Source organism: Mus caroli, unplaced genomic scaffold, assembly GCF_978045245.1.
Source record: "Mus caroli unplaced genomic scaffold, Mus_caroli_1 scaffold_6, whole genome shotgun sequence".
NCBI lineage: Eukaryota > Metazoa > Chordata > Mammalia > Rodentia > Muridae > Mus > Mus caroli.
In genome coordinates this window covers 92015591-92139823 of record NW_028227261.1, presented here as the reverse complement: position 1 = coordinate 92139823, position 124233 = coordinate 92015591, and the positions used below count along the sequence as shown (strand labels likewise).

Below are 124233 nucleotides of genomic sequence, written 5' to 3'. Positions count from 1 at the left end.
GAGGAGTCAGCCCCCGAGAGGATTTATTTCATCTCTGTGGTGTTGGCCCTCAACGTCAGGCCTCTTGTATGGAAGAGCACTGAGCATGTTCTGTCTCTGAGCCACATCCTGGCCCTCAGTGATGCCTCTCTTCCTCTCAGAAGCTGCCAGATGGTTTTTCTACAGGAACACAAACGCACGTTTTTAACAGGTTGTTTAAGTCTGTCATTAATGAGTTTTGGTTAGTTTGTTCTGCCAGTGGCGGAAAACTCTGGCCATGACTTGTAGATTTTGCATTTAGTGTTTGTGTGTGTGTATACATACACATACACATATACTGTGTGTGTGTGTATGTGAATATATATATATATATATATATATATATATATATATATATACACATATACATTAAGGTTAGGGTCTCATTTAGCAGAGAGGTGGTCTCATATTCTCTGTGTAGCTCAGGATGACCTTGAATTCCTACTCATGCCACAACCTTCCAAATGCCAAGGTTATCTGGATGAGCAGTGCTGGGGTGGAACGCTGGGTCTTCTACACACTAGGCAAGTACCCTCCCACCCAAGCTGCAATCCCACCTCTCTTGACTGCTGACAACATTGTGTGTGTGTGAGTGATGTGGTGCATATGCCTGTGCACATGAGTGTCAAAGTCAGAGGGGGACATCAAGTATCCTGCTTTGTCATTCCCTTGAGACTGGGTCTCTCACAGAGCTTAGAGCTTGACAGGCATCCAGCAAGCCCCAATAATCCTGTTCCCCCTATTGTGCTATGCCTAGCTTTTTAAACATGGGTGCTGGGCTAACAACTATCTGTAACCCCAGTTCCAGACAGAGGATCTGAAAGCCTTGTCTGGCCTCCATGGGCACCAGGTATGCAAGCGGGGCACAGAAATACATACAGACAAAACACCCATCCACATGAAAAACAAACAAAAAGGAAAAAAAAAAGAAAGAAAAGACATCTTGGATGCTGGGGATTCAAACTCTGGTCCCCAGGTCATGCTGCTCAGCGGAAGCACAGGGTGCTAAGGAAATCACCCATGTCCACTCCATTAGCCTTGAACCTAAAACGGCTATGGAAATGTCATCTACCAAAATAAAGGCAAAAGCTTTGGAGAAATAAAGGGTGCTATTTCACAGGGGAAAAGGGAGGAACTGCAACAATGTTAAATTTATATAAGCAGCAAGACAGAAACCTGAGAGCGTCCCCTGGCTTCCAGAGCACTCCAGTATGGTTCCTGCACCCATAGCAGGTGACTCACAAGACTCACAACTGCTTCTTACTCTCACCCCAAGGAATCCAGCACCCTCTTTTGACTACTTCAGGTCCCTGCACACATGTGGCATATATACAAACACACACAGGTAAATAAAAATTAAGCCTTTGAAAAATGCAAAACTTGATAGAAATAAATATCAAATATAGGCTGTACTGGCTAGTTTTGTGTCAACTTGACACAGCTGGAGTTATCACAGAGAAAGGAGCTTCAGTTGAGGAAATGCCTCCATGAGATCCAACCGTAAGGCATTTTCTCAATTAGTGATCAAGGGGGAAAGGCCCCTTGTGGGTCGGACCATCTCTGGGCTGGTAGTCTTGGGTTCTATAAGAGAGCAGGCTGAGCAAGCCAGGGGAAGCAAGCCAGTAAAGAACATCCCTCCATGGCCTCTACATCAGCTCCTGCTTCCTGACCTGCTTGAGTTCTAGTCCTGACTTCCTTGGTGATGAACAACAGTATGGAAGTGTAAGCTGAATAAACCCTTTCCTCCCCAATTGGCTTCTTGGTTATGATGTTTGTGCAGGAATAGAAACCCGTCTAACAAAAGGATGGGCCATTTAGAGACTGCCACACCCAGGGATCCATCCCATAATCAGCCTCCAAACGCTGACACCATTGCATACTCCAGCAAGATATAGCTGTCTTTTGTGAGGCTATGCTGGTGCCTGGCAAATACAGAAGTGGATGCTCACAGTCAGCTATTGGATGGAACACAGGGCCTCCAATGGAGAAAGCTAGAGAAAGTACCCAAGGAGCTAAAGGGATCTGCAACCCTATAGGTGGAACAATAATATGAACTAACCAGTACCCCTGGAGTTCATGTCTCTGGCTGCACATGTAGCAGAAGATGGCCTAGTCGGCCATCATTGGGAAGAGAGGCCCCTTGGTCTTGCAAACTTTATATGCTCAGTACAGGGGAACTCCAGGGCCAAGAAGTGGGAGTAGGTGGGTAGGGAAGTGGGGGGGGGAGGGTTTGGGGGACTTTTGGGATAGCATTGGAAATGTAAATGAAGAAAATACCTAATTAAAAAAAAAACCCCTGTCTAAGACATAGGCTATTAGGAAATACCTATCTATAAAAAATAGTGTATAAGACTATTTACAACAGCACTACTCTTAGTAGCTAGAGTAAAGCAACCCAGGAGGCAAAGAGACAAAATGTGGCATTAGGCATATGTGGAATACTACTGTGCCATCAAAGAAACAAAGGTGATGCATATTACAACATGGCTAAACCCTGCAAATATGCTACACAACAAAAATACCGTTCACTGCATTATTCCAGACAGAGACATCCAGCATGGGGAAATCCAAAGACAGGAAGTGCATTCGTGGTTGTCAGAGGCTGAGATGGAGAATGGGGCGTGGCCGCTTTATGTTCATATAATGGGTCATTTCAAAATGGTGAGTCCTACAGTATGTGGATTATATGTCAAAAGTTTAAACTATTATTTTAAAATAGTGGCAGGGGAGTAGAGAAGGCTGGCTCATGTAATTCTGGATGGCCTCATTATATAGACTAGGCTGGCCTCAAACTCACAGAGATCCACCTGCCTCTGCCTCCCAAGTGCTGGGATTATAGGCCACACCCAGGCTGATTTATTTTCTGTTGTCTGGCTATGCCACAGCTCATCCACCCAGTTGTTTACTAAAGGACACCCTAGATGCTTATGAGTTTTGATAATTATGAATAAAAGCTATTAGAAATATCCACATAGCTTTTTTACGTTTTGCCTACCAAGAAGTATAGTTGTTAGAATTATGTGTCTGTCTGTATCTGTCTGTCTGTTCATCCGTCTGTTCATCTACCTACCTATCATCTATCTATCTATCTATCTATCTATCTATCTATCTATCTATCTATCTATCTATCTATCTGGTTTTTTGAGACAAGGTTTCTCTTTGTATCCTTGGCTGTCCTGGAGCTCTCTCTGTAGATCAGGCTGGCCTCAAACTCAGAGATTTGCCTGTCCCTGCCTCCTGAGTGCTAGGATTAAAAGCATGGGCCACCACTGCCCGGCTGGTTGGTGGGTTTTGAACTAAAAGTATACTTAGTTTTGTAAGAAGCGGTTAAGCTGAGTTGTGGGTTTTCTAAGCCACCCTGCATTACTGGTAGCTGTGGCTTAGAGTTCTTGTTCTGCTTCTCTGGCAGCATTGGGTGTCATGGCTTTCCAAGTCTTGGCCATACTGACAGGTGTGGTGTTCTGGCTTCTTGTTTTAACTTCCATTTTTCCACTGACACAATGTTGAGGCATATATCTGTGGGCTTATTTACCACGTGCGTGTCTTTTGGTGGAACGTCTGTGAAGAGCGTTGGCTCATCTTAAAACAGGGTTGTTTTCATATTGTTTAATCCTAGTCGTTCTTTATCTACTTTGAGCCTTGGTCCTTTTACTCAGTGAAGTACTTGGAAATATTCTCGCCGAAGTTTGTGGTTCTTACAGCCTCTTAGTACAAGCTTGCCACAGGGATTTCTTCATTCTAGGAGTTTCTCTGTTGGTTATTTGGGGTTTTCTGCATCAACATTCTGGCTATCTGTAAACAAGGATTTATGTCTTCCTGATCTATGTCCCTCTCATTTCCTTTTCTTACCAAGTTAGGTAGGAGGGTTCCCAGGATGAAGCTGAAGAGGAGGGAACGTCCTCATTTTGCTTCCTGTTGGGGAATTTTCTGGTTTCTAACAATGGCATAAAGTGTTGTTATATTTTCTCAAATGGTGTAGGTTTTCTACTCATGGTTTACTGAAAAATTTTCCCTTTGTTTCAATTAGCAATTGTTTAGTACAGTTTCAGTTTCAATGTACCTGCGTTCTTACATCTCAGGTGTCACCACTGTGGATATGTAATAGCTGACTTTTTTTTCCTTGACTACAAGTTTATTTATGAGCTCTCAGTTCTTTTCTACCTCTACATCCTCAGCAGTGTGCTGGCACCACGCTGCGTTGCTTACTGTGACCTTGTGATAAGTTTGGAAATCAGCAAGTGTGGGTCTTCCAACTTTATTTTTCAAAAATTGCGCTGAACTTTCTAGATCTTTTGCATTTCCTTTTAAAAATTTAATTATTTATTTATATTCCAGTCATTGCCCCCCTTCCTAGTCCCCCCTCCTAGTTCACCTCATTCCTCTTCTCCCTTGCCTCAGAGAGGGTGCTCCCCCATCCCCTTTCCCTGGGGTCTTAAGTATTATGCACAGCTTCTCTCACTGAGGCCAGACCAGGCAGTCCTCTGCTATATATGTGCTGAGGGCCTCCTCCGTTCAGCCTGATCAGCCTGTGTATGCTGCCTGGTTGGTGGCTCTGGGATCACTTTGGGGATCTGAGTTAGTTGAGATTGCTGGCCTTCCTATGGGGTCACCCTCTCCTTCATCTCCTTCAATCCTTCCTCTAATTTCTCCATAGGGGTCCCTGACTTTAGTCCAATGGTTGGTTGCAAATATCTGCATTTGTCTTAATCAGCTGCTGGTAGGGCCTCTCAGAGGACAGCCATCCTAGGCTCCTGTCTGTGTCCCTGGTTACTACAGACCTCCTGGGAGACAGGCAGGCTGTGAGCATAACAGCTGAATTTTTCAAAGGGAAAAAAAATGATTTACTACATCACGTTTGAAGTATTTGGTGTAAGCATCCTTTTGGTTTTATTCATTTTATGTGTAATTTTGAGACACTGCCTCAGTCATTCTTCTTATCACTGTGAGAGGACACTCATCAGAGACAGCTGGATGGTGGAGGGGAGGGGCTTATTTTGGCTCACAATTTAAAGGTACAGTCCTTCCTGGCTGGGAGTGTGTGGGGACGTCTCAGAGGCTGGTGTGTGTCACTAGGACTCTGCATGTCTTAGCATCCCAGGAAGCAGAGAGGGGGATACTGACACTTGTCCAGATTCATTCCCTTTGCCTGTTTGGGACCCTGTGTTGCTGGCACCCATGTTCAGGGTGAAGCGTCCCTCCTTGGTTAACCCTTCCTGGAAAAGGCCCAATGGACACACCCAGAGGTGTGCCTTCTGGGTGAATCTGGTCAAGCTGACAATGAAGATTAATCCTCACACAAGATCTCATAGCATTGCCCAGGCTGGCCTCAAACTTGCAATCCTCCTGCCTCAGTTTCCTGCATACTGGGATTCCAGTCTTATTCCACAGTGCCTGGCTAAAATGTACCATCTTTTAGTTTTCAGTTGGTTTGCCTTTCCTGAGATCAGTCAGTCACCCCCTACCCCAGTTTTGTTTATTTTGGTAATTATCATTTTAGAGCCCTCTGAGAGCCATTCTTTTAGTGGTCATCTGATGTCAACAGTATCCCTGGTTGACTGAGGTTTGGCATGTGAGCATCGGCACTGTTCCCTGGGCAACCAAAGCCCACGCTGCCCTTCACTCTGTCTGTGAGACTGTTCTTGCCAGGGCACAGTTCTCTGTATTCGAGAGCACAGCAGGTATTATTCATTTAGATTTAACCATGTTCTTTTTATTGCTTTTATCACCTTTGAAAGTTACTGTTTTTATATTCCTATGCTTGTTTCTGTGTCTCTTTTTCCTCCTGGGACTAACCTTAGACCTTATGTTAGTGTAGAGCAGTGTTTAGCAGCATATTGAGAATTCCCTGGAATAGCCTTCTTTCAGTACAAATCTTACAGTGACATTTTCAGTATTTGCTGAACTGTCTCAACTTTTTTCTTGAAGATATTTTTGTTAAGTAAAGAATTCTTTGCTTTTATTTCATGTTTCTTTTCTTTGTTGTAGTTGTGTGTATATATATGTATATATACACACATATCATATATTTTATATATGTATATACATATATAGTATATATTGCATATATATTCATTATAATTATGTTACACTATATATTATATATATGAGAAATTGCATATATATGGAATTTGTTGCAATGACTTACAGGCTGCAGTCTAGCAATGAGCAGCTATGAATGGGAAATCCAAGATTCTAGTAGTTGCTCAGTCTCACAAAGCTGGGTGTCTCAGCTGGTCCTCTGTGTAAGCTGGAATCCTAAAGACGTAGGCTCCAATGCTAGTGAAGGAATGGATGTGCTGGCCAAGTGAGGGCAAGCAGGTGAAGAAGGAGCAACCCCCTCCTTCTCCCGTTGTTTGTAACTAGGCCTCCAGCAGAAGAGATGGCCCAGATTGAAGGCGTGCCTCAGGATTTGGACTGAAGGCATGTGTCTATCCACATTAGAAGTATCATCCCACCTCAGGATCTGGAACCAAGGCTTGTGTCTTCCAGCCTCAAGATCCAGACCAAAAGCATGCTGTCTTTCTGCCTCAAGATCTGTTTCACAGCTGTACCCCCTCCCCCCAATTTCTGGATTGTGGTTCATTCCAGATATAGTCAAGTTGACAACTGAGCTGGACATCACGCTGGATTCTAGTCTTGTGTTTTTATATGAACTGTTCTATTTCACCTGGGTTCCAGCCCTTCAGGAATTTTAGATGAAAGCGTGTGTGTGTGTGTGTGTGTGTGTGTGTGTGTGTGTGTATTGAAAGCCAGAACTCCACCAGTCATCGTCATTTACATCACCTACTCTGTGTGTATGTGTGGAAAGTTCTGCTAAACTTTGCAGTTGAGTGTATTCTACTTAGGGTCTGGCAGGGGCTGCAATGGGAGCAACTCTCTGATCTCTTTAAACAGATGTACAAAACCCCCAACAGCTTTGCACAGAGCTGAGTGAGGCGGTTCGGTCAAGTTTAGGCTGCTTTCCCATAATCAGATAAACCAGGCTTCTCTGGCTTCGATGGATCTTTTTACTGTTATTTGAAAATCCAAAAAATACATAGCATTCACTCTAAGGGCCCCTTGACAGAGTCACAACATGAGCGCCTTTTCACAAGCCTTCTGTGGAGGGGCGTCTCAATTAAAGAAACAAGTTTCTTTGATGTTCAGAGCACCTACTGACTGAAGCAGGAAGCAAGTTGACAGAGTCTGCGGTGTGCTGGGGAAAGGAGGAAGACTGGCCTGGAAAATAGTACAGAATGCCTCTTTCCACTGGTTTGGTGAATCCAGGGCATCTATCATGAGAACTGTAGAGGAAGAGGAAGCTGGCTCTCACTGAGGCCCAGGGGAGTGGACTATATATCATAGTCAACTGCTAGCTCCCCCACAGGCCATGCACCCATGGGCTTCCATTCCCTGGTATGTCTTCTAAATATTCCCTACATCCCTGCTTGTTTTGGATAAAGTGTTGCTACATACCCTAAACTGGTTTTTAAATTGCTTCTCTCCTGTGTCAGGAATACTGGGATTATAAGCCCACACCCACCATTCCTGGCTCTCACATTTTGCCATTTCTCTTTCTCCCCTACCTTTATATCCCAGAATTAAATAATGTCTTGCCAACTTGACCCCCAACACTATGTGAACCTCTCTCTATTTTTCCTTCCCATGTGGTCTGAGTTAGAATGGGTCATCTGTACCCAAGAAACCTTGTGACCTGGGCTACTTCTCCAGCCTCATATGCTGCTGTCATCCCAGATCATACCTGCGAGGTTTCCCCACCTGTTTGGGCAGCCTTTGGATTTATTTCTGTATTAGTTAGGTCTAATACCACAGTAGTTTGAATGTGGGGTCTTGTAGTATTAATAACTGTCAGTGCTGGTAAGAGATGGCAGTAAGGAGGGAGTAGTGCTAGAAAGCTCTGTGAATATGTGGAGGGGGGGCCCCACCCGGGCCCCACCTAGGAGTGATCGCCAGATCACAAACCTAGGATTGGGAGCCAGAGCCAGAGTTGTGATAGAGAAATTTATTGGCAGGATGCTTTAGAAACATGCCTTCTTGGGTACAACTACAGGAAGATTTTTTACCGGAGGAACTCCATTTGTAAGGGTCACAAGGAGAAATGGTTGCTCAGTGTCTCCAGTCCCCATTTGCTGCCAAACCCTGACCTAATATGTCATCTAAGATGAAGGGCACTGAAAGCCAGAGAAGCTGCAAGAACCCACAGAGTTCCTTCCATATCTTTAGCTTCAGCTGTTGACAAAGCAAAGTTCATTGCACCAGCTGCCAACAAAAAATTGTTAAAAATCCTCAGCCCTGATTTTGAAAGCAGGCAATGAACAGTTAGTCTGGGGACAAGAACAATGTCTGGATGCTATCCTCTCATTGATGAGGGGCAGCGTGACCAGAGGGGATTAAGAGCGTGGACCCTAGAGTCAGGCTCCCTGAGTCTGAGTCTCAGCCTGGCACTTCCTATTAGCAAACTTTAAGCTATAATTTACTCCCTCTAGGACAGTTTTCTAGGATGTAAACCTGGGTAGTTTGTTTACCTTGTTGGCTTAGTGTACTGATTGAACTGCTATTCATAGAGCACTTAGAGGGGTTCCCAGCACAGGGGAAGCTGTAGCGGGGCTTTCCATGTTGTTTGCATGATGTCACTCAAACCTACCGTTCACACTGTAGACTGGCTTCCCGTGATTGTTAATCTTTACCCACAATTTGGCGGATTTAGAGACACCAGGGAACCACACCTCAGGCCTGTTCAAATAAGGAGGGAAGACCCACCCTGAAGGTGAGCAGCAGCATCCCAGGGCCTGGGGTCGTAGACTAAATACAAAGGTAAAAAGGAAGTGAGGAAAGTCCCATCCATCACCCCACCCCCATCCTGTGACTGTAGAGTCACTAGCTGCCTCATCCCGGTGCTGGTGTGATGTGGGCTATTATGTCGAGATAACCTCTTTCTGTTGCCCATGTCAGATGCTTTGTTACAGCATCGAGAAACTCAATACAATTTTCAGCGTAGGTGTGAACACAGTTGTGTGACACAAACATCGCATCCCTTTATCTGCCTCTCAAAATGGGACAGGAGCAGGGTGTGCAAATACAGGGTGCTGACTTCCTATTCATCTTGTCGTCATCTGCTGGGCATTCGCCAAGCTTCGTGTTGAAGTCCTAACTCTGTTAGTGACATGGGAGTTGGGGGCCCTTTGAGAAGGGATTAGGATTATAAAAGCTTGAGACTCCTGCCCCTTCTACCATGTGACACAGTAAGAAGGAGCCTAGTATAACGAAGCGCACCCCCATCAGCCACTGTGTCTGGTGGTGCCTAATCTCACACTTCCAACCTGAGGATTGTGAGCAGGCCGCATGTTCCTGTTGCATATACACCCCCCCTTTATGATATACTATCACAAAAGACTGAAGGGACAGAGTGACTCAGTAGTGTAAAAACCATCCACCTGGCTGTGCCACTCCGCAGTTGTGGCCCCTCATCACCTTCCGGGCATTCTTGGACAGAAAGCTTTTGTTGCCTGGCTATTTCTCCTGTCACCACACCCCGGTGCAGACTTTTCCTTGAGTCAGTACAGACTTTGAAGCCTGTGACCCTTGCAACCTCCCCTGTTTCTGATTTTGTTCCTTCTTCTTGGATTGCCCAGTTCCCTTTCAACGTTCAGAGACTTCAAGTATTGACTCCTCTGAGAAGCCTCCACTGAGTCCCGAAGTCAGGACTGAAATGGTTTTTCTTCCTGTGCTTCCAGAGTTACCCTATTGTGTCAGAGTGCTAGGCTTCTGTTTGAGATGGAAGCCACTTGGGGGTCTCTCCTGCATTTGACAGTGTTCTAGCCCAGATGCACTGTGCAGTGCTGGGGCAGCCGATGACAGGGCTCTCCATGATCAGCACTACTGTTCAATGTGGTCTTGAGCATAGCTGGGTCTCACAGTATGTGAGCAGAATCATGCCCGCTGGCTTGAGATGTTAACGGTGGTATCCATCTGTATAGCCCTGCCCAACTACATTGCTCTCCTGGGTTCTTAAGAGGAACTTAAATGTTGTAGAATAGTAAAACTATCTCTCTTAGAAGAGATGACAGGTTGAACTTATTCCACATCTATGGGCCTCTAAGAAGTAGGCTGAGAAGTGGGCAAAGAGGAGAGACACATACTCTGATGCAAACAAGGACTTTAATTGCAGGCAGCACTCCCTCCCTGGCTGTCAGGAGCTGGTGTGACTCACGCTTGGTGGCACAGGGATGGCTCAGACCTCTTCCCTCCTTGTGGTGGAGTTTCGGAATCGGTCTTCATGACTCCTGTCCACTGCCTTCTTCATCCTCATGGAGACCCTCCAGCAGCTGTGCAGCTCAGATATCCTGGTCTGCTGCCTCTAGAACCCTCAGGGTCTCCGAAGGCTAAATAGCGAACAGTGTTCTGGGGAGATGAATGAGTATCTCCTTTGAATAGCCCTTTGATGAGCATTTATGTTCATATCTGAAAGAATGGAGAAGAAAACAGCTGGGATAGAGCTTTTATTACAGATAAAAAGTCTAGTCATATCCTACCTGATGGTTCATGGCTCTAAAAAACAGGGCTGGAGACATAGCTTAGTTAGTAGAGTGCTTGTCTAGTGTGCAGGAAGACCTGGGTTCAGTCACCAACACTGAATTAAATGGATGTGATGGTGCATATCTGTAATCTTAACACATGAAAATGAAGGCAGGGGCATCAGAAGTTCAAGGTGATCTTGTTGGTTAGCTTCTGTCAACTCGACACCAGCTACAGTTATTTGGAAAGAGGGAATCTTAATTGAAGAAACGCCTCCAAAAGATTGGCCTATCAGCAAATCTGTAGGACATTTTCTTGGTTACTAATTGATATGGGAGAACCCAACCTGTGGCACTGTAGGCACTGCCACAGCTGGGCAAGTGGTCCAGGATGGTATAAGAAAGCAGGCTGAGCAAGCCATGGAGAGCAAGCCAATGAGCAGCACTCCTCCATGGCCTCAGCTTCAGTTCCTGTCTCTAGGTTCCTGCCTTGGGTTCCTGCCCTGCCCTTCCTGAATGATGGACTGTAAGAGGGGAGCTGAGCTAAACCTTTTCCTCTCCAACTTGCTTTTGCCATGGTCTTTATCACAATAATAGAAAGCACACTAATAGAGTCAAGCCTCAACTAAATAGTGAATCTGAGGCCAGCCTAGGCTACATGAGACCCTATCTCAAATAAAACAACTTCTCAAACAAAAACACTAAAATTTGCTTGTTTGAGTTAAGAATGAACCCAAATTGTGTGAAACACTTGAGGCTTGATGGTTTGTTACTACAGTGTAACCTAACTGTAATGAACACATAGCCTCTGAGGGCATTTTTCCCGAAGCTGTGGAAATTGCCAGTAGAGGGGCCACCATAGCTGTGCTTCCCACAGCTGCAGATAATGGGTGGTAGAATTAGTGGACAAGGATGATAAAGAATGTACGCCCACTGCCCTGAGTCCATGGCAGGGCAATGCCATGGATCTGCCCGTGGCCTTAGGTAACTATGAGAACCAGGGCATAGAGAGACCAGTGTGAGTCCAAGTGATAAAGAGTCCAAGTGATAAAGTGCATGAAATGATGTGTGGAATGCCCTAGTTGTAATTGGCTGAATTTAGCTTAAAAACTCAGGTCTGGCATGGCAAAATCACTCAACTCCCAAGAGCCCAGCGGAGAAACTTCGGGTTGTGAAATAAGTCTGCATGGACCCCACGTGGAAGCAAAGCCTGCACGCTGCAGCTCAACTCCAGTGGATCCAAAACCAGGAACATCAAGTCACACCTTATCTGCCTGCTGTCGGGAGTTGAGGATACACCTGCCAGACTGGAAAAGTTAGTGAGAGAATGTTTGTGTGAACGAATGAACACGGGCCCATTTTACCATGTATTTGCTTTTGCCGTTTATGAACAATTAAAAGTATTAGGACCTTTTTCCACCGAGTTTGAGGAATTTGTTTCTGCCATGTTTTATGGCCCAAATCTTGAAACTAACTGATTTGACTAATATGTATGCACATCCACAAATAGTTTGTTGAGTGCCATCTTTGTTTGGTCCACTGTAGAGGGATTTTAATCCAGCAATCTTTAATCCTTTTATCCCTCTGGCTGGAACACAGGCACACCTTTAGTGTACATCTTTAATCCCAAACAATGAAGGCAAAGTTCATTTATAGGAGGAAGCACCCATGTTTGAAAGTGATGTCTAATTGAGTGGCAGACTAAGTGACAAATCAGAGAAAGATTTGACAGAATTGAATATGTCCAAGTCTCATGAGAACAAAGAGAAAAGAGGGGCTACTTAAGAAAGAACAGTGGAGGGAGAGAGAGAGAGAGAGATAGATATTGGGGAAGTAGTTTTACCAGGACAATTGTACAGAGTCAGGTTGTGGAGAAAGAACAAGCCAGACACAGATGAAGACAGAATGTGCTAGAGGATGAGAAGGAGCCAGAAGACCAGAACATACTGCCAAAGTTAATATGAAGCCAAGCAGAGCAATGTAGTCAGAGGCTGGAAGAAGCCAGTTTGAATCAGTTCACATGGAGAGGAATTTTGAGCTAGAACAGCTGAGTTGACCATCCAGCCAGAGTTCAGAAAAAGGTAGATAGGGTGAGCTTATTCATCATTAAGTCTCAGAGGCTGAAAACATTCTAGGCCTAGGTAAGATTGTATGGAAGCTAGATGCGTGCAGGACTAGGCCTAGATTAGTGGACAGAGGCAGTACGCCGCCAAGATGACAGTTGTATCAGGAGAGTAAAAGATACTTTTACAGACCATAGTTTAGATGCTCGTATGTCTCAATTTCCCTTCCAATAGCCTGTACAGTAGATGTCATTTCGATTTTGTAGAGAAGGAGGGCTGTGAGCATCACACTCAGGCTCCCAAAGTATCAGATTTCAAACTTTTCAGTAGGATGGTAGCCAGGGATCTTTACTAAGAAGATCCAATAACTAATATCAAACATCTACTTTAGTCCATAGATCGTTTAGTTACAGGGTTGGGTAACTAATCCCCTCCTATACCCACAAAGTCTCAAAGAAAGTGTCCTAGCAAGAAGTGTCTAGGTAGACTGAGTTCCCCAGAAGTAACTGACGGGTGCCTATATGTGGACCTACTCCTGAAGGACTGCTGGCTGCCAGGCTGCATGTCTGTCTCGAGGCCATGGGATGCCAGAGTGCTACTGGCATGCCTTTAAGGAAGGCAAAATGCAGTTCAAGATATGGATCTTAGCTCGAGTTCTCCTGGGTGAGAAACAGAGGGTTCAAGACAGATGCTATAGTTATCAGTCTCCTGTGTACCCAGACACTGCTGGGGACCATGAGGAGGTAGGAACAAGGTCCACAGACCCATGCTTCCCCTATGTGCCAGGCAGGAAGGGGATGGCTGAGCCCAGGATGAGAGGGAAGGCTGAGCCTAGGATGGTTCCAATTGAGTGCCACAAGTACAGAGGGCCTTTGGGAGCTTTAGGTGCAGCTCTCTACAATGAAGGCCTCCCCTGTAGTGATCCTTGATGAAGGACACAGCCCTTGCTTATCCAAACTGTTTTACTCACGTCGAATGTGAGTAACTATGGGTGAACCAGGGATTAAATACCTTTTGCAGGAAGGGATGCCTAGGAAGGGAAGCTCGTTGGCTAAATACTTGAAGCCTATCTAGACACCTCATTAGCATGGAGAACTCAAGGGTTATTTTTGCTACATGACCGGTTGTCACGGTCCTCTTAGTGGAGTGTCATGGTTACATGTTCCAGGACAGGTAGAGCCTGGTTGGGAGCTGGTCCTAATGCCTACTGTTTTCAATTATGAGATTTACCCCGGGGGATTTTTGGAGCTTCTTCAACCTGAGGAGTTCTTCTGTTTGGTGGCATGAAGCAACTGCCCCACACAGGTTGATTCTGTTGGGCCACTGTTGTAGAGGGGTGGCTGGCATTGTTGTTAGTTGTATCATTGGCCTTGTAACAGCAACAGAAGATTTTGGACGCCATGCTTTGGTGGTGTTGGAAAGAGGAAAAGGTATTGGGTACCTGGCTGTGAGGCTTCAACTCCCAGAAGCCCATTGTTGTTTAAGCGGTGGGGTCACACTGGTCCCCGCCCACCCACACCCACTGGCAAGCCTCTTTGGCTTCCTATGACCTCCTGAAGCAAGTTCAACTGTCTAGTTCCTCCACTCTGAGGGCTAGCCGCCCTTCTTTACTGTCCAAAGGTCACCTGTCTGGAGAAGGATGACAAGCCGGTACTCCTGTGCTTCTCCCTCAGTCAGCAGCTGGTGATGGGGGTTGTTTCTTACAGCTCACTGTGGGCTCTCTCCTGAATGAGCCGGACACCGTGGCTGACGAATGTCCATTCATTTTGCCCGGTCAGCTGACAGAAAACTTTAGCACATGCTGCCTGTGCACAGATTTTAGGACAGTTATCCTCTGCTTTTGAAGGGTGTGTGCTGGATGAGCCTGCAGTACCCGAGACTCCATTTCTCATCAGGAAAGCAAGAGAAACATTTTGATCCAGAGGAACATCCATTTCCTTGTCTATTGTAGCTGGGATGGTGATGGTGGGTGCTCACAAGCAGTCCCCTCTGCCCACTGTCCCCTCTTTTCATGGTCCTCATTAGTTTCATTTTATTCCAGTTGGGCCTAGGTTGCTCATTCAAGTCCTCACCTCACTGTTAATTTCTATGTGGCTGAGGGCTAGCGCATGCCTGTCTCTAGACTAAGGACCACATCAGCAGCATAGCTGGTTAACTAGATCATCTTCCCAAGGCTCTGATGACCCCAGGTTGTAAATCTACCTTATTTTCAGTCTCTGTTCTCTCTTCCATGTCCTGCTCTAGATCCCTCTTCTCTATGACCAAGCCACTGTTAGGGAAAAAGGATGACAGATGGGTTGATTGGTTTAGGAAAAGAATTTGTGTGAAAACACCCTTCATGAGTAGATATTAGGAGAGATGGCTTCAAGACTATAGGGTCTATTATTGAACCTTGATGTGGGAGAACATTAGAAAGGGAGAGAACATTATGTCAGATACAGCATGATAGGTCTTTAAAGGGAAAGAGAGGCTTCCCTTTAAAACCTGGGAAGGAGCTCCATTGAGAATGATAGCTTAAAGAGAGGAGGGAGGGAGGGAGGGAGGGAGGGAGGGAGGGAGGGAGGGAGGGAGGGAGGGAGGGAGGCAGAGGCAGAGAAGCAGAGGCAGAGAGGCAGAGGCAAAGAGGCAGAGGCAGAGAGGCAGAGAGGCAGAGGCAAAGAGGCAGAGGCAGAGAGGCAGAGAGGCAGAGGCAGAGAGGCAGAGGCAGAGGCAGAGGCAGAGGAAGAGGCAGAGGCAGAGGCAGAGAGGCAGAGGCAGAGAGGCAGAGAGGCAGAGGCAGAGAGGCAGAGAGGCAGAGGTAGAGAGGCAGAGGTAGAGGCAGAGAGGCAGGCAGAGAGGCAGAGAGGCAGAGGCAGAGAGGCAGAGAGGCAGAGAGGCAGGCAGAGGCAGAGAGGCAGAGGCAGAGAGGCAGAGGCAGAGAGGCAGAGAGACAGAGAGGCAGAGAGGCAGAGGCAGAGAGGCAGGCAGAGGCAGAGAGGCAGGCAGAGAGGCAGAGAGGCAGAGAGGCAGAGAGGCAGAGGCAGAGGCAGAGGCAGAGAGGCAGAGAGGCAGAGGCAGAGAGGCAGAGGCAGAGGCAGAGGCAGAGGCAGAGAGTCAGAGTCAGAGTCAGAGTCAGAGGCAGAGTCAGAGGCAGAGAGGCAGAGGCAGAGAGGCAGAGGCAGAGAGGCAGAGGCAGAGAGGCAGAGGCAGATAGGCAGAGGCAGAGACAGAGGTAGAGGAAGACCATGGACAACATGATACAGGGAGGCCCAGAGAAAATTCAGGGAAAAGTCCCCTGAAAATAAATGACTTTATAGCCTTTTGGGGGTATCAGTAAGATCCTCACTGTGTGAGAGTGTGGTCAACCTAGTTGTGACAAAACACATTGAAGTGCCAGGTACCAGGCAAGACTAGAAATTAGAGGATATTAAGCACAGTGGGACTTCTTGATTCTCTGTGTCCACAGTGATTGAGGTGAGGGTAGAGATTGAGAATAGTAAGACTTGATTCAAGCTGTGGGATCTGGCCTCTGAGTTACCAGAATCTTAAAGGGGCAGGCCCATGATCTCACAGGACCCATGTCAGAAACTTCCAACATAGTTGTTGAATGTCAATCACAGCACATGAGGTCTACTCTCTGGCATCAGTGTTGGGCTCTGGCTTCTCACCTACCTTTCATCTCCCTACCCCTCTTACCTCACCCTCTGGTTTATTGCATGGGCTACTCTTGCTCCTTCCAGTTGGTCTTCCTTGAATGAGTCAGAGCCTGCCACTTCTGACCACCCAACCTGCTGGTAACTTCAGTGGCGGCTGTCAATGCGACATACTTGGGAACACAGAACACTGATGAAGGAACTGCTCCCATCAGACTGGACTGTGGGCGTTCCTTTTGTCTTTTCTTGATGGCTAGTTGGTGTAGGAGGGTCCAGCTCAGTATGTGTGGTGCCACTCCTGGACAGGTGATCCTGGGTTGTGAAAGAAAGCAAGCCCAACTAAAGTGGGGGAAGCAACCCAGAGCAGCAGCTCTCCATATATCTGGCTTCAGTTGTCTCCAAAGAGTTCATACCTTGGCGTCCCTCCAGGATGAACTATGAATCTGTAAACTAAAATAAATTCTTTTCTCCCCAGATTGCTTTTGCTTGTGGTTGTTTATCATGCCAAAGGAAAAGCAAGATAGAAAAGTCTCCTGTACCAGGCAGGGTAAGAGCCTGGCCTTGCCTGGGCCTCTTCTGGAGAAGCAAGCGCCTTCATCTTGCCCTTACCTGTCTGACCAGGGATGTCTCCTCCTCTTTCCCCTCCCTTCCGGTTCCAGCAGCCAAGAACACTTCTTCTTGCCCTGCTTCATCTTCTGTCAGCAGAGGTCGACAGGATAGTGCTTCCCTCCCTCTCTCCTTCCCTCCCTCCCTCCTTCCCTCCCTCCCTCCCTCCCTCCCTCCCTCCCTCCCTCCCTCCCTCCCTCCCTCCCTCCCTCCCTCCCTCCCTCCCTCCTGCTTCAAGCCTTTGCTTGCATGCTGCTTTCTCTAACCCCATCTGGCCCGCTCACCTTATTTCTCCCACTCTCGGGACTCCTGTTCCACTGCCCACAGCTTTATTGTATTCTAACCCTGCCCAGAATGTAGTAATTTGTATGAGTTCAGACCCTCTGGGAAGGCAGTTCTTTGTTTCCTGTGGTCTTCTGAGTGGGTTTCCTGTGGTGTCCAACATTTCCTGGGCATTGGTGGAATGGATGAATGAACTTGGATTTGTCCTGCTCTGGTCCTATGTAAAAACAGTTGAAGAATCTGTGGATACTTGAAGACAAGTATTTATGGAGGATTGACTGGTGCCAAGTCCCCTGTGAAGTCCTGAGGATCCCGAAGTAAACAGGAGTGACATTTTTGCTCCCAGAGACAGGGATAAATCACCATCACCTTTGGGTCCCTGGTCACACCATAACTCAGGGCAAAAGGGGGTGTCTACTCCATGTTGAATGAATGCCTGGGCCTTCTCTGACTGTTGAGTGACACTCAGGCCTTTCTAGTCTCCCTTTTACCAGTGGTTTTTACCTTTACCAATGGTCTTTGCCATTCAAGTTGATGGGAAGAGAATCAGTCTCAGTGCCAGGTATGCTGATGTTTATTGATCATCTAGGGCAGGTCCTTTGACATCTGAGGCTCATTTTTCTTTTGTCTCTTCTGTATGTGATGCAGAATGGTATTCCACCATTTTCAGAGGGATCCGAGGCTTAGAAATGTGACTTGTCCAGGTGTCACAGCCAAGAGGGACAGCAGGGACATCAGTGGCTTCACTCTCTTTTCCGTTACTGGGGAGCATCTGGCACTCTGGAAACTGATGGTGGGGAGCTTACATAGCAAGGCTCCACCTGAAGACTCTCAGAGTGACAGCCTGGTTAATCACCCATACTTTTTTCTTAAGTGGACATAGGATCTTAATTTATATAACACATATCTGTGTGATCTAGAGCAGTTTTTTCCCTCCTTGAAGCTCAGCTTACCTCTCTGAGCAATGATAAAACCCATCCAATGATGTGTAGATTGTGTGGCATGCACTTCTGAAGTACTTAGCATGGCATCTTATACACAATAAGTACATATGTCACCAAAAATGGTGACAGAGGAGACATATGACCTGTTTTTTTGAACCACCTATGTCCCTCTTAGTTTGATGTAGAAGCCAAAGAGGAGAGCTATTGTCTTGTCTGCAATAGACTGTGATCTTGATGTCTTTAGAGGCCCCACACTACACTGACCAGATGAAACAAGGTCACTGTTGAGGTCAAGGCAATAGGCTTCTAGAGTTGGGGGGAACCCTTTTGAGTCATGTAGCACGGTTGGGAAGCCAGGAGCCAGAAAGGGGAAATAGTGGTGGAGGTAATGTCTGTGTTGGTGGCAAGTAAATTGGTGTACAGGAGTGTGGGGACATTTCCATTCCTTTCGTGTAGAGAGATCACCCCATCTCTTACCTTTAAGCTTCTGTCACCTGCTGGCTGAGTGGACTGGAGACTGTGATGTCACAGAGTTGGGAACTGGGGAATGTTGGTGACAGGGGTTCTGAACTGGACCATAAGGCAGGGAGGAAGGGGGCTGTCTGCTGACCTCTCTGCAGTGGTTTGTCCCACTATCCACAATGTATTAGGTCGTTGGAAGGGGTATCTCCTGTCCTTGGATTAGTAGGCTAGCTAGGGTGTATTCTTCTAAGAGAGCTAGATCTACTGTGTATGTATTCTGAGAGAGCTAGACCTACTGTGTAAATACAGGTGTAAATAATTCCCTGCCGTTGGCCACCTGCTCAGTTTCCTGTGTGAGGCCACGTGGACACTTCTCAACATGGCTGCCTTTCATCTCATGTTCTGTGCCACTGTGGTAGATTGGACATCTGTCCTTCCATGACCCAAAGACATGTCATCCTGATAAAGCCAGTCAAAACAGTGCACTCAAGCATGTACAGCAGGAAGGGGAATTTAGGCTTAGTATTGCCTTGTGCTCCAGTAGACACTAATGCTGAACTCACATTACACATTAGGACACTGGGGCACACAGAGCCAGAGGCTGAACATTTTATCAGGTTAAGCACTGTCTGATCTCTTGTTCTAGTTCTTTGTCAGCCTGGCAGAGAATATCTGTATCGCCTGCTATTAATAGACACTTCTCATTCCGTCCTGGCCTCTGCTGGGTCAGGAGCATGCTCAGAGGTGCTAGAAGACTGTCCCCATTGACTGGACCAGGTCCACCAGATAACATGGATCATCTCTACCAGAAGGTTGCACATTAGTAGCCTTTCTATGCTATAATCCTCGCCTATATTGTGAACATTCTCCCATTTTCCAGGAAACAGAGGAAAGGTGTCCTTGGATGATGGGCTGTTTAGCCCATCACACACTTTAAATGCTTCTATGAGGAAATGAACAAAAAAATCTCCAATGCAAGGAACAAGAAGAACATGACAGGTTAGGTGGCTCAGGAGGTAAGAGCACTTGCTACCCATCCTGACCACCTGAGTTCAATCCCTGATCCATCCTGGAAGGAGAGGACTGACTCCAAGTTGTATTCTGATCTCCATTTGTAGATCCTAGCTTGGCCCCTCCCATTAAACAAACAACTGAATATAATAAAAATTAAAAGACAAATACTACAACAGTAATAAAAACTGTTTAAGATTAAACCCAGAAATTTTACAGAGAACAAAAGTAACAAAACCAAACTAATAAATCTTTTGTAAAAAAATTACAGACCAATTAAGTGGAAGAACTTGGTAGCAGGAACTGAATCAAACAAGTGACTTTAGTTTTAATCAATTCCAAGGCCTCTATACACTGGACAAGTGGCCTGTCACTGAGCTCCACACTAAATCCTCTCAGCAAGCAATGTGAATTTTCAGTCTTGTGGGCTCCTGTGTGCCCAGGTGCCAACTACGGGGGAGGGCTCCAAATGGGAAACTTGACTCTGATTCAGTGGAAATATCAGATCATTTTGAACTGAGAGACTGTTGTGCCTGAACCCTTGAAATGTGTGACACTCAAAAGGACTTCATGGAACCCATAGCCTTGGGAGAAAAGGCTCGGAGGCATTTTGGAACAATGGATGGAATTTGAATCGGGCTGTTTTAGTAGGAGATGCTTTGGTTTTGGGTACTTGCTGGATTAAAGGATGTCCTTGCCTATAAGAAGTGCTCTATGAGGGATTTAGGCAAAGGGTCAGGATGCTTGCTCTCAGACCATTCAGGGAAAAAATATAAATATGATAACGTGAGAATAATTTTTCTTTTCCTTTCCTTTCCTCTATTTTTTCCCCATTGAGACAACTTTCCTATAAGTTTGAAATTATTTCAAAAGCTACTCAGAAGGTCAAAGTTTTCGTAGGTTATTTGGAAGTGACACTATAAGAACTGATAACTGTAAGATCTGAGGAGGGCCAGAGAGGAGAGTCACATTCTCTGATGCAAACAAGGACTTTAATTGCAGGCAGCCCCCCTCCCTGGCTGTCAGGATCTGGGGTGACTCACACCAGTGGCACAGGGATGGCTCAGACCTCTTCCCTCCTTGTGGTGGAGTTTCTGAATCGGTCTTCATGACTCCTGTCCACTGCCTTCTTCATCCTCATGGAGACCCTCCAGTAGCTGAGCAGCTCAGAGCCTGTGTGGAACTGCCACTAGAACCCTCAGGGTCTCCCGATGAGACACGGTCGGAGGGCCCAGTGTTCCTGGTAGTAGCGGTTTAGATTCCTTTTAGGGTATCCTGTTTGTATATTGTATGCGGTCAGCTCTGAAAGAAGGAAAGCAGGCTGTTGGGTGAAGGCCTTTGAGCTAGAGTCGGATGAACTACTGTGATTGTATCTATCTCAGATGGGTTTCTAGATCCCAGGCGTTCCATGGGAGCCCAGGCACTCCACAGCTTAGTTAGCAGACCTGGTGTCATTCTGCATGGTGGAGTCACTGTCAACAGAATGTCTTGCAAAGCACAGGACATAGGAAACAGAAAACTTGGGCCCATCCTGGCTTAGACACAGATGGTGTTCCCTGGTAGGCTGCTGCAAAGTCCCTTTCCCAGTGTGGAACCTAGTTCACTGGGTCATGGATGAGCCAGAGAAGACCCCAGCTCCTCACCCTCAGTTTAAATAGAACAGGTATGCTCTTGTAGGAAAACTTACCCTGCAGTGGGCTCATGTTTGTAACAGGGGCTTGACTGACAGGTGGGTTCTACAGTGAGGAGATGTGGGTGAGCCTTGTCTATCAATGGCCCCTTGGGGATAGAGGCTGTGTGAGGCCTTCGGGGCACAGGATGAATTTCCCACAACATGGCTTCCTTTATTCTTTATGGTTCTGCCACTGTTCTAGGTTGGACATTTGTTCTTCTGTGACCCAAAGACAATGTCACCCCAACTGAGCTGAGCATTCTTTTTTTTTTTTGTTTTGTTTTTGTTTTTCGAGACAGGGTTTCTCTGTATAGCCCTGGCTGTCCTGGAACTCACTTTGTAGACCAGGCTGGCCTCGAACTCAGAAATTCACCTGCCTCTGCCTCCGAGTGCTGGGATTAAAGGCGTGCGCCACCACGCCTGGCTTGAGCTGAGCATTCTTATTTATTGCTCATTTGATGTGTACCCATTTGGCTTTGGGGAAACAAAAGAGAACAAGACCAGTGTGGACCTGTCACTCTGGAACCAATGTAGACCTGCCAGTCTGGAACTCAATTTGTAGCCTCCAAAGCAGAGATGAAGCAGAGTCACACAAAATACACAGTCAAGACCACACCACGGTGTCCATAAGCGTGTGAGTGCATGGGTGTAGAATGTTCTTTCCTCCCAGACCTGCTCCTTCTAATGCAATGCCTAACCTGGAAAAGAGTGGCTAGCCTCAGACTCTGTAGCCTCTGCAGCATCCCCTGGAGTCTGAGCATAGCTCTCTCACATCCTCATAGGGCCTGGCCATCAGGACAGAGTTCCCTTCCCCAGAGGTCATTGTCAGGGCCTCTCTTGAGGACTCACCTTCATAATCACTGCTGGCAGAGGAGTGCTTTTCTTGGCCAATGACGGGCTGTGTAGTAGCTCTCTTGAGGTTTTGTTCGCCTAACTCATTCTTCTCAGTCTTCAGCAAATCTGACAACGAGAATCCCATGGGAGTCACGTGGGAAGGCTGAGCCAGCCAGTCATAGAAGTGAGAGTGTTGAGCCAACTGAAGCAGCACATAGGTGAGTGGTGGATATTATGGGATGGGGGAAAATCTGAATCTGTTTCTCCTTTGAACAGATGCTGAACTTAAAGATACATATTTTTAAAAGTGATTTATTTATTCATTTATTTCATGAATGAATGGCAATGGTGTTTAGCCTGCCTGTATGTCTGTGTGAAGGTGTCAGATTCTTGGAACTGGAATTACAAAGAGTTGTAAGTTGCCACGTGTGTAATGGGAGTTGAAGCTGGGTCTCCTAGAAGAGCAGCCAGTGCTCACAACCACTGAGCCATCTTTCCAGCCCTAAAAATATGTATTGTTTTAAAAGAATCAACTTTTTTCTTATTTTTTATTTTTAAATGCAATGTGCATCTATTTCAAAAAGGAAAAATGTTCCCAATTCCTCTCCTCCGAGATACAGTTTTCCCTTAAGCATATTTTAACATAGCTTATCAGATTGCCTGTCCTATGTATGTGGTTCATTACCTTCATAGACGTTATATACATCTTTCCCATGCTAGGACATTAAAAATTAGTAGTTGTACAGTATTTGGCTTTATGGATAATTCAAGACTTACTTAACCAATCCACAATTGTGTATTTAGATTTTTTTCCTTCAAGTTTTACTACTATAACGGTTGGTATGGATTATGTTTAAGCCTTTGTGTACTTCCAGAGAAGTAACAGAGTCCATGAGAGACAGGCTAAGCTCTCTGGAGCAGGTGTGACAGCTTTGCCACTGGCTGTGTAATGAGTAAATCGCCTCTGCTCATGATTGCAATGCAGTACCCTTGTTTTGGATGGTAGTGCCTACCTTAGAGCTGCAGTGCAGGCAGAGAGATGCTTGCCCTAAGTGCAGCCACCGCACATGGCATGGTGGAGGATTCACCAGAGTTGCACGGTGCTGCATAAGTGCTGCCGCACCAGAGACTGAGCACCTTCGTTATTGTCTTAGCGAAGCAAGCTTGCATTTTTTAAGGTTTTGTTCTTCATTTTTAGCCTGAAGCTATTTCCGGAAGCCTTTAAAAGCTCTTGTGGGATTCTGTATGTTCCTACTATGAGGATTTTTTTCCTGCCTCTTGTCCCATTTCATCTGACAGTAGGGCTGTGACAGATTTCCACCGGCACTTTGTCTTACCGTGTCCCCGCCAGTCTTAGCTTTTCCTACTTTTTCCTCTCTGACATCTCTGGGTTTGATCCCTGTCTTTTCTGTCCTAGGCCACCAAAGAAGGCTGTGATACAAACTGGACATGGAGATATCTTCTCTGTTTTCCTCTCCTTCCCTGATACAGAACCATGGGGGTCTCTTATTTCAGAAGATGAAGATGAGAAGGGATGGCGGTATGTCCTGGACTTTGATGAGGAAGAACTACTCATTCGTTTTGTAAGCCATCAGAATGCCAAGACTTCTTATTAGAAGACGTTATTCTAGTCTGCCCAAGCCCATCCACTCCTATTCCTTCACAACACCTCCACCATGATTCCTCAAGTGTACTATAAAGTGTATATTCCCATTTTACAGGATTGGCTAGTTGAGGATAGCTGAGGCAAAGACAGATTAGGTGACTTGCTCAACCCCTGTGACAGAACTGAGACTCTCAAAGGGGTATGCCAGATCCACAGGCAGAGAGCTTAACTTTTCTCTTACATGTCTTCCAGTCTTGAGCCTTGTTCCTCAAATTACAAAGTGTATCCAGATTTACCCAGAGACCATGCCAAAACACAGCTTCTGACTCAATAGGACAGCAACAGGGTCTGAAGATGCACTTTATTTTATTTCAAGACAGGGTCTCATATATCCTGAGCTGACCTGCCGCTCACTAAGTACTGGAGGATGGCCTTGAAGCTCCCATCTCCCTAGTCCACCTCTCAAGTACTGGGATTACAGATTAGGTACCACCTCACTGTTTGCTTTTCATGTGGTGCTAGCATTGGACCTAGGGTTTCAGGCATGCTAAGCAACTAATCAACAGATCTACATCCCCAGCCCTAACTATGCGTTCCAAGAGGCTCTCAGGTGATGCCAGTGCTTCGAGACCTCAGTCCACACTTTAGCTAGCAAGCCAGAGCTCCCTTTTCTGTTGGCTATCCTCCACCTTTTAGCTTGCAATTTCTTTCACTCAAAAGATGAACGAAATGGTTATAAAACCACTCATGGACCTAAGGCTAGGGAATGTCACGGAAGAGGGGGTGAAAAGATTCTAAGAGCTAGAGGGTTCAAGGAGTTGGCTGTGGGGTTGTGTCTCCCGAGAATGACAGAATCTACATGTTAAAGCCTCTGTCACAGGACTCCCAAACATGAACAAGGAAGATTCCAGTAGCCGTGTCCAAGTGGATGGGGGAAACTCCACAGCTTCAACCCCGCACCAAGAACTATAGGCAACTGAGGGAATGCTAAGAGCTGGAGAAATAGTCTTCCTGAAGGAAGAGCACATAACAATTGGTTATGCAATACCAAATGATCAGCCCTGAAAACATACATAGAAGTAGTATTATACAGACTGAGCAGTTTTTTACTTATGTATTTAGGAATATATGTTATATACTTATATGTAACAATAAAAAAGAGCCATGGATATAAAAGAGAGCAAGGAGGGCTGTGTGGAGGGTTTGGAGGGACAGAATAGAAGGTGAGAATGTTGTAATTATAATCTCAAAAAAAGTAAACACAAAATAAGGAAATCTGGGGTCTTCTCAGGAGGAAGAAGATAAACTGAGGTGTAGAGGGGCCAGGCAGGGTGCTCTGGTCTGATACCTACTGTAGGTTGGTGTCTGGTTCTCTTGGCTTGGAACCTTGGTGGTCTCAACAACAGGTTCCTCACAGTCCCAGCAGCATAAACTGAAGATTTTTGAGGCAAGGGTTTGGTGGGCCGCTGTAGGAGGTAAAACAATGGGGACTAGAGATCCTTGGATCTGAATTTCACATATCGGTTAGAAATTGTCTATGATTCTCTGTGGTCAGGAAGTCCAGGTTGGCTCTTTCTGTCTAAGCTGTTCTTTGTGTGTGTGTGTGTGTGTTCATGTGTATACGTGGAAGCAACATCAGATATCTTTGCCAACCACTCTGCACCTTGTTTTCTTGAGATAAGGTCCCTCAGCGGTCTTGGAATTTGCCAATTTGGAAAGAATGGCTCGCTAGCAACTCCCAGGTCCCTTTGTGTCTTTGCATCCCCCGTGTTGAGCTTATAGGCATCCCTTGCCATTATGTGGATGCTCAGGTTCAGACTCAAGTCTTTATGCTTGCCTAGCAAGTACTTTTCTGACTGAGCCATCTCTTCACGCAGAAGCCCCCTTTAAAAGACACTTTTCTTGCTCTATACAAAATTTCCTTACCCATAGAGAAGAAATGAAGGCTTTACTCTGCCAGCTTTGTCTGCAGTGGAATCACCAGGGTTGAAATTGAGCCCAGTTCACCAGGCAGGTCTGTTTCCTAGATGAACACAAGACCATAGCTGAAAAGTGCTAGTCCTTCATCTGTGTCTACACTCCAGCTAGGACCCACTGCAGCAGGATCTTAGCTCCTGCGGAAGTAGATCACTGGTAATCAGGCTTTAGGTTGCTCTGTGGTCTACTCCATTTTTAGGTACATATTCTTGGTGGTGCCTACTTTACAGAAGCAAAGTGTTAAATATTTGCAAGGTGACTCTGGTGGTAGGTCTCTCCCCCCCTCCCCCAGCTCATTGTCTCTAACTTACTCTAATTCCCGGGTCCCATGGCAACATGGAAGGAAGTACATGTCATGCAGGTTTTGTGGGGCAGTGAACTGTGCCATCAGACAGAAGAACTGGTAAGGTAATAGCAAAGTTTAGAACTCGACACCCCACTAGAAGGACCATGACAACCTACCAAATAGACTAGAGCCTAGAGGTCTCCATGCTAATGAGGTATCTAGGGGCTCCAAGTGTTTAGTCAATGAACACCCCTTTCTAGGCGTCCCTTCCTGCAAAACATATTTAATCTCTTAATCACCCTGTTGCATGCATCCTCATCCACCATGACATCCAGTTTGGACAAGCAAGGACTGTCTCCTTCATCAAGGACTGCTGGGTGGGGAGGCCTTCATCATACAGAGCCTTGCCTTCTACTCCTGTAGAAGGCCTGTCTGTATTTCTGGCACTCACTCTGAGCTAAGGTGGATTTCCCTGCCACCTGCCCTGGGCTCATCATAGGCTGATGCGTGCCCGTTTCCAACTTCTTGCGGTCTCCAGTAGCATCTGGGTGCACAGGAGGATGGGAACCCTCTAACTCTCCGAGGTTCCCAATGGCATCTGTTTGTCCAGGAGTTAGAGAACCACAGCCTCTGTTCCAGCCTCCTCTGTTTCTCACCCGTGGGGCCCCTATCTTAGACTGTCTTCTCTGAGCGCCATGTTGGCATCCTATGAGCCTGGCACCCCAGAGGCAAGGAAGAAATGCAGCTTAGCACCTCTGCATTTAATGTAGAACCACAGGTTTAGTTCCTGGTGTGGACATTTGTCATATGGATTTGAGTAAGCCCCTCAATGGGAAGAGGAAGTTAATCTGGGTGATCCCTCCAAAGATCTTTCTCATGCCAATGGTACGAGAATATAGAATCTTGTTTTAGTCCCAAACTTCTTTTATATGTCAACTTTTTAGACCTCTAGATATGTCCCATTCTTGTGCTGTGACAAAACTTTCTTTTAGGGAATTATTGCCATAGCATTGATTAGGTAGGTGTCTGTCATCCCACCCAGCTCATCATGTGAGATGCCTGTCACTGTCACTTGTTCCTTTCTTGACTGCTGTATTGGTCTCAGCTACCAACAGCTCTTGCATGAATCATTTTAATAGTCTCCTTCCTAACTGGTCTCCCTGTTTTCCTTACCATTAATGATTAATTAATGGGAAAGCTAGGATTCCCATGTTGATATGTATTATGTAATAGTTCTGCTCAATATCTTCAGTGGTAGAAAGAAAAGGACATAGATGAAGAAATACAGTATTGAAGAAAGAAATGACAATCTTGAAATAATAGGCATTCTAGATATAAAAAGCAGCAGTTGGGGCCCAAGAGATGACACAGCAGGTAAAAGAACTTGCTTCTCAGACTGACCTTATGAATTCAACCCCCAAGGTCCACGTGGAAGGAGAGAACCAACTCCCACAAGGTGTCCTTTGAATTCCACAAGCATGACATGGCACATAGTGTGTGCTTGTGTGTGTGTGTGTGTGTGTGTGTGTGTGTGTGCTGAGTACACACATACCCCTACACACACCAAAAACATCTGAAAGATCTAGAGAGAATGAGTAATACCAAACGTAACAGTAGAAGCTATAGTGTATATGAAGGGATATAAAGGACAATAGAAGATCCACACATGGAAATAGAGAGTGGAAAACTGTTAAAGACTGAGAAGAACAGCAGTGAGCAGAGAGCTGCTGCATAGTTACCTTGTTCAGGGCCAGAGGGAGAGAGGTGGGGCAGTGGAAGTCTTTGAAGCATGAATGACAGATACCCCCTCACCCAAGTTTGATGAAGAACACTGACCTAAGTACCCATAGTACACCAAACAGACATTATTAAGTTACCTCGAATAAGTCAAATACTGAAAAATTAAAGAAAAAACCTTTCAAAGGTAAGAATCAGTAATAGTAATGATGATAATAATAATAATAGTAAAACCAAAGATACATTTGCTTATAAAGGGAAAATCAAGAATGACAGCTGATTTTGCATCAGAAACAGTGTGAAGTGGAAGACAATGGAGTGACATCTTGAACTACTGAAATACAAGTCCCAGAACACTCCTGGAAACATTTTCCAATGCTTATGGTGAGGTAAAGGCACTCACAAGGAAACAAGGTAAGAATCTGTGCTCAGAAGACTATGCCTAAAAAATTCTAAAAGTTTTCAGGAACATGATTGTCTTGGAAATACAAACCTAAAGAAAGGGATGAGCAGGAAACACAAGAATAATGACTGCTGTGAGAACTTTATGTCAAAGGTCTCCCTCACCCCCAATTTCTCCTCCCTAAACAAGTCTTTGGCAGGTTCTTATAGTTTCCAGAAGAAAACCCAAGTTTCTTACCCAGCTCTTAATCAAACTGTCACATCCCCCCACCCCCACCCCATACTCAACCATTTCAAAAAGTCCCCTGTCTTCAATTCCGGTGATTTCTTAACCAATTCCATCCAAGGCATACTGGTTACTTTGTCGATTAAAAACTCACCAAGCTCCCAACTCAGGAATTTATGCTTACTTTAACCTCTGACTAGAAGGGTATTTTTAGAAATACACTGTTTTTCCTCTCAAGTTTTTCTCTTTATGTTCCCTTTTCCAGGGACACTTCCTTTAGTCATACAATGAAGACTTGTATCTTTTACTGCTGACCCCTGCTCCCACTTTTCTGCCATGTTCTGACTTGTATTCATTTACTGTGTTTACAATCTGCCTTCCTTCAGTGGGTCACAGCACAGGAATTATGGACTTGGCCCAATGCTTGTTTCTTAATGTTAGCACACAGGGCGGTGTGGACAGTCAGTAAATGATTGTTGAATGAGTGAACCTCTTTGTCTTGGGGTTGTAAATTCTCGAGGAAGTAGTAAATTTGGTTATATATATATATATATATATATATATATATAGTTTCAGAAACATCGTAACTGATGGGCTAACCTTGTGATGTGCCAGGCTGAATCTTGATTGCCTTGTGAGTCTCTTAGTTGTGCTGTTTACTGGTGGGAGCTATCCACCCCCACCCCTACCCCAGCTACTGCAGATCAAATGCACTCTATGTCCATGCTCCCCATTTTGCATGATGGTCCTCTCATTCACTATCAATCCTGTGCTAAGGCCTTCAGAGGAGCTCCTCATACCCATGGATCCAGTTCCTTCTGTGATTCTACTGTTAATATCCTCGATTAAGCATCTCTGGCTTTTGTTCGTCACACTGTAGCCAAGGCTGGATGAGCAGTTCTCCTGTTTATCCGTCTGCCGAAGGATCCTGTAATACACTGTTCCCTGAAATCAGAGATGGCATTACCTTGTGCCTTCATTCCTCAGATTTTAACACTCAGCCTGGGAGTTACCGGAAGCTGCCTCTGAAAATTAGGATGCACGTTCCTAGCCCTTCCTCACTCCTCCTGCCATGTAGCTTAGACCATGGTTTGTTACTGTATAGCGATTGCTTAACTCAAGCTCATTGCTACAAAACTTCGTGTTGAAAGCACTGTATTGTAGCTGGCTGTTTAGTCACAACTACATGGACAGTAGCTGGTGAGTATTTTCCTATTCAGTATATATTTTTGAGAACCTACTATGTGACTGGTTCTGTTTGGTGCTGGATATTTAATGATGAACAAAATAAAGATGGACAGATGTCTCACTCACAGGAGGCCAATGGTGACAGGTCTTACCTCTCACATCTTTATTTCCTGTGTCCTTAGTACCCATCCTGGTACTTAGAAAATATTCGAACAAACACGGACCTTCTCTTCCTTCTCCCATCTGATCTTCAATAATTTTTTTGCACATAAGTGAGTTCTCATGGTAAGAGGTACCCAGCAGATTAGACACATGTCTCTATGATGTAGGAACTATGGACTAGGAGGCTTGAGTGATGAGCTTAACCCCATTTCCAATAATCTTTTTGGATTAGCTGCCTGGTGAGTTGGTTTTTTTGTTTTTGTTTTTGGTAAAATCCGAGCCCTGGTAAAGTTCACTAAGCTCTCTTCCATGGATTTATTTTTCAGGATTCACAGCAATAGAAATAATATATAACACACTTAGATCTTGTGTTTAGGAGCTCCATCATTTAGTAAACATCTTTGCCATTAACCTGCCTGATTTCTGCTAATTGTTTTATTTTGTCCACCTAGCCCTTTAAAGTATCCCCAGTTGTTAACCAAATAGCCTTTTAAGAATTCTTAGCTGTCAGAGCTGCTTGACCTGACAGCCTTCAGTGTGGGTTCCTCTTAGATTTCTGGGAGCAGGATAGGATATAAAAAAGTCAGTCGAGGCCGAGAAAGTGATTGGGCAAGCAGAGAGAGAGAGAGAGAGAGAGAGAGAGAGAGAGAGAGAGAGAGAGAGAGAGAGAGAGAGAGAGAGAGAGAGAGAGAGAGAGGAGAGAGGAGAGAGGAGAGAGGAGAGAGGAGAGAGGAGAGAAGGAAGAGAAGAGAAGAGAAGAGAAGAGAAGAGAAGAGAAGAGAAGAGAAGAGAAGAGAAGAGAAGAGAAGAGAAGAGAAGAGAAGAGAAGGCAGTTGGTATAGAATTGGGTGAGCAGAGAGGAGAAGGCAGTTGGCGCAGAAGTTGTTGTTAGGAAATAGTTAAGCCAGGGGAAGCTGAGCTGAGCCGATAGGCTACAATAGTTGCTATAGTTTGGAGCTTCTAGCGTTGGGAGAACTGGGAGAAGGGACTGTTTAAGCAGACTGTTGGGGAACTGAGGGAGGAATGATTGGGAGATTTGAAGAGACTGGGCTGGAAAATGAAAGGAGTGCTGGCAGGGAGTTAAGCGAACTGGTCACTGTAAAAACAAACTTCGTTTTCATGTTTTACATTTATTTTCCTTCGTTTATCCAGGCATTGGCCTCATCCTTACTCTTTGTGTGAGGTTGCCTTGCACGCGTGACCTGCAGAGGAATGCTTCCCAAGGAAAGAGTGGACCCTTAGGTCTGAGCAGCCCCCACCACAGGTCAGCCTGGAGAGGCCATGCTTGGACTTCTGCAGCCTGCTGGCCTGTTTATTTAAAGGAAATTGTTGACATGTTGCCTAGGGTTCTCTTAAACCTTGGTGAGCATATACTCTGCTTTGTTAAATCACGAACCAAAGTCACTTCTTTTAGCCTGTGCCCTGGATTGACTTCTGGGTCACAGATGACCTGGTCTCTTCCAGATACTATTTAATTAGGTTAAGACACTGCACTGGTGCATTATTCTCTAAAATTGATTATAGTATAATCGTTCCCATTTGTCATAGTCCCCATATATTACTTGTCACGTCTTCCTGAAAACACTGCTCCTCTCTCCTACTCATATTGTCGTCTACTTAATGTCAACAACTTCACCAAATGATGTAGACTTACCAAGGCTATTATGATGAATTTGGTTTTTTGTTTGTTTGTTCTTTTTTTTGAGACAGGATCTCACTATGTAGTCCTGACTGGCTTGCACTTGCTATGTAGATCAGGTTTGACCTTGAACTCATAGAGATCCTCCTCCCTTAACCTCCCAAGTGCGGGGACTAAAGCCATATGCCAATACTCCTGGCCTATTACGAACTTTGGATTTTAAGAATAAGGAATTTCAAGTGGGACATTGAAAACAAGAGAAGATTGTATGAACTGGTGAGGAAAACAAAGGGAGAAGAAAGAACAAAGGAAAGCAAGAGATCCTGCTCCCATTCAAACCTTCTGAAACCTACTTTCTTTGCCTCTTTCCTTCCCCACCCAACTTTCCCCTCACACCCACACTAATAGCTCAACTTTAACACACAGAAACCCTGAAAACTCCTATGTCAGATGCTGGATCCAGTGAGGGAGATTTAAGATAGAGCTGGCAGAGTACAAATATTCAGATTCCTCTCAAATTTCAGAGCAGCAGACAGTGACTGAATCTAACTCTGGCTTCTGTTAGCCACTCTCTACCCTGGCGTTTCATATCTGTGCTGAGATGTTTATTTAATACTTGACCATCGACAGAGGGGAAAAATTATTTAATTACAAGGTGGAGAAGAACAGGATATCTAAATAATTATAATTTTTAATTTGTATAATTAAAAAGCAAAACAGACTTGAGAAGTCCCTTTGAAAGCTACTCTTGAGGACAAAGACTCAGAGTTACAAACAAAATGAAAAATGGGTCAATATTCCAAGGACTTTTGAGGAATAATCTTGGGTAACTAAGAAGAACCAAGAAGTTTATTTTGTATAAAAGGCTCAGACCTAAAATAGGGTGTGATAGTTTGAATAGGAATGGCCTCATACTCAGAGTCATCTATTGGATGAAACACATGGCCCACAATGGAGGAGCTAGAGGAAGTACCTAAGGAGTTGAAGGGGTCTGCAACCCTATAGGTGGAAAAACAATATGAACTAATCAGTACCCCCAGAGCTCATGTCTCTAGCTGCCTATGTAGCAGAAGATGACCTAGTCGGCCATCACTGGGAAGAGAGGCCCCTTGGTCTTGCAAACTTTATATGCCCCAGTACAGGGGAATGCCAAGGCCAAGAAGTCAGAGTGGATGGGTAGGGAAGCAGAGCGGGGGGGGGGAGGGTATGGGGGACTTTTGGGATAGCATTTGAAATGTAAATGAAGAAAATATCTAATAAAAAATTTTAAAAAATTGGACGTAGTTGTCCATATAACATAGTGTGTAAAAGCTGAAAAAAAAAAAAGGATAGCCTTATAGGCTCATAGATTTGAATGCTTGGTCATTGGGGAGTGGCACTAGTAGGAGGTGTGGTCTTGTGAAAGTAGGTGTGGCCTTGTTCTAGGAAGTGTGCCACTAGGGGTGGGCTTTGAGACTTCAAATGCTCAAGTCAGGCCCAGTGTCTCTTTCTCTTCTTGCTGTCCGAGGATCCCCATGTAGACCTTTCAGCTACCTCTCCAGCACTTTATCTGCCTGTGTTCCCTTGTCTGTCTGAGTGCCGCCATTCCATGCTTTCCACCAAGAAAATAATGGACTAAACTTCTGAAGCATAAGACAGCCCCAATTAAATGCTTTCCTTTATACAAATTCCTGAGGTCATGGTGTCTTTTCACAGCAATAGAACACTGACTAAGACATAGAAGATGCAGGAAAAAATAAATCATGCACCACTGTCAAAACTCAGACTGTCTGGGGTTCATTCCTAGGTACGTCAGAATCTTAGGGATTCTAGAGACTAGGCATTTGTATGGCACCATTGTGCTTTCCTACCCTCCTGGAAACTAATAGCCTGTGTCTGTCTGTCATATGGGGGTAGTAGAAATGATTACTTAAGGAGGCTTGCTGTTAGGTTGGGCACCAGTCTTCCCAGTGCTGTCAGGGGTTTATCGTTCTGTGCAACAAATACTTAGGTGATTTTAAGTGGCTGACTCCCTGATACCTATGGTAGGCTGTGTCTTCTTCCACAGTCTGAAGGACTAGAGCCCTTGACCATCTAGATCATTTTCTTTCACTGTAACTGACACAATCACACAGCCCACACCCTGATGTATAACTGAGTAAGCTTGGCAGTTATGGGTTGTATTATAGAATGTGTTTGTATGTTTCGGCTAACTAGGGTGCCTATTACCAACACTTCAGATCTCAGCTAAAGGAGTAGGTAGCCTCCTCCTCGTCCTCCTCCTCTTCCTCGTCCTCCTCCTTTTTCTTCAAGTCTCCTTATATAGCCTAGGCTGACCTGGATTATTATTCTTTCTTTCTTTCTTTCTTTCTTTCTTTCTTTCTTTCTTTCTTTCTTTCTTTCTTTCTTTCTTTCTTTCTTTCTTTCTTTCTCTCTTCCTTCTTTTTCCTCCTCCTCCTTCTCTTCCTCCGTCTCTGAGTTTTTTGTTTCCTTTTTTTTTCTTTTAAATTATTTTTTATTTTCGATATAGGGTTTCTCTATGTAGCTTTGGATGTCCTGGAAATCTCTGTAGACCAGGCTGTCCTCCAACCCAGAAATTTGCCTGCCTCTGCCTTCTGAGTACTGGGATTAAAGGAAGGTGTACACCATTATCACATTACCACCTGGCTTGCCTCAGCTTCTTGATTGCTTTATTTGCAGGTTTTCCAGTTCTTAAGATATTGAAGCCATGGTTTGTTCCCTGTCACTCACTCAGCATATGCTTGTTTAGAGTCAAATGCTTTTTAGGCACCTCTGGTCCAACGTATAGCACAGCAAGAGACTGAAAATCAAAGCTGAGAAGAAACAGTGCTGCAGCCAGAAGCCTCATTTTTGTGAGTGGAAAGATTCAAGGATAGCTGGTGTCAGTGGTGAAGATTTGGACAAGCTTAGAGGGTCTTCCTACAACTAGGATTGAGGGAGCAGGGGAGGTAACACAGAGAGGGGAACTAGGGTAACACAGAGAGGGGAACTAGGCACAGACCTACTTCCCTGGTAAGATGCTAACAAATTATCACAAGTCATCTATTAATGAAAGTGCTGCTGGCCAATCTAATGGAAGAGTTGCACACTGGTGTCATCTCATACTAGAAGGTCCTAGATGCCCAGTGCCTCTTGTCTCTAGAATCCCAGCAGTTGGTAGGTAGCCTTAGTGCCTCCCCAGACCCTTATGCACTGGCTATAAAGCTCTCCTCTATCTGTGATGAAAACACAGCTCTCCATTTAACTGGAAACATGTCAAACAGGAACCTCTCTTCCAAATAGCTTATGCACATACAAGAAAACACAAGTACTCAAACTCCTTCTCCTTTAAACATACACTGCATTGTGCCCCTTGTCCCTTTTAGCTATAGGCCTTGGAGATCACAGCCATTGGCTGTGCTGCAGGAACTTGGAATGGGGTTCTACGAAGGCTGCTGTGCTCTCCATATCTTTACCTGGAAATCCTGATGATAGGGAGTTGTAAATTGCCTACTCTCCAGAATTGGGAAATCTTTTAGGGAGACCAGCAACTCACTTACAAGAGCATTATCTGGAAAGTAAGTCTTTTTCTGAAGCAGGGTCTTATATAGCTCAGGCTGGCCTTGGACTCCATATTGCAAGAATGACTCCAAATTTCTGAACCTCCTACTTCTACCACCCAAGTGCTGGCATTAAAGGTGGGGGCCACCATCCCTAGTTTATGTGGTACTGGGGATGGAGCCCGGGTCTTCATACAGGCCAAGCAAGCCTTCTACCAACAGAGCTATATCCCTAACCCCTTGGGATATAACTCTTTATGATTACTTAATAGAAAAATAATACATAGCTTCTTAAAACCTCAGCTCTTTGATCTGTAACCTGGAAATCCCAAAGCAAAGCAAAGCAAAGCAAAGGGGCGTGTGAAGACTCAGAGCAATGAAAAGTGGCCTGCACAGCTTTCTGGCATGCTGTGAAGCCTCAGAATGTAAGAGATGCTGGTGTTGAAGGAAGTGGAAGAGTGTGGAGACGTTCATGCAGTACTATGACCCATCTCTAGATGGGGACAAGAGTCAAAGAAGAGGCTCTTGGTTTGTCCTGTCCTATTTAAGTTTCAGGTCTCTGGGGACTTCAGAACATGCTGACCAGGTGAAGCAAGGTCACTAAGGTGAAGCCGGCAGGATTCTAGAGCTGGAGGAGTCATTCATCACTGCTGTGGGGATGTGGTAGGCAGAGAGAAACTGAGGGTAGAGGCCAAGGAAGGATTGTGTCTGATGCTGGTAGCAAATGAATAGGTCTCCACCAGTGTGGGGACACTGCTATCCCTTTGGTGCAGGGAATGTCACCCTTCCCACCCTTAGGCCTTACCTTTGAGCCCCACTTACTTGTTGCTGGCAGAGAGGAAAGGAGGCTGTGATGTCACAGAGAACGTTAGTGACCCGGCTTCTGGACTAGACCATAAGGCGGGGAGGAAAGAGGCTATTGTGACCTGCTGACCCTTCCTATCATGATCCATCTTTCTGTGCGTGATGCCAAGCTGTCCACCATTGCTGTCTCTCAGGGCAACAGAAATGCAAGTTCTTCTGTCTGTGTGGAATACTTTGAGGGTGTCAGGCCAGAAGGGGGCGCTACAGCCCTACATGTAGAAAGCATGGGGCAGGGTCTGTCTCCTAATGTCTCTGGCTATTAACCTCAGGGAGATGGACTTTATGCCTCAGCTGTCCTTCTGTAAAATAGGAATAATAGTTATGTGTCCTCCATGTATTTCCAGGATGAAATGACATCAGAGTGGTAAGCACTGGGCAGGTGCCTGGATGCTATAGTAACAACTCCACAGAAGGGGAGTGGTGGCAATGTGTAAAAACAAGTGACATTTCTTCCCAACCCATCTTCCAGAAAAAGAGGAATTGATTCCTGATGGATTCCTAGAAATTTCCTCACCCTATGGGGTGGGCTTTCAGTTCCCCACTTGGAACATCTTGGTGCTATTTGGGGGAGTCACGTTAGGTGAAACCCCTCTATCAGCATTGTCTTTGGATGCATGTAGAGGTTATGGTATAACAGAAGATGGAAACAAATGGAAGCCAGTGCTGGACTTATGTGCTGGTGGGTGATGGGGGTTAAGCAATCTTTAAAAGCACCAGTGGCAAGCAGCACTCACTGCTTCTTCATAGGAGCACTGAAGAGTCTTGGGTCTGGCTGCCAATCATCTTCCCTTGTACTGTTGTTGAAACTTGGACTGTCTGGGGTCCATTCCTAAACAAGTCAGAATCTCAGGGACTCTAGAGACTGGGTACTAGTATGATTTCAAAGCTTTCCTGGTGATTTTTTTTGTGTAATCAGGATGTATTAAGTTGGGGCTGGGGAGATGGCTCAGTTGATAAAATGCCTGCTGTGCATGCATGAGGATCTGAGTTCAATTCCTAGGACTTATGCAATATGTTGCTATATGTGTAAGTATGCACAAATATATACATACTATATGCTGAGTCTATTCTTTTTTTGATGTTTGTGTATATATGGTTTCAGGGCTGACCATCTTGCATTGGATTAACAATTAAGGGCTCTCTCTAGGGGAGGCTAATTCTCCCTCAACAGTCATTTGTTGCCTAGAAAAAAACCCTTAGTATTGGAACTTTTTAACCCAAAGTAAGTCGATTTACTTTGAAAAGAATTCTGGGTGTGGTTGTGCATTTTTTAATCCCAGTACTGGAGGTGAAGAAAGAGCTTGCTGGCTGATTAGTCTAGCCTAATTGGTGTGCTACAGGCTAGTAGAGACCTTGTCTCAAATGTAATGATAAACTGAATATAATGGCACATGCCTTTAACCCTAGGACTCTGAGAGGCAGGGGAATCTTTGTGTTCAAGGCCAGCCTGGTCTACCTAGTGAGACCCTGTCTCAAAAGAGGTAATCAAATGAAAACAAACAGCAACGATAATGATAACGAAAGCTAGGTAGATGCTGTTCCTGAAGATGAGGCTGAGGATGCCTGGTGTCCGCTGGACTCTACATGCAAACACTTACACACTAAAAATGGTGCTGAATTACAATGTGGGAATCACATGATGTACCCACATGATGGCTCTCAACTCTAGGCTGCTTCTGAAATGCTCAAAGAAGCTTTAGAAAATGCCAGTTCTAGCTCCCAGCTTAGTAGATCTCTCTCTCTCTCTCTCTCTCTCTCTCTCTCTCTCTCTCTCTCTCTCTCCCTCTCCCTCTCCCTCTCCCTCTCCCTCTCCCTCTCCCTCTCCCTCTCCCTCTCCCCCTCCCCCTCCCCCTCCCCCTCCCCCTCTCCCCCTCCCCCTCTCCCTCTCCCTCCCTCCCTCCCTCCCTCCCTCTCTCTCTCTCTCTCTCTCTCTCTCTCTCTCTGTGTGTGTGTGTGTGTGTGTGTGTGTGTGTGTGTGTGTGTTGGGAGTGTGGAATCCAGGCACTAGTAGGTTTGAAAATTCTTCAGACAGTATTGAAATCCATTGGCTTACAGAATAGTTTTATACTTTTATTTTATTTTTGCCATTTGATAATGTACATAATGGATTCTTGATCACATCTACCCCTCATTATCATCCTACTCATAAGGACCCCCCCTTCCCTCTCAGAGTCCCCATCCTGCTTTCATGGCTTTCCCTTCACCCCTTTCTTTTAGTTTTTGTGACTTACTGAGTTTGATTAAGGTTGTTTCTATGAGCAAGGATTGGGGGTTATTTATTAACAAGTGGCTATTGCATTGAAGAAAATGACTCCTCCATCCTTGGTAGCCGTTCACTGCCAATGGCTGCTCAGGGAGTGCCTCTGGAGCCTCTCCCTCATCCGTGACAGAATGTCAAGGACCTTGTATAGATAACCACAGTTCCCGTGAGTTTATGAGTGAATGAATGTATCCTGTCCAGGAGACAGCATTTTATAGTGCTGTATCCACTATCTGAAACTTGTTAAGCTTTCCTCCTTTTCCCATGATGATCCTTCTCCTAGCCTTGGGATGGGTGATACAGATGTCTTATACAGGGTTCAGAACTCAGTCTTCCTGTATTCTGAGCATTTTGATGTAGTATGAGCCTCTACATTAATTATTATACAACAAGACGTTTCCCTGGCTAAGGTTCAGAGCAACAATAGTCAGTAGGCATCAATATAAATATTTAGAAGGCAGTTTGACAGCACATCTGCTGAGTAAATCAATGGCACTAGGGTCTTCCCTAAGCCTTGTCACTTCCCCAGGCATGGACTTCTGGTTATGTTGAGAGTCCTGGGTATGAATTTTCTCAAATCCAGTCACAAAGAAGTTGGTCCTCAAAGTGGTTTTCTTCCCAAGTTTCTGCTATCCACTCTCCCAACACCCTCTCCTCTCTCCACACCTCTTTGCCCTCATTATTGATTAACCCTCTCCAACACCTGTATGGCCTCTTGCTACTTTGAGCACTTGTCCAAATGGTTTTCAGAGGATCCTTCGCTTTCCCGTTGTCATGGAGGCATCCTTTAGATGAGCCTTGCATGAACAGCATTAAACATGAGCTTACAACCAGAATTCCCCAAGAGTCAGACTTGAAGATAGCTTACTCTTGGAAATCCCTGTTTGTGGAAACTGTGAACTCTGATCTTAAAGAGCTCATGAAGCAGTTGAGTGAGATTGTTTGAGGACAGAGAGTAAGGAGAGTCACGTTTCCAAACAGTTTCATTCAACATGGAGCTGTAAATGCGGACAGTCTTTGAATCCTTGTAAGCAGGTACTTCATGATTCATGCACTACACTGTTTATATATTCAAGTGGGTGAGAATACTGATGGGGGAATCCCTTTATGCCTGGGAACTAAGACTTTGCCTTCTGTTTGGGGTGATTTACTGTTCAAGGATGTCTGATAAGGCTGTTTCCCTCTCCTTGGGTCTGGAGTGAGAAGATTAGCCAGAAGTTTCCTGTATTGGTCTGGTTCAGGCAGTGAGCTGTGAAATCTTGAACTAAGTTACTGGGGTTAGGATGAGTCAGGTCTGGGGACAGATCACATGGTTAGGAAGTTTATTATCCTAAGTTACTGTTCGACTTTGGTCTTAACCATAAACCCTTCTGATCTTCAGTTTCCTGATGTTTACAGTGGGAATAATTAGTAGAGCTGATTTGAGGGACAAGTTAGACCAGTCCTGGAAGCCTGTAAATAGAGCTCCTGGGAGAGGAGACACACTCAGTGAGTGTTGTTGCTATTGCTGTATCAGTATTATTTGATGCTGAGATCAGTGCTAGTTACTTTTCTCATTGCTGTGACCAAGAACTTGAAAAAATAAATTTAGTGAAAGGAAGGTTTATTTTGGTTTATAATGGTTTGACACTCAGACCCACCATGGTGGGGAAGGCATGGGTTATGAGATAGAGGCAGCTGTTCATATGGTATCCAGTTAGGAAGGAGGGAGGGAGGGAGGGAGGGAGAAAGAGAGAGAGGGAGAGAGAGAGAGAGAGAGAGAGAGAGAGAGAGAGAGAGAGAGAGAGAGAGAGAGAGAGAGAAATAGATAGAGATTCTGGTGCTTAGCCCATTTTCTCCTTTTTATGTAGTTCAGGATTTGAACCCATGGATTGGTGCCAATCATATTTCCCATGGATCTTTCCACCTCATTAACTCAGCTTAAAACCATCTTCACAGACTTGCCTAGAGGTTTGTTTCTTAGGTGACTCTAAATCCAGATAAGTTGATACTATTAATCGTCCTGTGAGTGAGGGACAATGTGGAAAGCCGTGCAGCATGCAGCGTGCAGCGTGCAGCGAGCAATCGCTGTGGAGAGCCGTGCGCGTGCCGCGAGCAATCACCATTATAAGATGGCGCTGGCCTCCGCTGTGACAAACTAGTAAACAAGCCTTGTGCGCAAGTGCGAGAGTGAACTCACTCCTAGTCACTCCCATTCTCGGGGTGTAATAGTGGTGTGATGAGCGAGCAACGAATCAAGAGCTGTCACGCCACATCAGGTGCTGAAACGTCATGGCTGAGTGCTATATAACGGACTCCATTTTCTGGGGTCGAGATCTTCCTGAGAAGTAAGCAATAAAGCTTTGCTGCAGAAGATTCCGGTTGTCCTGAGTGTGTTCTTGCCGGCGGGGACAAAAGCTCGGGATAAGTGGCGCCGAAGACCCGGGAACTACCATCACACCGGCGCAAGGAAGATCCCTCGTTCGCGGGGCGGAATCAGAACTGCGGGACACTACAGCTCTGCAAGGTAAGTATTGTCTTGAAATTTCTCCAGAGTTAGATGCCCTTTTGATTGTTTGCACGGCGATCGCACTTTCCCTTTCAGTTTCGTTTTGCTTCACCACTGGAACTGCTGACTGGTTCCCAGTCGCAGTCAGGCTCGGACAGCACTTGGACAGTGCCTGGACAGTGATTAGTTTCAGTCACGGTCAGGACTGGATAGCGGCAGAATGGGAATTTCTCACTCTGTAGTAGTGGCGTTAAGGTCAGTCCTGAAGCAGTGTGGCCTAAAAATCGCCACTAAGAGTATAGAGGCATTTGTCAGGGAGGTAGACCGGGTGGCACCATGGTATGCTTGCTCAGGTTCATTAACTGTCACTTCTTGGGATAAACTGAAAGGAGATCTAGTTAGGGAACAGCAGAACGGCAAACTTAAAGCAGGGGTCATGCCGTTATGGAAATTGGTGAGATCGTGCTTAACAGATGAGGATTGTGAGCAGATGGTAGAAGCAGGGCAGAAGATTTTGGACGAAATTCAAGACAGTCTATCAGAGGCAGAGTGGGGAGAGAGATTGAAAGTTGGGACGAAACAAGGTGCACCGAAGAATTTAGGCCTTTCCACGGGCCTTGAGCCCGAGGAAAAGAGATACAAAGGAAAGAATGCCTTGGGAGAGATTAGAAAAAGGGATGTAAAGGGAGAGAAGAAGAGAGAAAGAACTGGAGAGGCACATAAGGAAAGGAGCCTCTACCCGCCATTAGATGAGTTTAAGGCACTAGCTGTCAGTAGCTCAGAATTGGATAAGGAACTTAGCTCCTCTGAGGAGACAGACTTAGAGGAAGAAAGATACCAGCCAGATGAAAGACAAGCTAATCAGTTACAGAATAACATAAAGAAAGCAAAAGTAGCTAGAGACAAATGTCAAATCACTATGCGATCTTCAGATCCGCAACCTCTGGGTCCTAGTACACCTCCGCCCTACGTGCAGAGGTATCAATCAGACTCATTCATTTCAAAAGAGGAACAGAGAAAAGTGCAGCAAGCGTTCCCAGTCTTCGAAGGCGCAGAGGGTGGACGCGTTCATGCCCCAGTGGAGTATATACAGATTAAAGAATTAGCAGAGTCAGTTCGTAACTATGGAGTCAGTGCCAACTTTACTGTAGCCCAAGTCGAAAGGCTTGCTACTCTGGCAATGACCCCCGGCGATTGGATGACTGTAGTAAAAGCCGCATCTCCTAACATGGGAATGTATTTAGAATGGAAAGCTTTGTGGCAAGACTCCTGCCAAGCACAGGCAAGGGCCAATGCCAATGTTGAAGGGGACCAAGGAACATGGACTTTTGAGTTGCTTACAGGTCAGGGACAACACGCTAATAACCAGACAAATTACCATTGGGGAGCTTATGCTCAGATCTCAGCTGCTGCAGTTAAGGCATGGAAGGCACTCTCTAAGAAGGGAGAGGCAAGTGGGCATTTGACAAAGATCACCCAGGGCGCACAGGAGTCATTCTCAGATTTTGTGGCTAGAATGACAGAAGCGGCAGGGAGAATTTTTGGGGATCCAGAAACAGCTATGCCTTTAATTGAACAGTTGATCTATGAACAGGCTACCCAGGAATGCAGGGCGGCTATTACACCTAGAAAGAGCAAGGGACTGCAGGACTGGTTGAAGGTTTGCCGTGAGCTTGGAGGGCTACCATTACTTTCTGCCTTACCCAAAAATTGGGAAATTATAATTATAGATATTAAAGATTGCTTTTTCTCTATACCTTTATGCCCTCAAGATAGGCAAAGATTTGCATTTACCATCCCAGCCATTAATCATTTAGAACCGGATCAAAGATACCAATGGAAGGTCCTACCTCAGGGGATGGCGAATAGCCCCACCATGTGTCAACTGTATGTGCAATTGGCACTTAAGTCAGTTAGAGAGCATTTTCCATCATTACAGGTGATAATTTATATGGATGACATTTTGATTTGCCATAAAAATTCACAGTTATTGCAAGATGCATACCCTATATTAATAAAAACGTTAGGGCAATGGGGATTGCAGGTGGCCACTGAAAAGGTGCAAGTTGCTCAAATGGGAGCCTTCCTAGGGTCACTCATTTATCCTGACAAAATTGTTCCTCAAAAATTAGAGATTCGCAAAGATCAACTACATACCTTGAATGATTTCCAAAAATTGCTAGGAGATATTAATTGGCTAAGACCATTTTTGAAAATTCCATCAGCAGAATTAAAGCCCTTATTTGACATATTAGAGGGAGATACCCACATCTCCTCCCACAGAGCACTTACCCCAGCTGCATGTCAAGCTTTACAAACGATAGAAAAGGCCTTACAAGATGCTCAATTACAATGCATTGAGGAGTCAAAATCATTTGAATTGTGCATATTAAAAACTGCACAGTTACCAACAGCAGTCTTGTGGCAAAAAGGACCCTTATTGTGGGTCCATCCTAATGCTTCCCCTGCAAAAATCATTGAGTGGTATCCTAATGCAATTGCTCAACTTGCACTTAGGGGGATAAAAGCAGCTATTACTTATTTTGGGAAAGAACCTCATATGCTAATCGTACCTTATACTTCTGCTCAAGTTCAAACCCTGGCAGCAACAACTAACGATTGGGCAGTCTTGGTTGCCTCTTATTCAGGACAAATTGATAATCATTATCCAAAACATCCAATTTTACAATTTGCCTTAAGCCAAGCCATAGTGTTTCCAGTAATAACAGCCAAACACCCACTTCCGGATGGGGTAGTGGTGTATACAGATGGATCCAAATCTGGCATAGGTGCATATGTAGTAAATGGCCAAGTAACATCTAAACAATATAATGAGACATCACCCCAGATTGTAGAGTGTTTGGTAGTTCTAGAAGTCCTTGAAACTTTTCCGGGACCGCTCAATATTGTATCTGACTCTTCATATGTGGTCAATGCAGTTAATATGCTTGAAGTTGCTGGCTTAATTAGACCCTCTAGCAAGCTTGCTCACATTTTTCAGCAAATTCAGTCAGCCTTGTTACATAGAAGACATCTTGTGTATATTACTCATGTTAGGGCTCATTCTGGCCTTCCTGGCCCCATGTCTCATGGAAATGACTTGGCAGACAAAGCTACTAGAATAGTGGCTGCTGCTCTGTCCTCGCAGTCAGAGGCTGCAAGGGAGTTTCATAAACGCTTCCACGTGACGGCTGAAACATTACGCCGCCGTTTCACTTTAACTAGGAAAGAAGCTCGTGACATTGTCACCCAATGTCAAAACTGTTGTCAATTTCTGCCTACTCCTCATGTAGGGGTAAACCCCCGAGGCATCAGACCATTACAGGTCTGGCAAATGGATGTCACTCATATTTCCTCCTTTGGAAGAAATCAATATTTACATGTTTCCATTGACACCTGCTCTGGTGTTATGTTTGCTACACCTTTAACAGGTGAGAAAGCCTCTCATGTTATACAGCACTGTTTAGAAGCATGGAGTGCTTGGGGCAAGCCCACAATTCTTAAAACTGATAATGGGCCAGCATATACCTCTACTAAATTTCAGCAATTTTGTCATCAAATGGATGTCACTCACTTGACTGGCCTTCCTTATAATCCTCAAGGACAAGGCATTGTGGAACGTGCTCACCGTACACTTAAGTCTTATCTCATAAAACAAAAAAGGGGAGTTGATGAGACTCTGCCCTCAGTGCCAAGAGTAGCTGTATCTATGGCACTCTTTACACTCAATTTTTTGAATCTTGACGAGCAAGGTCGCTCTGCATCTGATCGACATAGCTCAGACCCTGATAGACCAAAAGAAATGGTCAAATGGAAGGATGTCTTAACTGGTCTGTGGAAAGGCCCGGATCCTATTTTGATAAGATCCAGGGGAGCTGTTTGTGTTTTTCCACAGAGTGAAGACAACCCATTTTGGCTGCCGGAACGACTCACCCGCAAGATATTCATCAAGGATGATGCAGAAGATGCAGACCTCCCGAGGACTGCTCCTGATCCTGACAATGCTGAACTTGTCTCAGGTTCCTAGTATGAGGGGCGAACAGAGATGGGCCATTCTCTCGACTTTCCCTAAACCAATGCCAGTTCGCCATAATGCTATAGTTTTTCCAAAATTCTTTACTACTAATAAAACATTAGATTTGCCATATCTACCCTATGATCCCACCCGAGCACCATTAGGGGAAAATCGCTCTTTATTAGAACAGGGTTCTTTATGTTTTCAAATGAATGGACCAGGAAAATGTATCAACCTCACAGCTCGAGCTTTGGGGAAGTTTAATGAGCACCGAGGAGGTTGGGTAAGCACAACCCAAGATACTTCCAATGCAGATATAACCTTTACAAATCGGACCTTTTGGCAGGAGGCAATTTGGGTTAATGGTACATTTCTACCACCTAACTTTTCAGACAAAGAACGTCCCCACCAACCAAAAATAGCCCCTCATTGTAGCTTGGAAGATGAAGGGCTGATATTGCCTTGGTCTGATTTAAATCCTCCATCACTCGTTGGGCAGATCAGAGTAAAACCTTTTCCTTTTCTCCCAACATGATAGATGACCCAGAGAAGGAATTTGTTATGAAAAAGGGACTTTTCATACAGGACTTTAGAATGCATCCCTTTCACAAGTGGGTGCTTTGTGGAGTCAATGGCAGTTGTACAGAACTCAATCCTTTGATCTTTATCCAGGGAGGAGCAGTTGGAAAGGCTTCTTTTAATGGCATCTCAAGATTTGCTCAGTATTGGGGAATACATGCTGCCTCCCAGGATTCTTATGGATATACTAATACCAGTGTAGAGATCACTGGGTTCAATAAAACTTTGGTAAACCACATTAATTATCCATCTACCCCAGTCTGTGTTTACCCCCCTTTCTTGTTTATTCTTTCAAATGATTCATTTGAAGTCTGTTCCAATGATTCTTGTTGGATTTCTCAATGTTGGGACATAACAAAGAACACCCGTGCCATGGTAGCACGGATCCCACGTTGGATCCCGGTTCCGGTGGAAACACCCTCCACCTTGTCCCTGTTTCGACAAAAAAGAGATTTTGGAATTACTGCTGCCGTGATCATAGCAATTTCAGCCAGTGCAGCTGCTGCTACAGCTGCAGGGTATGCTATGGTTAGTACGGTTCAATCAGGCACAAAATTAAATCAGCTTTCAGCAGATCTGGCTGATGCCATCACTGTCCAAACTTCTGCTAGTACCAAGTTAAAGGGAGGGCTGATGATATTGAATCAGCGCCTTGACTTGGCAGAAGAACAGATAGGAGTTCTATACCAGATGGCCCAGTTGGGTTGTGAAAGAAAACTGGAAGCCCTGTGTATTACCAGTGTCCAATATGAAAATTTTACTTATGCAGCTAATCTGTCTAGACAGCTTTCCTTGTATCTTGCAGGAAATTGGTCTGAGGGATTCGATGAGACTCTTGAGGCCCTGAGGGTGGCAGTTTTAAAGATCAACTCAATGCGAGTGGACCTGTCATTGACAGAGGGCCTCTCCTCCTGGATTTCATCTGCATTTTCTTATTTTAAGGAATGGGTGGGGGTGGGTTTATTTGGCGTTGCCACCTGCTGTGGACTTGTGTTCATGCTCTGGTTGGTTTGCAAGCTCAGAACCCAACAAACACGTGACAAGGTTGTGATAGCTCAAGCACTTGCTGCCATTGAGCAAGGCGCCTCCCCCGAAATCTGGCTATCTATGCTCAAAAATTAGTTGACATTGGTGGCTGGCCTCTTTTGTAGAGTTCGCCCTAGGTCATTTAGTAGTTACTGTCACATAGCACTGCGGTATCCAGGGACGGGCAACTTTCCTCATGCACAGATCATCCTAAGACACGGGGCCCAGTGGCGATAGGGTTACCCTATGACAGGAAAAGGCTGTGACATTGGAGGAACGACCTAAGACAGGAGCCACAGCGGATGGGCATAATTACACAGACCTAGTCCAGCCTCAATTTAATAAAATAAAAAGGGGGAGATGTGGAAAGCCGTGCAGCGTGCAGCGTGCAGCGAGCAATCGCTGTGGAGAGCCGTGCGCGTGCCGCGAGCAATCACCATTATAAGATGGCGCTGGCCTCCGCTGTGACAAACTAGTAAACAAGCCTTGTGCGCAAGTGCGAGAGTGAACTCACTCCTAGTCACTCCCATTCTCGGGGTGTAATAGTGGTGTGATGAGCGAGCAACGAATCAAGAGCTGTCACGCCACATCAGGTGCTGAAACGTCATGGCTGAGTGCTATATAACGGACTCCATTTTCTGGGGTCGAGATCTTCCTGAGAAGTAAGCAATAAAGCTTTGCTGCAGAAGATTCCGGTTGTCCTGAGTGTGTTCTTGCCGGCGGGGACAAAAGCTCGGGATAGGACAAGGCAGAGCCTGAGCTGACACCTCCATGTCTTTTTTTTTTTTTTAACCTCCATGTCTTTTATATCTGTGGCTGTGAAATCAGGAAATTTGGAAAGAGGAACAAATTTTGGATGAGGATAAGTTCAGGTTTGGAAAAAATAAAACAAAGCAACAACAATAACTACAACAAAAAACAACCTTTATTTTGGTGGTATGGATCAGTGGGAAAAGGCTCCTGCCCCGAGCCTCCCACTCCCGACTCCCGAGCCTCCAAGCCTGGTGACCTGACTTAGATCCTCAGGCTCTATGTGGTGGAAGGAGAGAGCCCATTCCCACAAGTTATCTTCTGACTTCTGTGTGTACCTTCCTGGACAAATGCAATAATGATAAAAACCTCTTTATTTTGTGACAACATGATGTCGATAGGAACTTGCAAAGCAATGTATAGAGAAGATCCATGGCAACTCCCCTCAGCTCTTCCTGTATCCTTCCTGCCAGATCTGAAGCAGGAAAATAACACTGGTATGACCCACAGGGCTTATGTAAAGCTCATAGTTAACATGTTCTCGTGTGTGTGTGTGTGTGTGTGTGTTGTCGATATTGGCTTTCAAGTTGATCAAAAGTACAGTTTCCTGTGTCACCCATAGACCATATATTGAGTTAGGAGGGCCCTCTGTGCTCCCCCTTTGCTCTCTCACACTCACTCTTTCCCTAGGAACCGGCTTTCCATTCTCACATTGTGTCAGTTCATACTTGTGACATGAATGGAAATGTGCTGTGTGCTTGTACAAACTTGAGGTTGGCGTTTATTACTCAGCACACTCTCCTCATGATCCCCTTCAGTCTGAGCTCGCTTTAGTGATGGTTAACTGTTCCGTTGTTGAGTAACGATGGACCACAGGTCTTTGGGAGCCCATGCTCACTGAAAGGTATTTGCATAGAATCCAGTTTTTAACTGTCACAAATAAAGATGCTATGACCTAAACATCTTTTTATAAACCTTTTTATTGATTCTTTGTGAGTTTCACACCATGCACCGCAGTCCCTTTCATCTCCCTAGCCCCTCATATCTGACCTTTGACCTTGCAAACTCCCCCTCCAATAAAATACACACACAAACAATAACAACAACAAAACCAAAGCATAGAAAACATCTCATTGTGGAAGCTGTAGTATATCATACACGCATCCCACAGTGTATCCCTGTATCTACACATCTTCACTTGCAAATGTTCACTGCAATGAGTCATTGGTCTATTCAAGTCTCTGGTTTCTTTTTTCCTTTTTTTTATTGGATATTTTATTTATTTACATTTCAAGTGTTATCCCCTTTCTCGGTTTTCCCCCCAGAAACCCCCTAACCCACCCTCCCTCTCCCTCCTTCTATGAGGCTCCTGAACCACCTACCCAACCCCACCTCCCTGCTCTGGCATTACCCTACACTGGGGCATCGAGCCTTCCTAGGACCAAGGGCTTCTCCTCCCATTGATATCCAACAAGGCTATTCTCTGCTACATATGCGGCTGGAACCATGGGTCCTTCCATGTGTACTCTTTGGTTGGTGGTTTAGTCCCTGGAAGCTCTGAGGGTTCTGGTTGGTTGATATTGTTGTTCTTCCTATGGGTTACAATCCCTTTCAGTTCCTTCAGTGCTTTCTCCTCCATTGGGGACCTCGTGCTCAGTCCAATAGTTGGCTGTGAGCATCTACCTCTGTATTTGTCAGACTCAGACAGAGCCTCTCAGGCAGGAGACAGCTATATCAGGCTCCTGTCAGCAAGCACTTCTTGGCATCTGCAGTAGTGTCTGGATTTGGTGTCTATATATGGGATAGATCCCCAGGTGGGGCAGTCTCTGGATCAACACTTTGTCTCCAGATTTCCTCCCTTGAGTATTTTGTTCCTCCTTCTAAGGACTGAAGCATCCACACTTTGATCTTCCTTCTTCTTGAGCTTCATGTGGTCTGTTAATTGTATATTGGGTATTCTGAGCTTTTGGGCTTATATCCACTTATCAATGAGTGCCTAACATGTGTGTTCTTTTGTGATTGTGATTGTGTTACCTCACTCAGGATGATATTTTCTTTATTTATATTAAATTATTTTTAAAATTAATTTATTTTTTATACTCCATAGTTTATTCCCCCACCCCTGATTTACCCTTCAACTGTTCCACATCCCACCCCTCCCTCCCCACCTGACCTCTAAACTCCCTGGGGCCTCCAGTCTCTTGAGAGTTAGGTGCATCATCTCTGAATGAACACAGACCTGGAAGTCCTCTACTGTATGTGTGTTGGGGTCCTCATAACAGCTGGTGTATGCTGTCTGTTTGGTGGTCCAGTGTTTGAGAGATCTCGGGGTTCCAGATTAATTGAGACTGCTGGTCCTCCAACAGGATGGCCCTTCTCCTCAGCTTCTTTCAGCCTTCCCTAATTCAACAACAGGGGTCAACTGCTTCTGTCCATTGGTTGGGTGCAAACATCTGCATCTGACTCGTTCAGCTGCTTGCTGGGTTTTTCGGTGGGCAGTCATGATAGAACCCTTTTTGTGAGCGCTTTATAGCATCAGTAATAGTGTCAGGCCTTGGGCCTTCCCCTTGATCTGGATTCCAGTTTGTCCTGTTGCTGGACCTTCTTTTCCTCAGGCTCCTCTCCATTTCCATCCCTGTAATTCTTTCAGACAGGAACAATTATGGGTCAGAGCTGTGACTGTGGGATGGCAACCCCATCCCTCACTTGATGTCCTGTCTTCCTGCTGGAGGTGGGTTCTATAAGTTCCCTCTCCCTACTGTCTGGCATTTCATCTAAGATCACTCCCTTTGAGTTCTGAGAGTCTCTCACCTCCCAGGTCTCTGGTGCATTTTGGAGGGTACCCCAAACCTCCTATTTACTGAGGTTGCCCATTTCCATTCTTTCTGCTGGCCCTCAGGGCTTCATATCAGATCCAGTTCCCCTCTCCCCACCTATTTCCTCCACCCCGATGATATTTTCTAGTTCCATCTGTTTACCTAAGAATTTCATGAATTAATTTTTTTAATAGCCGAGTAGTACTACATTGTGTAAATGTACCACATTTTCTGTATCCATTCCTCTGTTGAAGGACATCTGGGTCTTTTCCAGCTTCTGGCTATTATAAATAAGGCTGCTATGAACATAGTGGAGCATGTGTCCTTGTTATATGTTGGAGCATCTTTTGGGTATATGCCCAGTAGTGGTATAGAACTAAAGAACCCTATTAAAAATGCGGTACAGAGCTAAACAAAAAATTCTGAACTGAGGAATACTGAATGGCTGAGGAGCACCGAAAGAAATGTTCAACATCCTTAGTCATCAGGGAAATGAAAATCAAAACAACCCTGAGATTTCACCTCATACCAGTTAGAATGGATAAGATCAAAAACTCAGGTGCTGAGTTTTTGCAGTGAGGTGCAGATGCTGGCAAGGATGTGGAGAAAGAGGAACACTCCTCCATTGTTGGTCAGATTGCAAGCTGGTACAACCACTGTGGAAATCACCCCCACCCCAATGATATTTTCTAGTTCCATCTATTTGCCGGATCTACCCTCCAAAATGCACCAGAGACCTGGGAGGTGAGAGACTCTCAGAACTCAAAGGGAGGGATCTTAGATGAAATGCCAGACAGTAGGGAGAGGGAACTTATAGAGCCTACCTCCAGCATTCTGGTGGTTCCTTAGAAAATTGGACATAGATCTCTGGTTTCTACAACACCATCAATATTGGCTCCTCACTGGGACTCCTCCCAGTTGGCTAATCTGTTGTTGCCTTATGGCATGGAGATCTTGCAGCTTTGGAGAAGCAGAATGGGCCCCTTCATGCACCTTAATGGCCCACAGATGATATAGATTTTGGGGTGGGCCAATTTAGGGTCCTGGATCTGGGTCTGGGTGGTAGCTGAGCTGGTCAGTCTGCCGGTTCTCCCTTATCTGCACCACCAGCTCGAGTTCTCCAGCTCTGGCTAGGCCACTGGATCCTCTCTATCAGCAGGAGTCTGGATCAGCCCTCCTGCTCCCATGCCCTCTCGCTGGCTCACCCACACCCACACCTCCAGAGCCAGCTCCACTGTTCTGCCCTGTCAAGGAGTGAGCCCTACTCTCCCAAGTGCTGCAGCCTGTGAGGGGCTGGGCCAGCTCTCCTACTCCCACACCCTCAGGACTGGCTCACCCATTGTGTTGTCCAGGCGAAGTGCAGGGCCTGCTCTTCCTAGTGCTGCAGATTTCAAGGGGCAGGGCCAGCTCACCCACTCTCATGATGCCAGGGTCAGCTCTCCCAACTGCCTCAGGTGCTGGGGTGGGGGTGGGGGAGGGCAATGGGCAAAGTCATTAGCCTTGCACGCAAGCCACATCACATCATGTCAGACAAATGATGGTGGTGTGTGTGTATGTGTGTGTGTGGGGGGGCGGGCGTCAGCTCTCCTGCTTTCTCAACCCTCAGGGCTGGTTCACTTCTGCCTCTGCTACCAAGGTCAGCTTTGCTCTGCTGTCCAGGCAAAGTGTAGAAGTGTGGCCACCACTGAGAGATAGGGCCAGCTCTCCAGAGCCTCATCCAGTGAGGGGTGTGGCCAGTTATGCACAGTCCCTGGACATCCATGTGTTACCCTGATGCTGCCTCGTCATAATATGAGCCACGGACCTCATCCCCAACCCCCGACACAGCGCAGTCACTGACTCAGACATGGCCCCCAGTGGCAGCTTGGACTGGGACCTCACTAAAGCCCCAGGTGACAGAGCTCACTGTTCACAATAGGCTATTTCTGTCCACTCATGAGTCTTCAGTTCCATCTTCCTTAATCCTTAAACTGCTCTACTCCTCTTTCTCTCCCATCTGACTACTACATACTCACACATTGTCATGGCTCCTGCTGCAGGCTGGCCATGGGGCTGGTGGGGCCCTGGATGACATCCTCTGTCCATGCTGTGTCCCACCTTGCTGTGCAGTAGAGAACAGGTCTGTGGGTGGCAAAGTGGTTCACATCAGCCTGTCTTCCTCCTCGTGTGCTGTGGTGCCTGGATTTGATTTGATTTTGATGGGTCCTAAGGCATAAGATAGCTTTGTCCATGCATGAACAAGGTGTCTCTTTGCCTGTTTGTGTGTGTGTGTGTGTGTGTGTATGTGTGTGTGTGTGTGTGTGTGTGTGTGTGTGTGTGTGTGTGTGAGAGAGAGAGAGAGAGAGAGAGAGAGAGAGCAAGCTAAACATTTGCATACTAGGTTTAATATCAAAATTTGCCTTTATTTTGTGAGAGAAATTGGATGAATTTACCACCCCATTACTGAACTGTACAGAAAAATCTGTTTTTGTTTGTTTTGTTTTTCTTTTTTAAAATTATGGATACTTCACAAAATTGCATGTTATTCTTGCACAGAGGACATGCTAATCTCTGCACTGTTTCAATTTTAGTATATATGCTGCCAGCGCTAGCACTAACAAATCTGTTATGCCCCTCTGTGTCCCTACACATAGGCTTGGTGCTTGGGTTTCTCTGTGTCTCTGCCTGTATTTTTGCCACTTTCTTTTTGCACACTCATTCTGGAATCTCACCATGGTTTAAATAATGTGTGGTTTCCTAATGACTGATTTCATGTGCTGCAGTTTTTAAAAATGACAACTTTATTGAAATCTGGTTAACAGATCAACACATTCTCACTTTAAAAGTTTAGAATTAACAGTGTGCATGGTGGCACACCCTTGCAATTCTATCTTTTGTTAGGCTAGATAAGTCAGGCTAGCTTGGGCTATATAGTGAGAAACCTATCTTTCTTTTTTTTTTTTTTTTTTTTTGTTTTTTTTTTTTTTTTTTAATATTTTTATTACATATTTTCCTCAATTACATTTCCAATGCTATCCCAAAAGTCCCCCATAGCGCCCTCCCCACTTCCCTATCCACCCATTCCCATTCTTTTGGCCCTGGCATTCCCCTATATTGGGGCATATAAAGTTTGCAAGTCCAATGGGCCTCTCTTTCCATTGATGGCTGACTAGGCCATCTTTCGATACATATGCAGCTAGAGACAAGAGCTCCGGGGTTCTAGTTAGTACATCATGTTGTTCCAACAATAGGGTTGCAGATCCCTTTAGCTCCTTGGGTACTTACTCTAGCTTCTCCATTGGGAGCCCTGTGATACATCCAATAGCTGACTGTGAACATCCACTCCTGTGTTTGCTAGGCCCCAGCATCGTCTCACAAGAGACAGCTATATTTGGGTCCTTTCAGCAAAATCTTGCTAGTGTATGCAATGGTGTCAGCGTTTAGAAGTTGATTATGGGATGGATCCCTGGATACGGCAGTCTCTAAATGGTCCATCCTTTCATCACCGCTACGAACTTTGTCTCTGTAACTCCTTCCCTGGGTGTTTTGTTCCCAATTCTGAGAAGGTGCACAGTGTCCACACTTTGGTCTTCATTCTTCTTGAGTTTCATGCGTTTAGCAAATTGTATCTTAAATCTTGGGTATCCTAAGTTTTGGGCTAATATCCACTTATCAGTGAATACATATTGTGTGAGTTCTTTTGTGATTGTGTTACTTCACTCAAGATGATGCCCTCCAGGTCCATCCATTTGGCTAGGAATTTCATAAATTCATTCTTTTTAATAGCTGAGTAGTACTCCATTGTGTAAATGTACCATAATTTCTGTATCCATTCCTCTGTTGAGGGACATCTGGGTTCTTTCCAGCTTCTGGCTATTATAAATAGGGCTGCTATGAACATAGTGGAACATGTGTCCTTTTTACCGGTTGGGACATCTTCTGGATATATGCCCAGGAGAGGTATTGCTGGATCCTCCGGTAGTACTATGTCCAATTTTCTGAGGAACCGCCAGACTGATTTCCAGAGTGGTTGTACAAGCTTGCAATCCCACCAACAATGGAGGAGTGTTCCTCTTTCTCCACATCCTGAAACCTATCTTTCAAAACAAAATCAAAATCAAAATCAAAACCAAAACCAAAACCAAAACCAAAACCAAAACCAAAACCAAAACCAAAACCAAAACCAAAACCAAAACCAAAACCCAAAAACCAAAAAAAAAAAAAACCCAAAAAAACAAAAAACCAAGCACATATAATTTATTAGTTTTTAACCACCTTCTAATTCCTGAATGTTGTTGTAACCCAGGTAGGAAATTTCACATCACCAGTTCCCTCTTCCTTCTGTTCCAGGCAAACAACAATCTATTGTCCATCTTTATTTGTATTCTTAACATGTCCTATGAATTTAATCCTGTTTCTTTTTACTTAGTTTTGAGTTTTCAAAGTCCATCCATTGTATAGCATGTGTTCTAGTTTCATTCTGTGATAAGTATCCAGACAATAAGCAATTTAGGAGAGAGAGGTTTTTACTCACCTTGCAATCCAGTATATACTCCATTGTTGTGGGGAAGTCAAAGCAGGAACTTAGAACATCACATTTATAGTCAAGAGCAGACAGAATAAATGCCTGGATCCTCCCTTGCTTACTTTCTTCTTATTTTTAATGTTTTGGACGTTCTGCCATCAATTTACAGTCAAGACAACCCCACCAACATGCTCACAGGCCAACTTGATCTAGATAATTTTTCACTAAGACTCTCTTCTTGGGTAATTACAGATTGTGTCACCTTGGAGGTTAAAGCAAACCAACACAATGTGTACCAGCATTTCCTTCCTTTTCACTACCAGGTAACAAGCCATTTCATGAATGCACCACATTGGTTTATCCATTCCTCTGTTCATGAACTGAAGTTGCCTCTACCTTAGGGTTTATGAATAATGAATGACACTCTATCAGCGTCCACATTTTTTTGCATGAGAATACATTTTCATTCCTCTTGGATATATACCTAGAAGTGGAAATGTCAAGCCATAATGGATATTTTATGTTTAACATTTTGAAAAATTGTCAATCTGTTTCCAAAGTAGGCACATCATTCCATGACGTTGTTGGTAATGTGTGAAGGTCGTAATCACCTCACATCCTTGACAACACTTGCTGCTGTCATTTAGATTTTAACAACATGGGTTATGGTTATAAAGTTAAGTATTTAGAAGGCAGTTTGGTAGCATGACCATTAAATGTAACAACAGTAGGCTTCCCTCTGAGCCCATGATCTCCCGTTGGAGCTTTTGACCAGATTTCCAGTCCCAGGCAAGACATTCACTCCTGGGGATCAGGCCTCTCATCCAGTGCTGGCCTGATCCCCAGGAGTGATCTTCTTCACTCCCACGCAGCTGCACGCTACCTTTTGGAACCCTGCAGGCTAGCCAGCAGGCAGCAAGTCTCCTGGTCAGACAATGCTCATTTCTTTATTTCCTGCAAGTAAACAACTGCTATCTTCAGCAACATGGTCTTACCCGCCTGTAATGGTGAGCGACCAAGAGCAGTGACAATAGCCTGTGTTAATAGCCTCTGGCTCCTCCTTGACCAATAACCTGCGAAGAGGTGCCCATGACTAACACTTGAGACTTTCATTCAGTAACCCATATCTTCTGGGACCATCTTTGTCTACACATGAAGCATATTTTGGTTCATAGTCTCCTTAAAAAATACATTATCTTATTTAATTACAAACTAATGGATTTCTATTTGGCTTCTTCATACTACCTTAGTTTTTATTAACCCACTCCCCAAACTCTGTCTTGTCTAAATTGTGAAGTATGAAAGCTACCTTCATAGCATTTACTTCATAGCATATTTATTACATAGTATTAGATATTATGTCATCTATAAACGATTTGACATATAGAGAAGGATGTGGCAAAGCCAGATGCAAACACCACATCTGTGGTGGTTTGAATAGGAATGGCTTCCATAGGCTCATATATTTGAATGCTTGGTCATTAGAGAGAGGTGCTACTTGACACAGATTAGGAGGTGGGACCTTGTTGGACTAGGTATGACTTTGTTGGAGGAAGTATGTCTCTGGGAGTGGGCCTTAAGGTTTCCAATGCCCAAGCCGGGCCTAGTGTCTTGTTCTTCCTGCTGCTGGCAAAGCCAGATGTAGAACGCTCAGCTACTGCTCCAGCATCATGTCTGTCTGTGTGCTGCTGTGCTTCCTGTCATGCTAATAAAGGACTAAACCTCTGGGAGTCAATCCCAGTTACATGTTTTCCTTTACAAGAGTTGATATGGTCATGGTGTCTTTCCACAGCAATAGAACACCGACTAAGACAACATTGAGCCATTTCATGTAAGTGACTTGAGCATCTCTGGAGTTTGGTATCTAAGCAAGGAGTTCTAGAATCAATCTCTATGGTTACCAGAAGCAACTGTAGAGGCATTAGTGAATGATTCTTCACAACCTGTGTCCAATTGCCTGCTGGGAAGTGAGTTACATAAGGCAAAAACATAGACTTGACATTTTATAATATTGTATCATGTAACGAAGGAGTGACTCTGTTTTGAGTCCTTCATATCCATAAAGGAGAGGGTCTCAGGTACCACCCACTCAGGAACTCACCAGCCTCCCTTCAAAGAGAACAGCCTGTGGGTACAGGAGTTTTTGAGGGTAACTGTGTCAGGACAGAATTGAGGCACATTATTTTATTTTCCTTGTTGATTTTTTTTGCTGAAATTTTTTATTATGGCAATGATATGTTTATGTGTTTTAATGTAAGAGGACTAGATGCTTTAAAGAAAAATATAAGAAGAGATAATATAGTAGACAGAGTCACAGTGATGTGTGAATAGTTAGGAAACACTGATATGCCCTTGTTTCAGTCAGCATTTCCAAGAGTTCTACAACAAACTGAAGATTGGTACTTGCCTGTCCCTTGGTCTTTTGCTCTCTCCCTCATACTTATTGTCTACATACTTAAAATCATCTATTACTACCTATTGTCTACATATTATCTATCACTTACTTGTATTTATCATCAATATCTATTGTTTTTATATATGTGCTATTTAATATCTTTTACTTATTTACACACATAATATAATCTATTATCCATTACCTATCTTCTATTTTCTATTATCTATTTATGTTTATGTGTATGGGTGTTTTGTCTACATGTATATCTGTGCACAATATGTATGGAGTTTCCATGTAGGCCAGAGGAGGTAATTGGATTCTATGGGACTAGAGTTACAGACAGTTGTGTACCATTTTGTGTATGTCAGGAATAGAATTCTGGAATTCTAGAAGAGAAGCTAGTGCTCTTAAACAACTGAACCATCTCATTAGGCCCATATATCATCTCCTATCTATCTGTCTGTCTGTCTACCTACCTACCTACATACCTACCTACATACCTATCACTTACTACTTATGCTAACTATCTTTAACATGAGGTCTATTTATCTCTTTATCTTCTTGTCTGACTGTCCATTGACCCATCCACACGTCCACTGGGATATGTGCTATGATTTGTTGAGCTGGTGAGAGTGGGTGGTATAATTCAGAGGTCTAAGGGCAGAGGAGCTGATAACTTAGGTTGGAGGGTGAGTTTGAAGGCCAGAGATCTAGGAGAGCAAAGGGCAATGATTGGTGTCCTTGCCATAGTGGTCAGGCATGTGGCGGTTAAATCCTCCTTTCCTTGACTGATTTGTTCTGTTCAGAGCACCAGAGTGGATGATGCCTGCCCACATTACTCAACTTCTACCTTCCTCTAGATGTAACTGGAAAGAATGTCCAAGTAGATAGCTGGACACATGATTTAATCAAGTTGATACATAAAATTAACTTACCATGATAGCAATGACCTTTCTCACAAATGTTATGGGACAAATGGTTTTGTTTTCCTCCCAAGAAGCCATGAGTCATGTTGGTATAAACTCACACCATTCCATGATTTATGAGGGGAAATTTTCTTTATTCATTTAAAGGATTTGGGACCCTTGAGCCCCTTCAATGTCCTCAGGTGACTATCACAAATAAAAACCTCTTGAAGCTCTTACATAATCAATACCCAAGAACCTTTCGGAAATAGAAAAAGCCACCTGTGTAATCGCACATTCTAAGTATCAGCTTGACTTTTGAATTTTTGCTCTAGCAAATATATGTTCACTGAAGACAGAGAAGAACATTTCCAGTATCAGTTTGACACTTGTGGGAAATGGAGAGAAGAGTTTCACAGGTGTGGAAGGGTGTTGTGGCTGCCACATGTGCCGACTTTTGAGTGTGGTGGGGATGGGGAAGAGGAGAGGTTGCACAGTCATTTAAGCCACTCAGATCTGATACCAAATGTGAAGGGTATAGTAGGAAGGCACAATGCACATCCCCAAATATGCTGTGGTCACAGAGGCCAACTATGAGCTTCTGAGGTTCTGAGTAATGACTGAATGATCTCTAACATGTGTGGCATTTGCCGTGGATCCAGTGAGATGCAGCATTCTGTTCTTTCTAGACTAGCCTCGAAAGGGCCTTTGTTTCGCAGAGGTGATTCGGGTTCCTTTCAAGAGAGCTTGCTGCTGCTGGGTGATCCATGGAGCTCTGCTATGGTGGACAGTTACCCCTCAGGAACACCTGGCAAGTGACACCTGCTGGTCCTGGCTTTACTGCTCTTCTCTCCATCTTTGGAACCACGGCTGGGAGGAAAGAACCAGCTATGGAATAGGGTATGTTATCGAAAGCCCATATGTAATTTTCCTGTTTCTTCTCAGGACATTTTTCTCACCTTCCTCAAGTCATTTTTGGGTCCATAGCCCAAAATCCCATCTCTGGCTGGATTCAGACTTCTGCCTTCTCTGACCAACCAAATCACTTCCCTTGGTCATTCCTAAATTGACCCCCACTTCCCATCGTATCTATTGCAAGAATAATAATCAGTACAAATGAGATGCTTTTGAACTCCATCATGTATCTTAGAAAGACTTCCATGATTTTTCCTGTATCATTTTGAATCCCTTTCAGGCAGCTGCCTGCTTCTCTGATCTGAACAAGCAAGATCAACATTCTCAGAAAGCAACAAAGTGAGACAATCCTTTTCTCTGGATCAGGGATAGGGCAAGCCTACAGGTGAGCTCGAGTGCTTCTAGACCATTGGTTCTCAAACTTCCTGATGCTGAAACTATTTCATACAGTTCCTCATGGTGTGGTGATTCCAAACCATAAAATTATTTTTGTTGTTACTTCATAACTGTAATTTTGCTACTGTTATGAATTGTACTAGAAATATCTGATATGCATTACAATCTGATTTGTGACCCCCAAAGGGGTCATGACCCACAGGTTGAGAGCTGCTGCTCTAGACCAAAGCAACTATACACAGTGGATCTCAAAATCCTGCCCTTGCTCAAATGCAAACAATTATTTTCCAGAGGTGAACATAACAGAAGCAACTTTGACAATAATGAATGCCTTGTTCAGGAAACATCTACCTGGGATGGAATCCTAGCTCAGATATGTTCCCAGTGTATTCTTGACAAGTTATTTTTCTGAGCTCTAGTGTCCATGTCTGTAAATGGGATCCAAATGCTAAGGAGTTCTACAGGACTGATAGACTTTCTGAACCCAACATTTTAGATTTTCACCATCACCAGTTTTGGTGTTATGGCTTACACATTTCATGTAAAATCCAGGGCAGCCATGATGTCTGTGGCCAGAAGGACATTCTGTGAGGCCTGGGCTTCAGAGTCACTGTGATTTGTTTTTATTCAAGAGGAGAGATAAATACTTTGTTTGAAAAGGAAGAATTTCTGAGTTGTAAGTCAAGTGAGCATAATACATATATTGGGTGTTCTCTTTCCTCAGAGAATTGTAAGGTTTTCTAAGACGTTTAAAAGGCCCCAATTAGACTGTACAAAGGTTTCTGATCCATGTGTCATTTACCTATGAGCTATGTAATTTCATGGTGGTAAATTAAAGTATAATTTCACTCCCAGATTCAATAGTTGTGATTTTTAGATAAAGAGAGAACCATAGACCTAGGATTGCGCTGGAAGATTCTGCCTTGTTTTGACATATGTTAGGTGAAAGACACCAGCACTCTTACACTTGGAAGCCCTGTGATACTGTTCAAGCACGCAGGGAGCATGCCAGACCATTGCAGAGTGCAGAGGCATTAAAGCTTTTTTGAAGGCTGCAATTTGACTCTGAGCAAGCAAAGGTTTCTTCCCTCTTCATAAATCACATGTATGGACTGTACAATTTAATGGCAGTAAACTAAGGTGAGTTGTTTGAAGATGCAACCACTCCCTTCCCAAATGTTTTGATCCTCAAAGCCTTTATAAGATGCTGTAGAAGCCTACACATTTGCCTGCAGTTGAAGGGGGCTGTCACCTGGATGTATAAATAGGTATTTGTTCTGATGGTATCTTGTGAATGCTCAACTCCTTCAAACCCTTCACTCTGACTTCTAGAAGGGCCTTGTGAGACCATGTAGATGGTTCTCTTCTTTGGCTGTCTTGTACATGTAGGGACACTGAGGCCACAAGAAGGGGATTTGCTCAAAATTTCCAAATTTGCTCAAAGTTTCCCAGCACACGTGGCAGAAACTTCTATTTCTGTCCCTTCCCAGCTTCTACTTCCATTTCTCCCACAGAAATAGGACCTCCAGGTTTTAGTTGGATGTATAGCTATCTGGAACAAAGAATTGAACTCAGTCTTTTTTTCCCAGCAAAAGCAGCCATGAGATTAAACTCTAGCTAACCACAAATAAGAAACAGTGTCCTGGGTAGATTCTGGAAATAATCTTTTGTTCTTGTTGCCTTCTGACTGGGATGTGGAGGTGATTCATTGCCTCAATAATGACATGTAACTGTAAAAGTTCATTGTCTTATGGGCATGCTTGCTTCTCACTACATTTGTGCTTGAGGTGGTTAGCTGGGCCTGATGGCATGTGTAAGAATTTGGCTCTCTGCTGGATGATGCAAAATTGCTGTGTGCCTCATCTGTCCCTTGTTTCTCTATAAGATAGCCCATGCTATAAGATGTTATAAGAGGCCACAAGTGGAAAGTGGAAACATACAATGTGGGAAGACTCTGTTAATTACAGTCGAAGTCCACGTGACCCTTTCTCCTGATAAAACCCATTCAGCAATCACCTAAGGTACCTGAAATGCTTCCAAATGCTAATGAGGCATTCTAGGTACCCTCAGCCCTAAGCCAAGACCTTTGCCCACCCTTGATGTCCTTATCCTTATTCCCCCAAAACTTTATAAGCCTTCAATCACATTAAGTAAAGTTGATCTGCCTATTGACTGGGTCTCAGTGGAGTTTATGCACCATATGTACTGACAGGGCTTCTGGAACTCCCTGAGTGATGTCTCTGCTTCTACTGCTCTTGTGGACTGTACTGACAGTCCACAAAGTGGGGAGATCCACATTACAAGTAACTTTTCTTGACTCCTTTATGTCATGTTGGCTAATATCCTATTGGTTGAAGTCATGTGGCCAAGTTCCAAGACAGATCAGGCTAGGGATACTTCCCTGTTACATGGCAAAAGAGTGGGTAAATGATGGGGTTGGAATGGAGACCCAAATGGGTCCAATTTATTATATGTGGATGAGTGAATGGAAGGATAGACAGAAAGACAGCTGAAAGATAAAGTTCTGCTCCTTGTGTCCAATAGAAGGGGTAAAGAGGCAGTTTCTGGTCTCTGGTGTGTCTAGGGCTCCCTATCTGAGCCCATCTTGGATTGGAGGTTGTCTTTGGCACCCAAGAGAGAGCTTAGAGCTGTGCTGTAGCCCCGGGCTGTGGGTTCTGTGGGTTATGACCTGCTTCTTTCCCAAGAGCCTTCACTTCTGAGTCATTGTGAAAACTTTCACACACCTTACCCTGTGACTGGCAAGAATGTACTTTAGAGATGAGAACCCTTCAGAGGCTTTGTGTTCATAGCATGTAAACAGTCATGCTGTTGCCTGCCTAGGATGCCAAAGACATGTATGATAGGCATGCCTCTGTTATGTAATATAAACAAATGATTACAGTATCAGAGATATGGGATTCTTCTAGGCAGTTCATAAGTCCTCTAGAACCTGATAGTAAGAGGGAAAGATGAAAAATGAGTTACTTTTGGGGGGACTGCATGGATTTTTGAGCACCCTCCCACTCTCTGCAGTGGTAAGGATTGGATCTAGGGCCTTACTCATGCATTGGTCTAGCTTCAACCCTGATAATATATAACTTAAAGAAGATAATGTTTCTTTCTGTTAGTACATGTAAGAACTCAGTGTTCTGCTATATGTATTGAAAATCCTTTAATGTTAGTTGTTTCAAATGCCCTCACACCCCCATCAGTGCTCTAACATCTACAGACGTCACAAGATGGCTGCACTGAGAGAAGTCAAACCTTGGAATGACGGCTGCTTGTGGAAATGAAAGACTAACACTCTTCATGAGAAAATTGATAACGAACCACACGGTTGTGTATCGGTGCAAGAGTGAGTGCTAAGAGCAACCCAGATTTCTTCTAAGACCTACAAACAGTCCGTGTCTGTTTTGGTGATGTTAGCACTCACAGCCCCTTGGGACTTTTTCTTTCTGTGGCAGAAATAGGAGTGACTCTGGCAAGTGTCCAGATTCTTAAACACCAACCACATGCGTTTCTAGCTTTCTTTGCTTAAATGCAAGTAGACTTTAATCCAGTTCCTTGTCATTTGCAGGGCTACAGGGAAGGGCACCAAAACATCCCCATTTCCAAGGGCTGAACTCTGGAGGCCTGAGGTGGGTCTTTCTGATTCTTTTAGATTATTGTCCAATCCCAGTATGTCAGAGCATGGGTACTGGAAGGGAACATTGGTTTGACTCCCTTCCTCTACCATGAAGTTTTTGAGGAGTGTCGAAGCCCAGAAGTCAGAAGAGACCACCTCACAGGGGTCTCAGAGGGCCTCCAGGAGCACTAGCCCCTCATTCCTGCACATGGAGTGTGATGATCCCCTCCCGCCCCCACTGCACACAGCTCACGTCTCTTTAAGTGGAAGCTTGCCAGTGCCCAGATGCACTAGCTCAGAACTCTTTTTATATCCACTTTCAGAAGAGAGGAAAAAAGACGTTCTGTAGTATTGTCTGGGGGCTGTAGCTGTTACATTTTGACATCTGGCCTAACTTCCATAAGTTTAGTAACTAGATTCCCTGTCTGGGTCTCTTGTTTCCATCCCTTTACCCTGATCCCACATGGCTTAAGCCGAGATCTATCAATACACCATCAACATCCCTTGTGTGTGCGCATGGATTGAGAGTGATAAGGGAGTGAACACATCTCTTGACACTGGCACACTGAGAAATGGAAGAGGTCCCTGGGAACAGGTCAAATCCCCGTCCTTCAGAAGCTCAGATGGGTCTTGGAAGGGTTGGCCTAGAGGTTGCTCTTCTGTTAGTTGAGTGATGGGGATGTTAGGGTGAAGTGATGGCTTCTGATGAAGAGACTTTCTGGAGCTGAGAATCCCCTTTTGATCTCTTTTCTCAAACTCTTGCCTGAGGATGTCTCAGTTCCTGCCCCACTTGCCTTAGTGTTAAGATCCATAGCAACTTTGTATGTGTGTGGTATACATGTATGTGTTCACGTGTATATGCATGTGTGTGAGGGCCAGGGCTCCATAATGGATGTCTTTCTCAGTAGCTTCCCACTTCTATTTTTTAAATTTAATTTTAATTGAATATAAAGTTATTTTCATACAATATGCTCTTCTAATGGTTTCCCCCTTCCATCTTACAGGTCCACCCTACCTACTCACCCTTTCAACTCAAAGCCTTTTTAATCTTAAGAAAAAAAACAGACAAATAAAAAAAATCAAACAAATAATGGTAAAACAAAAACAATAAAAACAAAACAAAATAAAGAAACAAATAAAATCCAAGAAAGATTTTGTCAAAGGCCTTTTCTCTATCAGCTGAGATGATCATGTCCCATCTTAATTTTTTGAGACGAGTTTTTTCACTGAGTCTGAAGCTCACCAGTTTCCACCAGGCTTTGTGGGTACACTTGTCTCTGTCCCACCCAGCACTGGAGTTCCAGGGCACACCATTGAGCTCTGCCTTTACATGGATACTGGGTGTCCAAACGCAGGTCCTCATGCTTGCATGATAAGCACTTCTTTCTTGACTGAGCTATCTCCTCTTTACCCCTTTTTAATACTGGTGGGATAGAGATGACAACCTCCAGTGTCAGCTGGGAGGTACCCCAGGGCTGAGTTTAGAGTGAGCCTTCAGAGAGTCCCCAAATCTCTTAAGGTTGCCTTTAGATTCTCTTTTGAATTTCCTTGCTGTTGTGACATATCTAGTAGGTGTCACTCCAAGGGGTTGGGAGGGGAAAGGTCCAAGTCTCTGGGTCAGGCTTCTAGCCGTACACTGTGAATAGAATACACCCATAACTGTATCTGGACACAACTCTCATCACTGCAAAGCCATCTTCCCCCATGCCTTATAAGAAATGGTCCAGGCATAAAGGCTGAGAACTTTAGCTCTCAATACTTCTAGGGACAGTAACTCTCAGGCTCTGCACTGTGCACAACTCTGCAGCTGTGGACTTATGCAATGCCTTTATTTTCCTTTTGTAAGCATATTCATTTATTCTTATTGCTGCGTGTGGACCCCTGACTAGATCCCCTGCATTTTAAACATCTTGAGTTTTCTAGTATGCTGGGTAGTGATTTATCTCGTCAGCAAGCCTTTTTGTTCAGGTTCATAAAAGACTGGAGTATAAATGACACATTATAGTGCCAGTTCACAATCTATGAATTAAATAAAATATTCCTATACCCCAGGATCTCTGGGCTTCCCCAATTGTCAGACTCCCAATTGTTTTGTAATTTTCTCCTCATTTCAATGTGGTGGTTGGAGGCTGAGCATTGGAAGAAAGAAAGAAACACAACAAAGTCCACAGCTCTTACTACCCCAGTGCCTCTTCTGAACATTCTGGAGAGAGAGACTAGGGGTGCTCCCAAGCTGAGAATGTGGCAGAGCTGGGGGTCGAGTTCCTCCTCTCATGATTCAGCAGCAGACACAGCCATATCAGGAATCAGAAGATGCACGGAGCCTAGCCAGGGGCTTCTTGAAGGTGACCCTGATGTAAGGTGCTGGGACACCAGCTCAGCATCATCTTTTTGAGTTCCCTGTGCTTAGGTTACAATTCATGAGGCACTTCCCACTCTGCCCACCACTTCTACCCTGCTCTGGAGTACCTCCTGAGGAGTTGACTCTTACATTAGCCTCTCATGCATCTCATTTCGGCTGTCTTCTTTATGATTCCTTGGTCCTTGACAAAAGGAAGAGAGCTGTGGCCTGAGATTTGAGTCTACCCAAAATGGTGAACTCCAGGACCCAAAATCTGAACACTCTCCATATGAAGTAGATTTGAGTCAGAAGGAAGTCTGTGACATATTGTGGGCAAGAAACAAATATCTATGAATATTTTATACATATGTATGGGTATATAAATGAATAACTATGTGTATGTATATGTCTATCTGTATGTACATATATCTACATGTATATATACACCCATATATACATATATATATACATACACACACACCTATATATACATAAATGTCTGTATGTAAATACACACACACATATATACCCATTCACATATATACATATATATGTATATGTACACACACACACACACATATATATAGGCTTGTAAATTTGTATAATACATATGTGCATCCACATATATACATATATTATCTGTATGCATGTACATACACATGTACTTGTATGCATACAATAATGCATATCTATATGTGTACATACATCACATATATTACATATACATAGCTATCTTTGTGTATAGGTATACATATGTATATATGCTCATATAACCTCATGAGGGAGTGAAAGCAGAATGATTCACCTTCCTCTGGGAAGCCTGAAGGGAAATTACTTCTAGGGACCCCTGCTGTGAGACATACTATCTCTGCTGTGGGATTGGCCTACTGAAACTCTGAAGCACACAGGGAGTGAGGCATCATTTCTTCCCCATCCTTTTTCTGGAGCTTGCTGGTTAGATAGTCTAGCCAAAATGGTGAGCTCTAGATTCACTGAGAGACCTAGGTACCACACATGTGAACACACACACACACACACACACACACACACACACACACACACACCTCTTTGATATGCATTGATTTTGATGAAAGTCATAGTATATTTAGAACTTATCATTTAGTAATCTGTAGCTTATTATAGCACAAATCTGCTGGCATTGTTAATGGATGAAGACTAGCAGGTTGTCATAACAACCTTCCTCCATCCTTCCAGCCTAAGGGTTGTGTTGTAGTCCCAGCTATTTCCTTTGTGGCTTCTGTTGTCATAGCTTTGTACTCTGGGGTTTTCTCTGCTTTCCCTAAAGGAAACAATTCTACCAGCACTCTGTTTTTGAGTGATACTAGAAGCTCCGCTCATTGCCCTGTGTGTTCAGATTCACCCCACCAGGGTGTGTGTGTGTGTGTGTGTGTGTGTGTGTGTGAATCTTCATTCTGCAGAGCAGTGAGGAGGGCTGTGTCAATGGTAGTGTCTGAGGATATCAATCCCCGGGCACTTCAGGTACCAACAGAGAGGACTACTCATAGGGCTGGTTGCTGTGCTTGCTTCCTGTCCACTCATTGGAGTTCACCTCTCCCAGTTCCATCTTTCAGTGTGGTCCAAGGCTAGTGGGACCTTCTATGACCGAAAGAAGAAATCCAGGCTTGGAGACCCAATCAGAGTAGGATGTTGGGAGTGTCTGATTTCCAGAGCAGTTGAGGGGTATATTCTAAGGCTCCCATCTTTCCGTAGGTGACTGAACTCCAGGACTCTCCTCACATTGCACTTGTTTTTCCATCCATTTTGAGACAAGCTCTACAATAACTCCTTCAGGAGACACTCCCTTATCTTCTTGTTATACTCAAGGCATAAACTCTCTCTCTCTCTCTCCCACCCACCCACCCCCCCCCCCACACAAACACACACACACACACACACACACACACACACACACACACACACACACACACCCCTACCTCAGAGAAGCATGGCAGGGGAGGCACATAGCTGTTTGGCTGTTTGAGAAATTCGTGCCTTGAGTCAGAGAGGATGTGAGTGTGAGGGGAATGGGGAGGCCTCTGTTCTATGCCTCCTTTCACCTAAGCATCCCACTCTCCCTCCCTACTAATATCAGTAACAGCACATGAAGCTGTGGGACCAGAAAACTTGATTGATGGTGACTTGAGACCTGAAGCTTTATTTCATTCCTGTAACAATGAGTGGAGATGGATGGACCAACCCCAGACTCAGATAATCTGTAATTCTTTAGTCCTAGCTGCCCAGTAAGATAACCATCAGCCACAGGCAGCATTTTAAGTTTAGATGAATTGAAATGAAAGAAAAAGAATCTAGTGCTCAGGCACTGGCAGCTTTTCAAGTGACTTGTAGCTTCATAATGAGCCACTGAAGATGGGCAGGGACATTTCCATCATGGCAGAAAGAGCTAGTGGGACAGCAGTTGAAGATGTAGTATCTGTTCAAAGAGAGAAGGATGGAACAAGCCACACTGGTTCCTTTTGATCGAATAAGAAACTGTCTTCTAGAACTCATTTATAATGCCTACCATGGTCTCATCAATCTGAGCTACAGTCACGTGACACATCCTAGCTGCAAGGAAAATTGGAAAACAGGATCTTGAGCAAGGCTGGACAGAACTGATGTTTGGATGGCAAGAAGGGGACTGCTTAGGGGGCTGACTGCAGTGGGGGAGAGGATGCTATTGCATGGGTCCCTCCATCCTGAGTGCTTTAGGGGTCAGTCTGCCTCTAGCTATCCCCAGCTATCCCTGTCCCTGCTGGTCTCCCCAACTTTCTGTGTGATCAAAATAACAAACAAACAAACAAACAAACACAAAAAGAAAAACAAACCCCCCAGAACCAAAAGTAAAACAGAACTAAAAATATTCATGCAAGCCAGTCTGTGCAACGCTCTTGACGAGAGGGCCAGGAGCCAGGGAGGAGCCCAGATCCTTTCAATACAAATCTCTGAATTGAGCACTGGGTGGCTTTGCCAACAGGTTCTCCTGTCTCCCCAAGTTTCCCACTCTTACACCTCTCAACACCCTCCCTTTTTCACATAATGTAGGCTTAAGCTGCAGGCCAATGGAGGGCTTCCCTTTGCACACCTGGACCCTGCAAAACCTCTGGCAGTCTTCTCTGATACTGCATTCCTGTGTATTGTCCAAGAGTCAGGAAAAATGTGGAAGGCCATTTTCTTTAATTCTTTCCTTGTTCAGTTCTGCCAGACAAAAGGGCCGGGATAGATCTGTCATCCTTCTGTCTAAAACAATGTCATGTGTTTGGAAGGCAGGAACAGCCATAGGTACTTTGGATTTTAAATATTTTTTCTCCTGGGGCATCACATCTAATATCTACATGATGAAGAACCAGGGGTTAAGGAACTTTCAAAGGTTTGGAATAAAATAGGGCCTTTTAAATTCTTGAGGCAGAGAGGTGTCACATTCAGCCAGCTCAGAGCATACCTGGCAGTTTCAATTACATTGGCAAGAGTGTTAACGCTCACATTTATCATCTGTATGCATAGGGAGAGAGTTGGATGGGGTGGGCCGGGGGGGGGCTGCAAACCATGGCCTGTTTGTGTCTGGCTTCTGGACTAAGTGTTTTCTCTATCTTCAAAGAACCCTGTGAAAGCAAAATAAAATACTGGGCAGATACTTGGTGTGGTCCACCAAACCCCACGTTGTTATGATCAGGTTCTTTATAGAAATTTGTCCTTCCCTGGATTACAGCCTGAGGGGTTACCATCTCTAAATTTCAGGGTGTAGACATTTGGTCCTTGTTGCCTAGAAACTCCAGATGTGCTGTGTAAGTGGAGAACCTTGTGAGGATCTGGTAATGACAGAGGTCCTGTTTCTGAAGGGAACAGCTAGTCAGGGTGCTGGAGGCTGTGAGTTGATAGTAAATGCTGAGCACACTGTGAGCCATCTCCTCCCTAATGAGTAGCAGCCACCCCTGCAGATCCTAGAAATGGTGGGCAGAGGATTCCGGCTTTCCTGTGGCATGAGGTCTGCCCAGCTAGAACTGGCTATTCTAGCTTCAGGGGAACAAAGAAGATTTACGGCAGTGTGTGAAGATGTGTGGGGTGAGGGGTAGTGAGGCATGGGTGGGGCTGGAGCTGTCACTGCAGTCAGGTCAGTGTGGAGACAAGCCCAGGCTTAGATGAGGGTAAGAGAGTGGGGTAGGGAGATTGAGTCACACTTAGTCTTCGATAAAGGCACTGGGTTTGAATGCTGCCTCAGGTTTGTATGGGGTCTTCCCTCTTAGTCTATTGCCCTGCTGCTGGGGTGGCTGGAGACCTGGAAAGCCAGACCCACAGTGTAAGGTTCAGACAGCCTTCTGTTTATTCTCAATAGGAACTTGGGTCAATTTGGGTCTGGGTGGTAGCTGAGTTGATCAGACTGCCAGCTCTCCAGTACCCACACCATCAGGGTGAGCTCTCCAGCCTGCCCCAGCTTATTCACTCAATGCTGCAATCGGCAAGGGTTAAGACCACTTCCCCTGCTCTCATGTCCTCTGGGGCAGGCTCCCCTGCAGCCATGCCACCAGGACCAGTTCTACTGTGTTGCCCAGGCAAGGTGTGGAAACCTTTCTCCCGAGTGCTGCCACCAGAGGGCCAGCTCTCCGGCCTGCTGCAGGTGGCAAGGGGCAAAGATTGAGGGAGAACATCTTGGTCACTCACTTAAGCCAACATATTTTGGACATGAATCCTTTTTATAACTGGTAAATTTTTTTTCATGCAATATATTCTGATCAGGGTTTCCTCTCCCTCATCTCCCAGATCCTTTCCACCTCCCCACCCACCTAACTTCATGATTTCTATTTAGAAAGCAAACAGGCAAAAAGACCAGAATAAAACAAATAACAACAAAAAGCACAAGAAACACATATATACATAAAAACAAGACACATAAAAGCATAACGTTGGAAACCATAATATACAAAAACAAAACCCCAGTAAGATTAAAATGCCCCAGACAAAGCAATATGAGGCAGGAAATCTGGAGAAATGTCACTGAGTTCATTTTGTGATTGTCATCTATTTCTGTGCCTGAAGCCTACCTTTAAGTGTGGTTTATGCGAGACACCATGATCTCAGCAATACTGATGAAGGAAAACATTTAACTGGGGGTGGCTTGCAGTTCAAAGGTTTAATCTATTATCATCATGGCAGGAAGCATGGTGGCATGCAGGTAGACATGGTGCTGGGGAGGTAGCTGAGAGTTATATGTCTGGATCCACAGGCAGTAGGAAGAGAGAGCAACACTGGGCTTGGCTTGGAAATCTGAAACTTGAAAGCCCGTTGCAGTGACACATTTCTTCCAACAAGGCCACACCTCCTAATTGTGCCATTGCCTATGAGCCCATGAGGGCCAATTGCGTTCAAACTACTACATAAACCCCGTGAGCCTTAATGGGAGAAAACGAATTTTTCCTTTACAAGCGGTCTTCAGTTGGGTTTTAGCTTCTTGGTTAGGAATGAGGAGATGGTGTCCACTCCACTTTCTCAGCACTGAGACCCAGCTAGCTTGGATCTGTGTAGACCCTGGACATGCTATCATGGTCCCTGTGAGTTTATACATGTGTCAGACCTGTTGTGTCTGGAAGACATTGTTTTTTTGGTGTCTTACATCCCCCGATGTCTGTTACAGTCTTTCTCCCCTAATCCTGTGGGGAGAAGTTTGATGGAGATCTCCCATCTAGGACTCCATGTTTCAAGGTCTCTCATCTTCTGCACATTGTCCACTGGTGAGTCTCTGTATGTGTTCCCATTACTGCAGAAGAAACCTTCTCTGAGGATGGCTGAGCAAGACACTGATCTACAAGTATAGCAGAATGTTGTTGGGAGTCATGTATTTCTAATTTATAATTTTTAAAAAAGCAAACAATAGTATTTGGTTTTACCCCAGCTCCATGGCCTATCTAGTCCCAGGGTTCTTGACCACCAGAGCAGTGCCAGGTATGGGTTATGTGTTATGGAACAGGCCTTAAGTCCAACCAGAGCGTGGTTAGTTACTCTTAAACATTTGTGCCATTACTTACCCAGCATATAGTGTAGGCCACCATTGTAGATTGAGGGGTTTATATCTAGTTTGTGTTTACCTTTCTCCTCTGGTAGTGTTCAGACACCTTCGAGGACTATGAATGCTAGTCAGTGTGGGTGAAAACCCTAGTTCACCACCAGCTGAACTTTTCCATGTTCAATGAAATACGTAGGTGTTGTCTTCAGCACTAGGGCCTTACCATCAGTTTGAGGAGAACAACTAATAGCCTCGTCAATGGCTTCATTTATTTTGGGGTTTCCATGTGGCCTCCTTAGTTGACAGCTCAATTAGTTGTAACCCATTCCTGGCATTGGAAATTTCACTTGGTGGCAACAGGTTGGACATAAATCTTCTTATACTTACTGATGGATGAGAGGACTTTTGCTCAGCACTGGAGTTCCAAATAAGTCTGCTAGGTACAAAGGCTTTTGTTCTTTGCTAATCATTTTCTTTTAAAATTATAATTATTAGTTCCTTCTAATTTATACAGTTGTGATGTGTACAGACCTTCATGTATTAGCTTTGGTCCTATCCATGTTATAAATGACTCTCTTTTCTTACTCTTTCTTACTCCCTTCCTCTATTCATTGATCCTCCCTGATTCCTCTACTGCTTTCAGGTGATCCCTTACATTATTTGGAGTGCCAGTGTCCTATATAGCCTCAGCTGTCAACTTGACATAGTACAGAGCCCGTGAGGGAGTCTTAGCTGAAGGAGTCCCCAGATCAGATTGACCTAGGACCAATGTGAGGAGTTGTCTTGATTGATGATTGACATAGGAAGGACCAGCCAAAATGGGCAACGCCATCCTCTAGGCAGGTAGGCCCAGAATGTATAAGAAAGCTGAACCAGAGTGAATGAGAAAGTGAGCCATTAAACAATACTTTTCTGTCATTTCTGCTTCAGTTTCAGCCTTGACTTCCTTCAGAGATGGACTTGCAAGTGCAAGCTGAAACAAACACTTTCCTCTCCTAAGTTGCTTTGGTTTGTGGTGTTTATCAAAACAGAAAAACAGCCAAGCAAACAACATGTAGTATTTATCTGCCCCAACCTTTTCTTTTCTCGGCAGTAGTTAAGACGGAGCACAGGGCGTTGTGTATGTGAAGCAAGTGCAGCATCTTCGCACTATACCCCAGAGGGACCGTTTCTCTCCTTCTACCATGCTTGATATCCCAGATATCGAACTCAGGTGGTCAGGCCTGGAAGGAGGTACTTCTCCCTGCTGCGCCATCCTGCAAACTCCCAGGCAGACTTTTAACAACTGCTTGTACTCTGTACTATTAGTTGACATTTTTAGAGTTCCCGAGACTCATCACCTATCCCTCTCCTGGGCAGGCAGCCCAGTTGATTCTTTGTGGAATCCACCTAGCAGTGTGTTCTTCTCCTAAACTCCCCAGCCACCCTACAAAGCAGGAGCTTAACTATCACTGCAGCTTCACCGTGGCAAAGCAGGACTGAGACAACTTAGCTCTTTGTCTGAATTCACTCAGACAGCTAAAGGCAAGAGCAGGGATTGAGCCCAGTTCTGTCTGATTCGGAACCCACCCCCAGGCTCACTGTTTTTGTTGTTGTTGTCCTTTTTTTTTTCTTTGTGCTTCTATTAGAATGGCCAGGATCGGGGGAAGTATAGGTGAGGGCGAGTGTGTGTGTGTGTGTGCAGTTTGAATAGGAATGGCCCCCATAGGCTCATATATTTACATACATTTGGTCATTATGGACTGGGACTACCTGAGAGGAATTAGAAAGTGTGGTCTTGTTGGAGTAGGTGTGGCCTTGGTGGGAAAAATGTCACTAGGTGTAAGGAGCCGCCCTCACATTCGCCATTACAAGATGGCGCTGATGGCACTGGCACCCGTGTAATCAAACCATCTGTGCATGCTCCGGGATAGTTTCCCACCCCATGTGCTCTGCCTTCCCCGTGACGACAACTCCGGCCGATGGGCTGCAGCCAATCAGGGAGCGACACGTCCTAGGTGGAGGACAGTCCTCCATAAAAGGGACGGGTTTCCGCCATTCTGGGGTTCTCTCTATCTCTCTCTCTCTCTCTGGCTCGCTCTCTCACTCTCTCTGGCTCTCTTCTCCACTGGCTCCTGATGGGGTAAGCAATAAAGCTTGTGCTGCAGAAGATTCCGGTTGCCCTGAGCGTGTTCTTACCAGGGGGGACAAAAGCGCGGGCAATAACTAGGGGTGGGTTTGGGGCTCAAGCCAGGTCTAGTCTTTCTCTCTCTCCTCCTGCTGCCCAGAGATGCAGATGTAGAACCCTCAAGCTACTTAACCAGCACTGTGTATGCCTGCACGTCACCATGCTTCCTGCCATGATGACAATGGAATAAACCTCGGTAGCTGCAAGCCAGCCCAGTTAAATGCTTTCCTCTGGAAGAGTTGCTGCGGTCATTGGTCTCTTCAGTGCCACAGAACACTAAGTGAGGAAGAGCACTTTAGTACTCAAATCTATTGAGATGTTATCTTGCCCATTGGAGAGCAAGGGGCTGCGTGGTGGGATGTTTCATGTGGGTTTGATGGTCTAGATGAAGGGTGTGCCTAGGACTGGAGTCATCAGGAGAGGGATATGTATCAGGACATCTAAAGCTGTAAAGATGATGGAGGGATGGTCTTTGTAGGCAGGTTAATGTCTCTGTGTTTGTGTAAGATGTTTCCTGTTTCCTCAGTATTCAGGAGTTAAAAATATTTACACTTCGAGCTGATTGAAAGGTGAATATTTATTCACTTCCAACAAGAGGTGGAATGTAGAAACATGTTGGCTTGCCAGGGGTCCTACAGCTTCCCTTGTTATCAGGCCACTGGCACTGAGCCAATCCACATGTTGCCTTTGCCCTGGCATTCCTTCTTGGGCATTCTCTCTTGTAAGCAGTACTTGCTGACTTGCCTCAGGTTCAGCTTCTGGGGGAAGTCCATGCTGGTCCAGTGCTGAGAAAACTCAGTTTCAGAGACTAAGGAGCTTGTCTTGGCTGCGTGCTCTGGGGCCACTGGCTTCTGTTTCCTAGATCTCACTCTCTTCTCATTACCTCGAGTGACCCGACTCCAGGTGCTAAATAGGATGATGTCTAGGTTATCATTCTTTTTATCCATACTGTTCCACTGATTGTCTGGGCCAACCCAGACTCAGTCCTTCAAGATGTTAATCCCTGAGTGTCACTGGGTTCTTGCTACTCTCCAAAGATGTTCTTGCTATCATTTTGACTCCACTACTTTCCATCAAGACCTCTGTGGCCTCTCTTTCCCCAGCCTGGAACCTGCTTGCTCAAGGGTGGAGCTACCTGCTCATTCGTCCTGCCACGCCTACTGCTGAAACCTGCCTTTGCTGCCTGGAGGCACACACGTGTTCGTCCTGCTACTGGACCCTGAGTTACTTGGCGGGATATTGGGTTCCCTCCCCCTTCCTTTATAACTGAGTGTCTGGAAATAGTAAAATTGAGCCTTGATCAGAACGTTTGTTGTCTTGGCTCCATTCTTTCTTCCGCCCCGTCTAGATTCCTCTCTTTTCAGTTCGAACTGCCATTCTCAGTTGAACCGTTCGTGTTGTGGGCTGCGGGCAGGCCGCAACAGACCTCAGCTTTCCTACCTGATCAGGGAAAGGATGTCTCTGGGGAGCTCCTGAGAATAAAATCATCTCTGCTTTATGTTCTTTGCTCTTAAATTGTGACTTAGTAAATGGCTTTTTAAGATATAAAAATACCCCCAAACGAAATAATAATTCTCTCCAGTCTTTTCAGGGAGAACATCCTTGGTTATTAATGTGTGATTCACAGGAAAGCATAGCCGTATCTTCTCCTTTTCTTCACCCCTCAAGGAGTTGGGAAGATAAATGGAGCTTTGGGGAACTGCTTTCTAACCTGGTCCTGTGTCTCCCTACCCTATTCATGAGCTGAGCTGCTAACAACCATTCAGAAGGAAGAGACACTTTCCTCAATCAAGGGATTGTCTTTATTTCTGTCACTAATTCCCTTCCTCTCTCTCTGAGAGTGACCAATTTTAAAACCCATTTGAGGAAAAGCCTGTTATTCTGCACCAGCAGAGCTTTACACACTAGCACCGGGGTGGGGAGAGGCGGGAGTGCTATCTGCATTATGAGAACCTATTGCTTTCACCCAGTGTCCATCTCTTCCCATCTGGATCCCACTGTGACCACAAGGAGCATGGTTCTTACATGGAACATCCAATCAGGAGCAGTGTCTTACTAGCTACTTTGAAGTTCACTTTCATCCTCATCTTATCAGCTGCCCAGAGGAGATGCTTTCTTTCTTTCTTTCTTTCTTTCTTTCTTTCTTTCTTTCTTTCTTTCTTTCTTTCTTTCTTTCTTTCTTTCTTTCTTTCTTTCTTTCTTTCTTTCTTTCTTTCTCTCTCTCTCTCTCTCTCTCTCTCTCTTCCTTCCTTCCTTCCTTCCTTCCTTCCTCCTCCTCCTCCTCCTATTTCCTCCTCCTTCCTCCTCCTCCTCTTTCTTCTTCTTCTCCTCCTCCTCCTTCTCCTTCTCCCTCTCTTCCTCCCCTCCCCTCTCCCTCCCCCTCCTCCTCTGCCTCTTCTGCCTCCTTCTTCTTCTATGAAATATCACATCTTTATTCTTGACTGATTTCTGGAGGTTTGTAGGGAAGCCTAAAAATCTATTTTCTTAGCCACCCCCCTCCCCGGGAGTTGTTCCCTTTAGGCAAGTTGATTTAATTGAATGAGGTGATGAGTTGGTAAGGAATGGCTTGCCTAGGCTACAGGAGAAACACAATTATACAGTCAGTCTTGCCTACCAAGTCAGAACCTGGATCTTCCTGGTTTGGGCTGTCCTCCTGAGGCTTTGCAGCTTGAAACTAAAGGTGGGTCTTCAGGACATAGGAGGCCACAAGAGTTAGAGAAATACCGCTTACACATTCCCTGCCTTGCTCAACAACACTCAGATAATTCTCTTGTAATTAACACACCCCAAACAGCATTATAATAAAACAATAAATGTCACGGATGTCCACTTTCTGGGTATCAGCTAGCTTCAAGTTAGAACATCCTCATATCTCAGTAGGGGAAGGCAACATCATTAACACATGAGGAATCTATGATTGCTCTTCCTAGTTTAGGATATAAACTCACAAAACATTATGAGGAAACAAATTTAAAATAAACAAGACCTAAAGAATGTGCTAGGTGGGTGACCCAATCTACCTGACACTCAGTATCTCTAGTGTTCCAGTAATTCCTGTGACTCCCTTTCCTATTTCATTCTCCTTCACATAGCCACATCATCAGGTGGCAAATCCTTGAAGAAGGCCTTTATCATCCCTCTTCATCTCCCAACCTACCATTTCACCAGCACGTATATGCCTACAAGTATTGCTTTGTGGCATTTGAAACTATCTTCTGTTAAATCATGAGGATGACCTGATTTTCCTCCGCTTTGCTCTTTTCCTTGAACATGGTATTTTACATGTGGGTTCTCTTGTCCAGTTATTTTTCATGGTGTCTGGTCATTCCCTGTGGGGCAACATCATTATTATTCATTCAATCTCATGTTGATAGATCCTAGGGTTATTCATGACATCTTTGAAATTTATTATAGGAGCCCTCCCCAGCTCAGAAGGAAGGACATTCAGGCCCAGCCCTACTCCAAACACATCTAACAACCTTAATGATTTTAGGGACTGATTTGGTTTTCCTCAACCAATTCTGTTTTATTGGTTCCTGGCTACCCTTAATCCCAGGGCTAACATAGTGATGTTGTTTAAAGCTCATTTCAGTTGGTCCCTTGTGTCTTCATTCCTTGACACAGTGGCATCATCATCAGAAGAGCTGAGTCTGTGAGCATGAAGTGAGAAGCTGTGATCCCCAGTCTGCACTGCAAAACATAGAACAGTGTCTCTGTATCTCATCATCCTGGAGAACCCAGATTCAGATACAATTAACAGCTTCCAGTCTAGTTCCTTCTACCTGTGGAAAAGCAGTGAGAGACAGTAATGGATGAACTGGGTCCCTGATTTATGTGCACAAGTCTCAACCACAATAACCTCAAAATATGACTAGATTTGAAGACAAGCTCCTTAAAAAAACAGTTGTGTTACATGTTGTCCCTTAAAAATATCTGTGTAAGAAGAAATTAAGACACAGATCGATGTACACACACACACACACACACACGTTCAGTCTACAGAACTGCCAGAGAATAAAGTTCTTTTTAAACCATCAGTCTAAGAAACTTTATAAAGGCAGCTTTTGTGGACACCTACAGAGGTGTAAGGGCTGGAAGGAAGAGATAAAGTTATTCTTACATACCAGTGCCAGGGTCAACCACAGAGAGAGCCAGGCACACCAGTAAACCCTCTGTGAGCACTAATAAGATGTTTCCACATGATGGCCACACACAAAAGCAATTATGGAACCCATTGTGTGTCTTCTAGCCAGCAGATGCCAATCATGAAACATAATAGAATGTAAGACACTGTTCACAGGAATCAATTTGTCAAGGAGCTCTCTGGGGAAGAAAAAATTAAATTCAATTAAAGGACATAAGGGAAGTTTTGAATAAATGGGGAGATATTCCATGTTCATGATGGAATATCATTAACATTGTAAAGATGTCAAATTCTTTCAGAGTAATTTATAAATTTGGTGAAACCGAATGTGCATTCCAGATGGATCAGGTGAGAAGCTTGATAGATTATTCTGAGATGAATAAATATAAAGATTCATAAACAGCTGAAATGAAACAGGTCTTTCATTTGAGGCAGTCTCACTATACAGCTTTGGCTGGTCTGGTCTGGAACTCATTATGTAGACCAGGCTAGTCTATATAGTGGAGACTCACTTGCCTCTATCCACCAAGTCCTGGGATCAAAGGCATGTGCTGGTGGCTCAACTTTTTATTTTTATTTTTTTTTGGGTGCAGTGAACTTTACTGATGGTATTCAAGAGAGTAGGGAGGGCCCCCTAAGTGCCTCCTGTTATTATGTGGGTCTGGGATGGAAATTGTGAGGGAGATGCTCAGTGTTGGGGGCAGAGTTGGGACAGGGACTCCTCCAAAACAGAAGGCCTCTCTCTTGCTTTCAGTGTCCTTGCTGGGGTGGGTGGTCCAGGCTTTCTTATTCCTTGGAGGCCATGTAGGACATGAGGTCTACCACCTTGTTGCTGTAGCTGTATTCATTGTCATACCAGGAATTGAGCTTTACAAAGTTGTCATTGAGAGCAATGCCAGCCTTAGCATCAAAGGTGGAAGAGTGGGAGTTGCTGTTGAAGTTGCAGGAGACAACCTGGTCCTCAGTGTAGCCCAGTATGCCCTTCAGTGGGCCCTCAGATGCCTGCTTCATCACCTTCTTGATGTAATCATACATGGCAGGTTTCTTCAGGTGGCATGTCCGATCCACAACAGATACATTTGGGGTAGGAAAATGAAAGGCCATGCCAGTGAGTTTCCCGTTCAGCTCTGGGATGACCTTGCCCACAGCCTTGGCAGCACCAGTGGATGCAGGGATGATGTTCTGGGCAGTCCCACAGCCATCACACCACAGCTTTCCAGATGGGCCATCCACAGTCTTCTGAGTGGCAGTGATGGCATGGGCCATGGTCATGAACCCTTCCACTATGCCAAAGTTGTCATGAATGACCTTGGCCGGGGGCGGGGTGGCTAAGCAGTTAGTGGTGCAGGGTTCATTGCTGACAATCTTGAGTGAGTTGTAAGGTTTCTTATGGTTCACACCCATCACAAACATGGGGGCATTGACAGAAGGGGCAGAGATAATGACCCTTTTGACCCTACCCTTCAAGTGGGCCCTGGCCTTCTCCATGGTGGTGAAGATGTCAGCAGACTCCATGCCATACTCAGCATGAACATCACCCCATTGGATATTAGCAGGATCTCATTCCTGGAAGATGGTGATGGGCTTCCCATTGATGACAAGCTTCCCATTCTCGGCCTTGATTGTGCCTTTGAATTTGCCATGGGGGGAGTCATACCGGAGTCAATATGTAGACCATGTAGTTGAGGTCAATGAAGGGGTCATTGATGGCAAAAATCTCCACTTTGCCAAGTGCAGAGAGGAAGGCAGCCCTGGTATCCAGGCGCCCAACATGGCCAAATCAGTTCATACTGACCTTCACCATGTTGTCTACTGGACAAAGCTGGCACTGCACAAGAAGATGAGACTGTCTCTGGGAAGGGAGCGGCCGGTCAACTTTTTAAAAGGTATTTGTCTCTTACACAGAAAGATATAGCTGGGGATGTAGCTTATTTGGTATAGTTCAATGACCAACATGAAGTTCAAGCCTGATCACAGCATAAAGCCAGTGTATGTGGTGGTACAAGATTCACCTGTGACCCCAGCATTCACCTGTGATCCCAGCATTCACCTGTGACCCCAGCATTCACCTGTGACCCCAGCATTCACCTGTGATCCCAGCATTCACCTGTGATCCCAGCATTCACCTGTGATCCCAGCATTCACCTGTGATCCCAGCATTCACCTGTGATCCCAGCATTCACCTGTGACTCCAGCATTCACCTGTGATCCCAGCATTCACCTGTGATCCCAGCATTCACCTGTGACTCCAGCATTCACCTGTGATCCCAGCATTCACCTGTGATCCCAGCATTCACCTGTGACCCCAGCATTTACCTGTGACCCCAGCATTCTTCTGTGACCCCAACATTCAGTAGGTGAGGGCAGGAGTGTCAGTAGTTCAAGATCAGCTTTGGCTACATGGGAAATGTGATACATTTAAGATACAATAAGATACATTCTGAAGTCTAAAAGAACTGTGTTTCAGTGGTACAGTGCAGAGGGTCAGAGACATCCAGGAGTACATAAGAATTTGATGCTTGACACAAGTCATCACACATCAACCAGCAAGGTTTCAGTTACATGCAGGTAGCGTGAAGGATGGGTTAACTATCTAGATCAGAGTATAACTCCATTCCTGTTTTAACTAATGCTGAGGCTGATTTAATGTGAAGCAATAAAGACAACAGAAGACAACACAGACACACATAATTTACAGTCTAGGAGTGTGGATGATCTTTAGGAAAACCTTTCAAATCTAAGGCCTACAAGGGAAAGAAGATGGATTTTATTGTAAAGGATACATTTCTAACGATGGATTTAGAGACCAATAAGTCAGGACCTCCCTTGATAATCCCTAGACCAATAATTATCAGCTGAAGAATGTGTTCCTTCTCTCCTGGGACATCTGCCAATTTCTGAAGACACTTTGGGATGTCACATTGAGCTGTGTGAACATCCCTAATGTGAGAGGGGCAATGCCGTAGCAAAGGACCATCTGGCAAAATATCAATCATGCTGAGACTAGGAGACCCTGATGCTACAGGCTGTCACACATGATGCCACATTTCAAATTAACATGCCACTGAGAGGCTTTATGAATTGACAAGAAAGACAAGGGGTCCTGGCAAGTATCAGACAAATAGACATCTTACTAATTGGCTCCTCAGTATATGAACAGAGGATTAACCTTCGAAGAGATGAGTGTGAACACAGTGGTGAGTTGTTACCCTTTGAGACTAACCTGACTGGGTGAGAAAATCAGATGATGACCGGGTGAGTTGGTGAAAATTCATTGCATAGTTAGAATTTATATATTCTCTGCATACCTGTCACCCCCTCCACAGAAGCCTTCAAAGCAGCTGGATTTTAGCTTCTCCTTTTCTGGATAAACTGACCCTTTCCTTCCCCTCCTTTCCCCTCCCCTCCCTTCCCTTCCCTTCTGTGTGTGAGGCAAATAGTTCACCGACTGAGCCATTTCTAAGCCATCTCCTATTTGTTTGTTTGTTTTTTATTCCCACATTCTGCTAGCTTGCTCAAGCTCCCACAACAAAATTCCGAAGACTGAAAGGCTTAAATGGCAGAACTTTATTTTCTCATTTCTTTGGAGACTGCGAGTCTGAGGTCCAGGAGTTGCAAGGATGGTTTATTCTGAAGCCTGTATGATGGGTTCAGAGATGGTCGGTGGTCTTTTGATGTCTCTACAGATGTTGCCTCTGTCTCATAAAAACACCAGCCCTAATGAATTAGGACTTAGATCTACAGCTTTATTTCAATATAATTACCTCTTTAAAGATGGTATCCTCAAATATAGTCTCGTTTATAGATACTAGGAGTTCTGGCTTCAGTATTTGAATTTTGGCTGACCTAGTTTGGTAGGACAGATGCATGCCATTAAGGGAATTATCCAAAAGAAATCTTGAGAGTCTCCTTGATTCTCAGATATTTTCTACATTGCTGCATTCAAATTGCCAGCATTTTAGTTAATTTTTTTTAAAACCCTGTGCCCACTTTTAGCTTTGTTTGCTGTTTTATTTCATGCCGCCTTCTCCATCATGGTTAAGTATCATGGTTATAATAGGTTCCTAGAATGAGATAATTTTTGTTCCTTGTTTGATTCTGCAAAACAGTGGTTGCAACTTAGTTATATGTGTGCCTTGGGGGCTTGGTGGAACTGTGCACTAACTAGTACCTCAAACAAAAGTACATTAAAGATGAGAGATGAAGCAGGAAGAGCTCATGAAGGCAGTTGATGAACAAGACCATGGTCTATCTTCTATACCTGGGGTCCAGTTTCCAGCCCCTCAAAACACAAAGGAGCAAACAGAGCAAGCTGGACCAAGTTTGTGCACTGTTCAAAATCTTCAGTAGCTTCTTACTGCCTTCCAGAAATAGCCCACCCTTTACCACAGAGTTCCGGTTCTGATAACCATCAGTTTTCCATGTCTTTCTCTCCAACTCTGAAACAGTTCAAGTGTATTAGCATTTATCTCTCCCCTAAGATTTTGCTAGAAATGCTGCTCCACTTGTTCCTTGGCCAAGTCCTCCACCACCCCTAGTTCAGCCAGGCAGAAATTCCTCTTAACGCTTCTCAGAGCCTCCCTCTTCCTTTAGATTCAATGAAGCCACCTTTTCTTGGCATCTCCTGCCCTTCCACCCTAGGTCTCTTGATGGTAGGTGCTCTTCTGTGGCTGTGGTGTGGTTGAGTTATGGGTGAGCTTCAGTGGGCCACACCGTGGAAACAGCCTTCTCTTGATCAAACATGCAAAGAAATGAGTCAGCCTCAGGATTGTGTCTCTAGCTCAACACTTCCCAAGTTCTTGTTTGGGAATGAAGTAGAGACAAATGGACATGATGTTCCTGATGTCTACAGGAGATGTCTTCTCTCACTCATGATCTTGCTGAGTCACTAGGGTGTCCTTCAGAGAGGGGTTAAACTTGAACTGTTTCAGAGTTGGAGAGAAAGACATGGAAAACTGATGGTTATCAGAACCGGAACTCTGTGGTAAAGGGTGGGCTATTTCTGGAAGGCAGTAAGAAGCTACTGAAGATTTTGAACAGTGCACAAACTTGGTCCACCACTGTTATTTGTTCTGCTTTCTTCTACCCATGAAGGCCTTTTGAAACATTCTTGTCTTGGTCTTGAGTTTCAGGGATATTGACCTCTTAGGGAGCCTGATATTATCCTATAAATCTTACAGACTGGGAAACTGAGGCCTAGAGGGGCTAGATCTGTATCTACTTTCAGAGAAGGGGGAGGCAAGGAGAAAGCAGGAATCTTGCCTCCAGGTGGAGACTCTAGCTAGTCTTTTTTTTTGGCAAGACTACATGCAACACTAGCTCTCATTTCTCCTATATTCTCTTCATCTTCTCTACTCCTCCATCCCACCCCTACCCTCTTGCCATGGACTGACTCTCTCCTTATTCTTGTATTGAAGCCCTAGCCTTCCAAATGTGGCTCTGATGGAAGACAAGGCCTTTAAAGAAGTAATCAGTAGCATGTTAGTGTTACAGGAAGACACACTTCTGAGTTGAGGGGCCAGTGGCAAGGTGGTCAGCGGCAATCCCCATCCCAGGATGCTGTATCAGATATGGGAAAGTGCTTTTCAACAGCTGCCCCATGCAGGTCAGTTGGTTCCCTCCCCTCAGGATGCACTGCTGAGCTATAGAGGTCTTGCTGAGTGTTCACACCCACACACCAGTTCCAAGAAAAGTAAAGCGATGGGGCTTTTGTGGTTTTGTGAGTCACACTGGCTACTCTTGCCAAGTATTCAAATCTTGTGGCTAGAGGAGATGAGCCATGCTTTCTGACTATTCAACTGTTTGCTGACTGCGGCTTCAAGCTGTTACTTGCATGAAGTCCTCTCTGGTCCAGAAGAAAGGCAGGGGAGAGCTGAGAGGACCTGAAAATGTGTTTCAAGATGATCCCAATACTGGGCAGTGGAGTGTCCAGGATGTGAATGGGGAAGTTGTGAGAGATAAGATATTCTAGTCTGGGAGAGAAGAAGCCGTCTGCTTCTGATTGGAGAAGATTAAGGAAGGGCTGGAGATGTCAGGTAGAGGTCAGGAGAAACTCAATAAGCAGACGTGAGGTGAGAATTGTAAGGATTTAAGGATGGGGGTGGGGGGTAGGAAAGAGAGGAGAAAGCAGAAAGAGAGAGAGAGAGAGAGAGAGAGAGAGAGAGAGAGAGAGAGAGAGAGAGAGAGAGAGAGAGAGAGAGATACGAGACAAACCCTCAGAGGATGCCAGTGCTTGGGACTTCTGTGCTGCTTTGGGTTTTACTTTCAATGCCACTCAGGATGCTAGGGAGGAAGGAGGCAGAGGGTCTGAGAGAAGAGGTATCATGATTAATCGAAGAGCAGGTAGGAGAAGGTGATGTTCTTGCATGAGGGTTTAAACATTTACTGTCATTTATTTTTGACACATCCATGCTTGAAGGATAGATGTCCAAGACCCCGGCACCAGCATAGTCAAAAACTGGAAAGACCCAGAGTGATCTGCTCAGCTGGCCAAATGGAGGCTCTGGTTTTATGACTTATACATCAAGTGTATGCGTGTGCATGCATACACTTCTGTGTGGGTGCGCCTGTTCATGAGTACCTGTGTGTGCAGAGGGCAAAGGACAATCTTGGGTTGCTTTTCTTCAATTAGAGTCCTTCTTCTTCTTCTTCTTCTTCTTCTTCTTCTTCTTCTTCTTCTTCTTCTTCTTCTTCTTCTTCTTCTTCTTCTTCTTCTTCTTCTTCGTTGTGATATTTTCACTGTCTTGGAATTCCTCAAATAGGCCAGGCTTGCAGGCTGGTGAACCCCTGGGATTCACATGTCTCTCCCTCTCCATTGTTGGGATTATGAACACACTCCAACACACCTGGCTTTTTCATATGGATTTTGGAAACTGAACTCAGGTCTTCATGCTTGCAATCAAATTACTACTGAATACTCTCCTGAGGCTTACTCCTGTTATAACATCACATAGTACTCACCTGTCTCCACTGGGCCGCTTTTTCAAACATATTAATCTCCAAGCAACGTTGATGCTCAAGTCAGCAGTATCTACTGCTGCACTGTGTGGCTCTCACTCTGAAGCCAATGGCTCCATCTTATTATTACTACTACTACTACTACTACTATTATTATTTTTGGTCAGGGGGAGTTTATGGCTTTTTAACTCTGGATCTCCCTGTTTCAGAGGAACTGCCTGCTAGGCACTGATCTGGGGCTTTTTCACCTGATGAAGGGTTTCCAACATGGACAGCCATGATCTCCATCATCAGTCTTGCTTGGTACCACTTTCTGAGTGCCTGCTGTGTGCCAAGCATGATGCCAGATATGTTCTGGAAGCTCTTGTCTGGAAGACGTTGTCCATCTCCAATCCATATGCTGGAGTTCTAACCTTGAAGATATCAGAGTATGACTGTTTGGATCCAAAATCTTTAAAAAGCTGATTAAGTGGAATGAAGTCTGAATGTAGCACAGGAGTGTTTTAGGGGGCTCTGCAGGGTGGTGGGATTTCTGCCTGGATTGTACTGACCTCTAGATCTTTGGTTAAAGAAAATAGGGTGTTGAAAGAGGTCACACGAGGAGGGCTAGTCTTCTGCTGTCATCTATGCTTCCTCCCTGGATTAGGAAACCAGATCACAGGATCTTGCCAATGTGAAGCTAAGTGATAAAATCAGCCACTGCTAGTCTCTTATTTGTGGACAAGTGGTAGCCAGAGAGGACTGCACATGGCAGCCCTGAGGCATGAAGGGAGAGATTTTGGGACCTGGATTCAGATCTCAGAAGTCCAGGAGGAGTGTCTCAGCTTCCTCTCCAACCCTATCACTTCACAAACAGGGTATGTGAGACCAGGAGTAGATGCTTTGTTTCCAGAAAGGAAGAAAGACAGACGCACCTCATTTCCTGTATTTCCTCTTACAGTGCCTTCTCCTAAGGATTCTTTGTCCTGTTCTTCCCAGACACACTACTCCCTGCCTTACAGGTTGACCCTTCCTGTCCAGCATCCTTCCTTAGGAAGTCTGTCTCAGAACCTCCAGGGATGTACAGCTACAGCTGGGATGCTTTCCCTCTGCACACCCACCATGCCATGATCTGCTTGTCTGCCATCTCTGAGCTCATCAAAATTTGAGCTTCAAGAGGTAGTGTCCTTGCCACTGTATTTTCATGGACTCTACGTAGCTTTTAAGATAAGAATACACAGCTATCAAATGTGTGACTGGGTGACCCTCTGTGAGACTGTGAATATGATTCGATGTGAATGTTGATGTGTGTGAGATTATATGTAAGTTAGTGTGTTACTATGAGTGTGCAAATGTGTGTTTGAGTGGGTATGTGAATGTGTATACTTGAGTATGTGTGTGACTGTGTGTGAATGAGTGTGTGTGTGACCATGTGAGAGTGAGTGTACATGTGAATTAGTGAATGTGTGTGTGTTTGTGATTGTAGTTACATGAAGGTGTGAGAAACTATATGAGTGTGTGTGTGAGAATGAGTGTATCTGTGTGTAGGTGTGAACCTATGAGACTGTTTGACTGCATCTGAGTGAAAACGTGTCTATTTTTTTGTGTGTATTTGATTGGTGCATATGAATGTGTTCTTGAGTGTATAAATGTGCATGTGTAAGCAATCAAGATTGAAGTGTGCTTGCGTGTGCAGTTGTGTAGGTGGGAGTTTTTGTGTTAGTAAGTGGTGAGTGTGCATGAGTACCAGGATTAGTGTGAATATGTGCAAGACTGTGAACGCATGTTAGCGTGTTACTGTATGTGTGAATTCATTTGTTAGCATGTGTATTGATGGGTCATGTATACGAATGTGTGAGTGTCTTAGCATGTGAGGAGTGTGACAGTGAAATGATAACTATGTGCTGGTGAGTATGACTGGTGTGAGTACGTGGACAAATATCAAAGCATCAGAGTGTGTGGATGTGAGTGAGTGTGTGTGTGGGTAGAACTGTGAGAGAAAATTTGTCACTGACTATGAGTGTGCATATGTGTGCTTTTGAATGTGTGAATGAGCACATGGGTGTAAGAGTAGAGAAGTATGTAGAAGCAGATCAGCATGTGAGTAGGAAAATGAGTGTGAGAATTTGTGCACAGCCATGTGAGTGTATGTAAGGAAGTGTGAGTCAATGAAGTGAGTAATTGAGGGTGAGCATGTGTGTGCAAGTGTGAGTGTGAGACTGACAGTGATTGTGACTGTGTCTGAGTGGACAAGAGCATGTGAGTCCAAAAGTCTTAGTGTGCGTATCTGTGAGTGGATGGGTGTGTGTGTTAGCATAGAGGCAATGTGACCAGATCGTATAGCCTGCTGTGCTCTCTGCTTCTTGTCTGTGACAATGGTGACCAGCCACCTCAGATCTTCCACTCTTCCTTCCCACGGTGTCAGCCTACATCCCTACTTGACTGCTGAGCTAGATCTACTCGCCCTGCCCCCATTGCACTCATCCCATCCACTGCCTTTTGTCTGAGTGTTTTGTCACAGCAGTGAGGAACTAACACAGTGCTACTAGTCACAATACCAGAAAACCAGAAGCAGCATAGCCATGTTCAGTAGCAGACACTGGGTTCAGAATGGTGGTGTACTCATGTGTAGTACTCTGAACTACTATTAAAATGACTGACCACAGATGAATACAAGATGGAGGCATCTGTAAAATTTCACGGTGGATGGGAAAAATGGCACATGACATGAATACAAAATAACCAGTCTGGCAAACAGTCTATACACTCCTCAAATTGCTAAACCCAGAGATACCACGTCAGATCTTCCATCAGTTCCACTCCTAAGTCCCTGTCCCAAAGAACTGGAAACATGCACCCACCAAATGATTTCCTGTGGGTATTTCTAGCCAGGTTTTTATAACATCTGGAAACAGAAACATCCTAAACGTCTATCAACAGATGAATATGTAAACAAAATATGGTATAGCTAGCAAACGGACTATTATTTGATGTAACAAATAATAAGGGTTTCTACATACATAGATGAACCTAGTAAATTTTCTGCTGAGTGAACTAAGTCAGACACAAAATGTCATATATTGGATGACTTGCTCATATGAAATATCCAGTATAATCTAACCTATTGGGATAAAGGAGATTTGTGTGCCTTAGACGGAGGAGTAGAAAGAATGGGGGTGGGATGTTAAAGGGTATGAGGTTTCCTCGTGATGTGATGAAAACCCCTGGAACTAGATGGTGGTGACGAGGGTCCACTATTGTGAACATGCTCAGTGCCTGCCACTGAGCTGTGTGCTTCAGAACGACTGGGCTGGCAAAGTGGCTCAGCCAGTTCAAGTGCCTCCTTGTGCAATCCTGACTACTGGCACTTGAACCTAGGATCCCATGTGAACGAAGAGAACTGTCCCCCACCCAAAGTTGTTCTCTGACCTCTGCATGCTCACCATGGCAAGAGTGTTCCTATATCCATACACACTCATCTCACACATACACACGTGCGTGCACACACACACACACACACACACACACATGCATACATACATAAAAATAATAAATAAAACAGAAAATTTATGATATTGTATGATGTATGACATCATAGGGAAATATGCACATATAATGGTATGAATATATCTAAATATATATACACACATAATATACATACATACATATATATATATGGATAGGTGGATGGTGATCACATTAGTAGCAGCAGTATTTGGAGAAGGGGATAGAGGACTGGACAGCTCAGCAGATAGTGAGAAAATCTCTGTCTGCAACAATTTATTACTTTAAAACAACTGTAGTATGTGTGACCAAATGACAGCATTGATTAAAATTAGATTTAGCATGTAAATGTTTCCTATCAGAGCCCTTTCATTTTTCTGAAGGTTTGAAACATCACAATGAAAAGAAGAGAAAGCCCGTGCCTCCGAAAGCCCTGCTTCCTGGCAGCAGAGTATTTCCTTACCCCATTTGCACGCTGGGAGCATTTCATTTAGGCATGGAGGAACATGAAATTTTGTCGTGTTTTCGCCTGACTGCATCCTATTATTTTAGAGTCTATTGAAATTAATGATGCAGGCTCTTCATTTTTTCCTACCCAGACCTGGTACCAGACTCTGATCAATGTGTGCCGTCTTCTGCAGGCCTGGTGAAGGGCTGGGGGCTTTTCATCTCAGATAATTACTTTCCCCCTTTTGTTTGGTAGAAGACAGGGTTTTCATTTCAGGCCTATACCATTCAAAGATAAGACAGTAAGCTTGCTTTCTCGGTTCATGATTTTAAAAATGAGTTATTCCATTATCATTACAGACAATCCTTCAATCTATAATGCCGCTTGAAATCGCAGTCGGGGAGGGAGGATGCTCCAGCAAGACTTTTAGATATTGTCAATTAAGTCCCGAAGAAATAGACTCCCTGAATCTCTGCAGATGAGGCTGAGGACGACCAGTGGCTGTTTTTCCTTAACAAGATTTAATTGCTCTCTGGATCTTGTTCTTTTCTTCTGTAAAACAAAATGATCACCCTCAATGTTCCAGAATTATATATGTGGTCAAGTTAAGAATGATTTAAACAAAATTTAGCCAAGTGTGTATATCCAGGAATGACTGTAATGCCCCATCATCCAACCTTTGTCTGAGTGTTCCTTTAAAGCCAGGCTGTCTAAGAATGAATCTTATGGATGAGGAAGTTAAAGTGAAGGTTAGCAAAAGAACTGGGCAGAGAACCTGAAGCCTGGTATCCATTTCAAAGTCACATATAGAAAGTATAGAATTCACCCACAATCTACCTTGCTCATCAGTTTTAGCTCCAGGTGTCTTTTGCCCTTTTCCAAAAACAAAGCAATAGGGAAGGAAAGATTAATCAGTAGGTGAAACATTTGTCACATACATGTGAGGACCTGACTTTGGGTCCCTAGAACCCATGAAAGGTGTGAGGTGGTAGCGCAGGGCATGGTAGAGACTAGGGGACTATGGCAGGCTCACACCAGTGAAATCCAGAAGCTTGAAGACCAGGTAACAGCAAACAAGAGTCCTTCTCTGAAGTAAGGGGAAGGTGACTGTTATAACATCCTGAGAGTTGTCAGAGAAAATCCAGTTCCCCCATTTGAACCAATTTGAAGCAAGCTTCTAATTAAAGATAAGATAAGGATAAGATTTGGTCAGGATCACTCCTTGGGATTCCCAGATAAGTAGCCCCACATATGTTTTGCAAGGGCTTATAATGACAAACCCACTAGGCTACTAATAAGGCTTTGTTATTTTCCTAGAACTACAACTCCCAGCATTCCAGGAAGTTACCTGGTCTCTGGGTGGGTGGATCTTACTGGTTAAGATTTAAAAGGGCAACAGAAAACAATGTCCTCAAAATTCCTTTCTTTTCAAGGGTGTTTATCTTTTATTAGCAAGATTTTTCTATGGGACAGTCAGGGATGTAAAGATCTCTGCTTGTTGGAGACTCTGTGATTTGGGGCCAGTTGCCTCTTTTTTTTTTAATGACTGTCAGTTTCCTTCTTTCTAATCTGGGTTTGGGATCCATAAATCCTTGAGCTCTTGAGAGTTAGCAGGTACCTTTATGTATGAAGAACTTGGAGTCACACAGAAGGGCCGTTCAGGGTGTTCAGATGGTGGTTCAGGGTCTGTCCCTCTGTGCATGTCAGTTTGTCATCAATAAAAGCTGAAGTTTGCAGATTTTCTAATCCTCAGACAACTTTGTAGTGTAGATGTCATCATTATTCATGTCTCAGTTGTTAGGGAAACCAATGTATTGATAGACTTTCACATAGCCACTGAGGTTTATATAGTCCACTATACAACATTATTCACCTAATAGTGATGGAAGTGGGTGGATCCCATGTTCTTCCCATAGTGGAAAACAGAGCTTTTAGAGTTCCATTTTCTTGGGATATGGAGATGCCACAGAAGACCACACATTTCTTAAAGGCATTTTGAAAGCTGACATGGGGTGGAGGCTCTTGCCTTCTATATCCCAGAGCAGAGATGGGTTCCCTGCTTCTTTCACTGTGCCTAGAGGAACATCAGGTCTCCTAGGACCTCTGACCTTGTTTCCTGTGATCTGAGTTTACTTGTGTTTTCCCTTTAGTAGAGATGGATTAAATCTTAGAGAGTGGATTTGATCCCTGGTGACAACGCTTCTTTGGGAACCCTAGCAAGTGTTCCAATACAGCAACTTCAGGTATAAAATGCAGTGCCTGGTCCCTTGCAGGATCTTACCACACCTTCTGGCTTTTTTCTGCTATGGTGGGATCTAGATAGAAAGAAGGTCCAGAAGAAGGTAAAGTGTCTGGTGACCATACTTTCTACTCTTCTTTCCTTCATCTCACCTTCCTTCCTCTTTGATACTTTCTCCTGTATCCTTATGGCCTTGTGGACCAAGAATCTGTGACTTGCTCTTGCCCCAGTATTTCATCTTCCTTCCTTCCTTCCTTCCTTCCTTCCTTCCTTCCTTCCTTCCTTCCTTCCTTCCTTCCTTCCTTCCTTCCTTCCTTCCTTCCTTCTTTCCTTCCTTCCTTCCTTTCTTCCTTCCATTGGGTTCTTGGTGATTGTTGAGTATTTCCACCCATCATGTGCAATTCTGAAATCTTTGAAGCTCGACAGAACAGATGTTCTGCTGTGTAAAAGTCCCTCTTCATAATCTAATCTGGGCTGCTGGGAGCTGTTTATCTTCCTCAGCTCTCTGATGTGGCATGGCCAAGGCATCTGTTTTATTGCAGATGATAGTGTCTGTGATGTATGGTTTGTAACTCTATTGGGAATAACATACAATAGAATATAAGCAACTAATAGCCGTTTTGGACATTGAATACACCACTTTTCAAAACTCACTGGGCTCTTATGATTTTGAATGAGGGACAGTGTGCTCATATAATGCACCATGTAGGCTACTTGGCTGTTGTCTTATTGCTCTGTGTTTGGAATTAAGCAGAGCATGACATATCATGTGAAATGTTCATCCTCACCCACCTTGCCTTCATTTGGGATTATTTCCTTTGCCACATTTCTTAGAATGGAGTCAGGCTAGCAGAAGACAGGAGCAACTTTATAGATTTTGTACCTGGTGTCATGTAGAGCCCCTGTACTATTGGGCTTGTAACTGTCACCCACACTTGGGAGGTAGACTTGTAAGATACTACCCTGTTCATATGAAGCTGTAATGTAGTAATCAACCCACACATCATCTTTCCATTGTATTCATCCATCCATCCATCCATCCATCCATCCATCCATCCATCCATCCATCCATCCACCCATCCACCCATCCACCCATCCACCCATCCATCTATCCATTCATCCATCCACCCATCCACTCATCCACCCATGTCTTTCAAGACATATTTATTGATGATCCAGTCCTCATCTTGGAAATAGAGATGGCATAATAAGAAAGACAGTCAAGATTTTTGCTTTCAAGGAACCTACAGTTCTGTGGGGGTAAAGAAGATGGAAAGAACAACAAATAAACAAGGACCAGCTTTGTTTTTTACTGTAACCACCTCTAAAGATCTTATGTTTAGACACTTGGTCCATGGCTGGTAGAATTATACTGGGATATGGTGGTACTTTAGCCATATAGGTCTAATTGAGAATGCTAAGACTCCAGGTGCAGGCCTGCAAAGGTCATCTCTTCTTCCAGTCTAATTGTGTTTCCCTGTCAACAATCAAAACGAGTAGCCACTGCTTGCTTTATGGGCATGAACTAAACTAGCATTGCCTTCCCCTTCATTAATGGGCTGAAATCCCCGAAACCAAAGGCTAAAGTAAATTCTTCACTTTATATTTTAATTTTAAAAATGTATTCTCCCATATATTATCTCCGGACCTCAGTTTTCTCTCTCTCCTCTCCTCCCAGTTCCTTCTGTCTCCTCCCTCTCTTCTAAATTCTTCCCTTTCAACGGCTTCTGTCACTGTCTTTCTCAGTGGTAAGAATAAGTAGCTAACAGATATTTGATATCAGAAGTGGGGTTGTGGCTATTATGAACTCTGACCATGTGATACAGAGGCTCTTGGAACTGTTTTTTCAAGAAAGATGTGGGGGAGTTTGGCAGTGTAGCCTCGATAAGTCACAGAACATTGCAAATACAGTTTAAATGTGACATTCTGGTGTAAGTCTGGAAGATCAGAATGGTGAATAAGAAATGAATGCTGTAAAGGGATCTTGACAAAAGCAACTCAAGAGAGAAGGAATTTACTTGGCTCCCAATTCCAGATTATATAATCTATCTTGATGGACAAGTCTCAGTTGCAGGAATTTTTTGCAGGAGAACAAAGGCTATACAGGGAGTTGGGCTAGAGGTCATTTATATTATATATTTACTCTGTCAGCTAATCTGGCTATGTTCTGTGCATGTCTTGCAGATATGAGTGAAGTTGAATTCAAAAGTAATGCACTAATTTATTTGGCAGGGGAAATTCTAAGATAGCACAGGACTTAGAGGGTGTCATGGTTCCTATTCACTGCTTATGATTGTTTATGCTAATTGTCAACTACACAAAACTCAGAGTCACTGGGAGACGGGCCTCTAGTCATGCTTGTGGGGCTTGTCTTAACCATATCAAATGATATGGGAAGAGCCATCTTAATTGTGGGTGGGACCTGAGCGTGGAAGCAGAGAGTATGCATTGCTCTCTGCTCTTGACTGTGGATGAATGTGACCAGTTCTCTTAAGTCCCTGCAGCTGAGACTTGCCCATCATGATGGACTACATAGCCTAGAGTTGGGAGTCAGATAAAAGTTTTGCTCTCGAGTTTCTTTTGTCAGGATGTTTTATTACAGTAACAGGGAAAGAAACCAAGATACCACTTTTATCCAGGTTTATATTGAGAACTCTGAGGAAAAAAAAGTAGAACGGAAAGATGTAGAAAACATATAGCTTAAGAAGGAGTTTGAGCACATTTAAAACTGTGGACAAGGTGGGTGCAGACAGAAAAGCAGGAGTTGTTAAAGAGATCAGTGCCAATAGAAAGGAACTATGGGTGCTTTGTACTGGGAAAATAGGAAAGGTACCTATTCTCCCAGTACAATGGGAGGTGCCCTACTCTCTTCCTAGATTTGTAGATCTCAGGATGTAAAAATAGCAAACAGATATTTAAAAAAAACCTCATCTTAAAACAGTTATTCCTCAAAAATGGAGCAGAGATTGAAGGAAAGGCCATCTAGTGACTGGCCCAACTTGGAATCCATCCCATAAGCAGGCACCAAACCCTGACAGTATTACTGATGTCATGTTGTGCTTGCAGACAGGAGCCTAGCATGACTGTCCTCTGAGAGGCTCTACCAGCAGCTGACTGAGACAGATGCATATACTTACACTCAACCATTGGACTGAGGTCAGGGACCCCTATGGAAGAGTTAGGGGAAGGATTGAAGGTTCTCAAGGAGATGACAACTTCATGGGAAGACCAACAGTGTTAACTAATCTGGACCCCTGGGTGCTCCCAGAGACTAAGTCACCAACCAAAGAACATACACAGGCTGGTCTGTGGCCCCAGACACATAGTAGTGAAGCAATGACATGTCTGGTCTCAGTGGAAGAGGATACACCTAATTCTCTAGAGACTTGATGCCCCAAGTAAGAGGGGTGGGGGTGGGGGGAGTTTGATGGGGGTGGATGGGTGGGTGAGAGGAATGGGTGGGGGAGCATCCTCTCAGAGGCAAAGCGGGGGAATGGGGTGAAAAACTCTTGGAGGGGAATCTGGGAAGGGGGTAGACATTTGGAATGTAAATAAGTAAGACAATTTAAAACAAACAAACAAAAATAGTTGTCCCTGTTTGAAAAGGGCCATGGTAGAAAAATGTTTTCCCACAGTTATCAGTATAGATACCCAGAGGCTGCTATAATAGTGGTCCAAAGGTGGCAGGCTGCATCTTGAACTCTCAGCAGGAATTGTTATCATTCATGAGGTGTTGCAGGGTGGGATTATTATCATCCATGAAGTGTTTCATTGTGGGGTTATGGAGATTTATTCCAAGAATCCAAGGAAAGGCCAGCCATGGGCACCAGGGCTGCATTTTCTGTAGGGAGGCCTTGAAAGGTTAGTATGTGAAGTTGAGAGGATGAAGGCTCAAACCTAACGTAGACCTGAGGATGCTGAAGAGAGTGAGAACATGGACTATCTGCCAAAGAATGCTTTAGGCACTGGATAGACCCAGAAGTGAGGGCTAGAGAGAGAAGGAGTCAAAAGCTTTGAAGCTTCAGACCATGTTTTCCTTTTGATAGGTCTGGTCTTTTTTTTTTTTTTTTTTTTTTTGCTATTGCTCCCTTTTGTATAGAAATGTTTACTCTGTGCTTCTTGTATATGTTACTTTCTGTTGCTCTGAAACACCAGGACCTAAAGCAGCTCAAAGAAGAAAGAGTTTATTTTGGTTCATGGTTCCAGAGGGAGAGCAGACAATGGTTGGGGAAGCATGACAGTAGGTTCTGGAACAGGAGGCCCAGATCACATGTCCAATCACATACAGAAAGCTGAGAGAACTGGAGGTGGGGTGAAGCTATAAACTTCCAAAGCTGTCCTCTATTGATGTACTTTCTCCCGAAAGGCGCTACCTTATAAAGGCCTCACAACCTTCCCAAACAGTGCCACTAACCAGGGAACAAGTGTTCAAACACATGAGCCTCTGGGGGGCATTTCTCATTTTAACCACCACACCATTGTATATTGGAAAAGTGTAAGATTGTGTATGCTCAACAAGCTATCCCTGTCTGACTGAGGTCATGTTAATTTAACAATTAACATCATCAAAAAGGTGAGCACTTGCCTTGAATCTCAGAAGAGACTTTGGACTTTCTAACAGCTTCAGAGCTATTATGATTATGGGGTTTTAAAAAATGTATTGAATGAATTTTATTTTGTGAAGGCACAATGAACCATTGGGGACCCTGGGGAGAATATTATGGTTTATATGCAAAGTGTCTTCCATAGTTGAATGTGCCAAATGGTGACACTTTTGGAGAGAAATTGTGGAACAATGGGAGCAGAACAACAAAGCCATATTTCTAAGGAAGTCCCCTACCCCTAAATCCTGATTGGTGGAATAACTTGGCATAGATGTTTGTGGAATTTAGGTTTAAAACTCTGTAGGAACTCAACTCTGGGTCACAGTTCAGTCCTAAATCAGGACCATGACCCTGGTTGGCCAGTCCTGGGGTGTATGCTCAACAAACTATCCCTGTCTGACTGAGGTCAGTGTTCATATGGTTTGCGAGGCAATCCCTGGACCCCAACAACATAAAAGCTACTTACATAGCCTTTCCATTGTACTAGGCATTACACCAGATTGGGAGATGATGTGGACAGGAGAAAATAGAACGATTCTATGCAAATGTATGCAAATACCATGCAATTTATGGAAAGTGCTTGAAAGCCTTTGGATTTTGCTGGGCTCAGGGGACCTGTATCCTCCCTTGCAGATAACTGAGGCATGGCTGAAAATGGAATCAGTTCATTCGCTTTTGTCTTTCTTCTTTCCCTCCTCACTGCTTTACCTGCTCCCTTTATTTCTTCACTCTACACAGCTCAACTGAAGTATATAATTGCTGCACATAGCATCATGCCCCATTTGGATATGCAAACATCTGCACTACTGTCACAATTAAGGTAATATATACACTCAGGGCCACCCGCCCCCATCCAGGTGGTGCAGGTAATTCTGAAATAATGCACAGTATAACCAGGCCCTAGTTTTTCTTCTTTGGTAACTGAGTTCAGCCACCTAGAAATGAACTATGTTAGATTTAAACCCTTAGTTCCTTAGAATGTGGCAGTATGTAGAGTTAGGTGTTTTAAGCAAGTGGTTTCAATTAGGTCCAATATGGTGGGAGTGCCCTGTGAATATAGACAGGAAGAAGAGGAACACTTGCAGGGAGTACAGGAGCACGTACAGGGCAACAAGAGGGGTTGCCAGAGGAAAAAAATCAACCCTGCCAACACCACGCTCTTGAATAATGTTAGGTTGTGAAATCCAGCCAGGTGTTGGTTTGCTAGTTGGAGCAAACTCTTCCAGAGATTGCCATCTAGCTGGCTTTTGACCTTGCAGAGTACATCACACGTCAGAAACTAAGTTTCTGCAGCTTTGGAAGATGGAAAAATACAAATCTCCCACCTGTCCTGAGTACCAGCCCAGCATCCCTGCGTCCTGGGATGTTATGGTCTACACCCTCTGTCACCTGACCTGATTACTTTCTTCCTGTAATTAAGTTTACAGCTTTTGCTCTTAGGCCCTTACTATACCATTTTAAAGTTGGTAACTGAGTTATGAAATCTATTTACAATTCATACAGGGAAGAAAAACTGCCTAAGAAAACAACAGTCCAGGACCAAGAGTAAGGAAATCAGATGTCAAGTTCAATGACATTATGTAACACTATTATATGTGATATATATATATATATATATATATTATATATGTACATAATATTATATATACATATATATAATATATATATAATATATATGTATGTATCTGTAAATGTACATACATTGATTCTAATACTTTGTATCGATCCATGTGCTACTTCTTATTTTGTGCTTTCACCACTTACACTGGAAATCATTGTGTTAAAATCTAAAAAGCAAATCCACAAACAAACAAACAAACAAACAAACATCAGATGTGGAGGCATACACCTGGAATCCCAGCTTTCATATGTGAGGGAGAACTAAGAAGATTCTTGCTCAAGTTCAAGGCCAGGTCTATGTAGCAAGTTCCAGGCTAGCCAGGGATACCCAGCAGGACTCTGTCTCAAAACCATGCTAAGCCAAGCAAGAAGTAAAAAGAAAAGATTTAAAACAGCCGTTCTTTCTTCTCTCCGCACCCCACAAGCATGTTTCAACTTATGGAACTTGCCTTTGACCTTCATCACAGCGGTGTGCTTACACAAGCACTTTGTAAGTTCCTTTCCACCCGCACTCCCAGGGTTTATTCCTGTTGCTATAGTTATATTTCATTTCCTCTGCCAAACGGTATTCCACTGTGTAAATGTCGTACGGTGTGTGTTTACTGTCTGGTGGTAGGCGCTTAGGTTCTCTGTGTATTCTCGACAATATTACTTAGGCTATTCTCACATACACTCCTCTGGGAAGCAGCTGCGACTCTTGTTAACGTTTTTAAAACTGTAAGGAAGGTGCACACGTATAATGTGTGGTTGAAAACATTCTGCTTGCTTAGAATTAAACAATTGAATTGTTTTCTTGGTATGGAACAATTAAATTTTAGGGCATTCCAGAAGGCTGATATTTCATTGTACAAAATAACAAGTTCCTGCAATTAATTTCTTAAAATAAAGGTGTCCTGGGAATCTTTAACTCTGTAGCTTTCATTGAACTGTTTTTAAAAATTCTTATTTAGGTGTCATAAACTTCATAGAGAGTTTGTATCCTGGCTTCTTAACCAGACAAGAAGCTATGTGGGGATGTAGAAAACATAAGGATGTATCCCTTCCATTTATGGGGAAGAAATGGAGACTCAGCAACATTAAGAAATCTGAACAACAGAACTGGGCATCGATCCAAAGGCAACTCATGTCTCCCCATCTGGTGCTGAGGGCACGGCCGTTGGTACCCTCCTCTCCTGTGGTCTGCTCCCACCCTTGCTGCTGTGGATGGCATAGGAGGAAAGGAAATCTGCACTCAAGAGGCTGACTCTCCAAGAATTGCTACTATTTCTTCGCATGTGTGCGTGCTCATGTATGTGTGTTTTTGTGAGTTCCCATGAAGATCGGAGATCTGTCAGTCCTGGGCTTTACCCAGGTGCATTCCACCTTGATATGGGAGGCAACATCTCTCAATGGCTTGGATCTTTTCAAGTACAACAGGTCATCTGGCTAGTGGGCCTCAGTTATCCACCTGTTTCCACATTCCTCACAGTGGGATTAAGAGCCCACTAAACACCATGGGCCACTCTGCTAGGAGTCTGAGTTTATTTTTTGTATCAATCCATGCAATGAGGTTATTGCTATCTGTAGTTCCCAAGTTAAGGAGAATGAAGCTGAGAACAAGTGATTCTAAAGCAAAGCTCAGTACTCCTGTTATACCCTATTCTATCGAAGAGCTCAGTACTCTTGTTATACTCTATTCTATCGCAGAGCTCAGTACTCCTGTCACACCCTATTCTATTGCAAAGCTCAGAACTCCAGTCACACCCTATTCTAACTTCCCTACTCCTCACAAATTAGCCCGTTTTCCTCACTCCAGAGTGAGGAGACAGCAAACCCGACCCTGATAAGTGCTGTCTTCCATTGGACTTTGATGGAGCACGTACATCTTTGTTGTTGGAAGCAGAGCGATGACATCAATGACTGTAATAACCATAAGGTTTTGACTGATGTGCGTTTGTGAGGACACAGCCCTGAACTTACACTCACACTGAGCCCTCTGTGATCTTTTGCTTTTACTCTCTGGCTGGACTATAAGAAGTGTATTCATGCGGCATTTGAAAGAGAGCAGGGAGGGGTATGTGGGAGGGTTGGGAGGGAGGAAAGGGAAAAGAGAAATGTTTTAGTCATAATATAATCTCATAAATAGAAAAAAAGAATGGGGTATCTGCAGTTGAGTGGGCTTGAGTTCAAATATTCATGAGTGTAATCTTGAATGGACTACTTAAATTCCTCAAGCCTCAAGTTTTTTCACTTGCAAACTGGGGACAATACGTAGAGCCTTCCTCACAGAGTTCTTATGATGAATTTAACCCATGCAAACCTCTTCAAAGAGCACTACTGTAAATACTCAGTATTAGCTACTGGTGTTATTGAGTGCCTACTAACAGAATAGATCATTGAAGCAGGCCAACATCCAGGCTCCTGTCGAGAAATGGATGAATGATTCTGTTGATCCATCACAGAGGGGAGGGGGGTAAATGAAAATGAATGTGATGTTCTCATGGAGTCAATTAGACTCTTACAATAACCCTGCAATGCTGACGGAGTCTACTAGATGCCCCATTGTCTAGAAAGCTACGTCTAGTGACCAACTCAAGATCCTTCCTTCTTTTTTCCCTTCCTCCCTCTCTTTGTTGCTACTGAAAACAGATTTGTATATATTTGTGGTCCTGATGCCTCAGTGTCTGTAAACATTGTAATATATTAACTCAGATTAAACAAACACACAGATGACTTTACATACCCTCCACCTCATGTTTTTTTCCTGAGGACAGAGCTTACCATCTGCCATATGTGGGATGTATTCTTTCCTATGATTTCTGTCTGAAGAGACCAGACATTAAAAAAAAAACTCTATCAAAAGGAGCACTCTGCCCCTATTGTAAAGACCCACCACATTTCCCATCTCTCTGGCTTTAATTTATATGGCAAAGTGGGACTGTCAGATGTCTTATGTAAACTCTGTTCCAGTTGATGCAGTTGATGCTTGTGCATGAAGGGGATTTGCTTTGAAACCCTTTGGACTTATCTTCAAGGGCAGAGATCAATGCGTGAATTCAAGGATCTTTCTCTAGTTCCTGGGGAAGTTGGACACTCTGTTATTCCTTTCTCTGCGAACTATCCAGTTATGCGTGGGACTTAATACATGTTTCCAAGAAGTTGCCATAGTTATAGCACAGTTTGTTAGTGTGAAAACCACAACACTAACACGGTACATTCTGCTGAGAAGAATGGTTACTTTTTGCCAGTTACAACTGGGTGGGGGAATTACCCAATTTTGGCTGGAATTTAGCTCCAGTGCTATGACTGATAGTGTCTTTGAGCTGTATCAAGGAGTCAGGAGCATGTGAGCAGGACCCCACAGTGAGGGGAAGGTTTGGTGTTCTATGTGAAGGGGTTCATGAGACTGAGATCTGGCCCTGGTTCTAAGATTTGTTCTTGGTGTGATCTTGGTCATGGACCTCTCTTTTGGACTGTTTCTGTGTCTCAGGTCAATGAAGTTGTTAGAGAGCTTGTCCAGCAGAGGGTGATATTCCTCCTGTTTTGGCTAGGCCCTACTCTGAGAAGCCCGATCACTTAGTGCCCCGGGGGAGGAAGCCATGATCTAGTCCTTGGTGGAGCTAGATCTTATGTGGGCTTTTAGATTTGTAGCTGGCCAGAGTTCTGCACAATATTGTTGTTGTTGTTAAACTTCACATCATCTTCTAGGTTGTGTATTAGCCTTCCATTTCCCAGGCCAGGGAATTGTCGGGTTCCAAAGCAACTCAAGTCAATTGGCTAGCCATGGTGCCTGTTAGCATACCACAAAACAGATGATGACCCCCAGGATCACCCATTATCTGTGGCTTCTCTTAGCTCTCCTTGCTCTGCCTAGTACCCTGAACCTTTCCAACCCATAGACTTCCCTTCCCTTCCCCAGCTTTCCCCCTTATATAACCCTGTCATTTCAGCCACAGGTTCCATTGGTTCTGTTGTTCTTGGTCCTCCTTTCTGTTCTCTGCCCTCACTCCCAGACCCCATGGCCTGTTCCAATCTGCTGGCCATGTTTTCTGTCTACTGCTTTCTCTCCATGCTCTGGACTCTTGAAGGTGCCTCTGGCTGTATTCTTCTTCACATCTACAATAAATACCTTCTCCTCAACAATACCTTGGAGCAGCCATGCCTTCATTTCGTCCTTGAAGCACCCTGGGGAATTGAGAGGACCTGCCTAGGATCGTGTGGTTTTCCAATGGTCAACTCAAGACTGTCTCCTTCGCATCTGTAACTCATCCTGCGGGGCCTTTTCCCATGGACTGCAGCAGGTAGCCATTGTTTGTAAAGAGCTTCTATTGACCATAGAAGACCCTTTATATATATATATATACTGAGGAGGGCAGAACATGAAATCCTATTAGAGTTCAGGGGGAGCCTCACTGTGTAGCTATAAAGCTCCTGTCCTATAAAGCTTTCCTTTTTTTGGTGAAAGGTCTATGAAATGTGACCCCAGGAAGGACAGCAATGGCCCCACGTTGCAGACAGTGGAATCCACTCTAACTTACCTAAGTAGCAAATGGGAATTTTTAGAGGATATCAGGAAACTCTCAGAATCTCCAGAGGAGCCAGAGGAGAAAATTTGAAATGGTGTAGCCATAAATAGTGCCCAGCCATGCTGTGGGGGCTTTTCTGGAAAAAAAAATCACCAGTTACACAACTTCTCAGTAATTGGGATTTTGACACTGTCCACCCCATGGAAGCTAAGACTGAGTGAGGCCTTCTGTGTAGAGGGGTCCGGCTGGACACATAGCTTGATTCACATCTCCCTGTGGATGGACTTTACAGCGAAGGAATGCAGGCTGCGAGGGAGTGTAAGGTTTGCTCAGTTAAGCCTCGCTGACTTCCAGGGTTGAGTGTGAGGACTTCCAGCTGGAGCTAGGAGTTGCCCTGAGTCATTAAAGGGCATTTTCTAAGAGAGGAGCAGCACCGCTGGTTTCTCTTTTTAATCCTCTTAAATAAAGTACTTTGGAAGGAACACAGCCGAAGGAATATTAATTGCTTGTTTCATTTTGTTGGTGCTGGGGACTGAGGCTAGGTTGTCACTCCTGCCAGGAAAGTGTCTGCAACCAAGCAGTTCCCAGCTCCTACAATATTTTTGTCTTTCTTTAAGTTTGAGATCTCTTCGCTAAGTTGCCTGGGCAACTTAAACCTTAAAGCTACTGTTCTCTCATTTCATCCCTCCAAATAGCAGGGTGTGCAGGCCCGGACCACTGAAGCCAGGTGCATTCTTTTTTTTTTTTTTTTTTTGGTTTTTCGAGACAGGGTTTCTCTGAGCCCTGGCTGTCCTGGAACTCACTTTGTAGACCAGGCTGGCCTCGAACTCGGAAATCCGCCTGCCTCTGCCTCCCGAGTGCTGGGATTAAAGGCGTGCACCACCACGCCCGGCTGCCAGGTGCATTCTTATTTCACACTTATTTTATTGTCTTAAGCTTCTGCTCCTCTGATGAACCCTGAAGGGGAGCACGTCCCACTCGATGCTCTGTGGCATTTCCTAGATCTATAGACAAAATATTCCTGGACTTTGGAGATATTGTATCGTAGATTCACTCAGTCTTTTCAAGTCATAAACCAGGAAATAGTCTCAAGGCATTTTTTTTTTTGTTGTTGTTCAAAGTCAAACAAAAAAAGTAAGAACTGAATTTAACAAATGTTGCCGGCGTCTCTGTATTCCTGATACTAGGTGAAAGGCAGGGATGTTACTAGTTGCCATGGAGTTTTGTATAAACAAAAGGAACATTTACTAGCCTTAAAAATCATTTGGAACAAAAAATACCTTAAGACAGTTTTCTTTTCTTAAAACAAATTAATTTAAAAATTAATTCTTTGAGAATTTTCTACGTGTACGCCATGAACTAGATTCATCCCATGTCTCTTTTCCAGCTTTTTCTGGAATCCCCACAACACATCTCCCAAATGCATGTCTTTTTTTTTTTCTTCATGTTTTTAAACAACCCACTAAGTCCAGTTAGCATTGTCCATACTTGGATGAATGGGTAACTTAATAGTGCCCATTCCCTCAAAGAATGATGGTTCTCCCTCCTTCGGCATCTATCAATTGCCAATACTTCCTGGGAATGGGTGGGGTCACAGGACTCTCTCAAGCTTCACCTCAGTCTATTTTGTCAGAATTTTGGCTGGGTTGATTTTGTGTAGGTATTTTACAGATAACTATCACTACTGTGAGTTCGTGAATATAATAGTCATCTTGTGTCCAGGTGACAGCATTTCAAGCATTCTTACCCATCCTCTGGTTCTTACGTTCTTTCTGCCTCCTCTGCATGGTATTCTTTGCATATATGTGGGAGTTTGGGAGGATTGATAAAGATGTCCCATTTAGGGCTGAGAACTCGCAATGACTTAGTCTCAGGACCTTGACCAGGACTGCATTCATTGTTGTCCCCTGCAAAAAGAAGGTTCTTTCTTAAGGCTGAATACACTCCAGGTCTATGGGTATGAACATGACCATTTAGAAGGAATTCTGACAATAGGATGATTTAGCAAAATGAGAGTAGCTGGTTCTGTCCCAGGGACATCAGCCATGAAATTTTGGCCATGTTTACATTAACTAGGCATGATATTTCTTTCTGAAGAGAAGGCTTCAAATCCACTCAGAACATTGTTGGTTACTCCATACTAACCAGGCCACTATTGCTTCAGCGGGCTCATCTTGCCTGTCAGATCAGTATTATAGCAGGCAGAATCTAATGCTGGGTAAGACCACTAATGTCTTTTCTCTCCCAGCAGCTTCTAGAACTCATTCTAGCTCTGTGAAAGCTAGCCAGTAGGAAGGAAGTTTATAGGTTAGTATGAGATTGATTTCTTGAGGTCCTGCATCCAAAGTGTATGGTATCTCCAACATGTGGGGTCTTACCATGTAGTTATAGCAAACTGACAAATAGCCTGTGCTGTTTTAGAGCCCACTGGGGTATCCTTGACTAATAACTCAAAGAGAGGTATAAGATGTTTTTCTTAATTAAATTAAAAAAAAACAACAATGGTAGCTAAACAGGAAAAAGTTTAGCTTTGTTATCAAAAAGTGAAAACTAGCCTTTTTTCTTTCTATCAATTGTAACATTTAAGGAAAAGTGCTGGTGAAGATGTATGAAAGTCTTCAATATCATATACTCTTCATGTGAGCATAAACCAGCCTTTGTGAAGGAGAGAATTTGCAATGGTCTCAAAACATTCCTACTGAATATCTGCTTCTTAGATATCTGGGTATTGAATATCTATAGTAAGGATCCCAGTTTGACTTGATGTAAATACTCAAATTTAGAGATAGCCATGCATGACAGAAAACTCTGACACAAAAGTCAATATATATGCATCACTTTCCTCTGTATAAAAGAAATCTGGGGTAGCCTTTGAGCTGATGTGGAGAAAGATGGCTTCCCTCAGTCCTTGGTACTGGCCCTCTTAGTGCATGGTCAAGGCGGTGGCCGGAGGAGGTCCAGCCATCATGGTCACTTCCATGTAACAAAGGAAGAATACTTTAAGCCTCGACATGTGCACCTGCAGAAAGCTTCAAAGGAATGCTTTCAGTTGGGCACCCTCCCTACAGCTGTGACAGAAGGAGTAGAAGAATAAAGGCTACTGGGGAGGCCTATGGTTCTCTTCAAAAGGAGTTCAGAAAATTATGTGTTCCTTTGTCTGTTATCCCTGTACTTTGTAAATCACCCCTGAAAAAACATTAATCACAGGTGTATATGAATGTGAAGGATATAATTTCTAGCACACTGTACATGTCAGCACATAAATAAAACCATAGCATCACTGTTAACACCACATCCAGGAGAATATGACTACTTTGATATTACAGTAGCTAACCCTCCCCATCTTCCAAACTTTGAAACAGTTGGAAAATTTCCATTATTCCTTTCCTCACGTTCTGGTCCCTGTAAAGAGTTTTCTAATGTGCACTTTCTACTTGAAAGCTTGCTGATCACCTTGTCACACTGCGAGCCACAACCATATGTAGAAAAGTAGGAAATTTAACTTCATGTGGTTATAGACTAAAAGGCATTATTCTTTCTATTACTTATGATTATTGATAGTTAGGATAGTTAGAACACAAAAAACCCACAGTGTGCATTTTGACAAACATGGAACATGAAATGGACCCCCCCCCCAGTAAGAAGGAGGGGACTCTGAAAACAGATGTAAGTACCTGTGAGGGCTGTTAATGCTGGAGAGAGCAGACAGCACAGTCCATTATAGTTCTGATTCCACTTTCATAGGTTTCTATAAAGAAACTTGATTCAATAACTAAACAAATGGAAATTATTCGTTTTAAAGCAGCAGGTGTTAATTCCTAGACCTCTTATGAAGTACATGTAAAAAGATATCACAGCAACCGGTGATGGTTTTAACATTTAAAGTTGACAATACACCTATCCATTTGGTTGTGAAAACCGTGGACTTGGAGAGGACTTCTTCTACCCAGTTGCTGACGTCATCATCAGCTCCAAAGGGACACTGACAGTTTGCTGGCCTTGAGCTCACCATCCCCACACCTCTGGCTCCTGAATAACAGGATTAGACTTGTGTGACACCCCCCCCCCCGGATTTTCCCAGTTATCCATACTCTGCTCTGTAGAGGGAATTCACTGTGCCCAGGGTGTCTCAAAGGATCACACCCTAGTTGCTCGACAACAGAATGTCTGCAGAAACTACTTGCAAAGGTCTTTGATATTTGTCTATTCTCCCCATTTTTTAAAAATGTATTCACTCAGTTATTGTTATTAGGATGGACTCAGGAATATGTGTCTTATACTTTGGATTATAATTCAATACTATTCAATTGTATTGCATTTATTTTGATGTCCAGAGAGCTCCAGGTTTGCTCACTGGGTGCTCTCTTAGTTGGCTACTGTGTCCCTTGGAATACCCCATTGTACCCCCACTTCTTTACTTTTCTGCATCACAGTGTGCTGCAGGTTCATCTTGTAGGCTCTCTGTACCAGCCACCTGTTCCAAGGAGCCTGGTTTTCTTCGTTGGAGAATGCATTATAACGCCACACAGGGCTTGGTGATCCTTTTTCCATGTGCTACTTCATCAGCTCAGCTACTCATGGAGGGCATTTCTTTTATTCCTTATTAATTTTTATTTTACTTTTTTAAATTTTACTTTTTACATATTAATTTAACATGTTAAGCTGTATTCCTTTTATTTAAAACTATGAGAATTTTATGTGAGTATTGTAATTACATCATTTCCGCCTCCCTGCCCCTCCAGCTCCTCCCTGTCTTAACCACCCTGTCTTGAATTGTTGACCTTTTGATCCCTGAATATTATTGTTTTACATACATGTGTGTACACACACATGCGCATGCATGCACACACACACACACACACACACACACACACTTTCTTGCTAATTCAATTTAGTGTTGCTCACATGTACATGTTTAGGACTAACCACTTGGGATTAGATAATCAATAAGGAAGCTAATTCCTGGAGAAGATTGACTCTTCCTCTCTCAGCAGCCATTAATTGCTCGAAGCTCTTCGTCTAGTAGTGGGATCTTGTGAGAAGTTCCCCATCTACATCACCATGTTTGACTTGGATAGTGATTTTGCAGGTCTTGCTGTTTTTTTGTTCTTGTTTTGTTTTTGGTCTTAGCTTTGTGATATCTAAACACAATATTCTAAAACTTCTAACATTTACTTATCTCAGAGGGAGGTGGCCTGTCAATTTTACTGGTCCAGTCTTGCCTTTTCTGTCCTTTCTAAGGACTTCTAGAGGTTTTGTTGAGTGTGATGGATCTTCATTGCAGGCCTGAGGGGACAACAGGGGTGGGTGGGGCACAACTCAGTCTCTGAGTAAAGAGAAAGTCTTTTGCTTTGCCTGGGGTCTGTGTTTGCTGTAGGACTCATTCTCTGAATAGTAATTTCTGTCTTCTTCCTTTTGGTGTGTGTGTGTGCGTGTGTGTGTGTGTTGGCTAGAAGGCACCTATAGTAACACATCTGGAATTTTGGGTTCTTCAAGAAAATAGAAAAGTGAGAATGTGCTTTCATTTGAGTCCCAGGGGTAGGGATGTGGGGCTGCTTCAGACTGTCTGCAGCAAATGACCATGATCTACCTTGTGCTCTAGCAGAGGCATGCATTTGCTAGCCACAGATAGTTTCTGTGATTGCAGGACATGTGGAGTTCTGGGAACTTTTCAGAGGGTATATAAATGCTATAGGCCTGATAGGCACAGTTGGTCGCTGTTGGTTATTCAGGGGGTTGGTTGCAGTTTTCTAGTAGTTATGGTCAAAGAATAAACAGAAGGAAAGAAATTAAATTTAGTGAACTTTCTCTCCCCCTCTTATTCTTTCTCTCCTATCTAGTGATTTGGGGTGTGAAACAGGGTGATAAAAGATGTGAAAAAGAAGAATCCACAAACTAGCAAAGATCAGCCTCAGGCACCCTTAGGGGTTATCCCTCAGGAACTGTCTGAAGACCCTATGACAAGCATAACTTGTAGAAGAAAGCATTGAATGGGAGTTTACAGTTTCTGAGGGTGAATCCATAACCATCCTGTCAGAGACTATGGCAGCCCGCAGGCAGGTATAGCTGAGATCTTACATCCTTATCCACAAGCATGAAGTGAGGGAGCTAACTGGAAATAGTATGAGCTTTTGAAGCCTTATAGCCTACCCCCAGTTGACACTCCTCCGACAACTCGGCCACACCTCCTAATCCTTCCCAACAGTTCCGTCGTCTGGCTACTACTTATTCAAGAATATGAGCCTATGGAGGCCATTCTCATTCAAACCACCACAGCTTCCATCCTCTTTATTTTATTTTATTTTATTTTATTTTATTTTATTGTTATGAGACTCACTGGCCTGGAGCTCACTGATCAGATTAGCCACATATGTGCTCTATTGACCTGTTTTCTCTCCTGCCCATTCTGCTGTTAACTCACAGAAAAAATTTTAATTCTAATAGATTTTTCTACTTCTAGGTTTGCTTGGTTCCTCTTCACAGATTGTTCTATGTTGAAATTCTTTATCAGTTATTCTTTTATTTACATGAACGCACTAAAACTGTCTCTTTGAGTCTTTACCCATAAATTCAATATAAGAATTGTATTTGAATCTTTTTTTTGTCCATTTAAATTTTTTCTTATGTGACAGTATTGATCAGGTGCTGGATGTGGAAGTGGCAGAAGCTGCACGACTCTACTATCCTCCAAAAGGGATTGCATTTTCTTCTGAAAGGACCATTGAATCTCCTTGACCGTTGTCAAAGCCTGATTTTACTCCTTGTTTGAGCTTGTCTAGTTCAAGGTTGTCTTTACTTCCAATGCACACCCTTTATTCTGAGGTAGTTCCTGGCTGCTTTTGTCTAACGTATGCTAATTTGGTCCCAGTAGTCAAGGTTGAGAATGTGACGACCACTGCCAGATCCTGCCTGATGTCTGCTGCCGCCAGTACTGAAGCTACTGGCAGAAGCAGTAGAGGATTCCAGTAGCTGCCAAGTGCTGCCAGCAGCGAAAGCTCAGAGCGATTAAAGTCTCAAGGTTCCAGGTGCTTAAAGCCTTGAGGCTCTGGCTACTGAAGCCTGAAGCAGTACTAGCTTATGGATTTTTCTGTGGTCTCACATCACATCATTCAGGATTTCAAAAACTGGCTAATGTCTTACCATTTTGTGTTTTAGGGTGGAACTTTCTACCTGATGGGAATTCTATGTCATAGGAATCCATGAGAGCTTTCACTCTGCCTTTAAAGACCTTGCATTGTTTTTCCAGACTGCATTGTTATTTCTTATAGAAATCCTGATGAACACACAAAGAGAGTCTTAAGCTCTGTCTATCTATCTATCTATCTATCTATCTATCTATCTATCTATCTATCTATCTATCTACCTTTCTTATCTATCATGTATGTATCTATAATGTATGTATTTATCTATCATTCGTCTATCATCTATCTTCTTTCTATCATCTAAGTCTATCTATCTATCTATCTATCTATCTATCTATCTATCTATCTATCTATCATTTACATACCTATAATCTATCCACCTACATCTATATACATAATCTACATCTATATACATAATATAAATAATATAGAAACCAAGTAATGCCTTGTTCCACTAAAAATTGAGAAATGACTCAATTTTCTCAGTTCTACAATAAATTATGGTTCTCTTTACAGATCAACATTCATGTTCTATCTTATTTAAAAGACATTAGTATTCATTTTCCACATATATAATAATTTTTACATTCATGTAATGTCTCAGAAGTTTACATTTCCCACTGATATTAATGACACTACAATGAACACATATGCCATTGAGAATTTTCCAGTGGTTAGCAACAGCTAATATTTGAATGTCACTCTACTGAGTTATTTTCAATGTGTTAAACCATTTAATGTACACCATAAATCTACAAGAAAGTGGCCACTTAAAGTTGCTTATTTGCCTGTGGAAAACCTCCCCAGACCCCACAAGCACAGAGGTGAAATGTGTGAGAGATCAGCTTCAAATAAGGCAGGATGACATTCGATCTGTTTTACTGATTGTAGTTGATTAACTTTGTATAGTCAATTTGATGTACTTGAAGCACATTGTATTTGTTAAATGCTGCTAGCTAAAGCAGTAGACAAATCTCTAAATTTTGGTGCCTTATTATAATAAACTTTTATGTCTTACTCACCCAAGGTCTGATGGAAGTGAGGCTCTTCTTCTTTGCAAGGATCCAGGAAGTCAGGTTAAAACAAGTTGCCGTGATCAATACATTGCTTCCAGGGCTCTCCTGATATGATATGACATGGAAGGGAGATAGAGGTAGAGATAGTGATAGGGAAAGGTAGAGAGAGATGTAGATAGAGATAGAGAGATAGACATAGAAAGAGATAGAGATCAAGAGATAGATAAAGAGATGGAAATAAATAGATATAGATAGAGAACTAGAAAGAAATAGAGATAGAGATAGATAGATAGAGAAATAAAGAGATAGAGGGATGGAGCTAGAAACAGACAGACAGAGAGACAATTATGTAGTTTTCTGTAGAAGTAACACTTTTTTAGGTAGAACTCAAACTTATAGCCATACCTAGCAGGCAGGTAGTTTGCGAAGTGTCACCTATATATGAGCATGGAGCACACGTATGTCCACTCTTGCTGGTTTTAGCTAGGTTGGTTTTCTTCTACTCTACATAAATTGTAGATAATAATTTCAGTCTTATAGTTTGTGTTAGGATGTGATGAGATACCAAATGGAAAGATTCTGTATAGTATATAGCACAGAAAGGTGTTAGTTGGTTTCTTCACATTTAATATAAAAGACTACACTTATTTATACATGTATGTATATGCACACGTGCTTATGCTGTGGTCTTCATGTGAAGGCCAGAGGACAACTTGTAGGAGTTAATACTCTCCAACCTTGTGGGCCATAAGCTTGGCAGTGAGTGCCCTTGGTTACTGAGCCACCACCATGCTAGCCCTATTTCCTCATGTTTTTAATTTGTTCTTTTCATTTGGGCCTTGTACACAAACCCCACAATATGACCTCTTGAGCACCAGGTTTTCCACTGTGCACGGTGTAATGATGGACCCATAGCACATTCTTTGGTTGATCAGTTGAAGACTCCAAAAGTTGGGAAGTGACAGACACTGGGTTAAGTAGGCCCAGCTATGAGCATAAAAATGGTGGTGACAGGTTACTTCCGTTTTGTACGAAGGTTTGAAGAAGCAAGGACCAGTGGACATTGCTGTGCTACCACGACCACATCTGCCACAGAACTGTATGAGGTGAGGCCTAGAGAGTAGGTGGGGAAATGCTATTCTTCCTGGTGCTACTTTCCTACATACAGCAACCACTAACCATGGATGAAGGGCTGGCAATTTGTGTCGTGAAGATAAAGGAAGTTCAGGTCTTAACTCTGCCTGCTGGGGAATTTGAGGTGAACAGAGATGACTATGGGTGCTATCTCTTTAGATTTTCTTTTACCATGGAAGTGGGAACTCCAAAAGAGCTAATAAGGAAGGACATTTAGCCCAGCGCTGGTCTTGGGAGTTTGACCTGTTGCTGTCCCATTAATTTGATGGGGGTCTGTTTTCACGAATGATCAAGAGGGGTCAGGGGAGATGGCTCAGTATTTAAGAGCATTGGATATTCGTTCAGAGGACTGGGGTTCCATCCCAGCACCCACATGGCAACTCATTACTGACTACAATCCCACTTCCAGGAGATCTGACACCCTGTTCTGGACTCCATGAGCACTGGATACAATACAGGCATAAATGCAGACATAACATTACATACATAAAATAAAATAAACAATTATTATTTCTAAGGAGTTGTGAAGAAAGGGGCTGAGGAAATGGCTAAGTTGATGAAGTGCTTGTTACACAAGCATGAGGACCTGAGTTCCATCCAAACGTCATTTCCCCCACTTCTGGCAGTTAGACAAAAGCCAGCATTCCTCAGGAACTGGTCAAGCTGATTCACTTCCATCAAAAAGAAAAATAAAAAAAGCCATTTCCCTTATTTTTTGCAGAAGGGGCAAATGACTAGATTTAATCTCTGGTGCCTACTACCATACCAAAGTGCACACATGCTGGCGTCCAGGCTCCCTCCAAGTCAGAAGTACTTGCTTTGCACTGTGGAGTTCATGCTGGAGTTCTAGTCCTTCTCAGCTCTTCTTACCTCCCCACTCCCTAAATCTCTCAATCTCATGGGATTCCCTCCCTCCAGCTCCTCATCCTTATGACCCTGCTGTCTGGCTATTTGCTCTTGGTCTCTCTCTCTCTCTCACTATCTCTCTCTCTACTCTGCTACTGCCTCCTGGTTAGGTTTACTCTGCTGGCCATGTTCAGGCTGCTACTTTCTGTCTCTGTTCTGGACTCTTCTGTTCTCTCCCTTATTTCTACAATAAAAACCTTCCCCTTAACCATACCATGGCGCAATCATGTCATCAGTTTATACAGTCCCCACGTATGAAAAGCTAGGCATGATGGCACCTTCTTGTGACCTTAGAGCACTGGGGAAGTGGAGACAAGTGGATCCTTAGGGCTAACTGGCCAGTTGGCCTAGACTAATTGGTGAGTTCTAGACCAAGTGAGAGACAGTGTTTAAAAAAAAAAAAGATGCATGCCTCTTGAAGAACTAGACTCAAGGCTGATCTTACTTTCTGCCTGAATACATGTGCATATGTACCCCCTATAGCATGTGGATGATCCCATCCATAGCAGTGACAGCAGCAGCAGCAGCAATAACACACACACACACACACACACACACACACACACACACACACACACTTAATGCACATATACAATTGTTAGGAGAGTTCTCTATTAGCACTACTATTTCCTGGTTTTATGACCCTTCAACTCACAGGCCACCGATAGATATCTTTATTAACGTAATTAGATATTGTTCACAATATTGCCAGGAAGGCACAATGGCATATGAATAACATTGGGTGTTTAAAAATGCTTTAGTTTTGAGTTTATAATATTTTCCCTCCGCTTTCGACTCTCCGAACTCCTCCACATACCCTTCTTTGTTCTCTCTCATATTCATGCCCCTTATTTTTCACCTATGGTTGTTACTTACACATGTGTATACACATATATATTCCTAAATGCATAGATCCGTCCTACAGTCTGTATACTGTTGCCTGTGTGTGTTTAGGTTTGACCATTTAGATGACTAATCAATTGTGTGCTTTTCCCTGGGAAAGGCCATTCCTTGTGCTCTCTGCAGTCTTTAGTGCCTGTAGTGCTTTGGGTAGGGTTAAGGCTTCATAGGCTTTCTCCTTTCTGCTTTAGTGTGTCTATTATTGTCAGCTTGTTCAGCTTACATAACGTAGGATACTGAAGATGGGGTCTCTTTATCCCCTGAACCGAACTTCCTTCCTGTCTGGGGCTTTAGAGATCTGAGAGTGATTCTACCGTGCAGTCAATTACTTAAGCCAAAAATCTGCACGATGCTTACATTTCTTTTCTTGTAGCTTACATTTCATTTTCTTTTCTATCATTTGCCAATATGTATTTAAAACTTTTATAGCTGGGCAGTGGTGGCGCATGTCTTTAATCCCAGCACTTAGGAGGCAGAGACAGGTGGATTTCTGAGTTCGAAGCCAGCCTGGTCTACAGAGTGAGTTCCAGGACAGTGAGGACTATACAGAGAAACCCTGTCTTGAAAAAAAAATTTTTTTTGATAATGCTCTTCCATGTCTCCATCACTCTGCCAATGCTTTAGTCCAGGCCATTGTTACCTTATCTTTCTCCCATATTAGAAGCAGCCTACAGGTCTCTCTAACTCTAACCTTGCTCCTGAGTGTAGCCAGAGTAATCTTTCCAAATTGCAAAGCATACACAGTTCTTCTCTTTGTGAATGTTTATGGTTCTCCTGGTCTTCTAGAGAGAGCCTAAATTCATCCCAATGCTCTGATGAGGCACCTTGTGTCTGGAGCCACCAACCTCTTCAGCCTTGTGCCCTTTGATTTTCTTCTCATCTCTAGTTTCTGAAACACACTGCATCCTCCTGTATCCCTATCTCTCCTTCAGGATAACTTCTACTCAGTCTTAGGGCCTCAGTGCCCTTTCTCCAAGGAAACTAACTTTGGGGTTCTTCCTTCCATTTTGGAAAGGGTCACCATGATTAACCACTGGTTAGGCTCCATTCTCATAACAAAAAGAGACAACCTTGACTTAAGACCAGCCATTAGGCCCATCCCCTTATCAAATAACATGACTCTAATCGGTGCAGCACCGGTGACAACCAACCAGTTCTGAGCTTCTATTAAGTTTCCCATGCTCTTATCAGGAAAGTATAATTCCTGCAGGTGTCCCTGAGTAACAACCATTTGAAAAGAACAGCCCTGGTGTAGTTAAGATGTAACTGATCATATCTTTTCTTTGTCAATCCTTCACCTGCCTAAGTGGCCAGACATGCAGTCTCCTGACTCTACTTAAATTGTTCAAAGTGTAAGCTGGGACTGGGACCTGAAAGAGATTTAAGGATGACAGTGTATATGTTATGTATAAACCTAAGGTCTGTATAAATTAGTAAAAATTTCTATTCATGGCTGGTTCCTCTTTGAGCATTATCCAGAACTGGACACATACTATTATTAAACAGTTTTTTCCTTTGTTGTTTTTCCCTGAGTGGGTGGAGTGAATTCTCACTGAGGGAGACTTTCTCTCCCTCAGCACTAATTGGAATTTGTGGGTTACTGAAAAAGGGGAAGAGGACACGAAGTGTGGGGAGGGACCCAGAATGAGTTGGAGGGGGATTTAGGAGCAGTTGCAGAGAAAAGAGGGTGGGATGGGGGTGGGTACGGTCAGACTTCAGCATATACATGTGCTAAATCCTCAAAGAGGAAAGGTAAATAAATCAGAGTGGCTTTAACAATACACAGCTCCTTGTGTGAATGGGGTCCCTACTTGAGACAAGGACATAAACCATTATAAAAATGGTCGGAATGCAAACGAGGTTGAGCATCACACCTTGATGAAGCCCAGGCTGGGAAGGCCAGAGAGGGAGGGTCCCCATGCACCTTTGCCTGTAAAACAGGGATTATCACAAAAGTGCTGAATTTCCAACCTTGTACAAAGAGAATTCTATAAGGATCCCTGCCCAGGCATTTCCTCTACTCATTTGTCCTCAGGCCACCTTCACTATTGATCCTGGTAGTCATGGAGAATTATTTCACAACAACTTACATAACCCTTCTTGGGGTTTTTAAAAAATAATTTGGTTTTCTGTTGTTTCCTTGAAATCACCCACCACTCTCTCTGCTACTGATGAGAGCTAGGGCACTCTCCATACTACAGCTGAGGAGCTAGGGCAGCAATGGAGCCCTGGCAGGGGCATGGGGAGGAGGAAGGAGCTTTTTCCTCCTCCTAGCATTCCACTCCACCCTAGGAATGGTCCAAGCTCGTCAGCTAAATTCAAGGCTGGGCCAAGGAACATTTATACTCAAAGCCGTGGGCTTCCCTTTCTTTGTTGAAACTGATCAATTCCAAATTAGGGGAAGAAGACCTCCTTCCCAGTCCATCTGTGACACTTAAAAGCCCCATCTTCCACGAGAGACTGCATATCCCTTTTTGGAGCTGGCCTTCTGCTTTGTGGAGGGTTCTCCCTCCAACCCCCGCGGTGTCTGCACACTTCACCTTTAATAAAGCATTCTTCACTTGCCGATTGATTCTGCCTGCTGTGTAAGTCTGAGACTTCCCCTGCTGCTGCGGGTTGTGCTTGAGATTTTCCCCTTTGCCTTTTAATTCTTTAATTTCTTTAATTGGCAGACAAAGTGAACCCAACCCATACTCCTAAATGGTAACACAATGCCTTGAAATTCTGGACTAGAGTCTTCCTTTTGGAGAGTCACTCTCTCTGGTGTTATTTTGTTTGACACTGCTTAATGTCCCACAAAGCACTCAGACTGAGATATGTCCTTATTACCTCCTTGTGATTGAAATAGTTCAAGTCAGAGTATATATTTTTTGGCACGGGAAGTTATTAGGTATGCTGGGATTGTAGTAGAGAGATTGTGTGCCGTGATAATAGATTCTGCTAAAACTGCAGGGAGGAATATTGTGTCCTAGGCCAAAGACCTTCCCGTATGGTGGCTTTATCTGGGAGACATAGAGAGGAAACTTTGAGTCAGAAGTCTTGTGAGAGGAAAACTGATTTTGTGGACCATGGAGTCTCCTCCCTCCCCTCCTCGGGGAGGAACATTTTTCTAACCTTCTCCAAAATGCTGGAACTCCCTTTTCGGAAGTTCTGAATACCTGAACTGTGGTCTCTCAAGACCCTGGAGCTCGATCATGGTGGTGGTCCTGAGAAAGGAGTGAATGACTGCTGGTAGACCTGAGAGGGAAGGTGTGGGCAAGCTGGGTCCCCAGCCAAATGCTGGGTAGGCGGGGTTTTCCTTCAAGGAGTGGGACTCACTCCTTGGGGTTTGAGACTTGTTAGTGCTTCTTCTAAGTAGAGGACAAATTTGAGGAAGGGTCTCTTGTAGGCAGAGACTGTATAATGGGCCAGACAGAGACTGGACGGTTGAGAGAATGGGAGGGGTGCTCAAACCTTCGTAGGACCTACCACACTCCTGGCTGGGAGAGTTTGGTTCCCAAATAGCAGTCTTAAGGAATCATATCTTGCTTCTTTAAGGAACCTGTATCTGTTCCCTAGAAGGAAACTTCCAAGAGGTTTGGGGGTCAGAGAACCCTGATCCTGGATAGCTCAACTTGTTTTTAACAGTCCCCCATGGACAGAACTGAGAATGAGTTCTGAGCAACAAGGAGAACCCACACACTCTACAGTAAGCGAGTTTTCTTCTCACTCTGGCAGCAGAGGGGAATGGGCAAGAAGGGTAATAGACCAATGGGCAGAGAGAGGACAAGAACAGTAATGGACCAATGGGCACAGAGGGGAATGGACAAGAATGGTAATGGACCAATGGGCACAGAGGGGAGTGGACAAGAACAGTAACGGACCAATGGGCACAGAGGGGAATGGACAAGAATGGTAATGGACCAATGGGCACAGAGGGGAATGGACAAGAACAGTAATGGTCCAGTGGGCAGAGAGAGGAATGGGAAGAACAGTAATGGACCAATGGGCACCCGAGTTTTCAATGCCCTTTACCCTAATCTGCGCAACGAGTTTGAGGGGGCAGGGACAGGAGCTACTTAATGAGATGGAAATTAAAAAAAAAGAGCTAAGCTATAATAACAGACAAGGGACTATTTTAGTATTTGAGTGTATGAGGAGTAGAACTTAGATGGTGGCATATTGTAGAGATGCAGTTTTCTAGTGCCAGAAGACAGGGCTGAGGATGAAAGAAGCAATAATTTGAAATGTGGTGTTCTGTGGTCTTCCTAATAGCTGTTTGGAATAGCTGTGGTTTTTAGTTCTAAGTGAAGAGGCAGAAAGACATCTAAATGGCTTGCTAAAGACTGCCCAGCTGAAACCTGGTTTGTTACCTTACAGCTTGACAGCAACCGACTTGAGAAGGCATAGAAGGGGTGTTGCTGGAATCTGGAGAAGAGTGAATTTGAGGACAGATCCTGGAGGAACTGACACCTGAACTGGGGTTTGAATGGCAAGCAGGAATTTCCCATGGAGGGACCAAGTGGCTTAAGAGCCTTCTGAGAGAACAGAAGGGACAGGCCCAGGCTTCATGAGAAGGGAAATGAACCATGTGTTCACAGAACCACACTGCATCCTATGCAGCTGGCCCTTCTGAGGGCTGTTGCTGTGGTCTTTTTCCTGACAGGCATGCTCCTAAGCAGACATCCTGTAGTGATGTAGTGATGTAGTGATGTAGTGATGTAGTGATGTAGTGATGTAGTGATGTAGTGATGTAGTGATGTAGTGATGTAGTGATGTGATGTGGTGATGTACAGCAGTACCAACTCCCCATGTCTCTTACCTGACCTGGGTGCTCACTTAAAACACTTCCCATCAGAGTTTTGGAAAAATATCATCTCAACATTTTTTGGGGGGGGAGGGGAGGGACTGCCAATCAAGTTTCAATGTATTGTTATGTATTTTTGGCTATTTTCTTTGCCTGTTTACTCTGTGTGCATTTTTTCTCAGTTTGTCAGAATACCTTAATGGCAAATTTGTTAATAGGTTTCCTAGTGTTTTGATTTCTGAAAGAAAAATCTGCACTCTGGCTAGAGAGGTGTCTCTCAGCAGTTAAGAGATTACACTGTTCTTGCAGAGGACTAGAGTTCGGTTCCCAGAACCCGTGTGGGAGGCTCATAGCCACCTCTAACTCCAGCACCAAGGATCTAACACCTCTTGGCTTTTCAGATAGTCACACTCACGTGCACATAGCTATATACAGGAACACATACATACACACAATTAAATATAAAAGTGAATCTAAAAAAAACCCAACCATTCTTGCTCCATGTAAGCTCAAAATATATATTTTGTCATAGTGTACCTCAATCATCAACAGTTTTATGAAGAGCTCAGTTTTTATATTTGCAAACTTGTGTGTGTGTGTGTGTGTGTGTGGTGTTTGTTGAGCACACCTATGTGTGTATCTTTGGAGGCTAGTGTTTAGGGGTCCTGTTTTATTACATCGCATCTCATTCATTTGAGGCAGGGTCTTTTCCTGCATCTGGAGTTAGGCTGACATCCAGCAAGCCTAAGGGACTGTCCTGTCTTCCCAGCATATTGCCAAGCATATTGCCAAGTCAGCTTTTTACATGCATTCTGAGGATTTGAACTCAGGTCCTTAATGTTTGTACTATCAGTGTTCTTACCACTGAGCCACTTCCTAGGCTTCCATTTGTAACTTAATTCCTATGTTCTTATAGTCCCCCTACTGTTTTCTTTTTATGACCACTGAATTATTACTTCAGTTTTTAGTTTTCGTAGATTTATAAATTAGAAGATAAGCTTATTAAATGAGGGACTTCTTTCTCTCTCTCTCTTTTAAGTTTTAGTTTGAATGCATGTAGCTATGAATCATCTGAGAGTTCTCTTCTCTCTGAATCACTTAAAATTCTCCCAATGAACTCCTAACCTGACAACAATTCTGTGGAAGCTTAAAACTGACACATTCTTTGCTAACTCCCTTTTATTGCAAGGTGGAGTCTATGTCTGCATTCCTTGATTCTGGGCTTAGTTATATCATTAGGATGCAGTAAGCACAGAGCTCTTGGACTTGTGAGACTATTCATAAGGATCCCTGCAGCTTCTGCCTTGGTATTATGGTCCTTCTTGGGACTTTTTGCTTTATCTAGTTGAGATGTCTTAAGACCTCCAAAGTATATGGGGAGCTCATGTATAAAAGCTATGATTAACAGACCAAGCTAAGCACCAGCCAATAGCCAGCATCAAATTCTAGCCATTGAGGGGGTCATGTCAGATGATTTAGCCTGGTTAATTCCAGATGACCATCCCAGCTTCCTACCCAGTACCTCGTGGAACAAGATCTATGGAATCATGAGAGATGATAAACTGTACTTGTTACGCAGTGACTACCATCTTGAGACCCTGTTTATCAGATGTTCTTCATGTTGCCAAACCCTCATATCCTCTCGAGTATCAATTGATGTGGTCTGTCAGCAGCATCACCTCTGAAAGCACTTCCCTTTCCTGCATATATAGGGCAAAACCTTATCTAATCTTGCCTGAAATCATCCCAACAAATCTCCAAACTGTCATTCTTCTTGCCAGTCTTGCAGCTCTACAATCTACTCTCCAGTCTGCCCACATGTTGATCTTTGAAAATATAGCTCTGCCTCCATCAGTAGTGCCTCTCTTAGCTTTAATGCTTGTGGGCTGTGGGCATTAAGCCAACTCATCTTCTTTATACAGAATCTCTTTGCTCTGTCTCCTGTCATCCCATCTTACCTTACAGCCTACTCCTTCCCTTCCCATGTCTTGGGATTTTGGTTGACTCCTTGAGCTCTTGCTCTTGCTTCACATGTTAAAGTCTTCCTATCCCTCCCGTTCTCTGCATGTGTTTGTTACCTTTGGTCTGTAGTTGGTTCCTCTCTGCGTATACTACTATGTCACACTCCAACACTGTATTTCTGGTCTTTATGGAGTGGTTGGGCTCGTTCCCTGTATTGTCCACTAGAATACCATCTCCCCAAGTCCACAGACCTTATCTGTTTTGCTTACTGTGATGGTTCTAATCACTGGGCATGCTGCACACATTGCGTAGTCATCTAAATAAGTATTCATTCCCATCTCTGAATTCTTTTTTCTATTCCCTTCCACCCAGAGGTAAATAAGATGGAATATAAATGGAAAACAGTGAGTTACCCTGGCAGGAAGCAAGCTGGCAGAGAGCAGTCTCCTGGAAGCTCCAGCTTGCCTTGCTGTTATGTGCCTGCAGTTCTCCCCCCTCTCTGCCCCCCATGAAGGCCAAGTTCAGGAGGTCCACAGCCTAGTCCTACACATTGTTTTGACTTAACCTGCACCACCGCTCTATGTTTTTCTCTCTCTAGCAAAATCCTCTCCTCTAAATAACCAGCTCCCCTCCCTGTCTCTGTGTACTTCACGCTGTCCCCATGACTGGAAAGCCCGATCTTGTGGTTTTTTGCCTTCAGGATCCAACCTATGTCCTACTTCATCATGGCCACACCTCTTTATTTACCTACAATTACAAGCTAGCCACATTTAAACATGGGCCTCCAGGTGGCCCTCTCAGCAGTAGCAAGGCAGGATCATGCCTGGAATTCATCTTAGGGATGGGTGAAGACACTCTGTCTCTAGACAAGTGGAGAAAATTAGGGGAGGCTGCACTGGGGTGAGGGAAACTCCTGGAATTTTCTCCCAGGATACTTCAACAGAAAAGTTTCACTTTATTTACATTGGCTCTTGGATTCAGAAAATGCCTTTCTTTGGAAGACTCAAATCTGGAGACCCACCCATGAACATGGTCATTTATACCTCCACTGGGACTGCTAGTTGTTTAGTGAATTGACGTCTTCTATTTGCTGAGCATGCTGTGTGGGCAATGTCCATTTGTATCTTTTAATGATGGAATCACCTTCATTCTTTTTTTTTGTTGTTGTTTTTTTGTTTTTCGAGACAGGGTTTCTCTGTGTAGCCCTGGTTGTCCTGACACTCACTTTGTAGACCAGGCTGGCCTTGAACTCAGAAATCTGCCTGCCTCTGCCTCCTGAGTGCTGGGATTAAAGGTGTGTGCCACATTCTTAAAGGAAATGTGGGCTGAGACCTTCTAGAGGCCCAACAGTTATATCTGTTCACCTGCAGAATCCCACAAGACCTGTTGTGTTCTTAGGACGTACCATGGTAGACTGGGATCCTGTCCCCTGCCCACTGCCCCCTTTCCCCCTGCCCCCTACCCATCGCACATTGCCCACTGCTCCCTACCCACTGCCCCCTGCCCACTGCCCCCTGCACATTGCCTACTGCCCCCTGCCCCTGCCCACTGCCTACTGCCCACTGGCCCCTGCTTCCTGCTCACTGTCCCCTGTCCACTGCCCACTGTCCCCTTTCCCCTGCCCACTGCCCTCTGCCCCCTGCCCATTGCCCACTGCTCACTGCATTTTAAAAGCTGCTGACATTTCATTGTTTTTCAAGGTGCTGGGGCCGAAGTCAAGGCTTGAAATTTGCCAGGCAAGTGCAGTACCACTGAGCTATACCCTACCCTACGATTTCATTTAAGTAAAAGGCTCTGCTATTAACATATTGAAACTCCATCTGTACAGCTTATGGTCTTCTGTATGTTAACAAATTGCTGAATTAACATTATGCAAAATGCATATGTAATATGTTTTAGAGAAGATCTGAGGCTTACAGCATAATTACTACTTTCTTTTCGAAGTTCTAGGAGCAGGGTATTCACCACCTTGCTCTATCAAAACAAATCTGATGACAGCAATTTCCATAGAAACATGGATTTCCTGAATTAAGTTCAACTGTCTTGAATAAAAAGAATGTTATCAAGTTCCTCTTGTATCTCTCTCCCTCCCTCTCTCTCTCTCTCTCTCTCTCTCTCTCTCTCTCTCTCTCTCTCTCTCTCTCTCTCTCTGTGTGTATGTACATATACATACGTACAAAGCCTCTCACTAAATGTGGGATTTGCTGCTTCAGCTCAGCTGACTGGCTAGCAAGTCCAGGAATCCTCTAAGGTTCCTCCTAAGCACTAGGTACAGGGTGTCTGACTTTATGTAGGTTCCAGAGCTCAATTTCAGGTTCCCACAAGAACCTCACGGTGCAGACCCAGTAAGCATTTTACCAACTTTTCTAACCCATACTTTTGAATCCCACCTTCTCAGAGTTTAAGTCTCTTGAAGCAGTAAGTTTAAAGATTTGATAGGGATAGATTCTCCTTTTTTTTTTTTTAAACAGGGTTTCTGTTTAGCCCTGGCTGTCCTAGAACTCTCTTTTTAGATCAGGTTGGCCTTGAACTCAGAGATGGGCCTTGCTTCTGCCTTCCAAGTCCTGGGATTAAATGTATGGGCCACCACTGCCCAGCTTGGAAAAGCTTCTTACCTGAAGAAGCTAAAGGCAGATTCATTCAGCATGTCTGAACTGAGGAATGGAGATTTCCAATCCCTTGTTAGAATGTTCTGGTGAATGTAAAAGAAGAATCTTTCATCCACAAGGAGGTCCCACTGGCTTGATGGTATTTTAAGTTAATGCATTCATCTCAGTCACCCAGTCAGTGTTTATCAAGTGCTTGTCTTCTGCTCTGCAGTTTCATTTGAACCATACCAAGCACTGATGGCACAAGCGGGGTCCTCACTCTCCAGAGCTTGCATTCCCGGGGAGAGTACAGGAAAAGAAAGGTCTCTGCTGTTTTGAGGCAGGTTAAGCCTCTTCTGTGCTCCATGGCCTCACTTGTCCTGTCTGCTTGTCAGGCCCTCTTCCCTGCCCTGTGAATGGAATGGTCCCTTTCTTTCCGTTCAGGTCATCCTATTATAAACATCTCCGCAGACCACTGGCTTCTTCAATAAAGGCATTTTTAAAAAAGAATTTCTTACTTGTCTATCTCACTGAAACAGGACATGGAGGAAGAGACATTGCCGTTCTTGTGTGCTGCCAACATCTCCAGCGCCTAGAGCAGAGCTGGGCACAATAAACATCAAATAAGTAAATGAATCCAATTTGTGCATGTTTAGAATACCATATCTCTCTACTATGCAAGCATGATCTGCACTGAACTGTAGGTAGAACTTCTAAGTGTGGAGCAAGTCAAAGTCAGGTCTCCTAACTGAAGCAGTAGCAGGGCAGTGCACATCCTGTTAGGACAGTGTCTCTTCCTGCTCTATAGTGAGCAAGACAACTAGCCCACTAGCTTCTGGAGAGCAAGGAGCCGGACTGTCCCATGTACCACTGGGTCTCAGGTTCTTAAAACCTGGTGTGCAATATGCATCTAAAATCACCTGGATAAAGAACTTGTGGTGGTTTGAATAAGAACGGCCCCCATTTGTTCATATATTTGATGCTTAATTACCAGGAAGTGGAGACTTTTTAAAGGGATTAGAAGGATCAGGAGGTGTGGCCTTGTAAGAACTGAGTTACTGCGGGTGGGCTTTGAAGTTTCAAAAGTCCAGGCGAGGATCAGTCTCTCTCTCTCTCTCCCTCCCTCTCTCTCTGCTTGTGTCTCAGAATGTAGCTCCCAGCTACAGCTTAAGCTCCACGTGTGCTGCCGTGCTTCCTGCTATGATGAGAATGGACTGAACCTCTGACTACTGTCGCCTAATTAATCTGTCCTTTATAAGAGTTTCCTTAGTCATGGCGTCTCCTCACAGCAACGGGACGGAGCCTAAGACATACATAGATGGTAAGCTTTGTCTTTATTTGAAATTAGCGACACCTGGCCTGCCATTGCTCCCCAGCCAGGAATGAGCCTCTAGAAAAGAGAGCAGAGCCCCGGATGGGCCTTAGAGATTAAATGACTTCCTTCCTATCAGCACTGCAAGAAAAATAGGTGAAGCAGTGCCTATGCTCCAGCCTTGGGTCTCACCTGCTCCTTTTATAGTCCAAATGGACTAAGAGGTATGTGTGAATATGCATGGTATGTACCTGGTGAACACCTTGTCTAGAGGATGCGCATAGGAACGAATGTGGAAGTGCATGTCGTATGTCTGCAGTTGGCTCAGGATGAGGGGAAGGCTGAATGCAAACCCAATAAGGCGACCATGAACACATTTTCGGAGGCTCCATTTTATTCCGGAATCTGGGAGGTTAACGCTGATTTCACAAAGCTAGCAACTTTGTCTGGAGCTGCATCTGGCAGCTCATCCTTCACTCTCTCCAGGACTCTTGTCTTACCCTTGCAGTAAAATTGAAATGATGGTCTCCAGTCCACATGATGGATTTGATAAGTAGAATAGTGCTCACATAAGTAGAATAGTGCTCACATTAGAAAAAAAAAAGGAGAAGGGGGTAAGAGCATTTGATTTGATGATAATGTTTGGTGCTTGGGAACAGAACTCCAGGTTAAAGACAATAATGGATACCACCCATGGAGCCCTTGAGGTGTGCTAGGAAGTTCACACGTGGAACTAATTACTGTTGCGAGTCATGCAGAGTGAGGAAGCACAGTGATCTTTATCTTCATATTAGCCATGACGAGGTCAAAGCCCTGAGCAACTGCCCATGGTTATGCAACTGATGCGTGGTGGTGGCCCTGAGCCGCTGTCAAGAAGGAAATGGAGACAAGGACCTTGGATGCTTGACTCTAGCCCTTGTGCTTTTCTTAAGCGTTCCCCTCCCAGTGGGGTTTCATTTAGAAAGATGTCAATTGCCTTGCTTTTTAATGGACCAGAATAAGTCCTTTTCCTTAAAGACCATTTCTCAGGGACCCACATTTCCCTGATACTTTGATTTCAGAGTGCTCTGTGAGTCATTACTAGGAGGGTTGAGATATCGGCTACCCTGAGTTCTCTGGCTGACTGGAGATCTTCATTATTTGTATCTGGAGACACACCCTGGTTCATATGCTGGGGATTTGTCCAAAGGTCACATGGTGGAAAGTTTTGGGCTAGTGACTCCAAATACAAAGCTGGTCTTTGTTTTACAACAGGTTCTGGGTAACACAGTTTCCTGGTCTCTGTGGAATTGAAAAATTCCACACGCTCAGGAACTTCAAGTACGTGAGTTCTAGCTCTTCCTTCCAGAGAAGGGTTAGCTCATTCACCAGCTCCCAGTTTTGTTGGTATCTGTTCCTGGGTGTTGTTGGAAGGCTGAGCTCTCAAATTTTGTCACCTTACTATGGCTATTGACCCATTGTCAACTTAGTCACAAACAATAGGACTTCTTTCTTGTTTTCCTGGAATTAACATTCTAATTGGGTCTGTGCTTATCGTGTGTGTGTGTGTGTGTGTGTGTGTGTGTGTGTGTGTGTGTGAAACACTCCTTATGATTAGGTTCTTAAACATCTCCAAAGGTCATATG

General features: G+C 44.1%; 1 protein-coding gene, 2 long non-coding RNA genes, 1 other non-coding gene and 1 pseudogene across 9 annotated transcripts; 1 reads left to right on the top strand and 4 right to left on the bottom strand.

Annotated features, from left to right (window-relative positions):
- Window positions 1-10163: 10163 nt before the first annotated feature.
- Window positions 10164-18514, bottom strand: LOC147004290 (uncharacterized). 2 transcript variants are annotated; one of them, XR_015047241.1, is made up of 5 exons: window positions 18069-18514; window positions 17620-17902; window positions 17118-17332; window positions 16271-16539; window positions 10423-10479 (listed from the first exon to the last, which is right to left on the bottom strand). It is a non-coding gene; the product is annotated as an uncharacterized LOC147004290 (long non-coding RNA). The 2 variants fall into 2 exon arrangements; XR_015047240.1 differs by lacking the exons at window positions 16271-16539; window positions 17118-17332; window positions 17620-17902; window positions 18069-18514 and adding exons at window positions 13826-13998; window positions 14221-14528 and having other exon boundaries at window positions 10164-10479.
- Window positions 17842-35657, bottom strand: Tex48 (testis expressed 48). Of its 4 annotated transcripts, XR_003836463.2 has the most exons (6): window positions 35623-35657; window positions 25571-25667; window positions 24997-25110; window positions 22054-22164; window positions 20576-20834; window positions 17842-17902 (listed from the first exon to the last, which is right to left on the bottom strand). XR_003836463.2 is itself a non-coding variant. In XM_021160603.2 (5 exons), the coding sequence occupies exons 2-5, from the start codon at window positions 25572-25574 to the stop codon at window positions 20731-20733; spliced, it is 333 nt and encodes a 110-aa protein (XP_021016262.1). In that variant the 5' UTR covers window positions 25575-25667; window positions 35623-35657; the 3' UTR covers window positions 20512-20730. The 4 variants fall into 4 exon arrangements, 3 of the variants coding, with proteins under 3 accessions (XP_021016262.1, XP_021016263.1, XP_085694563.1); XM_021160603.2 differs by lacking the exon at window positions 17842-17902 and having other exon boundaries at window positions 20512-20834; XM_021160604.3 differs by lacking the exon at window positions 17842-17902 and having other exon boundaries at window positions 20512-20834; window positions 35606-35624.
- A 15782-nt stretch (window positions 35658-51439) lies between these two features.
- On the top strand, window positions 51440-63401 carry LOC110293571 (uncharacterized). 2 transcript variants are annotated; one of them, XR_002377818.1, is made up of 5 exons: window positions 51440-51490; window positions 58092-58302; window positions 58598-58702; window positions 62291-62351; window positions 63343-63401. It is a non-coding gene; the product is annotated as an uncharacterized LOC110293571 (long non-coding RNA). The 2 variants fall into 2 exon arrangements; XR_002377817.2 differs by lacking the exon at window positions 51440-51490 and adding an exon at window positions 56013-56069.
- LOC147004289 (U6 spliceosomal RNA) lies at window positions 52089-52192 on the bottom strand. Its single transcript, XR_015047479.1, has one exon. It is a non-coding gene; the product is annotated as a U6 spliceosomal RNA (small nuclear RNA).
- Window positions 63402-77792: 14391 nt separating the features above from the next.
- LOC110293570 (glyceraldehyde-3-phosphate dehydrogenase pseudogene) lies at window positions 77793-78810 on the bottom strand (annotated as a pseudogene).
- Window positions 78811-124233: the final 45423 nt, after the last annotated feature.

Coding starts and splice junctions, on each gene's coding strand:
- Tex48 (XM_021160603.2), bottom strand. Junction 22,165..24,996: donor GAACCAGACACCAACCTACA/GTAGGTATCAGA, acceptor TCTCGTTGTCAG/ATTTGCTGAAGACTGAGAAG. Junction 20,835..22,053: donor TGCCAGCAGTGATTATGAAG/GTGAGTCCTCAA, acceptor TCCTTCTTTCAG/AGCTGACCGCATACAATATA.